Here is a 109,251-nt window from a genome sequence, read left to right on the forward strand (position 1 = left end):
TCACCCCCTCCGCTCACACAGAACAGGAAAAAAAGGAAGGTAGGAGAACATGACAAAAAGTCTCCCTAACATGGCAAACTTACTACAAAGCCTTTGTGTCGAGCACTACAAGTTTACTACAAGTTTATAGGAACAAATCAACTTGACTGGGTTCAATACAAATCACACTGAAAAAGTGAAACGGTCTTGATGGGAGGTGTTTTGGAAAACCTGAGAAAGTGGGAGGAATGAGGGGGTCATGGCTCACACTTAGATCACGAAAGTGCAGTGTGGGAAACGCACTGTGTTTACAGAGTGCCTGCAAGCCTCCCCATTCGTCTACTGCAGGGCTCCAGGATGTTGTAAGGGCCTTTTGTGTTTAAGTGTGTATCTGAGCCTTGGCCTATGTAACCCCTGCATGTTGTCAGTGCCCGTGGTCATCTGGTTTCCATCCCGCGTAAGTGTAATTGTGCTTATTTAGTGTGACACCCCTCCTTTCTCCTCCCTCCTCACCCATCACGCCAGCTGCCCGACTAACTGCATGCATGCTCGGCATTCCATGAATATGAGAGCGCCAAGCCTCCTAATGGACCCAAACGCACAATCTTCTTGACTCAAGTTTATTGAGAGTTTTGAAGACAGACATTTCCAAACAGACAAAGCCAATTTACTTTTGTCTGCAAATAACTGGTAAATATGAATATTTACTGCTATTTTACTTTTTTTACTTGCTATTGCTAGTTAGAGGAAGGTAGAAGGAGGAACGTTCTCATTCTAGAGAGCTTTTGATTGGACCAAAAAATTGGGTACACCCACAAGCGCAGGATGAGTCATCAATATTTTTGCTCCAATTTCCTGGAAGAGAAAGACTCATTTATAAATGCGTACATGTATCTTCATTTTAGACATGAACCAAAACCGTAGACTTTTAGCATGCAAAATTACTTTGGACATGATTGTGATATGATGTCATGCTCAATGGTTTACTGTAATGTTTCAAACCAGCACAGCAGCTTCATGTTTTACATTCTTTACACCGTGAGGTTTCATTCTTCTACGAATTCACAGGTCAAAGCGCACAAAACATGAACTTTGGAATGCAGTGAAATTTGCATGAGCGTGCGTTTCCGGTCTCCACCATTTGCATGTAATTTCTTTTCTTAAAGGTGCACCATGGAACTTTGGCCTCTCTATCGCCATCTGTGGTTGAAAAATAAAATGCAACCTGCAACATGCAAAATGCAAAATGCAACCTGCAGAGTTTTATTTTTAATAAATTTTTTTACATCAGTTGTGTTTCGGCACTGCTCATCTGCATGGATGAATCTGATTTGATTGTTTGTAATGGTTGACTGTGATCACCATCTGAGCTGATCTATTATTCTACACTGGCAGCAAGAAGAAAGCAAGAGATACATTCAAAATACATTTTGTTTGAGCAAGTAAGTCCTGTATCTGCCACCATAATATTCGGACCTTCTTTTCTCTGTTTACAGACATGACATAAACCCATAATTCTGGTCTCACTGGAAAACAGAACTATTTTATGAGGTGGCAATTACATATAAATTCGTAAAATGTTTGAATTATCAATCAATGAATTAAAAGTACAATTTAAGGAAAGTAAACATAAAGATCAATCATGAGATTGAAGAGAGAACACAAGAACAAAATTTGAAAGACTTTTTTGTGCCACATAGGCCTACATAAAATTCTGAAGTGTAGCTTGATTAAAATACTTTTGGTGCCACACCTATAAAATATGTTATAAAAATGTAAATAGCCAAATTTTTACAAAATATATTTTAATTTGTAAGAATAGCCATTATAGCCAACTTAAAGGGATACTCCACTTTTTTTGGAAATAGGCTCATTTTACAACTCCCCCAGAGTTAAACAGTTGAGTTTTACCGTTTTCGAATCCATTCAGCCGATCTCCGGGTCTGGCGGTACCACTTGTAGCATAGCTTAGCATAGATCATTGAATCAGACAAGACCATTAGCATCTCTCTCAAAAAAATGACCAAAGAGTTTTGATAGTTTTCCTATTTAAAACTTGACTCCTCTGTAGTTAGGCGTAATGATATGATGCAGCGCCTGAAAATAGTCCCCAGCTCTGTAACTTCCAACGTGACCGGGACTAAGTTTGTCTAACCTATTAGACCTATTTTCAGGCGCTGCGTCATATCATTACGCCTGCTGCACTCATGGTACGGCAGCAAAGTTTCTTGATTATTACGCAGGAATGAGAGTATAGTTCCTAGCCATATCAGCCTAGAAAATCGCAACTTTACATTTTCCGTCGGTCTTAGTACACAATGTAACTAGAGAAGAGTCAAGTTTTAAATAGGAAAAATATCGAAACTCTTTGGTCATTTTTTTGAGAGAGATGCTAATGGTCTTGTCCGATTCAATTATCTATGCTAAGCTATGCTAAAAGTGGTACCGCCAAACCCGGAGATCGGCTGAATGGATTCGAAAATGGTAAAACTCAACTTTAACTCTGGGGGAGTTGTAAAATGAGCCTATTTCCAAAAAAAGTTGAGTATCCCTTTAATAGATCTTTTTTAGCGCAATTTTCCACCGGACAAAATTGCGATTGTTAACTCATGATTTCTGTTCTGTCTGTGCGCACCAATCTTGCACTTCTATCTACTCCTCAACCAGACCACCTAGAGACTTCGGGTTTTCGGCATTATGTTAAGGAAGGTCTAATCTCGGGAACGCACAAAAAAAATCCAGGAAAAGATTTTGGATTTCCTGGAAATTCCAGAAAAAATTCCGTTTTTTGCAAATTTCTCGGCAACCATAATAGCTATCGAGTTGAAACAAATTGCAATCGATAGCTTCTAAAATTTACAATAATATTAGAAAAAAAGAATTGATCAAAAATCTTTCCTTTATGCTTCAAAAATTAATTAAATCTTTATATGAAGGGAAATAAGAAAAATATTGCCTTTTCACCTATAAAACTATTGTTCCACAGAAATACGTAAGGAAGGTATTCACAAGAGTCATGAGCACAATTAATTCCACTGAATTACGGCAAGAAATCAATGAAGGTATCGATCAAGATTTGGAGAAGGAGCAAGAATATATGAGAAAACGACAAGAGGTTGTTGCAAAATAAATGGAAGAACGTTCAGCAAAGCGACAAAAGATGGCGACATCCACACCAACGGCTTCCTCATCAGGCGTATCTGATTTCTACGATGACTCGTGGCTTTCAGAGGATGTTTTGGCAAATATCTGGAAAGCAGAAGAAGATTTTACAAAGTCACAAGCCAATAGTCAAGCAGAAAAGAAGGAAGAATCTGAAGTGGACAAAGCAGAAAAGGAAGCTGATACAGAGAAAATCGAGGATATTGAGTGAACACAAGATGTAAAAAATAATGAGCTAATAAAAAAAATGATATTCAACTAGTCAAGTGATTGTGCCTTTTTTATTATCCATTGCTGATTTATTTTCAGAAAGTTCATTTGAATTTCAAGAGAAAGTTATATTCTCGAGCAACTTATTTTCTCTTTCATTTACTATCTCTTAGTGTTGTGATCCCATGACGTGAGAAAATTGCGCTAAAACACTCACTGAGTTTTTATTACTTGTTTTAGTTGAGGTGTAAAAACGCTTTGTGGTTTTCTCACCTATGATGAGTTTGTTGCTTAGAGGTGTTGTTTAAATTGATAAAACTCACAAGCCCTTTCACCCCTGAATCAGTTCACCACTGCAGCCCTCTGCACCTCTCAGGCCTGTCACCACGTCTTTACTGCCTGACAACAGACTACAATGAAAAACAGCAGAAGATCAACACAAACCACATCTGACTGAAAACAGAGACGAGATAGAGAGAATGACACGAGAGAAAGAGAGTGAAAAGACACGTCACAATCTGGAAAGATTGGCTTATGATAAATGACATAGGAGAAGAAGAAAGAGTGCACTGGGGTGCGAGGCAGCCTTAGAGAAAGCCACTGGTGATGATGATGTCATGGCTTTGGCTCTCTAGAGCATGGAGAGGGCTGGGCCTGGGGGGGGGTGCAGGCCGTGGATTGGGTTTTGGCGGAAGGGGGGACTGTAATTTGAGTGACCCCCATCTTAAATTGAAAGCAGTTGTGAATTCTCTCGAGGGTAAAGTTTAGCAATCCAGACTCGGCTCACGGTTCCCACGACACAGTCCGACCTCCCTCCTCACTCTGTCCCGATGTCCATTCTTTCTCTCTTTCCTTCCTAAAATCACTAGTCTCCGTGCCTATAAATGGGAAGTCTGGTGGCAGTTTCGAGGAAAGGCCAGCACTGAAAAAGGCAATAAGGAGGACTCACAGCATCCATGATTATTAAAAGAAATCTGGAGATTATAAAATGCCTCTGAAATGGAAAATAGTTGAGGCAGATCATTTAGGAGATGGTCGGGTGGCTAGACCGCTCCTGCCTCGTTTTTCTCTCTACTTTCTCTATCATTTTATCGTCGTCTTTATCTTTCTTAGCAAGACAAACGCCTCATCTGCATCATCTGGGAAAATGACCAGTGTAACCAACATGCAGGAAAATATCTCTTAAAATCCCTTAAAATATTAGATCATTTGACCTTTTGTGACAAGCCAAGGTTTGTTCAGGATAGAAAACATGATGTAGTGTGACTCCTCAGAAACATATTGCTATTTATGTGTTAATAATTTGTGATATTTGTAAAACAAAACAAAAAACTAGGGCCGTGGAACAATAGCGATTAATCGCATCCAAAGTTTGTGTTTACATAATATATGAGTGTACTGTGTATAATTATTTTGTATATATATAAATACACACAAATATTTCTCAAATATATACATGCATGTGTGTGTATTAATATATACAAAATAATAATACACGGTACACACATTCACACTCACCTAAAGGATTATTAGGAACACCTGTTCAAATTCTCATTAATGCAATTATCTAATCAACCAATCACATGGCAGTTGCTTCAATGCATTTAGGGGTGTGGTCCTGGTCAAGACAATCTCCTGAACTCCAAACTGAATGTCAGAATGGGAAAGAAAGGTGATTTAAGCAATTTTGAGCGTGGCATGGTTGTTGGTGCCAGACGGGCCGGTCTGAGTATTTCACAATCTGCTCAGTTACTGGGATTTTCACACACAACCATTTCTAGGGTTTACAAAGAATGGTGTGAAAAGGGAAAAACATCCAGTATGCGGCAGTCCTGTGGGAGGAAAATGCCTTGTTGATGCTAGAGGTCAGAGGAGAATGGGCCGATTGATTCAAGCTGATAGAAGAGCAACTTTGACTGAAATAACCACTCGTTACAACCGAGGTATGCAGCAAAGCATTTGTGAAGCCACAACACGTACAACCTTGAGGCGGATGGGCTACAACAGCAGAAAACTCCACCGGGTACCACTCATCTCCACTACAAATAGGAAAAAGAGGCTACAATTTGCACGAGCTCACCAAAATTGGACTGTTGAAGACTGGAAAAATGTTGCCTGGTCTGATGAGTCTCGATTTCTGTTGAGACATTCAGATGGTAGAGTCAGAATTTGGCGTAAACAGAATGAGAACATGGATCCATCATCCATTGTTACCACTGTGCAGGCTGGTGGTGGTGGTGTAATGGTGTGGGGGAAGCCAATTGGGCATCGTTTAAATGCCACGGCCTACCTGAGCATTGTTTCTGACCATGTCCATCCCTTTATGACCACCATGTACCCATCCTCTGATGGCTACTTCCAGCAGGATAATGCACCATGTCACAAAGCTCGAATCATTTCAAATTGGTTTCTTGAACATGACAATGAGTTCACTGTACTAAAATGGCCCCCACAGTCACCAGATCTCAACCCAATAGAGCATCTTTGGGATGTGGTGGAACGGGAGCTTCGTGGCCTGGATGTGCATCCCACAAATCTCCATCAACTGCAAGATGCTATCCTATCAATATGGGCCAACATTTCTAAAGAATGCTTTCAGCACCTTGTTGAATCAATGCCACGTAGAATTAAGGCAGTTCTGAAGGCGAAAGGCCATACACAGTATTAGTATGGTGTTCCTAATAATCCTTTAGGTGAGTGTATATTATGTAAACACAAACTTTTATTTTGGATGCGATTAATCGTTGCACACACTTTTTAATTTTGAAAATATATTTTAAAAACAGTTTTGAAATGGTTTTGTTAGGTGTAAGCTAGATTAAAGATTTTTCCTTTGGTTTATTGCGGAATCTCTTGTAAGTCATTGACCCATCTGCGATCTGAAAGGGATGCAGATGCCCTGATATTTCAGTACTGAGGTTCATAGTTAGTAAGGTCTGTCTTAGAGAAAATAGAGCCAAGAGGTCTAAAGTCATTTGAGTTTCCTAATCCATCCACCCACTTGCAATGAATATTGTTGTTTCAGCAAAGTGCTGGCAAGCCCAAATCTTCCAATCAAATTATGTTTTTGATTAACATAGGCAGTCTGGTCTAAAACACACCTGACCCATGCAAAAGACGGGGATTTATTTGGAAAACACTGGCATATCATTTGATGCCTGAAGAGTCTCCTTTTGGAAAACGATGATGTTGTGGTATAGTTAAAAATGTGGCATTCAAAACGTAATTTCTGTAATCTTCTGGCAGTGCAGCTAATTGCTGAATGTATACGTTGCCCAAGTAAACACAACCGCACACAGAACTGATGGGAGCCTCTGCATTGTCTTGCATGACACTTTGCCAACATAACACTAACTGCTGGCTAAATGCTTCCAGACCGCAGCTGTAATGTTTTTCCTCAGTTGTATCTATTGTTACGATCTCAGTCCAGAATACCAGCTAAGTAAAATGTGTGTGGCAGTCTTTACAGCCAAGTATGTGTGTGGCAGGCTTTATAAGCAATGAATCGTATTTATGGTTCAATAAGAATTACAGGCTTGTGCCATACAAAAATGAGTGATCTTATGCAAAAGGGAGAGGCTTCGATTTGATGTCAGACATGAGGAAAGTTGTGTAAGGTCATCGGTTTGAGTCTGAAACCTCACTTTCTCTCCCTTTCCCTCTCTACATAAGCACCATTGTGTTTTCGCATGATAAAATCAAGAGGAAGGAATGTTTGGGGCTGATTCAAAAATGTAAATAGCATTTTAATTTACAAAGATGTGTTATATGTTGACTTAAACAGCGGAGACATGCTTTGTGTCTCTAGAACACTGATTTGTTGTGTAAGAATATGCTTTAGCCTGATAAGCTGTACAAACCTCTTTATGTGTGCAATATCTTGACAGCTTCACAGGGAGTGAATTAATACTTTGTTTTTTAACGGCACTAATTGCAAGTTGTGGTGCAATTTATTTTCCCGCAGTCCTGTGCGTGCTCACTTTTGTGTTGGCTGGGTTGTTCTGTTTTATTAGTCAGGCTGTGTCCACAGCTTTTTGGACTCAAGCCCTCGGAGACAATGTCTGGGTCTGTAACATCATAAAAGGAGCATGATGAAGTGCTTTGATGTGAATTTGTGATACGTGGAAGGTCAATGGCTCTTGAATGCATTTATCAACCTTTTCATTCTTTTGTTGAAGAAAGTACACAGCTGTTGATGAGCCTTACTTTGAATGTCTTCGGAATTAAATCCAATCAGCAATCATTCCCATGTTTGGTGACTAAGGCGATCGGCCCTCAATCAGTGTTCAGAACGTAAATATCCATTCACTTTAGGTCAGTGTTCGTGGCAGGGTCATCATATTATCATATTTAATGTTAAGATTTTAAAATAGATATATTTTTCTACTTTCAGTTTACACTTTAATTGTAGTTTATCTTATGCGCTTGTCATTTTTTTTAAAGTTTTTTAAAAATAAATATTTCTATTAAGCTTGAATTTATTCTTATTTCAGTTTTAGTTTTAGTAATTTTAGTAGGCTACTTCAACTTATTTATTTCATTCCCTTGCCAAGGCAACATTATTTATTTAGCATATAGGCTACATTAAAAAAAATAAAATAATGTTTTAATAGACTATATTTGATGTTATTGATGCTGCTCTGCTGCACTCTATTACACACAGAGGTGGGCAAAGTACACAACTTCCTTACTTGAGTGAAAGTACAGATACTGGTCAAATATTACTCCGTTACAAGTAAAAGTTGTTAAGACCAATTTTTACTTAAGTAAAAGCACAGAAGTACTCGTTTTTTAAAAGTACTCAAGTATCTAAAGTAAAAAGTAAATGTCAATGCATTGTTTTATTATTGTTGCATTGTATGTAATACTTACAGTACCTTATGCCTCTGAATCTATGCCTGCCTACCTACCCTCATATCAATATCAAATCGTTTTATTGTGGTTGAAAATGAAAATCGGGTTGACGTCAGAAACCAACATCAGTCGGGTTCTGACATCAACCTAGCCTAGAAATCTAGACGCACCCTAGCGGCAGCAAAATTATTTTGCAGCCAGGGTGGGTCTAGCAACTCTCAATAGACCTTTTTGCTGCAAAAACCTAAATTGGGTCAGGCCAATCACGTCGTGTAGGCTATAGAGTAGGCGGGGGCGGGCTTAACATATGACGACAGAGTTGCGACGGCTCCCTGCCACTTGAAAACAAAGAATGGCTGCTGCGATGGAGAACAACGGTCTTTCGAATCGGCTTTGGCCGCAACTCTGGAGGAGTTGGAGTTAAGTTTTTCTTTGAGAAAAGAACAAAGAACGGCACTTAAGTCATTCTTTAAAAAAGGAAGATGTGTTCGTAGTTTTGTCGGCCAGATTTAAAAGTTGAATCTATAAACTAAGCTCCGCTGTTGGGAAAACGCTCTGGTTGGTTGAAGCGCTGTCCTATTGTGTGCAGAGGGAATTTGAAAGACAGCCGTTTATCCCGCCCATCAGATTGACCGTGTCTATGGTGAGTTGCCAGACTAAACATCTTGATGTACATCTGGCTTGCCAGGCTAACATCAACCCGACTTTCATTTCCAACCAAAATCCAACGTCTGTCCGACGTTGCATGTTGACGTCGGGTTCTGACGTGAATCCGATGTCGGGTTCTGCATGACGTCAAACCACGGTCGGGTTCTGACATCAATCAGACGTCAGATTATGACGTCAAACCGACATCGAGTTCTGACTTTAATCTGACGTCGGGTTATGACGTCAACCCGACTTTCATTTCCAACCAAAATGCAACCCCTGCAACCAAATTCATCCCCTGACTGACGTTACTACTTTCTACTCAAGGACCTCGACAGAAATGTAGTGGAGTAAAAAGTATGATATTTGTCTTTCAGATGTAGTGAATTTAAAGTAAAAAGTTTCCAGACAAAATAATAGGCAACTCAAGTAAAGTAGGCCTACTGATACTCAAAAAGTGTAGCTTAAGTAAGTGAGTACTGACTCACGTAAATGTACTTTGTTACTGTCCACCTCTGATTACACACTTCTTTGCTTGTTGTTAGGATGACAACAAGTTTCAAAAAGTTTAGTTCTGCCTCAGCGGTCTAACAGCGCTCATCAATAGGCCTTCAATATAGTTCCCAATTACATGTTTCAAATTAATGATGTTTGTGTGTACTTAGTATGACAATTCATTTATTAAAATATTATAGTTAAAAATTTATTATTATTAATGATTAGTATATAAATAAATTATAGTATTATTAATATTTTTATAATAACAAAATATTATAGTATTATTATATAGTATACCACATTACAATTATTTTGTATAATATTAAATTACTTTTACAGAACATAGTATGTTGCAACAATCCTTATCCTTATAAAAACTACATTAGGCATGGTTGTATTTGTTTTATTATGCAATACATAGGCAGTCATTTTATATTCCAAGCATGTTGTTAGTGCACTTATTGTAATAAACATCATACAATAGTTAAATAGGTATTAATTGGTCAAGAAATAACCATAATTTTTGATCAGGCATTACTGCCTGGGTCCTAAAGGAGACCCAATTCCTGGGGGAGGACGGCCTTGCTTTACAATGCATCACATTATTTATTTTTTTATAATTGGGAAGATTTCAATGAAGAAGTGCCATTTGACGTTGTTTCCAAAATGGCGGTGGCTAACATGATCTGAAACTAATGTGAAAGAAACAAAATAAACTTTCACTTTCAACTGCTCATAGTGTGAGGTTGGGAGAGAGAAACTAAAGCGAGAATGAATTTATAATATGTGGCATCTGATTGTGTTTGAAGTGTTTGCATTCAAGATCTGGTGCCAAAAGAAGTCTAAAAAGATGATGTACTGGTAAGAAACTCTTTCTTTCACATTGCATTCCGGTATTATGGTGACCTCATAAACAAACTGTTTCCAGCCAAACAATCAAAACAGCCTGATATTCTCCCACAGAGTCTTCCTGTACTTGTGAAAGGATATGACATCATTCACTGAGAATTCAGTCTCTCAGAATATTTTGGATATAGAGTCACCTAATTTATGAAGGATCAGACTTTTTGGTGGGCAGCCTATCAGACAACAAAAATAGCTACTTGAGTCAAGTTTGGTAAGGAATGGGCTGAATAAATGTCTCATGGATGAACTGTATTGAACAGCACAGAAGATAATTGGCGCAGGTCTTGCGGATCTCTGGGTGGTCACTGACTGTTAGACTTCCCCACAGCTGCCTTTACAAAAGAGGGCTTTCGGGATTATGGGTGGACAAATAGGAGATGTGAAATATTAGAGCCCACCAAAGATGCCTGTTGTATCCTTTTGAAAATTGGACTACATTTTTAGTTTTTTTAAAGCAAACTTTCTGTAAAATGTTTAAATACTCAGTTTCAATATAGCCAAAAGAAGTTAAAGGTGCTCTAAGAGATGTTGGGTGACGTCACTTCTTGTTGACGTTCTAAGTATTGTCAAACAAAACAGAGGCTGGCTCCACCCTCCCCCTCCCTTCCGTGCTTCCTGAAACAGTCATGAACCATTTAGAAAAAACAAACTGGATTCACCCACCTGTCCAGCAAAAATAGAGCCACCTGAATGCCGGATTGGAAGTCCCTCTGCCGGCGGAGTTCTCGCCACCTTTTGAATGCTTTTCCGATGTAAATTCGGGACTTTGCGCGTTCCTTCTCCTTTTCCCTCTTCTTTGTTATTTGTTCATTGGAACGTCGTCTCTTTGGTCGTGTGTCGGCCATATAAAAATTCTCAAGAACATAACATTTTAACGTTAGTCGTTGTTAGGACATTTCTCCTCTAGCTAACTTCCCTCTTCATGCTTCTTTCTCCTCCACTCCCCGCACACCCCCCTTCATGTGCATGTGCACTAACCCCCCAACCCCCACCCCCAAATCATTCTTATCGGTTATTGGCTGGAACACTGTTTGTTATGTTTTGTGGTCCAGGCTGGGCCAGTTTGTTTTTCTTGCCTTTTATGGAGCCTGGGCTGTCTACAGAGACCGCGTTTTTTTACAGTGTGTTCAGGGGACAGGCAGTTAGCGGATAGTGAGGAGATGTTTGCTGGATGTGACAAAAAATGTTTTGGCCTAAAAACGCGTGACATCGCTTAGAGCACCTTTAACAATATGTGTTTGTTAACATGATTTTAGTGTGAAAACATAGATTACAACCTTTTTTTGTGTAAAATAATATCCACGTTTACAACTTTGTTGCCATGACTGCTTAAAACCCTAAAACGAGTGTAAAAAATAATAATGCAAGCTCAAATAATACATACATTTTGACAAAAGAATTAATGTACTTCTGTAAAAATTGTAAAATGTAAAAATGGCCTTTTCCCGGGAATTTGTTTTTGCAGGGTGTGGTGTCTGATGCACACTAGAAAGTTTTGTCCTTGTCCAGTGTCTGTGCTATTTCTCTCCAGAAGTTACAAGCGATAATATATATTGGTATTCCTTTAAACTAGAATTGTGTGTATCTCTTAAAGTCACCATGAAAAAATAAAATAAAATTGACAATCTGTCATGAGATCAGTTGGTAAGCTACCAATTGAGCTTGAAGGGAAAAATTCTGTCATCATTTACTCACCCTCAAGTTGTTCCAAACCTGTATGAATTTCGTTCTTCTGCTAAACACAAAAGAAAATATTTTGAAGAATATGGGTAACCAAACAGTTGATGAGCCCCATTGACTTCCATGGTATGGGGAAAAAATACTATGGAAATCAATGGGGCTCATCAACTCTTTGGCTATGCCATTCTTCAAAATATCTTCTTTTGTGTTGTAAATGTAATGATGTAAATGATGACAGAATTTTTATTTTTGGGTGAACTATCCCTTTACCTTGTACTGAACCCAGAATATTTCTACAGCGGAAATTGTTTTAATAACGTTCAGGGGTAGGAAGAATGATGTGTTTTGCCTTTAAATGTTGAAACATTTGAGGCATTTATTTACAAGGAAGGAAAATGAAGGGACTCAAACAATGTTACTGCCACCAGCTGCGGGAACAGATCGCAAGCCATGCAGCACCTCCCTGTTCCCATTTGCCTCAGTAACAGGTGTGAAGCCATCGCCTGCATTTCACAGAGACTTGTGGTATAGCGATCAAAACCGGAGCCACAGACAGTACATTACTCTCACGCTGAGCCGTCACGTCCAGTTTAGAGATGGACAGAGACAGGATGCAGGCCCTCTGTTTACTTTCACAAAAGGCTCCAGCCATTTCCTGTGGGTCATTTGGTGACTGAAAGCAATAGTCTTGGGTTCAATGGTTTGCAGTTCAGCTGACCGTCACGCTGTTTCTGTTGACCTGTCACCTCAGAAACAATAAAATGATGTGTCTTCTCTTGGCGGACACCACAAAGCAAATTATATCTTGTTTTGAAGGTGATAGTTATACAAGTGAAATAAATGAGGAGTGCTGTTTTATGCTTCAGATTGGCTTTCTTCTGGAGGTATATGGACAATCATACATGTACAAAAATAAGTCTTTGGTTTTTTATTTCCCTTCTGTCTCCGCCTAGACAATCAAATGACATAATCCTCAGTTTGCTCATGTACTTCATGAAAACAAAGTCATTTTTTAGCAGTCAAATGTATTTGAACTTGAACTTTCACATCTGATCACATTTGACAGTATAGTCTTCAAGTTATAATCCTAGATAAGACTGGTCTGCTTATCTTCAACTCAGATTCTAAGTTGATTTGTCTGTTGTGGAAACAATATGATGAGATTCAAGTTGATTTGAAATGTTTGAAAGTCGAGTCATCTCAGCATGCAAATATCAGAAAAAAAGGGATATTTAAGAAACTGAAATTAAATAAGAATTGACAGCAATGATCATATAGAAGCCCTATCTCTGAGAAACTTAATATGTCACAATTGTGAGTTTATATTTCATAATTCATAACTTTCAATCTTAAAATTGCAACTATTTCTCACTGTTGTGACGTTATATCTCACAATTTTAACTCTCACAGTTGTGAATATTTTTTTCAGTTGTGACTCTAAATTTCACAATTGCGACTTTATGTCTAATAATTATTACATTATTTCTCACAATTGTTACTTAATACACTCACCTAAAGGATTATTAGGAACACCTGTTCAATTTCTCATTAATGCAATTATCTAATCAACCAATCACATGGCAGTTGCTTCAATGCATTTAGGGGTGTGGTCCTGGTCAAGACAATCTCCTGAACTCCAAACTGAACGTCAGAATGGGAAAGAAAGGTGATTTAAGCAATTTTGAGCGTGGCATGGTTGTTGGTGCCAGACGGGCCGGTCTGAGTATTTCACAATCTGCTCAGTTACTGGGATTTTCACGCACAACCATTTCTAGGGTTTACAAAGAATGGTGTGAAAAGGGAAAAACATCCAGTATGCGGCAGTCCTGTGGGCGAAAATGCCTTGTTGATGCTAGAGGTCAGAGGAGAATGGGCCGACTGATTCAAGCTGATAGAAGAGCAACTTTGACTGAAATAACCACTCGTTACAACCGAGGTATGCAGCAAAGCATTTGTGAAGCCACAACACGCACAACCTTGAGGCGGATGGGCTACAACAGCAGAAGACCCCACCGGGTACCACTCATCTCCACTACAAATAGGAAAAAGAGGCTACAATTTGCACGAGCTCACCGAAATTGGACAGTTGAAGACTGGAAAAATGTTGCCTGGTCTGATGAGTCTCGATTTCTGTTGAGACATTCAGATAGAGTCAGAATTTGGCGTAAACAGAATGAGAACATGGATCCATCATGCCTTGTTACCACTGTGCAGGCTGGTGGTGGTGGTGTAATGGTGTGGGGAATGTTTTCTTGGCACACTTTAGGCCCCTTAGTGCCAATTGGGCATCGTTTAAATGCCACGGCCTACCTGAGCATTGTTTCTGACCATGTCCATCCCTTTATGACCACCATGTACCCATCCTCTGATGGCTACTTCCAGCAGGATAATGCACCATGTCACAAAGCTCGAATCATTTCAAATTGGTTTCTTGAACATGACAGTGAGTTCACTGTACTATAATGGCCCCCACAGTCACCAGATCTCAACCCAATAGAGCATCTTTGGGATGTGGTGGAACGGGAGCTTCGTGCCCTGGATGTGCATCCCACAAATCTCCATCAACTGGAAGATGCTATCCTATCAATATGGGCCAACATTTCTAAAGAATGCTTTCAGCACCTTGTTGAATCAATGCCACGTAGAATTAAGGCAGTTCTGAAGGCGAAAGGGGGTCAAACACAGTATTAGTATGGTGTTCCTAATAATCCTTTAGGTGAGTGTATTTCATAATTTGCAACTTTCTATCTCACAGTTATGAGTTTATTCCTTGAAACGATCTTTTTTTTTTTTCAGTTGCGACTTTTAACTGTATATTTTAACTGTAAAATTTCTCTTATTTTAAGCTTTTTTTTTTTTACTCTTAGGCAAATGACTTCCATATGATCAGAAAGCGATTCATGAAGATGTCTTCAGATCTGCACAACATACCTTCCATAATGCCCCTGATAAAAACATGTTCTGTTACAGCTGTGTTGTCGCTCCGCTGTTCTGCAAATGACAAACATGAGTGAAACAAATTACATACATTTTCTAATGCTTTAAACCTCCTGTTTCAACCTATAGAGGCCTGTAATTGGCCTTCACCGACAGGCCTCTCTGCAGCTCTGAAAGCACATGCACTCCCGTTCACCCTCCCACTGTGTATATTTGAATCATGGATCATTTGTGCAAGCCTGCGGCTTTCTTTGTGGCGACCCCACCGGTCTCCAATTGACTCATGCTTAAAGGTGACTGTGATCCCTGCCAACTTTGCCGTCATTGACAGCGTGGTGATTTTCTGTCTGTTTCCCATGAACACGTGCAAGACAGTGATTAGTCAACATTTGATCGTTAAATTCGCATGCTGAGGTGTGGTGTGGTGGTAACCTCCTGAAGGCGCTAACTGACTGTTGCCAGTCATTGTGGTTTAATGGCGTCTCAGGCTGATCAACAGCTCCAGGTCAGAGCCAGTGACCAGGCTCCTGAAATTAGAGAAACACGAGCCTGCGTTTTCTCCTCACACTCCCCCACTCCAGCTCCTCTCCATGCCAGTGGTACTGCGGGTAGAGGAACTAGGCCCAATATCTGTTTTTTATATCTAGGTCATTGGGATGTGTGTGGCTTTGGATGGGAGCGTAGCCCAATCTATGGGCTTTCTCTAGTAAAATGCTTTCAGCTGTGGTGAGCTTTTTCTCCCCTTTACGCCTGGATCTTGCACACTGACATGCTGGATCATTAGATAGCAACTCCCCGTGCTTTCATCATCCAACCTGTTTTTTTTACTGTTGATGGTGACTGTCTCTTGAATTTAAGTCTGTGTTTTTTCCATCCAAGAATGCAGAAGACACAGATGGGAACACCTTTGGAAAACTTCCTGGCATTTAATATCTCCATTGTTGGAGGCCTGTGAAATATATCTAACAACCCCAAGTAGAGCATCACTGTTTAGGCCATCTTCAGAGCGGGGTTTGGGGGGGGCTACATAATAAAACTACTGTTTGGCATTCAGCCACTGACTACTGCTGAAAGGCAGAATTCCTTTAGTATGTCTGCTGATTATTTGCCAACGGATTTTCATGTTTCTCTCAAAAACACCTTTGGTTTTCAGTTTCCTATTTTAGAATAGAGTTCCCTGATGGCCTGAGGCAACATTTGTCATTGGACCTTATTGGAACCACTAACCTTTAAGAAATAATGTAAAATATGGGAGACTAGAACAAATAGTTCACCCAAAAAAAATACATATTTTGTCATCATTTACCCTCCCTCATGTTGTTCTTATAACCTGCATGACTTTTTTTTTCTTCAGAAAGAAAAAAAGATATTCGGAGAAATGTCTCAATGTCACCAAAACTATTTGATTACAGACATTGTTAAAAAATATCTTCTTTGTGTTCCACAGAAGAAAGTCATACAGGTTTGAAACAACATGAGGGTGAGTAATGAAAAAATGGAGCAATGCCATAGAAGTTTAGGTTCCCCAAATAATTGTTCTTGGTGTGTGTGTATAACATCTTAATAATCTAAAGTACCTTTTCGACTGTAAAGAATCCATGGATGTTGAATAATTTAACATCCATGGAAATGGTCTGCATAGAACCATTCCATGGATGTTAAAAGTTACAATACAGAACCATAAGAGTTCATTATCATAAGAGATATTGAACATTTCCATGGAAATGAATAAGAACATTTCCATGGAAAAGAGAATTCATGGAAATGAATTCTCTTATGAATAATTAACTCTTATGGTTCTATTCTATAAAAAATACTGTAAAAAAATATTTTCATTATTTGTAATCACAACTTTTTATCTTTTGTCAAATCAACTTAGTTAATTAATGTGGTTCAGATAACATAATATTTTGAGTTTCTATTGATTAAACCAATCTCCTTCATTGCATTGACTCAATTGTTTAATTTCAATGAACTTAAATTTTTAAGGCAACCAGGTAACTTCCTTTATTTAAGTTAAACCAACTATAATTTTTTACAGTGCATAATTCTTTTCTAGGATAAGAAGATACAGTCATATTTCCCAACATATCTGTATCATAGCATATTTAATGGCCTTTCAGCTAAATGTAAACAATTATGACAAGTAAAACAGCAAAACTGGACATGGTGAATTACAAAAAAAAAAAAAGATTTAATGAAAAACAAGATTTTATGCAATTGAACTTTTGGATTCAAGAGCCCTTCTGAATGTAATACAGACCATGTATACTTTTTATTAAAATTAAGCAAAAATGTTAATTTATTCCATTCATATTTGCATATGAATGGAATACACAATGTCCTGTTTTGAGATGAAGTAGTGGACTGGATGGTTGGATGGAACAGTAATGGTGTCTCTGTCTGAACGACTGGCAGGGATTTCACTACATCTCAACAATGACATTCTTCTATTATTGCTCAGCCTGTTTACACGGAGACAATTAAACTATACAACTGAGGACCAGAATACCTAACATTTAGGCAAAAGCCTCATTGAAACCATGCATTTCTCCTTATCTGTGCAAAATAAACGAATTCCCCGTGTGGAAGGTCACTCACCTCGAAGCGCTTCAGATCCAACAGCCAGTTTGTTTGTCTAGAAGTAAAATGTGATCTTGGAATGTCTTGGATCTCCATCCACTCCTTTCAATCTTTACTCTCGTAAATAATGTGTGCAGTTTACGTCCCTTACGAATTCAATGAGTCAGTATGTGTCTTTGTGGTTATCTTATCAATTTAACTTCATGAAATTGAATTCTTAATGAGATGCATGGACTTTTTCATTGTCTAATCATTTGTTTTACAGCTGATAACATTGTAGAACATTAACTGAGCATTCCATCTAATGTTAGATTGGTTTAAAAGGGATTTCTTAAAAAATAACATGCTTTGGATATTTTGGATAAACAGGTTTAAACAGTCTTTAAGGCCAATTTTTTTTCTCAAACATTTTTTTATTCTCACTCTAGTTTCTTCCAAAACATTCGCTTGATTAAAGGGTGAGGTGATCTCAGAGGCGCATGACAAACCGTTATGATGATGATTTAAGACATTACTTGCGCTGACATGTCTGACTATTCCTCACGCTGTACTGTAAATGTAACATAGCCTATCTTTATTATTCAAGTGGAACGCATGACGTGATAGAGTCATTTCAGTTTGCTGGAAGTTAGTTTGGTGATATTTTGCTATAAAAGTCAGGTCAATCTTCATGCTTTATTTGGGGTCTGAGAGACCCCAAAAACATGTTTATAGTAGGCTACAAAATCATTTAACGTAAGTGTTAGGTTTATACTCTTCGTAATTTTATGAGAAACCACACTGACATACATTCAGACTGGGTCAACTAATCAAGGGCAAATTTTAACTGAAAGGTTGAACTGTTTTCAGATGAGTGACATTTTTACTGGGGCAAATTGTCACACACACACACACACACACACACACACACACACACAAATAAATATTGGAGTAAAAGGTGTACAACTAGCTCCAGTCTCTCAGTAGGCAAATTGAAGTTTATGAAAACGTAAACGTAACGTAAATTCAATCTTAATAGGTTATTTGACCTCAGGATGCTGGCACTGTGACTTAAAAACAGATCATTACCTCTCCGGCTAATTTAACGTGTTTTTAATAGCTCTACAAATTTGATAAACTGCTGCTGCTCACAGAGACGCCCTCGTAACATAACGGGGCTTTGTTGAACTCTGCACTCATCCGTCGTAATTGTACTCTTTTGGTGTGACTGATTATATTCCCTGAAGCAAAATGATGTATGAGGACAGCAGCAGTAAAGGAGTTAACGCTGACAGGAAGTTCAAGGAGTCCGTGTCCACACGGGGGGCACTTCTACTCACCGCTCACTTACTCTCAATGCACATGCAGCCTCCAGACTCTCTTCAGTCTTTCTCAGTTCTCCACAAACAATTTATGAGGATTTTTTTTTCGTAATTAATGCATTCTTTACGCAGTCCACATGTAGTGTGAGTGATCAACGAAGACAAAGAAACCAAAATGAAGATGTTCCATACTTAATTTTAAGTTTTGAACGGTAGCGTTTCTTTCAGCTTTCGCACGCGCGTAACGTCCAGTCGAGTGACGCGTGACTGTTACTCATATATGGGACTGTGTTCGCGCGAACAGTATCCAGTGAGGATGATGACAGCTCATACTCAGCGGAGAGACTCTCAAGAAAGTTGGAAACTGAACACTGGAGCATCCATCGTTGCTTAGGGCATTACACCACGGGAAGCCAAGCTTCGAGACGCATTGTTTAGTCAAAGCAAGCAGGAATACTCACTCATGCTCACGAGCTGGGAAAACTGTTGACTCTTTTCTTCAAAGTGGGATATTAGGATTGGAAACGGAGTACGTACATTGGCTGCGTTACTTTTGATGTCTCCGAACAGCACACCTGTAAAGGTATGTTACAGCTTGTCAACTGTTTAAGACTTGTCAATTTTCTCAGTCACGATCAAGTCATATCTACGTACCACGTAGAAAACCAGTACTGATAAGTTGCACAGCATTAAGACTTTACAGTAACCTATAGTGCTTAGTTTTTTTTTTAATTTTTTTTAAAGAACTTTTTTTTTTAGCGTCTAAGAACTGGCACATACAGTTTAATAAACAGAGATTAATAAATCACACAATATGAGTGCAAGTCAAGAAGTGTGTGGGGGTCTATCATCATCATCATCATCATCATCATCATCCTCATGTCTTGGACCTCTAAAACAGTACCTGTTAACATAAACATATGTATATTTTTTATAGTAGGCCTAATTAATATGTATAATTTGTATCTATATCTGTTTACTTGCTCCAGAGTAGTTTTTTACCATTCAGTTCCTTATTATGATTTCATCTCACTGCAGCCTGCATGGGGAAAAAAACTAAGCTGGTCTGCTGTCTGGTTTTTAGATGGATTGTATGAACTTTTAGCTGGTCAGGAGACCAGTGAAACCAAATTAAAACACCTTATTGTGAGACCAAGTCTGGACCAGTTTAAACCAGCATTAAGGTGTTTATTTTCAGCAGGGTTCTGTACACCTTGTTGCTGTTTTAAGCTGGTTTTCCAGCCTGGTGTGTTCACAAAACCTCTTTAAAACCATCACAACAGACCAGCTAACAACCTTAGGCTGCTTTAAGATGGGTTTTTTTCCCCAGCAGGGTATAGACTCATTCTGTACAACATGTGTATTACCTCAGCCTTAGCTCACAGGCAGCACTGGAAAACCCTTCAACATGGGATTGGTTTCAGCATCAGGTCTTTTGTAAGACATTTATAAAGTCCAAACTTTCTCAACCACTCTTACAGCCCCCCTCTCTTGCTCAACAAACACTATTTTCTTTAGCAGCTGGAATGCTGACTATTCGGGGTGGACAAATAAAACTTCCCAACGAATCCCGTCTGGTCTCAATTTACTCACTCGTTAGTTCAGCCGGGAATACAACTCATTGAAAAGATGTCAGTCTTTACAAGTGGGAATCTGTATGTGCAAATATTGCCTGAGCTAAGCCCCAAATATGTCATTTGCTATTAAAAAAGAAACTCAACTTCATATTGGATCAGTGAAATCATGTGATTGATGGGACAAAAACGTATTTAATGCATCCCAGCTATTCTGAATTACATTATATGCTGCTGTTTAGCAAGTTCATGCTGTTGTGCTTTATGATCTAAACACACACCACACAGTTTATGTGTCATTTCATCTTTCAGCACTGAAAAAAAATGATTTGTTGAATTTAATTAAAAAAAATTATGGTAAGTGGTTGCACACAATTGATTTTAGCTACATTTAAACAAATGCATTAAGTTGAACTAAAATTGATTAAGTTCAACTTAATGCATTTGTTTAAATGTAGCTAAAATCAATTGTGTGCAACCACTTGCCATACATTTTTTTTTATTAAATTCAACAAATTATTTTTTTCAGTGAGTAGAGCCGTGGGATCACGTTTATTTTCCTTTCAAACACGTAGGAGACGTGTAAACTTGGTAAAAACAGACCACTGATCGACCTTAAGGTCTAACTTTCTTGAAAATGTCAACACACATGGATTTGAGCTCTGAAAACTCTAACTCTCCGCAAATGACACTTCAGGGTTTTTCCAGCTTATTATGTTATTTTGAAAATTGCAGCACTTCTCAGGGCAAAAAAAAAAAAAACTTAAATATCGCCCATTTGGGTCTTTGGGGGGAAAGGGGTATTGTTTGGTCATTTTCATCATATCAAAGAGAAGAATAGGCTTTGGGATTGGTCATGGAATCTGACCTGAGTGACAGGAAGTCAGCCAAACCCTCCCTCTGGATGTTTGGACCTTTGAATGTGAAGGTTAACATGCAAAGCTCTGTTTGCTTTGAAAGCCAACATCCCCTTTTCACCATCCACTTATTCACTTGGAAAACTGTCCTTGCTAATGCCGGCCTGCTGCTTAGTTTACCATGAATTTAGGAGACAAACCCTCTCCTCCTAAGAGCTTGAAGGAAATACACCAAATCTCCATTTCCTCCCAGTGCACCCCAGCTACAAGAATTTGGGCTGATGAGCTTCCCAGCTTCATGCTCCATGTCCCACATGGAGTGATGCGGTACAATACGTGACTGAGGTGCAAAGCGCAGCTTTACACGAATTCTGTGCATCATCTTTCATAGAGTCAGAATTTTTGTTGCAATGGCTGAACTTTAACGCCCAAAGTGTATTTTGTCATCAGCATAGTATACACAGTGTACGTGCTCAGTCAGATTTTTTTTTTAACTGTACATACTTTTTACGCTCCGCATGCGCATGCACATGCACATTAAAAAATTGTGCACTTATTAGTGCAATTAAATACCTGCTCCATTGTTTCACAGTCGGAAAAGAAATGGAGGAATCGGAACAACGACAACAAACTACTCAAGACTACAACAACCATGGATGCTCACGTAAACAAGATAACGCAACAAAATTTAAATGAGTACAACTAAATTTTTATCGCTCATAAATTTAGGAGAGAAATAGTGCAGACAGTAGACAAAGATTAAGCTTTCTAGTGTGCATGTGATGATTGCTTATTGTGTTCTTGCATGCATCAAACAAAGCATACTTTAAAAAGCTATGTGTTCTGTTGTAAGTATACACAAACCCTGTGTAACATACAAAGTATACTTTGGACTTAAAGAGTTAGTTCACCAAAAATTAACATTCAGTCATCATTTACTTACCTCATGTCCAAACCCGTAAGACTTTATTTAATCTTAGGAGCACAAATGAAGATATTTTTGATGAAATCTGAGAGCTTTGTGTATTCTACATTGACAGCTATACTGTACTACAATTTTGATGCTTCAAAGTTCATAAAGAGATCTTAAAACTAATCCATATGAATTGAGTGGTTTAGACCAAATTTTCTGAAGATGAACGAAAGTCTTACAGGTTTGGAACGACATGAGGGTGAGTAAATAATGACAGAAATTTTTATTTTTGGGTGAACTGACCCTTTTAAGCGATGTAGATGTTCTATTAGAAAATGCATTTAATTTTGATGTTTCATTTTCATCTCAAATGCAAATGTTCTAAGATATTCCCAGATAAGAGCATCTGTCCAGCAGATGTCCATGTAGAGGTTCTAATGGAGGTAGTAGTGAAAACATGGCTGACTTAAACAGAGGCATTTCTGACACTGGTGGAGGAGAAAAGAGCTGGGTATGGGAGGGGACAAAGTTGTTGACGGTGGAGTTTTCTGACTCTGTTTCTCTCAAGGAGTCTTGTGTTTGCAGTGGTGATGGAACGGGTGTGTTTGTGAGGGTTTCAAAATGCAGGTGTGTAAAAACTCACAGCTGTGAATGCAGTCCTCTGTCTGGTGACTCAAATCCGCAGTGTCTCTCTGCCTGACTTGACAGCGTCTTCCATGAGTAATCCGTCCCACCCTCCTGTGCTTCTCTATGACTCTTGATCACCCCAGGTTTCTATCTGCACCGACTGTTCTTTCATCCAGAGCAAAGTTCTGCATCATACCTTCTGTCTACACTTAGCCTTGCCTGGATCATTTATCCAGTTGTCTTTTTTTATCTCTTATCTTTGATCACTAGAGACATTCCTGCTTGTAATATATAACTGTTTAACTTCCCAAGCTATGCATGACATACACTATGCATGACATAGCGTTTCCTTTTCCTGGCTACTAAAAGGTCCATTAGCCCCCCTTTTCCCATCGCTGATAAATTGATTAGGCTGCATGCTTTGTTACCTTGAGCTTTATGGGCAGACACTTATTATTTTATAGACACCATTTGTAGAGCAGCTTTCCTTCTATAATTAGTTGCATGTACTGAAACAAAGGGGATTTCCCTGGTGGAGCAGGCAAGAGCTCAAGGCTACAGGCCTTTTTTTTTATAGCCCCACTCTTCACTACACCCGATGACACTTTTATTGAGCCTCAGGAACTTGGATGTTTCAGCCCTCTCGGCCAAAACTCGTTCCCCACACTGTATTTTCTCTGGGGAATGATTGCCTTTCTGTGCAATCATGACACATTTCTGAAGAACCATGAAAATGGCTCTTTTGAACTATATAAACTGCTTTCTATTGGTCATTGTGAGGTCACTGGCCTTGTTTCATAGTGTGAATGTCAGGGAATGCTCTGGTCTTTCTGGCCAGTTGATAATGGCCAAATTTGGACGATCTCACATGGACTGCATTACTGGTGCACAGCTATTACACTCTGCACTGATGGGTCATTTCAAAATGTAGGCCAAATTCCCAAAACAACTAAATTTGGCCATGAAATGTGTTGAACATTAAAAAACTGAGGGGGACACATTATAAACCTGATCAGCATGGCTGGTGTATATTCATTATAACTCTTGAAATATGAAATTATTTTCCCAAAAAAATTGGGTGATTTTCTAAAAGCAGAAGTGACATGTCCATGTCTTCAGTTCTAATTGTTATTTCACCTTGAGCCAATTATTTGTTCTTAGAAACAGTTTTGTTATTACCATATTTTACAACCCCCACTTATTATTGTACAAGAAGGTACAACATTGAACAAAGACTTGAAACAAAAGGCTCCTCAAACTCCTCTCAACCTCACGTGATTGAGGACCACATACAGTTTGGCCTGCATTACTGTCCCTCCCTCCTCACTGCCACATTGCTTTCATGCCCACTGCATTTCCTCACCAGCATTTGTGTAAGTATGGGTCACTACCCCAACTGAGCATTATCCATTGTGTTTGGGAAGCCTTTGTTGTCTAACTGAACAAGGAAAAGACTAAAAAAATATGGTGATGGCGTTGGGCAGACATGTCGGAGGGGGAGTGGAGAAGTGGATGGCAGAGCTGTGGTCCGGCTCCACGGGGAAATGTGAAGGTCAGCTGGAAAACAAACAATAACCTTCAAAACTCTCAGTTTAAGACAATAGAGCTTCAGGGCCAGAACTGACCCCCCTCACATGGGCTACAATAGTCACGCTCCTGTTTATTTATGTGTTTGGGTGCATCAGCATTGACCTCCCTTTGTGAACAGATCAGCTGAACATCAAAACACATCTTCACCTCTCTCCACACCTCTTCTTGTGTGTCAGACAGTTTAAGATAGAAGGACGTTGCATTGGGTGTTAGTGTGTTTACAGTAGTGAGCTCTGTTAGCAATATGAATTCATCTGTTGATAATTCTTTACAGTTCAGTGTCAAAGCAATAGTTTTAAAACTTTTTTCATAGTTAAAACCAGAAGCTTTGCTTCTGCTTTTGTCTTTTTTGTTGCAAAATATCTATGAAGAAAATTAATAAGTTTGTGAGAGCTTTAAGAAAGACTAAATTCAATTTGTTCATCAAATAAAGCGATCGAGTCTCTTCAGAAAACTTTGGACTAAACCGCTCAAATCATATGGATTAGTTTTAAGATCTCTTTATGAACTTTTTGAAACGTCAAAGTTGTAGTTGCGTAGCTGTCAATCAATGGAGAATACAGAAACCTCTCAGATTTCATCAAAAATATCTTCATTTGTAGATAAACGAAAGTCTTACGGGTTTGGAACGACATGAGGGCGAGTAATTAATGACAGAATTTTCATTTTTGGGTGAACTGTCCCTTTAAGGGCTCTGCTGTGTGTCGGTGACTGACTATTTTATATTACAATACAAAAAACAGTGAACTCATTCCCACTAACATATAATTGTCATCCAGCTCTACTACCTTTTAGAGACGCAAAAGAAACTCCCCAAAACACTCACACACATGTGCAGGCAAGAACACGCACACAGCTGTCCAGTGTAATAGGACTCTGTCAGCGGGGTAGTTTTGTCTCTATGGTTGTCAAAGTGCAGAGCGTACGGATGCACCTGGAATGATGCCATGAGAGATGCAACTGTAATGAAAATTACAGGGTGGAAAAAAGCCTCCCGCTCAACATTTTTCAATATGACAAAGTTGCAATTTTGCATGAGGAGCACGTCAGGGTGTTTGGAAGACGTATGGAGACTGGCTGCTCTGCATTAGGGAGAGTGGAGTCTTGCTAACCTCATTCTAACCTCTGCGCTGGCTAACCAGATGTTGGCTCGCATCCACTCGGCCTCAAAAATACTTGTTGTCACCGCCGCCCACCTCCCCCCCGACGGTAACATTTATTCGCTATTAGAAACTGTTGTCGTGAAGCGAGTTCATTTTTACCACAATTCCATTTCTGGAATTTGGGAATTTCGCAGCAAACAAGCTCTGGAGCCAAAAAAATACATGGGGTTTTAACCGCAAATGCTTGTAGTGTTCTACAACCTTCATGCTCGCAGTTACAGGAAGTGAGATGCCTTTAATGAGGCAGAGCTGGAAATGGGCTCTAAAGGACCCGGGGGACTGCGGTGAGAAACACTCTGAAGGACAGTGCATGGAAAAGTGCCAGGGTAATTTTTAATTTGGTCTGGTTAGTAGACATCCAAAACAGATCATTACGCTTGGCTTTGAGTGTTTCAATGCAGCAGAAGTATGGAGACAAACAGAGCTGCCTAAATAACAGGAGCTAGTCTGTATCACGCCCAGACCGACTCTGTCCCTCTCGGGTATTTGATCCAAAACTTCAGATCAGGGTTTGTCAATTGTTGGATTGTGACCAAAAAACAGGTTGCATGTCTGTTCTGACAGAAGGGGGGGGGGAGGGGGGGATGCCGAATAGTGATGCACCAAAATTTCGGCGGCCCGAAAATGGTGTTTTCGGTTTTTGTTTTATATTCGTCATACAAAAAGGGAAACCGATGCTGCAGATACGCAAACCGTAAACAAAGCAGGGCGTGCTTAGCCTATACCGTTTTGAATATCAATCCTGATGATCACTTTCTTTATTCCACGCCGCTCGTGTTAATATTTAAGTACTCGCCAAGGAAGACTCAGGTAAGATGACGTAAAATTAGAACAGCCTTCTACCTGTACAGTTTTGACTTCTTGCTGCTGTGTTATGCTATTATTCTCATGCACTGACTCATTCACAAAGCTGAACAACCAATTAGAGTCCTCTCTCTCACCAACGGCCCGACACTGATTCTACATGCTGAATCGGCCCAAAAAAAAAACCCAGACGGCGTCCGACTAGAGCCAACGGTGCGGAACACACTGAAAAACGACTTCAGTCGACACTCAAAAACGGCCCGACGTTGCCTGACGGGTAGCCAAATTTTTTTATTTTAAAGATAAAATTGGGTGATATGCTTTTTTTTTTTTTTTTTTTAAATAATAGAAAACTCCTTATTGAAAATCATAAATCAAGTTGAAGGAAAAGACCTGTGTCAATTTTATTGCAAGACATCAGAGCAAATCGAGAAAGTAGAAATTCTACCCTATATGCTGTGAACTATTTCTGTCATTTTCTGAGTTATGAAGGGTGGCTGGATAGCTAAAAGCTTATCCCTCAGATGTCGAGCTCTCCCGCTTGTGTTGTCCTCTGAGTGACGGGCAGCAGGGAGCCTGTGGAGTGAAGGCCGGGGCAGGTGACGTGGGAGACGGCTTGTCGGGATATGATAAACATTAACACATCATAGAGGAGCCCTGTCTATCCCTATTGTTTCCTTTTCCTGAAGTTCCAGCACCAATTGCGCTGACAGGACACATGCTCAACATTTGGGAAAGAGAGATTTTTGTGTCTGTGCCAACCATTACATATGTTTAATTTTCTCTTCTTTTTTAAGAGAGAGAGAGAGAGAGAGACGGCTGCGAGCTACCCACCCCCCACCACCTACTCATAGCATCTATCGCGTTTCAGCTCTTTAATTGCTTTGGCTCAGACCTTTGGTATTTTTTTCCTCCATATTATTTTTTTCATTGTCTTCCTCTTCTCATGAAAGAAGCGGAAGGCACTTTAGAACTGATAAAGAGAGTCAGTTTGCAGTAGTTTTTCCTCAGTCTAAACTAATGGGAGTATACAGTACATTTGTTGGATGGTAATAATGTTCTGACTTATGTCGGAGCTGACTGTGTAGTTTGTAGTAGAGATTTTTATTTTATTTTATTTTATTTTATTTTATTTTATTTTATTTTATTTTATTTTATTTTATTTTATTTTATTTTATTTTATTTTATTTTATTTTATTTTATTTTATTTTATTTTATTTTCCAAACAAACCTTCTTACTGTGATGTGTTAGTGCTACCCACTGAGCTATTTTAATTTAATTTAATTAGTTGGGGTTAACATTTTATTTTATTTTATTTTATTTTATTTTATTTTATTTTATTTTATTTTATTTTATTTTATTTTATTTTATTTTATTTTATTTTATTTTATTTTATTTTATTTTATTTTGTGTTGTGTTGTGTTGTGTTGTGTTTTTGTTCTGTTCATGCTATAAATATGCTGATTCTGTTATTCCAGAAAAGAACATCTAACTACGGTAGATGAGAAATATATATATTTACTGTCATTATAATTTTTTTTATTGTTTTTCTGCCCATATTTTTCACTACATTTGTCACATAACATTGCTTATAGATCAACTGAAAGTGTTTTGTTTTTAACAGTTTGCATTTGTTTTGCAGGTTTCTACTTCCTGTGATAGAATCACACCATGCCTGAGGGGGCGGGCCGCGACAGCCAGAAAAAAAACTCCAACCAAGGTCAGATGTCAATCAAATAATATCAGTGTTTGAAAATCTGAACATGATTATGTAATATCCCAATCAAAAGCTACTGACAGGAACTGCTCATTCACGGTCTGAATTTGAAGTTGCTTTTGTTAACTTCTATGTTGTGGTTGAGTTCAAAACCACAAACGAGAGCCTGGGAAAATGACGAAAGATATATTTTCCGAGATATTGCACAATTTTCAATGGAGATAAGCCATCAAGCATGCCATAGATAAGAGTGTCTGTTAGGAATGAAATGCTAAGTTATCAGGTTCAGAATTGGACAGGGTGGTCTCCCTCTTGATATTTTTGGATCTCAGCCTCTCCTACTTCACAAAGAATGGTTGCTTACATTATCAATTCAAACAAACTGAACAAGTCGGTTGGAAATGTGCTGACAATCACAATTGTTTAGGGTTGGTCACCTCTCTTTGGATTGGGCTCTCTAAACAATTCGTGATTGAAATAATTCTGATCATGCAATAGAGACCAAGGGGCACATTTATGTTTGGAAAGAATCTTTTTGTGTCAGATAGAATCTGGAAGGAATATGTCAAGTTGCTGTCAATATACTATACATGACATCCCAAAAGAGCAATATATCACTGTTAATATACAGTCAAAAATATATGCATTTAAAATCACATGTAATCAACCTCAAAATAATAAAAAGATCATGAATACAAACATCTTTGACATTTGACCCAAATCATATCGTCGTGACTTCAGCTGGCATGTGATGAGGTGTTGTTGAGCTCTGAGCACCTTTGCAGGGAACTGCTTACATTTGGTTTCACCACTTCCTCTAATGGGGCCGAAAGGTGCAGACTGGCACGGCACACAGGAAGTATCTCAACAGACGAATGAGCACCTAGATACGTTGATACAGTAAACACTCACTGCTTGAGCTCAGCTCTATCTTGTATGTTTTTTTTGTTTTTTTTGAGACATTCTTTTAAATGTCTGTGTTGTAATTTAAGGATGTATTCCTATAAATAGGCATAGCGGACTTTCAGTAATATGCTGTGGTCAAGCTCAGGCAAGTTTTGATACTGTTTTCTGTTCTGTTTCCAGTAAAAATGATGTCATTATCCGGAGGAGGAGGATGTTATTAGAGAACTAACTTGTGCTAGTCAGGAATGGAAAGCATATATATACATATATATATATACGCACACACACACTAACATTCGATAGTTTGGCATGGCTGCATTTATTTGTTCAACAATACATTAAAAACAATCATATTTTGAAATATTATTAAAAGTTAAAATAACCATTTTCTAAAAATGTAATTTATTCCTGTGATGGTAAAGCTGGATTTTCAGCATCGTTACTCCAGTCTTCAGTCACGTGATCCTTCAGAAATCATTTTAATATGCTGATTTGCTGCTCAAGAAACATTTCTTATTATTATAATAAATTATTATAATTATAACAACGATTATTATTCTTATTATTATATATTGAAAACAGTTAATTTAACAGATACATTTTTAGTCAATAGAATTTCAAAAGAAAACAGAAATAGTTTGTAACATTATAAATGTTTTTAATGACTTTTAATGAGTGTTCATTTCTTTGATTTTTTTGTTTGTCGAAATTTATGTTTATACATCACAAGGGTCACTCCTGCTATATAAGGAGGGACCCTTGTGATGTAATCAATTGTGAGGTTTACTTTGGAAGAGAAGATAATATTTAGAAGTACTAAATAATAAATAAATAAATAAACAAACAAATAAATAGATAGATAAATAAAATAAAATAAAAATTATATGAAAAATGAAGCCTGTTTTATGACCTTCAAGATTTTTTTGCGTTGTGACAATGAATCACAATTATTATTATTTTATTTTATTTTATTTTTTTGTGCTTTATTTTGGGGTGAAATGTTACCTGGATATGTGAGATTCACCCAAATTCAAACCTAATTCAGAGGTTACTCATATGTTGTTGTCTTGTTTCTTTAACATATAAGTGCTCCTCAGTATTTTCCGGCAAGGACTGAAGAGTTTGACAACTCTCAAAATAACGTGGTTTTGCGGCCTGCACGCTAATACACACCTAGACAGGAAATCTCACTATGAGAGAGAAGTGTGCACTCAGATTTCATGCACGTTAGATATGGTGCATGGTTCCTGTCTGCGTTACGAATGGTGAGGTCCGTTTAGTCTCTGCTGGAATAAGATTCAGTTTCAGAAATCATTTGGATACCTGATGTCATTTGGAAGACAGTGCTAGCCAGTTGCTTTGAATTAGTTATGAGGACTAACTAAACTACAGTGAGAAGACATAATTCACAGCTAACCGCACTGGTGGTCATTCCAGCTGATGTTGCCGTGCCTTGCGGATCAGGTATGTGATTTCTTGCTCTTGGCTTTCACTCATTTGGCCAAATGATCTTCACAGACTTCCATGATCTACATAACAGGCCTGATTCTCTGATAGGAGTTAGATGAGCCTTGTTAGTCTCTTTATTGAACTTTGAGTGACAAAAAAAAAACAGTGCGCATGAAATTTCTGATGAAAATACCACAATTACTGGAACTCATAAGTACGTATCACTAACTAATAATTTAGCACAATTATGGACACAAAGACCAAATTAAGGTGTTTTTTACATTATTTCTAAGTAGATCTATGTCATTATGAAAATATTACGAGGAAATGAGCTCTAATGTATTATTTCAGATTTCCAAAACAGCTGCACAATTAATCGAGTCATTGCATTTTCCATTAGGAATCATATAATTATGAAGAACAGTATATGTGTGTTGGCTCACGCACATGTTCATCAATCTTATCTAGAGATGGTCAGGTTTTGTTGGAAATCCCAACCGATTTATCCACTCTTAATTCGTGCTGTGCGCTTAGAGGCTTTTTAAACTTAATGTTGGGGATTACAAAATCCATAGGGATCATGTTTAGGGTAAAACAGTCCCCTGCCTTTGGTTCTTCCATGCCACATGAAAGTTTCTGACTTCACGCCCAAGTAGTGATGGAGTACCCTGTCTGTTTGCTTTTGTTCCAGAGGATGCACTGGGTTTACGTTGTCACACTTCATGCATCTGTCTGGCTGAATTTATGCCGTGCTTTGAACGTTCTCCTGAATGCTTTTGTATCCAGTACAGCTGATCTTGAGATAGGCATCAAACGAAAGCAAAAGATGGCTGTAGCGGTGATGTATGTCTGGCTGTAGAGGATTTTACAATCCATCCCTCCACGTTTTTTCCTCATTTGCACATTTTTTCATGTGCGACTGCCGCCATAGTGGTGCTGATCTTGGATTGGGGCCAGCAAAAGATAAACACATGCCTTCATGTACTTTATGAGTGCGTTTAAATCAAATTCAGGCAATCAATATTACAGAAGTGCTTTCAAACCTTCTATGAACGCAGGGAACGGGAGAAAAGGCAGCAAGCAGTTCCAGCTAATGGTCAGATGGAATACTTGATGGATGATAGGCAGACTTGGCGAGGAAGGGAGTGCAGAGAGTAACAGTTGACTGCGTCGCCCTGCCTGCTAGGTCAGAGGAAATGGAGGATTGTTCGTCTCTGCCGGCTTGTGCTCTGTAACTGGGCCACCATTGTGATGAGCACAGCCCAGCATTCAGCCTTTAAACAATGCCAATCCTTACAGCGCTCTGTACCGGCCTGTGTTCTCCTGCCTTGACGACCAGACTGTTGTGTTCAGTTTTTGATACGGCTCTTCAGGCAGAACGTCACTGTTTTGATTTAGATGTTCTGGTCGTTTTAGGGCACGGCTGATTGAATGACTTCTGTGTTCGCAGGTTTAATCGTCCAGCAAATTGCAGTCAGGAAGTTGTGATTTTTGTTTCCTGTCTATACAGGGCGTGCATAGCACCATTAGATTGACAGCCTCTGCGGGTTTGCTGCAAACCATTGTGATGTAGTTTTGCACAGTCACACCTTTGAGGCAGGCAGGAAACACATTGTAAGCACTTATAGTTTGTCCTTGTACTTTACTCTTTAAAAATGCATATTGTTTATATGTTAAATGTAAATGTAAACTTATTTTGTGTTCATTCTGTTCATTTAAAGTAATTGGAATGGGAACTGGTTGATGAGAAATGATAATGAGTTTATATTAAAATATCTGATTCATGGACACAGACTTTGGTATCCTGGCAATTTTTAATAGAGTTTTGAGATCTCTTCTGAAACTCTAGAATAGACACATGTGAGTTTACTAGGGTCTTCAAGATGCAGGATATTTAAGCCAAAGTCTCCATTTGCTCTACATTGCTGTCTTGGCATGCTGTCTATTTTTTTTTACTTTTAATCACCAAAAATACTGTATTATGCAGTGATCACTAGAATTCTCACACCAACTTGTTTCTGTCTCTCTCTGCTGCAGCTGCCAAGCGCCCCTCCTCTGTGTCCTCGCTGAGTGGGATCGTGAGCCGCATGGCCTCCTCAGGCGGTGCGTCCCGTGGGAGCTGCACCTCTGTTAACACGGTGTGCTCCGACAGTGACCGCGGTGCCAGTCTCAGCTCCTCTGCCTCATCTGCCTCGCTGCAAGATGGACACTCGTCGTCTTCCTCCTCATCGCTCCCCTACGGAGCCATGCCGGTCTACCCTGGGCCACAACGAAACGGCTCAGACATCAGCCTGGACCTCACCCCTCTCTCCCTGCTGACGGGAGCCAGTCCCCTCCCCGCCTCCACAACACCACTGCACAAACTCACTCGCCTGGAGAGGGTGGCGCTGGAGATAGTGGAGACCGAGCAGGCCTACGTGAGGGACCTCAAGAGCATTGTGGAGGTAAGGATCAGACACTCCATTTACCATGTTTCATATCGTAAGAACATAAAATGGAATTTGCAAACAATATTGAAATAATGTTTCTTATAACCTTTTAAAAGGCTAGTATACCCCTAAATATTTGTCATTATTTACTCATCATCCTGTTCTAAACCTGTATGCATATGGAACACAAAAGAAGACACTCTTGAAAAAAAATGTGTCCATACAATGAAAGTCCAATGCTGTTTTCGACCCATTTACATTTTTCTAAATATCTTGAGGTGAGGTGTGCTCTTTTGACTTGGCCTGTTAAGTCACGACTGAGATAACTAGAAACTGCATAGCAACCCACTAATAACACTCAGTACACCTAGCAACAGCCTAGAAACCATCCAGAACAACCTAGCGAGGATCTAGCAACACCCTAGAAACCATCCAGAACAACCTAGTAAATATCTATCAAACGGTCTAGAAACCATCCAAAACAAACAGCAAACAGCTTGCAACGGCCTAGAAACCACCCCGGAGCAACCTAGTGAGCATCTAGCAACACCCTAGAAACCACACAGAACAACCTAGCGAGCATCTAGCAACACCCTAGAAACCATCCAGAACAACCTAGTAAATATCTATCAAACGGTCTAGAAACTATCCAAAACACCCCCTGCAAACAGCTTGCAACGGCCTAGAAACCACCCCGGACCAACCTAGTGAGCATCTAGCAACACCCTAGAAACCATCCAGAACAACCTAGTAAATATCTATCAAACGGTCTAGAAACCATCCAAAACACCCCCTGCAAACAGCTTGCAACGGCCTAGAAACCACCCCGGACCAACCTAGTGAGCGTCTAGCAACACCCTAGAAACCACACAGAACAACCTAGCGAGCATCTAGCAACACCCTAGAAACCACACAGAACAACCTAGTAAATATCAAGCAACACCCAAACCACCCCGGAACAACCTAGTGAGCATCTATCAACGGCCTAGAAACCACCCAACACCCTAGAGAGCATCTAGCAACACCCTAGAAACCATCCAGAACAACCTAGTAAATATCTATCAAACGGTCTAGAAACCATCCAAAACACTTCCTGCGAGCACCTAGCAATGGTCTAGAAACCACCCCGGACCAACCTAGTGAGCGTCTAGCAACACCCTAGAAACCACACAGAACAACCTAGCGAGCATCTAGCAACACCCTAGAAACCACACAGAACAACCTAGTAAATATCAAGCAACACCCAAACCACCCCGGAACAACCTAGTGAGCATCTATCAACGGCCTAGAAACCACCCAACACCCTAGAGAGCATCTAGCAACACCCTAGAAACCATCCAGAACAACCTAGTAAATATCTATCAAACGGTCTAGAAAATCATTCAAAACACCCCCTGCAAACAGCTTGCAACGGCCTAGAAACCACCCCGGACCAACCTAGTGAGCGTCTAGCAACACCCTAGAAACCACACAGAACAACCTAGCGAGCATCTAGCAACACCCTAGAAACCACACAGAACAACCTAGTAAATATCAAGCAACACCCAAACCACCCCGGAACAACCTAGTGAGCATCTATCAACGGCCTAGAAACCACCCAACACCCTAGAGAACATCTAGCAACACCCTAGAAAACATCCAGAACAACCTAGTAAATATCTATCAAACGGTCTAGAAACCATCCAAAACACTTCCTGCGAGCACCTAGCAATGGTCTAGAAACCACTCAGAACCACTCACGTTGCCCTAGCATGGTGATGGTTTACATGGGCAAGAACCCCTATTTTAAATGTCTAAATGTTATTATAAAATATAAATGTTAAACACATATAGGGTGACTTTGAAAAAGACCCACTGAATACTATAATTTTTGCTGGTCCGCACCCACCCAGGTGGTGGTACATTCTTTTGAGCTCTAGGATTGCTCAGTCATGGAAGCTCATCCAGATCAGCATTTCAACCGTCACATCTCTTCACCCGCCGCCCACCCTGTGTGTAATCCAGGACTCAAATAACAGACAGCAGAGAAAGCCGAGCCCTTTCCCTGTGCCAACGGCGATTTAAAATGTGATCATTGTGAGATTCTGTTGTGCCATTCATCACGCATTCAGGTGGAGCAAAGGAGGTCATGGCACTGGATGAAAGCAACAATAAATTCATACTGTCAGTTCAAACGCATCTCTGCGCTGCTTTCCGCATGCACAGCCCTGATCCGGGACAATAAGGAGGCTGTTGCTCAGCATTTCAAACGCATGCACGCACAAATCAGAGTGTGCTGTAAATATAAGAGACTCTTTGTGGGCGCTTCTCAACACATTCATCATATTTCCATGCACAGGTTGCTGGAAGAACAGGCCTCCACTGTGACCTTCAGCAGGGGTCATGGATAAGCACCAATATGTTATGCCCCGTTTACGCTGGCAGCGATTTGACATCTCCCATTGGTAGTCGTTGCACATTTGCATAAGCTTTCCTCACATTTATCACAGTTAAATTTATTGTAATACTTTTATTCAGCAAGGACATTCAATTTGATCAAAAATAACAAGACATTTTATAATGTTACAAAAGATTTCTATATAAAATAAATGCTGTTCTTTGCTGTTAAAAGTCCTGAAATCCTGGTTTCCACAAAAATGTTAAGCAGCACAACTGTTTGCAACATTGATAATAGTAAGAAATATTTCTTGAGCAGCAAATAAGCATTTTAGAATTATTTCTGACGGATCATGTGACTCTGAGATTGGGAGCATGAAGAATCATTCTTCAGGAGGGAGCATGAAGAATAATTTTCACACATGAATTGGCAACTCTGCGTATAGACCTTAAATTCTTTGAAAGTATTTGGAATGTGCTGGGGTCGACTTGACTCTTGCATTGTCAGTACAAGATCTTGATCATGATGATGAAATAATTATTCTTCATGCTTCCTCCCAACCATTCTTTCACAGCTTGAGCCTGATGAATCTTGGCTTTGTCATCCTGGAATATGGCCATGATGTGTCTTCCTACATGTTTGTTTAAGAAATTAAAAGATACACACTCCATCAATTAGAGTTAGAAGAATTGTTGCCAAACATATAACATGCTAGAAACATAATAATCACTGCAATAATGATCTAATTATAGTATTTGCCAATTTAAATCCAAACAGCAACTTTGGATAAAGTTAAAACAGCTCAAACAAGCATTTTAATCTGGCACTAGGCTTAAGCCTTGTTTGTAAAACTGGGGGTAAGTGAGTTTAGTTTAATTTGTGCAGATTTTTCTTTGAGCCTAGAGAGTGTTGAAATTGGTCTGTCATGAGTCACAGGTCATTCTGTTTGTGGTCTACTCGACACAGCCTTTGAACTCATGGAAATGTTTCCAGTGCCGGCCATCAACAGGTGTGCGGGTATATTCTGTATAGTATGTGTCTGTTATCCTTTGTATCTGTGACTGATTGATTGCAGAGGATCATGGGTACATAGGCTGGAGGTTGGGGAATGCCTGAAATGTATCTCCTTTTCCCTTTTGCTGATGGTTTATTTGAAGTCGAGCTTTTCATAAGCCAATAAAAAGAGAAGGCATGCAAGCTTATGCTGCTTTATGAAAAGATGCCTTCAGATCAAATAGCCAGAAATTGGTTGCTGAAAGACGCAGATCATGCCGAGGAATGCTGCTGTTTTATCAATCTGTGGTCTCAAAATGGAGGCTGAGTGGTGGATGGTTTTGGGGACATAGTGCTGACTCTGGGATATGCGTGTATGATGTCTGATTGGAGACATACTTAGCCAGGCTCTGCTTCTATTAGTAAGAGCCGTCTGGTTTTGATAGAAAGCGTAACAAAGAATGATGTCAAGCTAGCTGGAAACGAGCTCAGAGTGCATGGCTTTGCTGTGTCTTTGTGTTTTGCCTGTTGTTTGTGTGGGTTATATTATTAGTTTGTGAAGTGTCGTTTGGTGACATTCAGGTGCACTGGGTTCAGCTCCAGTGTGTGCTGATGTGGGGAGCGTTAAGGGGAGCAAGACTGAGAGATTCTCCCTTTTTGTTTTAGCTGAATTTCAGCCAAATAGGACAGGAAATTGGGGGACGAGGGGGGTTTGGCTGTAGCCCCCATTTTGGGGCACAAGCAGAGATGGAGAGGGGCTGCTCACGAGAGAGGGACCGACTCCTGTTCCAAACTCCAAACTGACCTAGTTTCTCAGACAAAGACTCTGAGAGTGTGTTTAACTTCTGTTACAATCTCTCTCTCTCTCTCTCTCTCTCTCTCTCTCTCTCTCTATTGTTTGCCACCTTTCCAAACTTCCTCTCAGAGATAACATCTTTCTTTCTTTCTTTCTTTCTTTCTTTCTTTCTTTCTTTCTTTCTTTCTTTCTTTCTTTCTTTCTTTCTTTCTTTCTTTCTTTCTTTCTTTCTTTCTCCCTCTTTGTCAGTTGTTCTATCTGTCTGTCTATACTGTGTCTGTCTATCCCTTCTTTTCTTTTCTTCTGTTTGTCTGTCTGTCTCTCCTTTTTCTTTTCTGTTCATTTATTTTCATCCATCTGTCCATTTCCCACCTATCTATCTATCTATCTATCTATCTATCTATCTATCTATCTATCTATCTATCTATCTATCTATCTATCTATCTATCTATCTATCTATCTATCTATCTGTCTGTCTGTCTGTCTGTCTGTCTGTCTGTCTGTCTGTCTGTACGTCTCTTCTCTTCTCTTCTCTTCTCTTCTCTTCTCTTCTCTTCTCTTCTCTTCTCTTCTCTTCTCTTCTCTTCTCTTCTCTTCTCTTCTCTTCTCTTCTCTTCTTCTGGTCCATATCTCTTATGTGAACATTATGTGAACATTTATGTTTTTCTTTTTGCTAGACTGGCTGTCATAACACACTTCACGTACGCTCTAGTAAGTCATTTCAGTAAGACGGCATCTGCCAAGAAAATGTGCACATAACTTATGGTCCCTTTGTCTGTGGCTGGTCCCGCTTGTCTCACACACTCTCCTTTCATAACTCACAATGTAATCCTCAGATTTCCCCTCACCTCCTGGATTTTCACTCTTCCCTGAGTAGCTGTGTCATCACTCATCTCTTCATCTAGCGCTCCAGTTCACGCTCATGAGCTCCATTCGTTCAGGGGAATTCACTCCAGCCTATTGCTGTGTGTAAATCAGGGTAATTACAGTGTCCATGTTCCCCCTGCCTTGTAAAGGTGCTGAATGCACCAGTCCCTTATTTTCTGGCTTATGTTGCCCCCACCTCAGTATGTTTGCTTTCCCAGACACCTTGTGGCTCTGGAAACAAACAGAAGAGGAAAAAAGACCCCATGTTTTACAGTCCAGGAATGCAGAGGCACAGGGAAAGCGAGAGGGTGACAAAGAGAGCCCCTTATAAAGTCAGTCTACTGTCTCACTATACTCAAAATGTATGTTTATTTGTAGCTATTTGCTGTAACTTTCAGTTAAAATCTTTTTTTAGTTTGTTTTGCCTGGTGGCCTTCTTTTCTTGGCTCCAGAGTCTGTAGTTTCTCTCGGGAGATTGTAGGGGCCATTCTTGGCACTTTCCCGCACTATAGTCCGTTGCAGTCTGGTGGAATTTGTTTGTCTATGATGGTTTGTTGGTTTTGGTCCCAAGGCTTGCTAATTAAGGGTTAATGAGGCCAAGCACTGATAAACTAACTGATACAATGTTGATAGATAGCGCTGTTTAACTCTGCCAGCTTAACAGCCAGGAACCACTCCTGAGACCATTTGGCATCAGATCTGTTTTGGTTTTTGGCCTGTGTTGGACACAGAAGAGGTTGTAAAATATGATTAACTTTCTAATTTAATACAAAATGCATTTTCCTCATTAAGGCAAGAATGTACTGTATCTTCATAACAGCCTCATTATGATGATTATAGTGCTGGAAAACCACTTCAAGCCAGAAACCTCACTACCACAAGGTTGTTGGTTTAGTGGAAATGATAGTTAATTATTAAGCTGTGCTGTAGATTTTTTAAAGAAACATTTTGGGTTATACAAATATAAATTTCTTTTTTTCTAATACAAAAAAGATGTTATGATGAGGCACTTTTTGGAGGATTTAAAAGCGGAAATACTAAAACATAATTTCGTAAAAGGACTTCGATTCATTCTAAAATGTTCATTATTTGAGCTGCGAGTTGTAAGTCTTTCACTGTGACTTCCTTAAACTTTAACCTAGTGAAACTGCTTGACTAAAGCAGTGTTAACCAACCACTCCAAACCAACGTTTGGTGACCCCATGCTTCTCTTTTCCTCAGCAGGCGGCCTAAACCAGCCAGTATTTTACGTGGCATGATGATGAGACAGTTTTCTCATGAGACTAGCTTATGACTTTCTTCAAGGTCAAAGTTGAAAGAGCAGAGAGAGAAAAGATAAATATTGTTAGAGGGGCTCCTTATAACCACTATATTAGTTGCATGCTTTGCTTTTCAGTACCGCTTTGTATGTTTACACTGAAGATCACTGAGGGGCTCAAGTGTGACGTCCACGGTAATTACGTTACAGCGATTTTTGGTGTCGAGAGATCATTCAGGGGTGAGAGTCATGTCCTGCTGCGAAGGACGCATTTATAGTATCTTTGTAGTCTATGAATTATGAATCATCTCAGTGTTTACAGTGGAAAAAGTGATTTGACTAATTTCACAGGTCTCACAGGAGTTTTGTGAATAAAAAAAAAAAAAAAAGCAAAGCAAATTAAAGTGTGAAAATGCCTCGTATGATTTCTATGAGGTCATCAAACTCAATCTTTCTTGGTTTCTCTCTCTCAGGACTATCTAGGCTGCATTATTGACTGTGGAGACTTGCCTCTCAAACCAGATGAGGTCAGCACCCTCTTCTGCAACATTGAGGACATCTATGAGTTTAACAGGTTGGTGTCTTCTTCCTTTTAAAGCTCTGGTGGTCAAGATGTCTGTCTGGGTGGTAGCGGTGTCTGCTGAATTTTTTTCCGACAAAATGACTGGCCTGTGTCCTGCTCTGTCCCACCGTGAGGGACAATGTGCAGATGTCTGCCAAGAGCAAGTGTTCGCCATTTCTGATACACTCCAGCAGACTGTCCCTTGACTGCTGAAGTCGATCTGGAATGCTCTTCATGAGACGTTTTCTCAGCCTTCATCATAACTTAAGCTCTTTTTAAAAGACGTGCAGCATATGGTTTATTACATTACGAGTTCATGCATGGTCCACCGATTTAGTCAGTCTTGTTATGTGTCTGCTTCACACTGTTTATTGCAAATGACACTCTGTGTTTATTTCAGACTCGTACGCATGGTTGAGCCCAGAGGTTTTTAATTGGTGGGTCGCTGCTACTTGCCACTCAAACACCGTTTTTACATAATTTTCTTACTTGGTCCACTCCACTCCACATCACCCCCTAATGACATTAGGCAGTGTTGAAATTGAACATGGCGCCCGCCGCCTTACTGCCAGTTGTTGTGGGAAATCAGCTTGGCTGTTGAAAACAGAAAATCTTAAAAACTCTTGGGTGTCCTCACAACCTCATTTAATAAAACTTCCTGTAATAAAATGGCAGAGCATTTGTTCCCATCACAGCTGCTTTTGGCCTCTGCTTGAGATTATATTGGCATGTAATGAGCAGAATGAGTTATTCGTTTTTTAAGAAAACCATTCTTAAGGGGAAAGTTTACCCATAAATAAAACTTGTGTCATATTTGGTCAGTAAGATTTTTAAAAAATATTTTTAAAGTCTTATGTTCACCAAGGCTGCATTTATTTGATCAAACATACTGTAGAAACAGTAATATTGTGAAATATTATTACAAATGTAAAAATGTAATGCAATTGTGTAACATGATCCATCAGAAATTAATGTAATATGCAGATTTGGATCTCAAGAATCATTTCTTATTATTACAATGTTGAAAACTGTTGTGGTGCTTAATATTTTTGTGGAAACAGTGATACTTAAATTTTTTTATCTTTGATAAGTAGAAAGTTCAAAAGAGCAGCATTTATTTGGAATATAAATCTTTTGTAACATTATAAATATATTTACTGTCATTTTTTATCAATTTAATGGATCCTTGCTGAATAAAAGTAGTTCACTTTAAAATGAAAATTAGCCCATGATTTACTCACCCTCAAGCCATCCTAGGTGTATCTGACATTCTTCTTTCAGACGAATACAATCAGAGTTATATTAATAAATGTCCTGGCTCTTCCAAGCTTTATAATCGCAGTGAATTGCAACCAACAAATTGAAGCTCAAAAAAGTGCATCCATCCATCATAAACAAACTCCAAACAGCTCCGGTGGGTTAATAAAGGCCTTCTGAAGCAAAGCGACAAGTTTGTGTAAGAAAAATATTCATATTTAACACATTACAAAGTAAAATTCTAGCTTCCGGCCAAACGACCATGCGCAGTCTACTTGCGTCTAAAGCGCAACTTATGGCGTCTGAAGTAGTGTAGCGTAAATATCAGCAGTACGTTGCATTGCTCGCATAAGTTGCGCTTTACACTTAAGTCAGATCCGTATGTTCGTTTGGCTGGAAGCTAGTTATTTTACTTTATAAAGTTTTAAATATGAATATCATATCATCTCACTTATCGGGCTTATGCTACTCTGAATAATGCCTGAACTTCGTATTTTTAGCACTTCTTGCACTGTTGTTGTTTTTGCCTCTTCATGATGACTCGCTTAATTTAGTCCTAATTTGTAAGTCGCTTTGGATAAAAGCTTCTGCTAAATGACTAAATGTAAATGTAAATGTAAATATTTTTCTTACACAAACTCATCGCTTTGCTTCAGAAGGATGCCATTTGGACATTTGGACATTTATTAACCCACCATTTGGACGTTCATTTATGATGGATGGATGCACTTTTTTGAGCTTCAATCTGTTGGTTGCAATTCACTGCCATTATAAATTATTGGAAGAGCCAGGACATGTATTAAAATTCCGAATGTATTCGTCTGAAAGAAGAAAGTCATATACACATTTAGGATGGCTTGAGGGTGAGTAAATCATGGGGTAATTATCATTTAAAAGTGAAGTACTCCTTTAATTTCTTTGTAAAAAAAAAAAAAAAATCATAATAATAGTCATACCAAACTTTGAGCAGTAGTGTATGGAGTATATTCCAATTAGGCTGAAACCATACGCTATAATTACATGATAATAGACTGAAATTTAGGTCACTCACAAATCAAAACATTAAACATTTTAATATGAGAGTGAATAATGACTGAAATTTGGTCTGTTCATCCCGTAAAGCTTTGTGTTTATGGAAAACAGGGAGTTGGAAATTATTCAATATTTCTCTGATTGTGTTCAGAGAAAGAATAACAGCATGCGGGCTTGGAACGACAACGACTGTGCGTAAATTACAGAATTTTCATTTTTTCAAGTGAACAGTCCTTTTAAATCAGCTCTCATGCGTAACTCTCTAGTTGTTAAGCCTAAATAAAATGACTGACTGATCTTGTTTTTCCCTCCTGTCTTAGTTTAAACACACAAAGGCTCTCTCTTTGCCTTTTCTTACTCTTAAAAGCCCTCTGCTCATCGCTGTGGAATGTAGCCCCTGTATTCAGACTTGATTCTGTTGAGTCTACTTTTTTGGCACTGGTCAGAACTTTAGGACACATACAGATGTCCTTTTCCTCTTAGCCAAAGCAGCCAGGCTCCGAGGTAGAGCTCCAGCCCCTGTGGTGAACGAGCCACACATGACCTGTCAGAAAGTGAGGGTGCAGCCAAGCGAGCAGTGCATCCTGGGACAGCAGACAGGACTTATTTTGTTCCCACAGACATCAGTCCAGTTATAGTGAAGCATTGTAAATTGTGCCTTTGCACTGGAATGCTGCATTTGTCTTGTGCAGCGACTGCAACAGAACAGGCTGTTTTTGCTGGCTTGGGAATCTCCTCTCTATTTTGCAGTGATGAAAACATTCCACTGCTGACTCATTCCCGTGTTTCTTTTAAAACTGTCTCATCAGTTCATATTGTTCTAGGGTTATTTTAGCACTTGTAATCACATCTTTCTAGGTCCTTCTATACTCATTCTGGTGCCCTTAAATGGGTGTAAAAAAACATCAGGGTCAAATATACTACCATTCGAACTTTTTCTGATACTTTTATTCAGCAAGGATGCCTTTATAATGTGACAAAAGATTTATATTTCAAATGAGTGCTGTTTTTAAACATTCTATTCATCAAAGATTCCTGAAAAAAGTGTCACAATTTACACAAAAATATTAAGCAGTAGCCTACAACAGTTTTTTAACATTAATAATAATAATAAATGTTTTTGAGCACCAAATCAGCATATTAGAATGGTGTCTGAGAGAGAAAGAACAGAAAACAATTATTTTACATTGTAATAAGTAAGGGTTAATGCCCGACGAGGTGTCCATTGTCAGGTATTAATGGACGACGGCAAGGCGTGAACCGTCCGACGCGGAGCGGAGCCGAAGTCCATTAATACCTGACAATGGACACCTCGAAGGGCATTAACCCGCTTATACCATGGTCACTTGCCAAATAACACATTTTTAAAACATTAGTTTATATTTTAATTCGTTTTACAATCGAAATCTAACGTTTTTACAAACAATAACTTGGTTTCCCTGGTTACGCCTGACGGTTTATTTAGCAACCGGAGATATTTATATTCCGCTCGATTTATAGTCCGTATAGATACTTTGACTGCCTGTTGCTATGGTTACTCACAGCTGATGTAGCCAGCGCATTTATTAATTTCGAACGGTAAACAGTCAGTTTCACCAGAACTCCTTTACTAAGTGTCCTCTATCACTTTTTAATGGACACCCTGCAGCCAATCAGGAATCGAGTATTCACCCAGACCATGGTATAATACTTTACAATGTTACTGGTTTATGGAATGTTTGATCAAATAAATGCAGTCTGTTTGAACATAAGACTTGATAAGACTTGACTTGACTTGACATAAGAGATTTCTTTCAGAAACATCAATAAAATCTCACTGACTCCAAAGTGTTTTTACACTTTTTGCATCAAGCTCTTCATGTTGTCTCCTTGGTAACAAGCACACCAACTTAAAGGTATAGCGGAGGATCTTTCCGAATTTTAGATAAGACCCGCCCTCTCCACTTTTTGAATAAGTTTGATTGATTCACCATAATGATTGACAATTAGGAGGACCAATAGTATAGGTGATCCACCCGGAAGTAAAAAATCCTCCGCTATACCTTTAAGGGAAAAATTACATCACAATTGTAGGACAGTCATAATTTTTGAAAAATTATACAAATAATGTTCATAATACTTGATTAAAATAAATTATATTTATAATGGATATATTCATAATTATTCTATGCGATCTTCATATAACGATCTTTTTTTTTTTCTTATACTTTTAATAAAACTACTGGGACTTGCTTATAAAAATGTACACATCAAGTATAATTTGGGACAGATCCATTGAGAGACACTTAACTGCCCAGACACATCCCTCCGTTAAGTAACATAGCAACCTTTGCCTACTGTGTGTGCTTGCATGAGGTCACGGTCTGCCACTGTACCATGCTTTGACTTCATTTTGGATTCAACCTTAACACTGAGAATTAGGAGTGTACTTTTCTTAATAAAGACAAATCTGGTTTTTCCCAAAGCATTCATTTCACTGCTCTCTTGTCTCCTCACTGTCTCACTGTCTGCTTTGATCACATTCGGGAGAAATAACGGGTGTAGATTTGTCCTGAGGATTTGTATAATGTATAAAAAAGAAGAATGACTGTGTGAATTTCCCCCTCCATAGGATGCTGCGTCTCCAGCAAAAATAAAGGCTTGACTGCTGTGGGAAATACGAGCTAGATAAAAGGAACTGTAATGCAGCGAACTTCTGTTTGAGTTATACACACCATGTTAATAGATGAATGGTGGGAGTAAGACAAAAGAAAGGGATAAGACTAGGAGGAGAGAATGAATCGAGAGAAGACAACAACTTATGGGTTGAGAAGAGATCATAAAAAAAGGGGAAGGGTGATGTGAAGACTGAATGGGACAAAGGGAATTACGTTAAAAAAAAAGAAAAGAAAAAAAGGCTTTCTTTCAGGTAACTCCCTGTCTCTGGTCATAACTCCTGAAAATTAATCTTTTATTTTTTTTGCTGCTCTTCATTGTAGTCTGTTGTATGATTTTGCTACATGGTTTGGTAGCCAATCCTGACACGTTCAAAGAAGTGTCATAATGTATTAAATTTCTCATTATACCTCAAATATGATGCTAAACACTCAAATATCTCTTTGTATGTACCGTATCTGGCAAAGAAGAACCTGGGAAAGTATTAAGTATGAATGTAACACACATATTTCAAGTCTCAAACCTTTGGTCCGCCAACACTTTCCTGGGATTTGAGTGAAAGGGCCAAAACCTCACAAGATTTGCCAAGATCTAATTGAATCCAACTTATCTACTACAGTTCAGACCAGAAAGCAGATACTTGTGGCTTTGAATCGACAGTAATATCTTTATTGCTTTACAATTACAAATTACAGAACTATGTGTTGTTATTATGACACACCTTTTCAAGACATTCAAGTCATAAGTCAAGAACATCCCATCCCTACAGGCACCTAGAACATCAAGCTCTTTGGACAATCTAAGAAATCATTAATAAACTCATTCAATTTCCTTTATAACCACAATGAAGTCCCCCCACCACAAAGGTCAGCCACTAAATGAGTTTCGTCTTCAGAGGGAAAGAGAGGATGATGAAGGCTGGAGTTCTGCGGTTTCCTTCCGAACTTTTCCCCTCAGCCACATGAAGGAAAGTCCATAGTGTTTAGAGAGCGCCACGTTGTTTTCTTTCACGACATGCAAGGAGGGATCCCTCGAGACTGACCGGCCTGGCGGTTTGGGGGCCTTGTGGGAATGAATATTGGAGTTTTGCTAATGGACTGAATGAAATACAGCGTGCGAGCCTTCACACAGCTTTCGTTTAACCCTTCAGAACATAGTCAGAGAATGTACAACCACTCATCCTCAGTCGAAAAAGTCCCACCGACCACAAGAGTTCATATCAACTCCATAACACTTGAGGGAAAATCCATTTGTTTCCTTTTAGTGTTTGAGTCACAATAGAGATGGTTTTACTAAACCAAGCTTCCTTTATTTACTTTACTTTATTTACTAAACCAAGCTTCCTTTCCAGACACTGTTACCAGCCTATATGATTTTTCATTGATTTACTTCCTAAAATTAGCTTTTCCCCACCAGCAGAATGTAGAAAATATGTGTACACTCTCAAAATAAAGGTTCTTTTTTGCCATCTATGGTTCCATGAAGAACCTTTAACATCCATGGAACCTTTCCATTGCACAAAAAGTTCTTTATAAAGAAAAAAAAGACTTATTCAGACTATTTAAATATTCTTTGCGCTAAGAAAAACATTATTTTAAGAACTTTTTACCGAAAGGTTCTCTGGGGAACCTGAAATGGCATTGCTGTGAAAAACCCCTATTGGAACCTTTATTCTTAATAGTGTAGAAAGGTTTTCAAGTTTGACTGTGGGGATATTGGAACACGTTTGGAGGAAATCGAGCCAAAATGAAAAGCTTCCCATCTGTGTGCATTTAGACAAGAGTTTACTAAATGATAAAAAAGAAATAAATGCTGTTTAGAAATGCAGGCCGGAGTTTGAGCCTGTTCCAGTCAAGAGTGTCCAGTACCAGATGTTTCCTCAGAAAAGGAATAGCAACATTTAAACATACAAATAGACTCATGTCAGAAAACCGGTTTTTATATGACACTCAATAGATCTTTCAGCTTGCAAATGCTTTTGTGAGAATATGTGAGCAGAAATACTTTTGTCATGCACGAAAAACTGAATTGAATCTTTTTTTCATAGTGAGCTTTTGGAAGATCTGGAACGAAGCCCCCATGCGGCAGCCATAGCAGAATGCTTTGTGGAGAGGGTAAGCACATGACAAATAAAAAATACATTTCTTCCTGTTTAACACCTTATTAGAAGGCATACAATACATATATCTCAAGACAAGGAGTTTGTGTTTTAATGCACGTCATTCTAGGACTGTTGTCTAAGGGAAATCCAGTTTTGTTAATGTGTTATGTTGGGGCCTTCAATTGGCAGTGTGGCAGAAGCACAAAGAAATGTTTGGGCCAGAAAAACAGATGGACTCTGTGAAACCTAAACACACCAGCAACTGTGTTGAACTTTTAACACATGCACACGTCAGCTAAGTGCATTTGCAGACAATTTTGGTGCTCTTGTCTCCACACCACAATGACACAACAATGAGCAGACCAGACTGGGATGGGAACCAGACAAGGACATCATTGTTTGGAGTGGTACAGGGGTTGAATGTGCTCATTCTTATTTCTGCAATGATTTGTTTCTTGGTTTAGAAAAGGAAATCGTTCTTTACCTTTCAGTTGCCAGAGGCAGTGTCTCAAGCACCAAGACCCAATGTTTACCTCCTGCTGAAGAGGCCACTGTTCGGATAAATTAGCACTGGCCTAGGAAGCACAGAGTACATTTGATTAAGCCATTACCGGTGGGTTATTTTGAGGTTTAGCTCAATTTAACCTTCTCTAATGCAGCAGAGGCTCAGAGTCAGGTTTTTCCCCCCATAGTCTCAGTAGCATCAAAAAAGCCAAAACTTCCAAATCCAAATCAAAGCAATGCCTCTAGTCTAGAGATCAGGCCCCAAATAGAGCAAATATTTGATGTGTTTACATGCTTGCAGTGACTGTAACTGAAGCTGAGCTGCCCATATCTGGTCAAATCTGGGTATAGTGGCCATTGCCAGATGACGGGGTTCACTTGATTGGGTTGTTCTGGTACTGCTTCTGTTTTTGGTACACAAACATTTAGTGGAAAAATCTCCCATACTGCCAAGTGAATGCCAGTCTAGATTGTGCCATTTTTTTTTTTCTTCTGTCTGTTATATTTTTGTCTGGTTTCATAACACCACACTCTGCATATTTTATACAGCAAGTGATGTCCAGAATTTGAAGTTGTTGGTAGAATAAAGATCAATCAGTCTTTGAAACCAATTAATTATTATTATTAATCTTTTTTTTTTTTAGAGTGAAGCTTTTGACATTTACACCATTTACTGCATGAATTACCCCAAGTAAGTGAAGAATATTTCTATTTCTCTGATATCATGTACACTACGGTGCCGTTCAAAAGTTTGGAGTCAACTTTATTCAACATTTTTAATAATATTAAATATTTTCCTGTGCAAAAATTATTTCTGAAGAATCGTGTGACACTGAGGACTGGAGTAATGATGCTGAAAAGTCAACTTTGCTATCATAGGAAAAAATTACATTTTATAAGATATTTGAAAAATATATATGAATATAGTCTTTCAACAACATTAAAAATCTCACCAACCCCAAACATTGTAATAATATGTGCAGATGATTGCACACTGCAAGTGAATTTAGTTGAAATTTACTTTAAATATATATTTATGTATATATGTATATTTAAATGTATGTTACTTATATATACATTTTAATTATATAGTATTTTAAATTGATTACATTTTTTAAAACCTTAATACGCTGAAAACTCATCAATGCTGTTGCATAATTATACAAGTATGTGACATTTTTGCAGTAAACGTAATTAGATTCATGTGATGTAGATGTCAACCACAATGATGTATAATCATGCAAGATATTTTTGATGAATGTCGTGTGGTTTTAATTAGTCAATGTTAACTATATGTCTAGTGGAAAAATTAGACATATTAGAGGCAGACATGCTTGGGTGATGACTACTTGGAAATACTTTGCAGCCCCTCTCTTAGTATTCCCATGGGCTTCTGGTACAACAGCAACAGATGTTCTGCTAGAGCTGATTCTGATCCACCTTTAGAGAATTAGTTGTTGCATATTAATAGACAGTAAGCACTGCAGCACTGATTCGTCTTAATACAGATTCTTGAGAGAATATTTATTAAAAATATTTGACAAATATTTGTACTCGTATGCATCTAATGATGTTGAAACAAAGTTATACTGAGAAAAAACACATTTTGTGTGAAAATGGAAAGAAGCAGGAGGTTTCAGCAAAACAAGTACTTCTGAGTTGAATTTAGCATTTAGAGACTGTATGCGAAGAGTCTGAGTGTTTTTGTAAGTACATTTGTAGGTTTACAGACCCATCAGCTGAATGCATTACTGCAGTCCTTATAAGATGAAGTGCTGTCAGGCAAAGCTGCCAAACTGATGAGTCTCCCAGTAGACCACCCTGCTTAAATATCTTCCTCCCTGTTTCTGTCCAGCTCAGTAACCGTCCTGCGGGACTGCATGAAGAATGAGAGCCTAGTGCGCTTCTTCCAGGAAAGGCAGGCCACCCTGTGCCACTCGTTGCCTCTGGAGACCTACCTGCTGAAACCGGTGCAAAGGATTCTTAAATACCACCTTCTACTGCAGGTCAGTGGAGAACAATGCAGTGAAGTAGTGCCGATTTTAGCTCTGATCCTGGCATCTACCAGCAGGGCAAATGGGGCCAACCAAACCCTGGCCCTTTAAAAAGAAATGTATGGCCGTTTCTCAATATGCATTCTTGTCTGTACTTGTGTTCTTGTGGACTTGTGAAACGTCATCAGTCGCTGCCCAAGTACTGTTCCAATTCAAAGTTCACATCTAGTCAAGTCCAGTTCAAATCCCCGGATGTGTTCTTGATCCGCCCCTTTTACCAAGGATGCATCGAGAGGTGACTTGTGCAGACTTGAGACAGCCAGGTATCCCAGAATGCATCTCACACCAACCAGCAAGCGTCAATAGCAGAGGAGAGAAACCGCGTAATTTAAAAACACTGCTGTTATTGTGTCACGAAATGTAGTTTTAAGAGTATTTCAGGCGAGAATGGTTTATTTATAAAGATAGCGCCTATTTGAACATTTGATCTGACGTTTTCGGAGTTGTGAGATCCAGGCAATCGGACGCTCGGCGCTCATGTACCCCGCCGAGAACAGCCTTTCCTCGGCTAGTGCTGCTGACGTTTGCCGCTGGCTCGGATGTTGCTAGTCTAGTGGTTTAACATGAGATATAAATCATCTTGTGTATATCTAACGGGCGATTTATTTCTTTATTTATTTTATTTGTCTTATTAATCTATAATTTGTTCCCTGGCAAAACGTTTTGGCTGAGGGCAAAGTGAAGTTTCAAAGCTTTTAACTTTAACGTTGTAGCCTAGAGAGCTGGCTTATGTTTGACTGAATCGTTTGCTAGCTTCTTATACCTTTTAGGCTACTTATACTTTTATAATGGCTATTATTGATCATTAAAACTGACATTTAACAAAAAAGGTTATGTCATTTTATTTTATATATTTAAAACATATAAAATATTTTATTATACATGTTGCCTACATTCTCTTCACTGTATGTACATTTATAATAAAATAAAATGACACAACCCTGTCTCTTTTTGCTAAATGTCAGTTTTAATGATCAATATTATAATGTTTTTTATGTATCATATTTTTAAATTGAAAACAAAAAGAGTCAGGGTTGTGTTTTATATTTTGTGTTGTTATAAATATATGCAGTGAAGATAATCAATTGCGTTGCCTGAACCACATTTGTGTGGCCGTTAATATGTTTAAGATTTTTTTAAATGAAAATGAAAAGAGGCAGAGTGGTGGTTTATAACATATTTTGTTTTATTATAGCCTAAATATACATGAAGAGATAACCGGAGTAGCCAGAGCGAGCTGAGTGACGCTATCAAGTATGCCACTGTAACATTTGTTTATTAACAACTTGTCAAGTCCGAACTGCCAAGGACTCAAGTCCGAAGTTTGCGTACTTGGTATTGAGAAACGGCCTAAAACTCCTGCCAGACTGTACAGCTGATATGTGTCACCCCCTTGTGGTAGGAACTATCCAAACACTTTGATAAAAGTGATCCAGGGTATGAGGTGGTAGAAGAAGCCATTATAACCATGACAGCAGTTGCCTGGTACATCAATGACATGAAGAGGAAACAGGAACATGCAGTCAGACTTCAGGTAATCCCAGACATCAAAAGGTCCCTATGACTTTTTACAATAAGTGTATTGTATCTGTAAGTGTGAGAGTTCAATGTATTTAATTCTATTGCAACTGCAAATGTAAAAATCAAAAAATAAAATCAATAATAATAATTATAGGAGATTGAGAGCCTCTTGCTGAACTGGACTGGTCCTGATCTCAGCGGTTTTGGGGAACTGGTTCTTGAAGGTTCCTTCCGGGTTCAGCGTGTGAAAAAGGAAAGAGCATTCTTTCTTTTTGACAAAATGCTTCTCATTGCCAAGAAGAGGCTGGATCATTTCATATACAGTACTCACATCTTTGTAAGTCATCATAATTTGTCATCAAATTTAAGTTTTCTTTCCAAATCTACCGTAAATCTACAGTAGGAATATAGTATTATATTTACAGGATTTGGGATATGCAGACCTAATGTTGTTCTATTTCTTCCTCTCATCTTTCAAGTGCTGTAATCTGCTCTTAGTGGAAAACATGAAGGATCCTCTCTGTTTTAAGGTGTCTGACCAAACAATCCCAAAACAGCAACACATTGTTCAGGTAAAGTATATAAAAATAAAAATACAAAAATATATATAAAAGGACACTTTTTATAATGTACATTGAGTCCCTTACCTTAAAAAAATCTTACTTTACCTGTAGGCTAAAAACCAGGAGGAGAAGCGGCTGTGGCTACATTACCTCAAGAGGATGATAGTGGAGAACCATCCTGCATCCTTGCCCCAAAAAGTAAGTAGTGTAGGAGTTGTTTATATGTCAAACTATCAATCACTATGTAAGGGATAATGTACAGTCAAAACTGACTGTTTCAGTTATACATATTTAACACTATAGTGTCCATTCTGTGAACTATCTTAATATGTTTTCCAGGCAAGACAGGTTCTTGGTGACAACTTCTGTCAGTGTAAGTGTTCACTGCATGTAAACTATTGCTTGCGGCACTGAGTATTTTACATGCTGTGGATTATTAATGTATTGTATTTTGTTTAGCCCCGCAGTTTGATCAGGAGCCAATAAGAAAGCCGATGCCTTCTCCACGACTGGATGATGTTCATAACTACCACAGAGGAAGAAGGCAATCAGGTCTGGCAGATAGAGTTTATTAGAATACCTTAAAATGCCAAACCGCACTGATTCATATACTCATAAAAATTACTTTCATAACTTCTGACAGAACCACCAGAGTTCATCTACACCCCTGAAAAAGCCAGGAAATGCCTTCCACTCCTTTTAGAGGGAAACCTGCCATACAAGCGTGGGAGGAGACAGTCTGGTGATTATAATCTAATCTCATATTCTGAATGAGGCCTAAAATGATTATGTTCTCAAAATAATTTTATTTATAAATACAGTTGCATAATAATATTTTTATTTTTTATTGTATTTTCGGCATGTTATATTGATACTGTCACCAATTCTTGATCTTTTGTACTTTGGCAAAAACTAAAGTTTAAAGTCTAAAAAATAATCTTTATTTGCATCAAGCCCCTGCCAAAGATATAGAAGCTGCATTCCAGCAAAGTGGTGAGTTTAAACTTAAGTTATTTCATTTTTGTTGTGTTATATTGTTTTTATTTGGTCAGTGATGATGAGTCTTTCAAAATTAATATGAAAAAGTTAACATAATTTGAAAGATTTTAAGAATGGAAATGTTTTGTTTTTTTTAAAGAAAGCAAAATCATTTTTTGTTTCTATTTTTCTTTTTCTGATCTGCCATGGCTTCACTGCTTATGGAATCCAGGTTCTTTAAAGGTGTGAATTTCATTTTCTTCCATTTAACATTATATATTGTATACAAAGCCTTAATTATATCAATTTTACGACAAAATGCAACCTTGTAGCAACAGGGTTTGTTTAAAATGTTTTATATCTAACAGCATATATATCTACGCTTTTGTCTATTAATGGGTTCCCAGACTGGCAGTGAAGGGGAGTTGTGCCCACAGGCTGATAGCATGGGCTCTTCAGGCAGTACCAGTACTCTGGCATCCTCTGTCATTGAAGTTGAATCTGGCCGTGATGATCTGGTTTTATGTCAAGATGAGGATGACATGACCCCACTTTCTCCACCACCAACACTGTCTATTACTGAGGAAATCATGCAGTTCATTAACCAGAGCCGTGCTCGACAAGGCATGACAGAGTTAACGTCTGAAGTGGTACATATTGCACAAAACATTTGGACACCTCAAACAATTTTCAGAGATAGTAATTGCTGTAGTAACTCAGCACAATGCTTCTCTACTACTGGTTTTCACATTGAAATCTCTGATTTTGTAGCAGTAATGCTGTTAATTTGTTAATGTAAGCTTCTAGTTATAGGAAAATGGCATTTTACTTACTTTTTTTTTGTGTACTTTCTTCCATAGTGCCAGTTGACTACAGAGTCCCTGGAAGTCGAGCCACTGGAGGCACAGCAGTCAGATGAATCCAAACCACTAATATCTGAGGTGGATGAAAATAAACATCAGACAAATAATACCAAAATATCAGAGGCAGACAATGAACTGGTGGATGGGTCAGAGAAAGATGAGAACAGTTATCCATCCTGTGAAGCAAATGTTGCTTCACCAGAGGAGCTTGAGAGAGCATCATCACCATTGCACACCCCCAAAGAAGTGAATCAATCAGAAGAGTTGACATTACCAGAGCCCAGTCATAGTGAATCATCCAAACCAGAGATGGAGAAGGCCTTAAGTGAAAAAGGGGAAAAATATACTGAGGACTCTGTTAGTAAAAGTGAAGAACCTCACCTATCTGATAATTTGGACAAAACTGATGACACGGCATGTGAGGCCAGTTCAGCTTGTGCTCACATTGCCACTACATTGAAAACAACTGACATCTCTCTTGTCCCCAAAGTAGAACCTGACCAAAAACTGACCAAAAGTGACAAGCAGATTATTGAGAAGATACGCAGCTATTATGAGGCAGCAGAGGCAGGTGTCGAGGAGGGTCAGATGGCACGAAGGAACAGCTTCTCTAATATTCCTGCAGGATTAGTGAAGGATTCTGTATCCCGATTCAATGTTCCTGTTCACCAAGACAGTCTAGTTGAGTCTGAGAGTGGCCACTCAGACTGTGTTGAAACAGACTCAGCATATTCATTACTTCCAATATCAGACCAGGCTGACCAGTGTGGTCAGACGAGTGAGTCTGACCAGACTTTCAAACATCAGGAATCTGCTCTCTCACATTCAGATGTTATCCAAGAACAAAAAGAAGAATTAGACAGCAAGACTGCAGAACAAAAGGAAAATTCTGTAGAGTTCAGTCCCTGTATGAAACTGTGGAAGGAGAAAGAAAGAATTGGCCAAGAGTCTCAAAACAATCTGAAAGTCCCTCTCTCAAGAGTGAACAGCTGTGTTGAACACACAGATGCTCCTCTGAAAAATGAGACCTCTATAAATTGCACAACACCCCTAGTACAGCATAAGCAATATGAATGTTCACAAAGCCATCCAGACACTTCAGACCCTTCTAATCTGCAGATAACAGAGACAGCGGATACATCTCTTCAATATGGAAGAAAAACCAGAGCTAGAATGTCTTCTAATGGAAGCCTGGATAGCCTTCCCAGTCAGATTAAAGTTGGCCGGTGGTCACGTCATGGCAAGGTGGTAACATGTAGTCATACCCTTTACGAAGGAATGGCAGAGGTACCAGATTTAGGTTTTTTTGAGGGTGGACCAGTCAACCAATGCTTGGTAGAGAACTCAGAAAAGATTCTTAATAAAGTGCAAATGCTTGCACGCATGTACACTGCCAAGGCAAGCAGCATGAAGGTACCACTACATCAGAAGAAAACACGAGTGAGTAGAGGAGCATGGTTAGTGGAAGGAAAAGGGAGCACTTCACCTAAGTCACAGCAAGTACAGCTGCATCGGGGGGATATGAGAATACTAAGTCAGCCCGCAGGTGAGCTCTTAATATAGTTTAATTATTATCTTGTGTGATTGAAAAACATGTTATTTTAAATATGTTTAATAAAATGTTGCCTACTGTTTTGTTGCAGAAGAATCTTCCGTATCCACATCTACTGAGCCTTTTGGTCACATAATTTTAAGAGAGAAGCTGTCTACAATGTATCACCAAGAAAATGATTGTAATCTCATTGGGCCTCCAGATGAGATCTCAACAATTGGACCTGATTCATTGTCTTTTTCTTCTGCTGAATCCTCTGCTACTTCAGTTGAAATATTAACAACTGTTATGGAATCACAGGTCTCGGTGATATCAGACCATAGAGAAAGCTCCTTAGAAAAATGTGAGTCTAAACAACATGAAGGAGCTCAATCTTTGTCACTTTCAACTTCTGGAACTCATGTCCAAGAAATTCCATCCAACCTCTCTGAATTTCCTTTAAATGAGCATGCTTACAACATATCACAGTCCATTCAGGAGAACTATTCAAATGTTGAGGACAAATTCATTGCAATAAATGGGACTGAAGAAGGTCAGATACTGCATGAGGAAAACCCTGCTTTTGTGAGCAATTCTGGTCCAAGTAGTCAACCTTTTATTGACCCAGTAGTCATTACAATTTTAGAAGAAGAGACTCACAGTGTGGATGAGAAAAGTGCCTCAATTGTACAGTATTGTGAAAGAATATTGACCATTGATGATCAACAAGATGAAATGCATACAGGACATTTGAAATCCAAGCAGGTCCAAGATGATACTGAAACCACTAGCTTGGAGAAAATAACACCTGTAGTGACCTCTGTTAACGAAGTAGGTGCATGTCCCCCATTAAAGCTAGCAGCCTCTTTGAAAAACTGTGTTTCAAACACTTTGATCATCTCCGAGGGGTCAGAGCAGTCAGACCCTTTGGCCCAGTTGCAGGAGGATACAACTATCCCTACACAACTGCCGCCTCTGCTTGGTACATGCAGCAAGTGTAGTCCTCTGGATGTTAAATCCAAAGAAGACCTGAGCAATAATTCAAAGTCTTTTAGCCCACCCTCTACACCCTCTTTAGCTGGACCTTCGTTTGATGAGCTTCCAAGGTTTACTAGCCAAAGACCTTCTAATCTACCCTCCACTGCTGGAAAGAGGAGTCCCTTTGCCAATTGGAATTCATCATCTTCAGTCGCTCAAAGGTAGTCTGCTGAGCATATCACAAACCAAGCTGTAGTTATAGGGTTTACCCAGTTGAAATTTAGGTTATGCTGTTGTAGTTTATATAACAGCACTAAAGTATTTGATTTAATTTTAATCTGTGTCTTATCTTGCTTTTCAGAGTGCCAAATACTTCATCGCGGACTGAGGAACAGATCCAGGATACTTCTGATTTTGGCCTTTCTCATAACAGACAATCTTTATTCCATACTGTTAATGATAAGCCATTAAACATTCCCTTTGGTGTTGGACGTCCATTAGATGCAAAACCACCCTCTGCCTTTAGCCCAAACTTGCGAATGCGATCACCCTCTCCAATTAGAGGTGCCCAGAACTCCAGACCGTCCTCAACGGCCTCAGCTCTTGCAAAGTCTCTTGCTGCCTCTTGTATCAGTCAGACGATTTCTCAAAACATGGCCAAGAGAGGTGTACATCTTCAGACTGCTTCCCCATCTGTAAGCTCCTCTCCTCTGCCCACATCTTCAGTTAGACTTAGGTCACCATCACCTAAATCCATCACCTTGGACTTAAGTTTGGAGTCAGGTTTTAGAAGTACATCCAGCACTGGGGTAGGAAATCCCCAAGGTCAACCCTCAAGCTCTTCTCCATCCCCATGTAGATCAAACAGTCTTCGATCTAGTCCAGCAACAGTTCAGACCCCTCCTCCTTTTCGTAGTCAGCGGTCAGTATCCCCTGCACCTCCAGTTAGCCTCCATTCAACGCCATCTGCTAACAGCCCAAGCTCTGCTGCTCTTGAACAGCCTCCTTACACCAGTTTAAATGGTAATAACAACAACAACAACAACAATAACAACAGTTTGAGTAATAATGGGTTGGCCACTAACCACAAAAAAGCACCATACTCAAATGTGGGTGGACTCCCTCATTTCCACGATCCTCAACGAACAACCTTGCACAATAGGGTGGCTCGGCCCTTCCCGTCCTCCGAGCCCAGCTCTCGTGTACAGTCCCCCTCTATTTGCCCTTCTCCAGTTACTCGAATCTGCTCGCCTCCACCTGCCCCGAACCATTCAAGTCATCTGGTAACAAAGCCACCGAATCCCAGAGCCCCCAGACAAGGTGGCTTTTTTACCCCTCTATCTTTGGACATCTCAAGATCAACGTCAGCTTGTTCACTATCTCCCTGTGAGAGTCCCAGAATCACCTCTCCTCCCCCTATTGGCATTCCTACAAGTGTATGGGGCTTTGCTAATCCACAGCCAAGGAATCCCTCATTAACAAATGCATGTTCTCCAACAAAAGCGGAAACAAACTCTACACCAAAAGGCACCAGAATAATCTCTCCTACCCCAATGGGGATGTCTCCATGTTCAGCAACCATCTCTCAGAGCCAGAGGAGGCTACGAGGAAACAGTTTGCCCTTTGTTGCTCTAGGGGATAGACCACCAAGTCCAAAAAGACAGGAACGCAGGTCTTGGGCAGAAAGTGGACGATGGTCAGTGGGTTCAGAATTGGGGTTAATAAGTCCTCGTGGGGGTTCATACAGTGGTAGCCCATCTTCCATCAGCCCTGGCCCTCTTTCACCTGTCAGACTAACAGCCGAAAGGAGCAGTCATAATGGAAAACATTTCACAAACATTGTCTGGCCGGATGTACATGATCTGTTGATTAAATACAATACAGAGCCCAATACTGAAACCGACGCTTTGACCTACACCGAGACAGAGCAAGATGACATAGAGGTTGCAGAATCTACATGTCGTAGCACCCTGATCTGTCCCTATGTCGCTCCAGTCAGCCCCAATGAGAGAGACACTCCCATTCATTGCCCAGATGAGGGCAAAACAGAAGATAGTGTTATTAATCAAGGGTCCAAAACAACATTAAAAACGAGTTATGCCACCACCGTCAACTTGCAGATTGCCGGAAGTGGGAGGATAGCATCCTTTAGCAATGCACAAGTCAGCCTGACTCAAACACTGTCCCCTGTAGCAGATAGCCAGAGCAGGAGAAGGGTCAGCATCAATAGCTGCAACCTCTCAATGCAGAACTGCAAAAGGCTTTGAGTGGTGTGTTCCTGAGGTCTGGTATGGTGCCTCATTCTTCAAAGACACTTTATCTGGCACTTTAGCATGTAGAAGAGGAGTCAGCTTAGAGATCCAAGTCCACTTCACTCAGAGGGAAAAAATTCATGGACAATAAAATACGGGTGGCAGCCAGTTGATGCTATGGTCAGTGATTTTATTTTATTTTTTAACCCTCAACCCTACTTCCTGGCCAAGATACCCGTAAATCATAGATAAAATTACTGTTTTGCTATTTTTGGCAGTGTTTATTTTATTGCTTTTAAGACTGTAATATGCAAATTCGTTATATGTAATTGACCTAAAGGCTTTGTCATTTAAGGCTTTTAGTTGGCTGTGATATATAAAGAACTTATTTATGAAATGGTTGTTTTCTGGCACTTAACTCTTGTTTCTTTGTTTTGCACATTTTTCTCGAATGTGGTCCAGACGTGTCTGGAAAATAGTGCATTTCAGACAAGCCTTTCTCATGTATGTTGTGTTCTATACAAATTTGCTTAAGACATTTTAAAACAAGGGAACATGAATAGCTGCTTTGATTGATGTTAATATGAACATCAAAACATCTGATCTGATATTTTGCATTGATGAAAATGTTTGCTATACAATTAAAAAAGCATTCCATCATGCTTAAGAACTGTACTCTGGTGTGGACAAAGACAAGGTAATGCTGATCAAGTGGACTCTTGGACATTCTGTTTTAAATTGTGTATTTTTAATGTAATACATTGTTGATTTCTAAATAAGATTGTCACAATCAATTAATGCTTAAGCCAATTAAACATATATCTCAGATTTGTTTACCTATGGCCTTTATGCTTCACATCATGTCTGCCAGCCGCATTATGTAAAGAAAACAAATGTTCCATCTGCTCTCTGTACTTAAAAAAAAAAAAAAACATGATTGCCACACTGTAATGTGCCCTCAGTTATTTGTACCTAAATAAAACCTGCATAGTGTATATGTGATTGTGCCATTGTGTTACCACAACTTTTAGTAAAAACAAATGGTATTTTGCTTAGAAACAGGTGATACAATGGTAGATTTTGTATGGGTGTGTCTGGGACCAGAGAAGGAAAAAAGCTTGACCTGAAGTGAAATTTTAGTAACTTGTCTTTAAAACTTCAAATTTCAGTGCAAGTTTAAGCAAGTGTGGGTTGGAGCAATGGGAGTGCCAAAAGGTGGGGGCGTGCCGAAAGGTACCCTGGCAGTAACTATGCGCATATGTTACATAATCTACATTATATTCAGGCAGACAGCTGCAGGTGTCACTACTGGATGTGCCACAACATAAAGAGACATTTCACTTTTAGTGACACAGGCCAACTGGCATGTGCCAGTGGAAATTGGTATGTGTCACTAAAACGTGTGATGTGCCAATGGATTGCGTCATGTGCCCCTTGCATAACAATTTGCTTTATGCTGTCAAACATATGATTTATTATATCGCTGAGTTAATGTGTACAACATTATTGTATAATTCGATAAAATATTTTTTGAAATATTAAAACCACAGATGAGAATACTGCGTTGGCCAGTGTTACACTCACTACTGACACCTACTGGCGTGTGTCCGTGCAGCATCATGCAAAAATAAAGGTTTACGGTAACGGACGTGACTGTTATACGTTATTCGTAGTGACCCAGGAGAGATTTATTTCGTGTCTTTCCTAGACTGGAGAGGCGGTATTAACATTAAGTGACATGACATCTGACGCACAGAAGCCAATGGCACATGTCACTATACCTATTGGCACATCCGGTCTTCATTGGCATGTGCCAGTGGATAGTGGCATGTGTCACTGACATTATTGGCATGTGACATCGCGACACACTGACATGACACCGAGTCGCGGAACATGTCACCGTGTTGCGACCACTGATCTATATAATGTCATTCTATATAAGTGGTTGCCACACCTCCAGTCGTGACTGACAGATTAATGGAACACCTATAGCCTACTGACATAATTGTGGCACAAAATCCTAAATAAATAGCCTAATTTTGTGATATTTAAAATATCAATTAAACGAATTAAAGTGCATTAATATTTTTTCAAACATGTGGTTTGTGTCACGTCTGTATTTGATTGGTATGTGCCACTGAATGTTTTGTAATACCAGTGCTACTTTATGTTGTTTATCTCGTAAAGTCACAAATTGCCCATTCTAGGAAAGACACGAAATAAATCTATCATTTGTCACTACGAATAACGTATTAACAGTCGCGTCCGTTACTGTAAACCTTTATTTTTGCGTGATGCTGCACAGACGCACATGTTCCGAGACTCGGTGTCAGTCAGGTGTATGTCAGTGTGTCGCGATGTCAGTGACACATGCCACTATCCACCACTGGCACATGCCAGTAATGTCAATGACACATGCCACTATCCACTGGCACATGCCAATGAAGACCGGATGTGCCAATACGCATAGTGACGTGCCATTGGCTTCTGTGCATCAGATGTCATGTCACTTAATGTTAAAACTGCTACTGGTAGAATGGGCAGTTTGTGACTTTGCGAGATAAACAACATAAAGTAGCACTGGTATTACAACATTCAGTGGCACATACAATCAAATACAGACGTGACACAAATTACACGTTTGAAAAAATATTACTGACTTTAATGCGTTTAATTGAAATTTGAAAAATATCACAAAATTAGGCTATTTATTTAGGATTTTGTGTCACAATTATGTCAGTATAGGTGCTCGATTAATCTGTCACTACTGGAGGTGTCACAACACACGGCGACATGTTCCGCGACGCGATAATGTCAGTGACACATGCCACTATCCACAGGCACATGCCAATAATGTCAGTGACACATGCCACTATCCACACAGGCACATGCCAAAAATGTCAGTGACACATGCCACTATCCACAGGCACATGCCAATAATGTCAGTGACACATGCCACTATCCACACAGGCACATGCCAATAATGTCAGTGACACATGCCACTAGCCACTATCCACACAGGCACATGCCAATAATGTCAGTGACACATGCCACTATCCACTGGCACATGCCAATAATGTCAGTGACACATGCCACTATCCACTATCCACACAGGCACATGCCAATAATGTCAGTGACACATGCCACTATCCACTGGCACATGCCAATAATGTCAGTGACACATGCCACTATCCACTGGCACATGCCAATGAAGACCGGATGTGCCACCAGATGTGCCAATACGCATAGTGACGTGCCATTGGCTTCTGTGCGTCAGATGCCATGTCACTTAATGTTAATACTGCTACTGGACTACAGAGGTGGTACCGGATATATCAATGGACAGAATCACTTGAGATCATGAGGTATAGGCCACTGGGCCTGTTGCGTTAAATACAGAAATGGTCTTCTGTCTGTTTTTTGTGGACAAAATCAGAACGGATGGTATAGTTATACAGTTAACCCTTGTGTGGTGTTCATATTTTTGTTATTCAGCCAGTGTTCGTGGGTCTGGTGGACCTGCTGCATGTTTGGGTTTTTAATTCAACACAATCAAAAATGTTATGTTAAAATACTCAACAGATGTTTACTTCATCCCAATTACAAGCAATATATATGCATATATGGTTAATATTTTCAATTTACCTTTGTTAGATCACATTTAAGAATTGCAACCCTGTGCGGGAATGGCAGGGGTAGAAACACAAAACTCACTCTTGCACTCACACTCTCACACTTACACACAATCTCTCTCTCTCACATGCACGCACGCATGCACACACATACACTTGGATATGTGGTTTACAGGGACTCTTGTAAAACTTTTGGCATTTTTTGAATTTCAAAAAACACCATTTAGTATGTTTTTTAAGCCGTTTGGTTTATGAGGACACAGATGTCCTCATAAACCATGTTTACGTTAGCCTGGAGATCCAGACCTAAATCTGAAAGATTAAAGGTGAACTAAGTTACTTTTTTACCTTAACTGAACAGCTTCGGAGTCATTGGAATGGTTATATTACTTATTTCGTGTTGAATGGTGGTCGAATGGCTCCCTCACGCTGTTCGAACCCGAATGAAGAACATGTTTTAAAGAATGTCCCATCTGCTTTGATGTCGTTGATCTGCTAGCCTCTGGTGTCTGAGAATCGCCAACGAGTTTTTACAACAGTGTTGTCAAATATCTATACCGAAGCTGCGGGGGGAGCTCTAGAGAGAAACCTGCGAGCAAAAAGCGAGAATACAGCGAAGAAATCCCGAAACTACTGAGCCCTGCTTTAATGGTCTGGCGTTGACTAATGAAAATCGGCCAGCTCGAGGGGCGGCACCAAGCGTGCATTTGAAAATCTCACTGCACGCAATTGGATAACACTACGACCAATCACAACAAGCCCCATATGCTTAGCTACCAGCAGAGCTAACTGGTAGATTAGACTCTTACCGTATCCGGTCGGCAAAACAGCAGAAACGTCCTTCTTGCAAAGGAACAATTCGAGCGCCGTCTTCTGTTCCTCTTTTAGATAAAAAGCCAAGTCTAACTCGTTCATTGTAGCGGCCAAAGCCGTTTCAAACAACTGGTATTCATTCATCCATAGCCATCTTGCAATGTTTACTAATGACTTCGACGTCACAGCGCTGTCGTCATCTCGTCTCTGGCCCGCCTATATCAGATAACCCGATGTGATTGGTGCAGCTCAGATCAGGGGCATATAGAGCATCACAGTCCCGCCCACAGCCGGTGCCGGAAGTAAGAATTCAATACAATTTCTCCATTGACAGTTGGGGTATAAGCCATAAAAACGTAACCATACATGGTAGACTTAAAACCAGCTACGGCTGTACTAAGCGATTGTATATGCTCATATAAACGCCAAAAGTTCATGGGGCACTAACCTTGTTTTGAGATAAATGCCTTTTATTCGCGATGTCTTGGATAAGTACTTCATTACCCACAATCCTGAACAATCCCACAATCCCACAGTGATGCATCTGATTGGTGGAACTCGTGTGTAACTGTCTGGTTAAACCCCGCGAAGGTCCGTGAAGACTGAAGATCATTAATAAAAAAATAAAAATAAAAAAAACCTGTGTTGCGTTTTTGCACGGTACACTTATCAGTGCAATCATGATCTCCTTGGCTGCCATGATGGCTTTTTTCAAGGAGGAAAACAAAAGTGTTCAAAAGGGTGAAAACCACTTCAAATCGGGTCATGTAGTTGAGTGTAGCGTGTCCGAGGGTCAGGTGTGGGTTTTGTAAGGGCCAGCATGAGGGACAAGACCTACAAAGTTGTGGTGAGTTTTGCAGGGAGTTAGTTAGCATTATCGTTCACTTTAGCTAGGCTACTGTAGCCTTCATATGGTATGAGTCATATCAAGCATTTTATGATGCCACTGTCAAAACAATATTTAGCCTAGGCATAGCTCTTCATGCATTTACTGAACATTTGTGTAATAATTCATGGCAAGTTAATAAACTGAATATGATGGTGGTCCAAGAGCAGACCATGCACCGGTCCAGGCATCAGACCGGTGGCGTGGTGCACTTTCTGGTTTGCTGACCATCTCTTTTTAATTTTCACTTTTTGTGGATATTAAGAAAATACATTAAATGTTATTAAAATTAAGGATGAACTATAACTTCATGAATAAAATGAGCATGGACCACAAGTGGGAAATTGTTGAGGCATTTGTCAGCAACCTGCCCGTGGGCCGCTGAAACTGATGAGCAGAACGCCGCGGACCGCCAGATCTACACCCGTGAGCCGTGGTCTACCAGCCTTGCTATCCGACTCCAAGCCAGTCTTTTAATTTTCCTCCCACCCTCGCAGGCGGTTGGTCTAAGTCGCTCAAAAGGCTCTTTCGCGGTTGTGGCTTCAGTCGACTTCAGTGAGGCGCGGTGGTTTATGGGATGAGTAGTTCCTTTGCTCGGAAATGAAAATATGTATGGTGGGACATGCACGTATGATTCAGCAGAGGAGGCGACGAAAGATATGGCTGACAGGGGATATCAAGTGAAGGTCGTGGAGCCCACGGAGGACGTGATGGAGAAGATAAAGTGCCTGACGTGGCGCCGTGACCGATCTGCGAACGATGGACGACAGGCGGATGCTAGACCCAATTAAAAGAAGTAAAATTCTAAGTAAAATGAAGAAAGATAGGGCGGGGAGAGGGGAGAGGGGTAGCGGTTTTAATATCGAATCAAATCCCATTTCAAAAACAGTCAGTGATAAGCGATAAAGAGGGAAGATATGTCTGGGTTAAAGGACGAGTAGAGGGAGTATTAATTAGTCTTCTGAATATATATGCACCCCCTGGCTCAGATTGGACTTTTTATAGACAATTGTTTGATTTGATGGCATCTGAGGGGGAGGGGGTGTTAATCGCAGGAGGGGATTTGAACCAAAGGCTGGACCCTCTATTAGATACCTCAGGGAGGGGAGTAAAAAAGAATGTGATTCCAAATCAAATTGGAGATATGATGGGGGAATTATATGGATGTATGGAGGGAATTGAATCCTACAACCAAGGACTACACTTTTTACTCATCTCCGCACAAAATATACTCAAGAATAGATTACATCCTAATGTACAATAAAGATAGACATATGGTGGGGAATTGTAATATAGGGGTGGCTGACTTATCTGATCATAGTCCGGTTTATGCAACTTTGGCAATGACATCTGAAAAAAGAACAACATTCTGGAGACTTAATGCCAGTATATTAAAGGGTAACATTAAGGAAGAATTAGAATCGGAAATTCAGAGATATTTGGAGGAGAACGATAATGGGGAAGTGTCCCCACAAGTACTATGGGACGCGTGTAAGGCGGTGTTAAGAGGGAAAATAATTGCCAAGTCTGCTTATTTTAAAAAAATTGAGGCAAAGGAAACTTGATGCATTACAGTTGGACCTACAGAAATTAGAACAGGGACATAAAGAAAGGCCGATTGATAGAACTTATCAAAGAAATTAGGAAGAAAAAAGCAGAAATAAATGATATTTATTCAGCAAATATACAAAAAACGTTACTGTTCACAAAACAACGGTATTATGAAACAGGTTGTAAATCATCAAAATTACTGGCATATAAATTAAGAAAGCAGCAGGCCAGAAGTAATATACAGTGCTATGCATAAGTTTAGACACCCATGCTAAAGTTGACTAAAAAGAGGAATAAAAATCATATTTTGGAAATTGACCTTAATGCCTTAATTAAAAAAATTAGGAAAAATCCAACCTTTAAGGACACCAATTTTCTTTGTGAATGAATAATGTATCGTAAATAAATAAATGTTCTTCCTTAAAATACATGGTGCATAAGTGAGTACACCCCTATGTTAAATTCCCATCCTGATAAAGTTCCCTTGGCCTTTGGAATTAAAATAGCCCCACATCATCACATAGCCTTCACCATACCTAGAGATTGGCATGGTTTTATTTCAGTTAGCCTAAAAGCTAGTTTGATTTGCATTGAGAGATGATTTTATGGAAAGTACCCCATGCCAATCTCTAGGTATGGTGAAGGCTATGTGATGATGTGGGGCTATTTTAATTCCAAAGGCCAAGGGAACTTTATCAGGATGCATAGTATCCTAAAAAATAAAAATAAAAAATACTTAAAAATAAAAATCTGCCTGCCTCTATGGGAATTTAACATAGGGGTGTACTCACTTACTCACGTACTGCACCATGTATTTTAAGGAAGAACATTTATTTATTTACGATACATTATTCATTCACAAAGAAAATTGGTGTCCTTAAAGGTTGGATTTTTCCTAATTTTTTAAATTAAGGCATTAAGTTCAATTTCCAAAATATGATTTTTTATTCCTCTTTTTAGTCAACTTTAGCATGGGTGTATTCACTTATGCATTGCACTGTATATAAGATAAGGGACTCTCACAATAAAATAAGGCATAAGACAGAGGACATACAAAAATGCTTTGAATTATATTATACACAACTTTACGACCAATCATTCATTGATAATAAAGCAGACATAGAAGCCTTATTAGATACACTTTCACTGCCTAAGGTAACAGATGAACAAAATTCATGCCTGACATCAGAGATTACAGCTCAGGAAATAAACTCTGCGATTTCTAAACTCAAAGTGAATAAGTCTCCGGGGACAGACTGATACTCCTCAGAATGGTACAAGTTGTTCAGGGAATCATTAATCCCAATGTTAGAAAAAACTTTTAACTGGGTGTTAAAGAAGGGGGAAATACCATACTCGTGGCGGGAAGCCATAATTTCTGTAATCCCGATAGAAGGTAAGGACGAATTGGACTGTTCCAGCTATAGACCTATTAGTGTCCTGAATCAGGACTATAGACTTTTCACTGCAATATTGGCTAGACGTATTGAAAAAATCTTACCGGGTATTATTCAGTTAGACCAGACGGGATTTATTAAAGAAAGACAAACGCAAGATAACATAAGAAGGGCTTTACATGTGATGCAGCATATTAAAGAAAACCATACTGAAGCAGTGGTTATGGGAATGGACACGGAGAAAGCGTTTGATTCTGTCAGATGGGATTTCCTTTATAGTGTGTTAAAAAAAATTTACTTCCATGATATAATAATTAGGACAATACAAGCCTTGTATTCATTCGGTTCACGTGACGTCACTGTAGCTTTGCGCCGCCATCTTTGCGACCGATCTCAGTAATGCCTGCAAATGTTGTGCAGTTGGCTGCAACAACAGCCGAAAGAGGAACCCTGAACTGGTATTTTATTCTATACCAAAATAATAATTTATTTAAAAGACTTGAAGTCTCATGTTGGTTTGTGGTTAATTATATTTCCATTATACTCTCAGTGGCCAACATTATACAGACAGATATCGACAGATAATGTTTTATCTTCATTTTATTGTTGGATCTGTTTAAATGCATTTTATCATGGTAAGTTAGTAAGATTTGGGGTTGTTTTGAATATTGTCTGTCTGTCTGTCTGTTAGTTAATACCTACCTAAATCTAATAAATATTTTTATGAAGTTCATAAATTGTCTTCGTCACATGCGCTTTAGATGTTATTTTGTGTAAGTAACGTTAACGTTAGCTCTGCAGACGATGCATAATCTCAGCCTTGAAATGCATATTAAAGGACTAGGTTAGTTCTTCCAAAAATGATAATTCTGCCGTCATTTACTCGCCTTCATGCGCAAATCCTTGTTTACTTTCCGTGGAAGACAAAGGGGCATTTTTTAATATGTAGCCTAATGGAGACTCTTCTTGTCGATGTAATGAAAGTGAATGAGTAACATTAGCCTACTGGGGGCTGTCACGCAAAAAATTATAATAATAAAAGTAAAAGACAAAAAAACATCACTAAAGTATCATAAAAGTGATCTAATACGACTCGTCCGTTATATTAATAGCGTTATTTATTCATATGATAGCTTTATGTGACGAACAAACTGCAATTTAAGTCGTTATATTATAATCACTGGTGAGCTTACCTCTTGATAGCTTTTAATCGCAGCCGAATCATTCAAAAAGATTCGACTCAAAAGATTCTTTCGATATTTGTGTGTATTAAACCTTCTCTCTGTAATTGAACATCTGTTCTTTCGGACAGATATGGCAGTCTTTTATGATATTCGGCTGATGTCTCTGGCTGTGCTGATGGACGGATTAGATAGATTCATTCATGCCAGCCGAACAGCTGCAGATTCATAGATTCATTCATGACATCGCCTCGACTCTCATGAACGCGCGCCATGAAGCTCTATGACTTTAAGTATTTCTATATCATGAAAGGCCAATTGGGGCAAGCCTGGGGCAGATAATAATGGACTAAAGAAAACTGGCGGTAACAAATAAGGATCGGAGGAGCCTAAATAGAAATTTTCTCCAGGTATCTCTGTCTCTCTCTCTCATTCAAATGGGCAATTTGGGCGGCCATACCGGGCGAGTCGGTCGCAAATATGGCGGCGTTCTATTTGTAGTGACGTAGGTGGCATCTATGAATACTGACCCAACGGCTAGGATTAAGATTAATGGGAGTTTATCCAATTTTATTTCATTAAGGCGCGGATGTAGGCAGGGTTGTTCGGCTAGCCCCCTTCTCTTCGCAATTTTTTTGGAACCACTTAGCCAATCCATAAAACAAAAAGCACAAATACAAGGCATAGAGATAAAGGGGACATGTCAGAAGCTTGCACTTTTCGCAGATGATGTTTTAATATTTTTGTCTAGTCCTGATACATCCTTGCCAGCGCTTATGTCAGAATTTGCAAAGTTTGGACAAATGTCCGGCTACAAAATAAATGTACAGAAAACACAAGTCCTCACTTTCAATTATAGCCCCTCTGAAGCTGTTAAAGAAAATTATGAAATTAAGTGGAATTTAAATTCAATGAAATACCTTGGAGTTAATTTAACAAAAGATATTAGCCAATTGAAATCAGCAAACTATGACCCATTAATATCCAAAATAAAAGAAGACATTGCAAGGTGGAATTTAATCCCCTTTATGACTCTTACATCTAGAGTTGAGGTGGTCAAAATCAATGTTCTCCCTAGGGTGTTATACCTTTTTCAGAATCTTCCAGTGGAGGTACTGGACAAGGAAGTTATAGAATGGGACAAAATTATCTCAAGATATATCTGGCAAGGAAAACAACCTAGAATAAGATATAAAACACTACAACTGTCAAAGGCGAAGGGGGGGCTAGCTCTCCCGTGTTTAAAAAGTTATTATCAAGCAGCGCAAATAAAGCCTTTGCTGAACTTATGTAATCCCTCCTACTCTGCTAGGTGGAAAGAAATTGAAATGAAAATGACAACGGAAGTTCCAATACAGGCATTTATCGGGGATAACAAACTCAGGCACCAATCGAAAAATGTACCTAATCCATGGCTTGACAATTCACTTAAAGTATGGTTTGAAATTGTTACAAAAAATAACTTGACACACAGCAATAAGCTGCTAAGGTGGATAGGATATGATACAGAATTTTCCCCTAATATAAGAGATAATAGATTTAAAAATTGGGAACAAGGCCCACATATGTTTTGGGAACTATTAGAAGATAAGAAGTGTAAAAGTTTTGAAGAAATCAAAGAACAGTTTAGTCTGGCAAATCAAGATTTCTATAGATTTTTGCAAGTGAGGCATTATTTAGAGCATGATATAAAAAAGGAAAATTTTGACGTTGAGTTAAACATTATAAAACTCTTTATTTCAGCATACCAATCTAAACTAAACAGGAAATTAATTTCAAAGATATATTCAGGGATAGAAATTTTAAAAGGAGACAATACACACTACATAAAACAAAAATGGGAAATTGAAGCAAACATAAAATTGACGGATGAAGAATGGGAAGATCTCACTCAACAAATATGGAGAGTGACATCATCCTTAACTTGGAGGGAGCATGGATGGAAAAACTTAGTGAGATATTTTAGAACTCCAGCACAGACCAAATATCGGGATACGAGCTGTTGGCGGTCAAATCTAGTCAAATCTAGTTGTACAGTCAATCGCAAAGCGATATCAAGCCATATTTACCCAAAGGTATAGGCCTTTATAGCATCACAATAGAACGCCGGAAGTAGCCGCGAAAAATTGCTGAAGCAGTGTACTGCGTCTTCCGGTTATTGCGTTCACCATGGCTGCCTGTTAATTATCACTGGACTACTTCTCGCATCTCCCAAAAGTTTCTTTTGTTGTTTTTGTTTTCTTGATTCCGTTTTTAAATGGTTATAACCAATTATTTAAAATGTAATGATTTAAGCAAACCGTTATTCAAAGGTTAAACCAAACTTTTATTTTGACGGGTTGCGTAACGTTAGACCTTTGAGTCTCTCTGTGTTTTATGATATGACGATAGTTTTTCTCAAATGAAGCTAAAATGCTGCTGAAGTGACTCTCTGTGATACACTGCAGGTCTTGATGCCCAATTCTGATTTGTTCCCTATATCCGATTTTTTTTTTTTACCGTCCGTTTACACGTTCTTTCAATTGTGACGCATATCCTATTCATGTTTTTACACTTGCCATACTATCTGAAACATCACGCATGTTTAAAGGGTTAAATTATCTTGCACAAATGGACAAATGCAAAATATGATTGATGCTATCTCTGCAATATATGCGAAGTTCACCAAACATCACCATGATTATGAGGCGGAGGACGAAAAGTGCTTTCTTTAAATGCAAATGTTTTTTGAGTATTTCATTTGTGAAGGTAAAGCATATAGTTCACTATACTCCTAATTACAACAAGAAGAAAAAACTGCTCTTAAACTGGGTGTGTGACAGGCTGGAATGGGGTTTGGTCAAGGAACATTTTTCAGTCAAAAATCGGCTGATAACGATAAGTGCCAGATCAATCGCACCCTTAGGCCCCGTTTACACGATGGGAAAACACAGATATTTCCCTGCGTTTTGGCCTGTCATTTACACGAAAACGCAGTTTTTATCCAAGAAAACGATTATTTCTAAAAACTCCGGCCAAAGTGGAGATTTCTGAAAACGCCGGTTATGTGTTGCCGTGTCAACTGGGAGAAACCAGAGCCCGTCTACGGAGAGCCTTGGCACTTCCTATTAGCCCCATTGTATCGATCTTGGTTGCAGTTCCATTAGAATTCCACTGGAGGTGATCGCGGGCGAGTGCAGACTGAATGGGAGTCTATGGGGCTAGACGGCTAAATGTGTCTCTTTCACCCGATTGCCGTTAAGAAATCTCAGATTTTATTGTAGGTTTTGCAAGTTCAACATGGGTTATAGGTCGAAAGTTGAATGAACGAGTACTTATTTCTTTTCGATTTCTTACAGGTTGAGTTGTTGCCATTTATAACACGCTAGCATTCTGACGTCATTGACATTTTAAAATACTTTTTAAACCAAATAAGTGGCTCTAAAAAATCTAACACCCAGCAATGTGTAATTTCTTTGCATCTCCTTTCGAATACAACATTCAAATTACTAGACAAAAAAGTTATATCCTGAGAAAAGTGGATTTTGAGGGTTTTTCGCCATAGACCTCCATTCATTCTGCACTCGCCTGCGAGCGCCCCCGCATGGACAGAGACATGTTACTGCAGCCAGTCCAGAAACCGGAAGTAAGCAGAGAGTGCCAATTCTCTTCCTATTAGACATTAGGCTTGTTTGAGATGCGCCTTGCCTCGCCTGAAATGTAGTCGAGAGTAGGCGGCTGCAGTGAGAGGAGGAGTGAAAAAAGAGCAGGCAAGCCGGACAGTTCTCTCTTCACGCAGTTGATCTGACACCTGTGAGATCAAAGATGGATATCACGGGATTCACGCTCGTGTTGCCAATAAACTGGATGGAATTTAAGTTCTGTTGCTTCTATATGAAAATAAATAAAATGAACAAGACACCCAAAGTACTTGTTATTTAATTCCATTCCAAATACATGTTTATCAATATTTTTTTCTTTAATACAGACATATGTGTTTTTATTTTTTTTATAAAAAATTAAATTGCATAACCCAAAGAGATCGCACTGTCAGATAGTTTGGGAATATTCACACATAACATAGGCTATACACATAAAACATGATATTAGAGTTTTAAAATCAAACATTTTAAAAGACAACAATACATCACAGTTGTTTAAACCAATGAGCATTAAGCTGTGTTGTCAGCAAGTCGTTTCCCATCATGCTCTTGATCAGCGCAGTCGGTGGAGAGCAACTGCGCTCGACTGCAGAATCCGACACGTGCGCCTTGCGCTCGCGAGAGATTTTTGACATACGTCAGCATGACATCAGACTCAGAGCAAGGCGGACCGCACTCGGACACATTTCTAACCGGCATGCATCTCGCGCTGATCACCGGTGATCGATTCTGCGCAGATTTTGCTCATCTCAAACAAGCCTATTCTCTGGAGAAACGGGGTTTTAGGTTCTCAAACGTCACATTATGCGCCAGAAAATGCTTACGTCATGTGAGCGCCCTATGTTTAGAGTTTGTTTGGCTACTAGCCTATTTGATCATGGATGCTGTTAAGGTGGTAGGCCTACTCATTTTTACTTTTGTGCAAACGTTTTTGGCCTGTTTGCATTTGCTTCGCTGTCGGTCCACACAAACGAATCTCGCGCCATGTCTGTTGTTTTGAAAGGAACTGTAGAAGTCGCTCGATCGTGCTATTCGTTGTTGTCGATTTTGAGGATTCTGATTGGCTTGCATGGCTTTATCCTTCTCCCTACACTGCCGCCCATAGGTTTGGCATAATTATTATGTTGCTCGACGGCGTATTTATGCGGGTTGATGTAAACGACAACTTTTTTGAAAACGATGTTGTGTGCACGATGTTATTTTTGAAAACGGAGGGGGAGAAATATTCGTTTCTCTAAATACCCGGCTATGTGTAAATGTGGCCTTATAGGCCTACTTTCAGCATTCTTGCCTTTTTGGCCTGCCTTTCTTTTTCAGCTGTCATGAGCAGCTGAAATGAATGTCTTATGATTGTGTTGCTGTGCTATTCTAAACAATTTGCTCAATTATGACCTCCTTTGTTTGGATATAATAATAGATTCTTTGCACACACAATCTTAGGCATAAAAGATGATCTATTTTTATTTATTTATGTATGATGTTATAGTGCTATTCAAATGTAATTTAGTTCAACTATTCAGCTTAACAGGGTCAGGCTATGTGTAACCCTAATCAAAATAATGAAATACCAATTTAAAAAATAAAATGTTTTATTTATTTATTATTATTATTTTGCATTAAAGACTAAATCGAGTCTATCAAATAAAAATGAAATAAAATAAGGTTAGGTGACGTGTCCTGTTAATTTAATCAGCAGTAATTATTGCAGCCTGTGCATACCTCAGGACTGGTTGGAGCGTATTGTGGCGGGCTTTATCGAGAAGCAGTGGGTCCGAAATTTTAGGATGAGCAAGCCAACCTTTGATATGTTGTGTCAACGTTTGTCCACATTCCTCTCCTACGACGACACGAAGTTTCGTCGGGCCATCCGTCCCTTTGCAGAAGCGCGTCGGGGTTTCTCTCGTAATTAAACTGCGAAGACGTTGTCTATTGCCTCAGAAAATCCGATCTGCCTGTTTACATTACAGTCGCATTGGCACATATCCGATTTATATCTGATTTATTTCCACATATGAATGAGGCCTGAAACCGATTTCGAAATATCCGAATGCATGCGTTTTTTCCCTTTTACACTGTCATAGAACACATCCGATCTATCACACATGAGCAAAAAATCGGAATTGGCGGACCGCACTAGGACACATTTCTAACCGGCATGCATCTCGAGCTGATCACCGGTGATCGGTTCTGCGCAGATTTTGCTCATCTCAAACAAGCCTAATGTATCCTTTGCGGAAGAGTTTTATCGACTAAACGTGACGCACGTAATAATTCTCCTCCCCCTTCACATCGGTCACAATAATTGTATTTTAATTTAATTTAAAATTAATTTAATTATAATTTAACAACAGGGTATTTTGCTTCATTATTGTTTATTATGAATTTCTTAAATAACCAAACTTCAACAACATAAGGGCAGATCCTTTGAGCGCTGCTGATGACGCGTTGAAGTGACGCTCGAAGTATTCCAATGTATAAAAAAAGCTTTCATTCGATTCCATCCGTCCTCATTTTCTTTCCTTGCAGCCTTCCCTTGTATCCTACAGGGGGTGGAGCTGAGACGCAAGGAGGGGAACTGAAACGAGGATGCACAAATAAGAAATGCACCCCAGGTCTGCAGCCTCCCCATACGTGACCCTGGATCTCAAAACCAGTCACAAGTCGCACGGGTATATTTGTGGCAATAGCCAACAATACATTGTATTGTATTTGTAGCCTATCTTTTATGCCAAAATCCAATGCCAATCATTAGGATATTAAGTAGGCTAAAGATCATGTTCCACGAAGATATTTAGTAAATTTCTAACTGTAAATATGTAAAACATTTATTTTAGTGAGTGAATGCTGTACAATCGCGAACATAAATGTAGTACTTTAAAGGCGATTTTCTCAATGTTTAGATTTTTTTTAGCACCCTCAGATTCCAGATTTTCAAATAGTTGAATCTCTGCCAAATATATTCCTATCCTAACAAACCATACATCAATGGAAAGTTTATTTATTCAGCTTTCAGATGATGTATAAATCTCATTTTAACAAAAATTGAACCATGTGACTGGTTAATTTGTTGTCCAGGGTCACATATGAAAGTGTAGCGGACTGAAAAAAAAAAAAAAAAAAAAAAAATACCGCCTGTCGGAGAATCCGCTCGTCAAACAACCAAGAGACAGAGTCAGACACAGGGCCGTGCAGAGACCTCTGGAGGGGCAGGTGCTCAAAGTATAAAAGGGGGGCACATGGAACAAGGCTTTAAATGGGGCTGTGTTTTTCCTGGCTTAAAATGAGGCGGAGGTGGTAAAATCCTAATAATGTATTTTAATAATAAGATAATAAAATGTGTATTTCTTTGTAGATCATCATATAGCCTAATGTGTTTCCCACATCATTTTTGTGGGTGGAGCTTGGTACCTCTAGGGGGGTCCGGGGGCATGTCCCCCCGTAAGAAAATTTTGTATATTTTAAAGATAAATTCATTAATCTGGTGCACTTTGAGTCACCCGAATCTGCCCGAATCCACTGTTAAAAATAAATAATCCACCCGCAAACCGCCCATATTCTTTGATTTAGATATCTGCATCTGATCATCACATTACAATTATTCAAATTCTTAGTGTTAAGCATGATAGTATGGTAACATATCACACTGAAGTAGGCTGATTTAAAATTAACATTTATATAAAATAAAAGTTCTTCTTTTGGCAAAATTACATTTCCTTAATAGCCTAAACAGAGGCTTTTCTCCCTTCAAACTTAAATTGTCAATGTTTCATTACATCACTGTTTGAAATCTCTAATTTTTTGTATCTTTTATAAAGGGCATCTTTCCCCTAATTTTATTAAATGTATGCTCCAACTTTCATTTCAAATTCTTAAATTTGATCAATATATTATAGTTATTATATTATAGTTACCAATCACATTAAATAATTTACATTGAAAAATTATAACTGTATTAAATTAGATTATTTTAAATATTTTTGAATATACAAAAATAAGGAATGTTGAAAAGATGATACTTTATGAAACTAAACCACCAGTAGGAGGCGGCAGGCGACCGTTTTAATGAGCGAGTCATTGAGTCATTCATTCAAACGATTCGTTCAATCGGCTGATTTATTCAGAATGAGGCAGTTTGTGAATGGGTAATTGAATCTTTGACTCAACCGATTCGTTCAAAATGCTGAATCATTCAGTAATGCAACAAGTGTTGCTGTGAGATGCGCGATGGTTGTGCGGTGATATTTGTTTGGAACTATTTTCGCTGCTGAAACAGAACAAAAACAGTCATTGCGTCTAAAATGTAAGTGACTTAATTTTAACTATTTGTTTATTGACCTGTTATGAAATCAGTCTCAGTTTTAATCTTGATGGCATTCAGGAAAACAGTTACTTCTACCTCCTACACACTGCAATATAAACAACATCTCTGCATGCTCTCTTCACGTCCTCCTTGTAAAATAATAATAATAAGTAAACAAACATCAAAATCACTTCGCTGAAAATGAAACGCCACTTACCAGCAGCCGCAGATTTTAAGATATCTTCTGGTACTGCGCGTAGCCGCGCGAAATTAAAGAATGTGCGTGCAGCGTGAGGAATCGTTCTGGATGAGTTCGTCAGGTGAAAGGTCATCATGTGGATCATTTCATTTACGGCTAAATTATTATTTATTAATTTTACTAATAGTTAGGTTGGGCAGGCATCCACAAAAGGGCCTTTAATTACAAAAAAAGGAGAGGAAATTTTGCCTTGACAAAAGGGCACTTTGGGCACCAAGGGGCAAAGGGGCAGGTGCTCGAGCACCCAACGCCCCCCCCCCCCCCCTCTGCACGTGCCTGGTCAGACATATCATATCGGGGATTAGATTTTCCAGAGACACTAACGCGTGAATTGGGTTAGGTTGCGCTGTATAGCCTGCTATCTGGAAAACAGTTTTGCTGTGCACTTCTCTTGCCAAACTGTAAACGGTTATTGCTGCACTAAAACATTATCGCTTCGCCTTGGCTAGCATAGTGCATGCACTACATCTTTACATCTACATGTTTATTTTATTTGTTCGTCTGTAAATGCAGCTGGGTTCCCGGATTTTTGTTGTTGTTGTTGTTGTTGTTGTTGTTGTTGTAATTACGAGTTATTTTACGGATTTAACGGGGTTGCAACTGTAGTATGAAATAAATATAACAGTGTTTCCTGTAGGCTACCGCTTTTCTGCAGCGGGGCTTAATTCAATGCGATGACATAAAAGAGAATGTAGGTCGATCTATACCGAAAAGATAACGACAAGAACACTTCATGTTTACTCCTGTTTAGCATGACCCACGAATGCCAAATATATATATCACGTGATTACTTAGTTCAGTTTAAACTTAAGTTTAACATAACGTCCTTTTAGTTTCGTATGCTCCATGTGTTGTGTGACGGCATCACAGTTCAGCCCAATCACGAGGCGCTATATAAACATACTCCACTGCACTCACTCACTACACTTCAGTCGAGATTATACTACGCCGTGGTAGTCATGAAGATTGATACAGTTATGCTACGTCATATCTGCAGAAAGTAGCCGGAGACACGGATCTTGATATTTTACTAATGTTTCGCTTTTCTTGGAGTTGTGGCAGATGAAAAACACGCCTATTCTACATGATGATTACGCGTGATTCTGCAATTCTGTCTATGGTCGTGTTAATCTTTTCCTTCAATGAATGTTGAGGTAGGTCGGTGGTACAGGTTGTCTAATTCCAATAAGTTCGACAAAAATGAACTATGGTTTTATTATAGTGAAGTAGGCTACTATTACTAGTGTAGTAACCATGTGGTGTTTTTTTTGTGTGTGTGTTTTTTTTGGCAGATTGATTACCATTTGTATAACCACAGTTTTCGTAAGGGCTGCTGACAAACTGTAGTTTAAAAAATTTAAATCTGTAAAAAAATGATCTCTGTATTAAGCCATGTTTTATTTGTTAAATGCAGTTTGTTTAAATGAAATAGGCATATATATTATATAAAATAATAAATAGGAGAAAAGAATGAATAAGTGATAATTACATTTGCATCTTTTTAAGAAATAATCCTGTTAATTCTATTAATCTGTATTTGTTTTTCCCTCTATTGTTTCTTTAGATTAGAGGCAGCATGTGTCTTCAGCCATGTGCTTCATTGTGTACCTAATAAGCCAAACCCCAGGGAGGTTGAAATGTAGGAAGCCACTCAAAGTGCCCCATCTCTTTCTAGGTCTGATGACAAATCCGATGCTAAGGGGGAGCTGGATATTTGATATGAGGACAGATTTACTCCACTATTCCATGTGTTTCACATCATTATTTCTGTATCTGCTGATCATATTGACAAGACAGATCAAGTGTGTATCAATATGCAGCATAGAGAGTGTGGAGATGGTGGAAAAGATTGCAGTGGAGCTGAGCAAAGTGGTACATTAGCTAATTATTATTTTATTTTAAGGAATTATTGATAGAAATTCCTGTCTTGTCTGTTCTTCCTCTGCGTCTGTTAAAGGTGTGGTTTCTCTTATGACAGGAAAATGATTGCATGCTGACGCTGTACACACCAACCCTAGCTGTAGCAGATTATGAGGTATGTAGATTTTACACACTATCATTATTTGTCAGTATACTATTTGAATATGCTGTGTTCTAGGTCTGACGTTGTTGTGCAGTTGCCTGAAGGGACATTTGAATCTTTGTCCTGTTATGTAATTACTCATAAGATAACTGATAATTTACTTTAATTGCTTTGGAATTGGAGTCAAGATATAGTGTTTTTGATATATATATATTTTTAAATGCATAGGCTAATATTGCATACTGATGCAAGCAACAATGTTGAATTTCATAGATTTTTGTGAAGAACAGCTGGGACATTTTCGTCCTTTGTTTATTCTTTTGTTGACCTTTAGTTTACTCAAGATTTGCAGTCTTGTAATCATTCGCTGATATATTTCAGAAAACGTTTTGAAGAGGTTGTGTAATTTTTGTAATAAATACATACAGGTCAGTGCATTTCACAGTAAGGAAGCACAGATGTCACTCTTATCACTGATAAGAGTTATGGCAAATTGGTTCTGTTAATTCATGTTATCTTTGTGTGTCTGCAATGCCTTAAATGCCTTATAAACCACAACGGATTAACTAAGTGCTGTTGAAGTGCTGTCAATGATGCATCTCATTTGTTTCAAATATTGGCCATTAATTGCAAAGCCCCCGTCCATTTGAGAGCTCATCCAATCAATAGCAAAGCCGGTTTTTAGGCAGCCACAGATACAGTAACTTAAATCCTGGCATCTATCTAATAAATATTCTGATGCTTTTTCTAAACTAAATTATGCTCATGCTGCTCTCCTAGACCTTGCAAAAAACTTTTTTTGCCCATTCAAATCTGTTTCGTTTTTGTAATCTGAACATGCAGTCTTTAAGCATCACCGCTGCTACAGGGTATTAATTGTTGTGTCATCTCCTTTAGCAGAACTGCTCCAGGTCCACGCTTATGTGTTTTGCGCTGGAACTGAATGTTTTGTTTGTTGAAATCCAGACTGTGGCTAAGTTGAACTGGCCTCAGAAACTACTAAGGCTTCTCAATAATCTAAAATATAAGGTGAGTTCAAAATCTGCAAGTCATTTAGGATAATCCAATAATCTGATCCTCTAATATTAGAGAAGTGGCTGTGTGGCTCATGTAATTGTTGGTGGCTTTGTAATCAATACATTAGTTCATTAAAGATAACCTTTAACATAAAAGATGGTATGGTATTTACAGTAATACTTCTAATTACCATATACATGCTGTATACAGCCAGTTACTGCATACATATAGCAGCAATTAGTGAGAGGGCTAAATTTCCCCACATATGCAAATACTCTGTAATGCTGCGTTCACCGCGAACGCGAATTGAGCGTCTGAAGCTAGTGATTTCCATGTTAACGGTGCGTGTCCACTGGCACGGTGCGAGCGGAGCGGACCGAGCGTTTTCAACGCATTCCTATGGAAGTCGAGCTTCACGCTCGCGCAATGCATTTTGGGATTGACAGTGGACCGGAGAAAGCGTTGAGAGCGACCGAGAGCGTCAAAAGGTTGGCCAGTTCTCGACTTTATGCAAATATCAAGCGAAAAACGCGGTCGGCAGCCAATTGCTGTGAGGTTCGGGATGTGACGTCTGTTTTTAGAGTTTAAAAATATGCAAATTGTGCCGGAGTTTATGCTGGATTTAGTGCGTAAATCATTTTTGTTAACAATTTAGACGCTTTGCAGTTATATATGTTAAAGATTTTATTTTGGATGTGTTCATTGTGATTATATTGGCTGAATGGGTTTATAAAAGTTTATAAAATTGAAAGGATCTTTGCTTGGTGCATTTGGAAACAAAGCTTGTCTATTTCTAAATGTAATCGCGTGCATCGCTGATGATTATACTGTCCGTGTGTTGAAAAAAACTTAGATCAAACACACTCGCAACAGACCCCAAAGCGGAGACGTTACAGCGTTGCCAGCGGCACTGAGCGGACTTTTGCCGCTGTAGAGACGCGTTGACGCGCGCCTGGAGGTCCTGCGGCGCGATAGACGCGTTTAGCGCGGCGCTATGGACGCAATTTCGCCTCATCGAAAGAGGCGAATTGAGCGTCTGCCGCGATACGCGCGAGTGATTTTATTTGGTGCTTTTTGTGCATTCACGCGTTTGAAGCGAATTCGCATCTGACGCCCGAGTTGAAAAATCTGAACTTTGGCCTTTGTTCGCGCCGTGTTAACCAATCAGGAGCCTGCTAGCTGCTGTCACGTGGTGAAGTGACGTGATAAACGGGGACATCCTCGAGGGGATCCTCGCTCCCATGCAGGACAACAGGTCATTAAACGTCGCGGGACAGGCGGAAGTACCGCTGAAAGCGGCCGTTATCCAGGCGCAGCTCCTGGAGCAAGTGGTGAAACTCCCCACGCCTCCGGAGGGTCTGGTGGACCCAAGTACGGCGACGATGACCCCTACGCCGTTGTTCTGCTCTCCAGAGCAAATACAGAGGGTGACTCTATCGATGAATGCTCGATCAACATCAGCCATCTTGCAAACAGAAAACCGCCTAGCACTTGCCCCTCCCACAAGAAGCGAATTTCGCCTCGATCGTGCGTTTATTTTGCTTCAAACGCTCGCCTTATACCTTCATTCCTCAACAATTTTCAGCATCCCTCATGATGTCTTCGCTTATTCCTACCACAGCCAGGAATACGGGGGAGCTCTCTGGGTTTGGGCCAAATGCAGAGGTCAGAGCTCTCTCCTCGGACAGCACGCCAAATATGCATAACATTCGTTCTATCTGGCTTATCTGTAAGTGTGAACTCGTGAAAAATAAAATAAAATGGATACCAATAAATATCAAGTAAAACTCTCCGTTCTACTATTCATACTGGCCTGCACCCAGACATAATAATGTGTTTCGCATTACACACAATAGTTCATGTGAGTTCGTACATTCTAGCCTGCTTGCACAGACACAGGTGTTTGTCATTATGCGCTTGAACTACTTCCCTTCGTCTCTCAACTCTCTTAGTGCAGACCACACACACACACACCCCACAAACCATGGACACACATAGGAGCAGTGGGCAGCCGTTTTTGATGAGGCACCCGGGGAGCGATTGGGGGTTAGATGTCTTGCTCAAGTTAGGTGCCCTCAGTCATTTACTGCCGATATTGAGAATTGAACCCGCAACCTTTGCGTTCCCCGACCAAAATGAAGTATGCTTCAAGTTAATTTTATTAAGTATACTTAAGTAAAGTTCAAGTATATTTTTAACTATACTTTATATAGTAAATATACTAATATAACTGTACTAGAAGTATACTTGTAAGAGAACTGTTTCTGCAGCATTGGGACTAAATTTTCGTATAAAAGTAGTACTGATACATTTGTAACAGTAGTAAACTTTGAGTACATAACTAGTTTACAACTAAGTTTTTCTATTGTTGAAATTATAGGTATAATGATAATTTACAAGTCAAATACTTGTAGCACATTTTTTTAGGTTATGAAATTACACTCTGAAGTATACTCTAAGTAAACTACTAGTTTAGTAGTTTTATATTGCAAGTATACTTGCAAGGTTTCTTTAAGTGGACATAACATCATACATATAGTTTACTATTTATATATTATTTTTGCACTTTAAGTATAGCCATTTTTGCACTTTAAGTATAGCCTATTTCAGTGCTGATCTGAATTATTTGCCCCCTTGGTAAATATGATCAAAGATGGCTGTAAAAAATAAATCTGCATTGTTAATCCTTTTGATATTTTATTAAAAGAATACAATATACTTAATTATACTTTTAAGTATATCTTGATCAAAAGATTGAGTATAGGCACTTAAGTGCAATTTTAAAAAAGTAAATAAAGTATATTTCTGAGAAGAACATTAAAAGTAGACTGAAAGTATACTTTCTTATTTTGAAGTTTTTTAGGCCATGCAGTTTTTTAGACAGATAGACTGCTATGTGGTTGTTTGCTAGGGTATTTTGGGTGTTTGCTATAAAAGGTGTTCTGGATGGTTGCCAGGGTGTTCCTATGCAGATGTTCTGGGTGGTTGCTTAATTGTAATTAAAAATTGTGTAAAACAATCTGGAAATGTTTTCATGTGATTCACACAAATTAATTTATGATTTTGTGAATTAGAATTACATTGTCTCTGGAAATGTTAAGTTATCTGCAAGTTAAGTTATCTTCCTCTGCTGTTCCCTAACCTCATTACATAATACCTATTTAACCCTATTAAGTTACAGGACAAGATGAAGTCATGCCCAGACTGTGAGCTCTACCAAGAACAAAGAGCAGAGACTTTTTTGGAAGAATTACAAAACTTTTTACAAATGATGAATGCTGAAAAACGTTGCGCTCCGAGGAAGGTTAAGAGACATTTAGAGAACTTGATGGAAAAAAACATGAAGAACATGATCTGAAGGAGCAGCTGTGTGTGTATCCCTGAAGCGGTTCTGGATAAGTTTCAAGAGAGGCGAAACAGACACCATATACTAAGCTACAAACCTACAGTACATACCCATCTGTATCTGAAGCATGCAAAGATATATTTTCTTAAATAAATGACTTTTATGGAATATTTGCTACAGTGTCTGCTTTGACAACAAACTACCTCTAAATCCATGACAGCTTTTTTGTTATTTATTTACTCGACTATAAATGATTGCTGAGTAGCTAATTATGCAATTGGTTGGTTTGAGAATTACAGTAGTATTCTTCTGACCAAAATAATGACTATCTTAACTATAATAAGTTTAATGCATCTTAATAGAAGATTTAATTGGGAAAATCATGAGTATGGGCCATAAAATGTGATAAGATGAGTTCATTGAACAAATGTTGACGTTTTGTTACATGCAATGTTGTCAATAAATAGCCAGTAATACATTGTTACACGTTATTGGCTAATGGCTTTGCATTATTGGCAAAAAAAAGTTATTGGGGCGGTTTCCCAGACAGAGATTAAGCCTAGTAAAATGGCCTTTTAAACCAGATTAACAGAAATTGCTTTCTCTGTCATGGTTTTAAATAGTCCAAGACTTGGTCTAGTCCAGAGTTTAATAAACTGATTTACTGGAAGACGACTAGAGCTACTCCAGGACTAAATTGAGGCTTAAATTAAACCTACCAGGAGGTAGGTTTAACTTCAGATTAACGTTGTGTACTTGGACTATGTCAGTGAAGATCATTATATACACACACATGTACACACACACACACACACACATATATTTATAAACATATTATATACAGTGAGGAAAATAAGTATTTGAACACCCTGCTACTTTGCAAGTTCTCCCACTTAGAAATCATGGAGGGGTCTGAAATTGTCATCGTAGGTGCATGTCCACTGTGAGAGACATAATCTAAAAAAACAAAAAACAGAAATCACAATGTATGATTTTTTAACTATTTATTTGTATGATACAGCTGCAAATAAGTATTTGAACACCTGAGAAAATCAATGTTAATATTTGGTACAGTATCCTTTGTTTGCAATTACAGAGGTCAAACGTTTCTTTGTAGTTTTTCACCAGGTTTGCACACACTGCAGGAGGGATTTTGGCCCACTCCTCCACACAGATCTTCTCTAGATCAGTCAGGTTTCTGGGCTGTTGCTGAGAAACACGGAGTTTGAGCTCCCTCCAAAGATTCTCTATTGGGTTTAGGTCTGGAGACTGGCTAGGCCACGCCAGAACCTTGATATGCTTCTCACAGAGCCACTCCTTGGTTATCCTGGCTGTGTGCTTCGGGTCATTGTCATGTTGGAAGACCCAGCCTCGACCCATCTTCAATGCTCTAACTGAGGGAAGGAGGTTGTTCCCCAAAATCTTGCAATACATGGCCCCGGTCATCCTCTCCTTAATACAGTGCAGTCGCCCTGTCCCATGTGCAGAAAAACACCCCCAAAGCATGATGCTACCACCCCCATGCTTCACAGTAGGGATGGTGCTTAAGAATGATGGTACTCATCATTCTTCTTCCTCCAAACACGTTTAGTGGAATTATGACCAAAAAGTTCTATTTTGGTCTCATCTGACCACATGACTTTCTCCCATGACTCCTCTGGATCATCCAAATGGTCATTGGCAAACTTAAGACGGGCCTTGACATGTGCTGGTTTAAGCAGGGGAACCTTCCGTGCCATGCATGATTTCAAACCATGACGTCTTAGTGTATTACCAACAGTAACCTTGGAAACGGTGGTCCCAGCTCTTTTCAGGTCATTGACCAGCTCCTCCCGTGTAGTTCTGGGCTGATTTCCCATATGGAAAAGGTTTGCTAAAAACTCCTGTGATTCTTATATGTTCCAACAGAATATTGTAAGGGACATATATGCTGCAAAAACCACATATATAAATTGTATAATATTAGTGTATTTTTAATCATATTATGTCATATATGTCCTACATACAACTGAAGCCATATAGATTTTCATGATGTAAAACATAGGAAAATAATGCTAATTTAATATGAATGTCCAACATGGATGTGTATAAAACAGTGCAGTTTACCAATCAGTATAAGGCTGTACTTCACTCATGCTTGTTCTTATCTTGTCCTAAGTCCAGCCCTATGCCTGTAGTCAATCATGGTTACTGTATATACTGTATAATCAGCCTTAGATGAAACACAACATTTAAACTACGCACACAAGCACACATTTATTAGAGTGTGTTCTACAAGATACAGTTGCATATTTCACATATAAATAGTTTTCATTTTAAATCCTGCATCACCTGTTTTCATTTTCATTTGTGAAAATTTCTCTAAACATTATCACAGTACTATGGTATAACATGCAGTTCTATTCTTAACATATAACTTTCCTAAATGTCGAAGTGATTCTTATGGGTAAAATAAAAAATAAATTAAAAAAAAAATAATTCAGTGGCTTAGTAAATATCACAGCAATAATTAACTTTATTCACTTAATAAAATCTCTGAATATCATTTACTTGATAGTTTGAGTTGAACATACCGAAATAGGCTAATTGACTAAAACTCCAACAATTAATTTTGTCTGAAATTTACAGTTATATTTAAGTTTGAAGTTTTTCACTAAAATAATTTAGTATTTGACTAACCAATTATTTATTTAAAATACACTGAGCTAATATATTTGTGAAATTTCCATCACCATATTTGAGAATGGATAATTAAAATGATCTGTTTCAAGAACCACAAATATTACTTAAATAAAATCAATATTATTAATATTTAACACGCATAAGAAATTAAGTTTACTCAATAGGCCTATTAAAACAATGCGCGCACCTCCCCCCTCCCCCCTCCATCCTCCACTCTGACGTGACGAGACGACAGCTCAGCGGTTGAGTGAGCGCGCGCTGTTTGAATTCTCTTCAGTCTTCAGAGAGTTCTCCTCTCCTCTTCTCAGCGGCGCAGAATTGGTGCATTTCCTCTGTGAAATTCAGGTGTGTGCATGTTTTATTTGATCTGTATAATCATTAATGTGCTTTAAATCATTTTATTTAATGCGAAAGAACATACAGAGATGCAGGGACGTGCACAGGGGGGTTGCTCAGGTTGCCCGGGCAACTGCCCATATGCCCTTCTCGACTCACTTTGCCCTTCCGAGGGGGAAAAAATAAATAAATAAAAAGTACAATGGAGGCAGAATTTCACGTAGGCCTAGATAAATTTTTTTTTTTTTTTTTTAAAAACCGCAAAGCCTCATTCACTTCCATTCGGGCACCGAAAGTGAAAGTCAGTAGGGGAAGGGCAAACTCTGTTTACGTGGCTGCAGCGCTGCACGCGACCGGCACATGAGCTGAGCCTGCATGAGCGGACCTAGAAGGAGATTGTCGCGGTTGTCAGACGACTCAACGTTGTCGGAAAAGGTGAGTTTGTGATGTTAAAATTTGATGTGGTCGCATTTGTGCAAGTGCATGGTCATGCATGTAGGCTACTACTCAGTTAAATTCACGCATGAATTTTCCTGCATTGAACTTGTTTTAGCGCCCGCCAAATTGATTTTTTGTCCCGCCAAAGTCTTATTTGATCGGTGAGTAATGTAGATGAACTGCTGCGCTTGTGACAGGAACAAGCAGAGAGAGAGAGAGAAAGAGAGAGAGAGAGAGACACCCGGTCGCGCGCGCGCACTCTCTCTCTTCGGAGACAGGCGAAAGTGTAAACAAGACACCGTCTCCAAACTAAGCGCTGTCTTGCTCTCTCTCCCTCGCACATATTAATCAAAATAAATCGACACGGTGGTAAAAGGTCGGAAGACCAAAAGTTTCATGTGGGGCATTTTTTTCCTGAAATACCGCTGGGTGTGAATTGTGCTAAATAAGTTGCCTTATCTTCTCTGAAAAGCGTTCCGGACATTCAGCTGGCATAAAACAACACTTTAATAAAACGAAAAGGAAAAAAAAAAAAACTATCCAGTGATGAAATGTTTTCTGTGTTGACAGAAATCTTGGATGTCCATGTCCTAACTGCTGGGATAATCACACGACGCGCATGACACGTCCAATACGCGAACTAATGACTCCATTGAACCGATTTATTTTAATGAATAGTTAAAACAACTGATCTTTCCAACAGTGAACTCAGTAGACGTCTGAATCGGTGTATAACTAATCAGTAACACTTTACAATAAGGTTCTATTTATTACATAAATAACATAAAAAGTACAGTTTGCTTACTCAAGCTTAAGCTTTAAAATAAATAAAACCATTTGTTTTTTAAAAAGCGTATTACTACATTTTTCCACACAGTGCTATCAAGAAGAATCGTTAAAGAATCGGATCAATAATCAGAATCGTTAGTGGCATTATATTGATAAAATCTGTGTTATTATTAGTAGTAGGCTAGTTAAGGTGATTGCGTGCTGTATTTCAGTGTTTTACTTCTTTGTGTATATATATTGTAATAAAGACCCTGTTATTCTCAGTCCTTCATATAGCCTGTGAGTTTTTTCAGGGGTGCCCTTTTTTCAGGTCAGAGCAACTGCCCCTCAAAATTCCTGTGCACGTCCCTGCAGAGATGCAATGTTACTCACCGAGTGTCGGCTCGCGTCTGCCTTTTTCGCATGCTTGTAACTCCTTGCATAAACACACGACTATATTCCTAAAGATAATGAATATAACTAATTTGGATGATAAAATGTCCTCAGAACTGTGAAAATGTTTCTTACATGAGTTTAAATATTGTATACGTGTTCAAAAGATTATAAAATATGCTGTATTGCTGTAGGCTACTCATCGACAATAAAGGCCAATGTCATGTAGTTATACCGGTGGTTGTATGGAATATTTTTTACAGAGGTTTAACGTTAGAGGAAATAAAAAAGTTAATATTACTGGCATATAAACACAGTTAATATTACTCATAAATATTTGTTTTTAAATGTTCTCCCCAAATTATTTCTACTCAATTTTATTTGTTAATGTACCAAATGCAGTTACTCCGATCTATTTAATTAGTTTTACTTACATTTACTCAGTTAATATAGTGTATGTAATTTATTTCACTGCTTAAAAATCTAATCAATATTCTAAGTGTAAAAATGTTTCACCAAAAAAAATTGAGTAAAAGTTTTTTGAGTGAATCGCCACCAGAGTTCATATACAAAAGCATATTCCTGCCAATTTTCAACATTTTAATCACTGTTCTAGAAACATATTTGACTCAACTTTGTTCATTTGCAATAATATGTTATGATTTGTTCACAAACAACAGGCCCAGACAGTTCACAATTAATGCACGGTCTTACAATGTCATTGCTTTATAACTGCTCTTTCAAATCCTGTAGGAAAATTAACAGTCTTCATAAAGGTCAGTGATATTCTGACAGCTAGTAATCCTTGAACCGGCTTCTGCACTGTGTACAATTTAAAGGGATACTCCACTTTAAAATGAAAATTCTGTCATCATATACTCACCCTCATGTTGTTTCAATCCTGTATGAATTTCTTCTGCTGAACAGAAAGGAAGATATTTAGAAGAATATCAGTAACCAGACAGTTTCTGGTCTCATTGACTTCCATAGTAGGAAAAAAAGTCAATGAGACCAGAAACTGTCTGGTTACTGATTTTCTTCTTAATATCTTCCTTTCTGTTCAGCAGAAGAAAGAAATTCATAAAGGATTGAAACAACATGAGGGTAAATATATATGATGACAGAATTTTCATTTTAAAGTGGAGTATCCCTTTAAAAATTTGCCAACTGCATATAAGTGAATCAGATGTTGGTCATCAAAACATGAAATCTGTATGAAACACATAAACAAATTACACAAAATGTGTATAAATTCTATATGACTTTAATTTGACTAGCATATGATTCAATATAAGAATTTTAAATGATTTATATATGAATTTTATATGAGTTTTATATATTTCTACTAATACCGTACACATTTACATACTTTTGTCATGTAAAACTCATATAAGTCTTTTAACAGTATTCATATATAACGCAAAAATCCCCTACAAGTTGTATGTGTGCTATTTAGTATGAAAGTGGCCATAATCGGTCTGATTTTGTAAAGGACATATATTGGCCTTATATGAAACACAGAAGGTAATTCTGGCCGATTTAAGTAAGGAAGATATATGGTTGCTGTATATGAACCATGCAGGTTTTTTTCATATGGGTTCTCACCTTTCTTAGGATCATTGAGACCCCACGAGGTGAGATCTTGCATGGAGCCCCAGTCCGAGGGAGACTGACAGTCATGTTTAGCTTCTTCCATTTTCGAATGATTGCTCCAACAGTGGACCTTTTTTCACCAAGCTGCTTGGCAATTTCCCCGTAGCCCTTTCCAGCCTTGTGGAGGTGTACAATTTTGTCTCTAGTGTCTTTGGACAGCTCTTTGGTCTTGGCCATGTTAGTAGTTGGATTCTTACTGATTGTATGGGGTGGACAGGTGTCTTTATGCAGCTAACGACCTCAAACAGGTACATCTAATTTAGGATAATAAATGGAGTGGAGGTGGACATTTTAAAGGCAGACTAACAGGTCTTTGAGGGTCAGAATTCTAGCTGATAGACAAGTGTTCAAATACTTATTTGCAGCTGTATCATACAAATAAATAGTTTAAAAATCATATATTGTGATTTCTGGATTTTTTTTTTAGATTATGTCTCTCACAGTAGACATGCACCTACGATGACAATTTCAGACCCCTCCATGATTTCCAAGTGGGAGAACTTGCAAAATAGCAGGGTGTTCAAATACTTATTTTCCTTACTGTATATTATACGTGTGTTTGTGTGTATCAGAGGCAAGCTAGTAAGAGCTGTGCGTGTAAACTTCACTGCCTCAAGAGGTGCAATAGTGACTGACACTAGAGACTGGCGTCCAATTGTTAACACATTTACCTTCCATGCTGGAGTCCCTGGTTCGAATCCTGCTCGGAGTGGGTAGAGTAGGAATTTAGGAAACTGCGTTTACTCACAATATTTTTGTAAACACACAAAAAAAGGGAACGCAAAAGCATTGATTAATTATTTTTCCTTCACCATGTCCCTGTGGGGTTTCGTAGATTCTACATCTGATGTGAGCAGTTTTTATTTGCTATTTGCTTTAAAAGAGTTTGATCTTCAGTAATTTTTTTTTATTTTTTACTGCAGTCTTTTTCTGCTGTCATTGTTTTCTTTGGATTTGCTTCTCAGTTCCATGCCATTTAAAACAAATGTCTAGCCCATTCCAGGTTTTATAGGCAACCTCTGTCATTCTAATTAAGATTAGAGTTGGTTTTAAATTAATCTGGTTTATTTTAGTTCAGGACTCCATAGTCCTGAGGGTTGTTCCATAAAACAAGATTAGAATACAAGCCAGGCTTATTTTGGTTATGCTGGGTACACACCAAAAGATAATTGGGCTGATTTTGGGCCGATTTCCCCTCTTCCGACAATCCTAGCTATGTCCCGATTATCTTGATGGTTCAACAGATTATTTTATCAGATTTTCCCTTGGTGTGAGGTGTGTTAAGAGTGTCTGAACCTGCTCGGAAGAACGTCGGAGCCGTCCCGATCGCGAATTGTAAATATTTCAACATGTTTAATATTTACGATCAGAAATCCTGATGTGTGGGGGGAACTCTGAGGACAAACGCGCGCACGCTCTGGAGATTATCACGTGAAACAAAACAATATCCAATCAGAAAGCGAGATGATGGAGTCATTCTCACACACACACACACACACTTGCAGGAAGCTGAGTGTTAAGGGTTCAGTGAGGTTTTATAGAGGGATTAAATAACTTTTTCTAAAGAGACAATAAATCCAATAAAGAATAAATAAAGACAATAAAGAATGAATATATATCGGTATATTCATAATTAAGGTTATAATGGTGGTTAGCCTACTAGTGTTGCTTTCCTCAACGAATATTATGACTAAATAAAGAGTTGTGGTTACATTTAAGATTTGTCGGCTTTGAATTCTGGTTTGCGATTTGGTCACCCGATTATCAGCGAATTTAACAATATTCCATTAGTTATTCCATATAGAAAGCTTGAATTGTCTACTTTAATTGTAAATTGAATTGAATTGTAAACAAAACAATTCAAAACGAAAAGAAACCGACTATAACGGGAGGATAACACTGACTGTCTGATAACTTGTGAGGGTGGGTTAAAGGGATAGTTCACTTTGAAAATAAATTTTGGTATGTTTTAGCTTACCTCAAGGGCATCCAAGATGTAGGTGTCTTTTTTTCCGCAGTAGTTTCAATTTGGATATTTTTAGGTCAAACCGTTCTTGTCTGTCAGTCATATAATGCAGGTCGATGGTCACTGTCTCAAAACACAAGCACAGAGTCCGAATTAAAACAACCAACCCCAGTTGGTTGAAGTTGATGTTATGCACGTAGAACAGACGCAGACTGAAGATCACCCAGCCCTTGCGTTGTGCGGTGAGGACCTGACTAGGGGCCAGCAAGCCCAACTGGCAGCTCTCCTGCGGAAGTGGTCTCACATGTTTGCGGCCCATGAAGACGACTTTGGGAAGACTGCGGTTGTCACACACCAGATCCCCACAGGCACAGCTCCACCGATTCGAGAAAGGTACCGACCGGTTCCTCCTAATCTTTACCCCGACTTGAGGGCACTACTACAAGGTATGTTAGAGAATGGCGTTGTAAAAGAGTTCAAGTCCATGGGCTGCCCCGGTTGTTCTGGCAAGGAAAAAGGATGGGTCATGGAGGTTCTGCGTAGATTATCGGAGGCTTAACGCAGTGACTCACAAAGACTCTTTCCCATTGCCACGTATAGAAGAATCTCTTACGAGCCTTACCAGGGCCCAGTGGTATTCAACTCTGGATCTGGCAAGCGGGTACTGGCAGGTGGAAGTGTCACCTGCAGACCAAGAAAAGACTGCCTTTACCACTCCCTTTGGTCTATACCAGTTTGAACGCATGCCTTTTGGCCTCTGTAATGCTCCAGCCACGTTTCAGAGGCTAATGCAACGCTGCCTGGGTGCTCAGGTTTACGATTCTCTTCTCATTTACCTTGATGACGTCATTGTGTACTCGCCCAACTTCAACACCCACTTACAGCATCTTGAGCAGGTTTTTCGTTGTCTCCAGGAGCATGGCCTAAAGCTACAACCTCGTAAATGCCATCTGTTCCAGAAGAAGGTGACCTATCTGGGACATGTAGTCAGCGGCCAGAAGGTAGCAACAGACCCAGAGAAAACTGCAGTCGTCCGCGACTGGGCTACACCAGCAACAGTGAAACAGGTGCGTTCATTCTTGGGGTTCGCAGGATATTACCGGAGATTTATCCCTGCTTTCTCAAAGGTAGCTGCCCCCCTCAACCAGCTCCTGCAGGGAAATGCCCATCGCCCCTCTTCAACCATCCAATGGACCCCCGAGTGCCAGGTCGCTTTTGAGTCACTTAAACAGGCCCTCCTCAGTGCCCCGATACTGGCCTATGCTGATTTTCAACTTCCATTTAGACTATACACGGACGCAAGTCTGAATGGCCTTGGAGCTGTCCTTGCCCAAGTCCAAGAGGGCAGGGAGAGGGTTATAGCCTATGCCAGCCGTAGCCTCCATCCCCTAGAGCGCAGTGACCAAAACTATAGCTCCTTCAAGTTAGAGCTGCTGGCCTTGAAGTGGGCCATCACTGAGAAATTTAAGGACTATTTGTGGGGAGCTCAGGTTATGGTATACACTGACAACAACCCTTTAGTCCATCTGGAGACCACAAAACTGGGGGCGACGGAGCAGAGATGGGTGGCCCAGCTAGCCAATTACTCCTACGAAATCCGCTATCGACCAGGGACGGCTAATAGGAATGCAGATGTGCTTTCTCGAATACCAGGAGAGCCAGCAGACATTGTGGTACATGCAGCACGGAGCACCACATCCCCGCAGTCACCCGAGAGGGCAGGACGATGGGAGCGCCAGCAGAAGATGGACCCTGACCTGCAGCAGCTGCATATCTGGAAAACACAAGGTGAGCCCCCAATAATAAATTACCTTTCTGCTTTGTCTCTACAGCTCCGTTGCTTGCTGAGGGAGTGGGACCGGCTGGAATTCCATAATGGGGCTCTTGTTAGACTTGTCACTGAGCCAGACACTGGAGCTCCAGTGCGACAAATCATTGTGCCAGTAGCTCAAGCCCGACAAGTGTGGGAAGAATATCACAAAGCTGCAGGTCATGCAGGTGGCGACAAAATGGTCTCGCTACTGCGGAGGAGATTCTACTGGGTGGGGATGAGCATAAAATGCTAGAACGTGGGCGGCCGAATGTCTTAATTGTGTGGTAGGCAAACGGGGAGGATCGCAAAAAGCACCCTTGTGCCCCATTTCTGCCAGTTACCCCTTTGAAATTGTGGCAATAGACTATCTGTCCCTTGGGAGGCCTTCTGACACTTTTCAATATATCCTGGTGATTACAGATTTGTTCTCCCGCTACGCATTGGCAGTGCCCACCAGAGATCAATCTGCTCCCACTACTGCCAAGGCTTTATGGACGGCACTCATTCTCCCATTTGGCTGCCCAGAGCGTATTCTTAGCGACCAAGGGGGAGCTTTTGAGTCAGACCTGATGTATCAGTTTTGTGCAGGTTGTAAGAAAAGTCGCACTATGCCATACCATCCACAGGGAAATGGAGTTTGTGAACGGTTCAACCGTACCCTCCTTTCCTTCCTGAGCACCATGGATGCAGACTCGCACGCTAAATGGCCCAGCCAGTTGCCGGCTCTTTTGCAAGCCTATAACAACACTACTCACTAGGGCTGGGCGATATGGCCAAAGTTTCATATCCCGATATAGGCCATTTGATATCCCGATAACGATATACATAACGATATAGCAATTTTTCTGTTAATTCAGTTCATGAATAGTCTACCGTAAATCCTCTAATATTGGCCTGTATTCCATTACCGGCCGGGTCTCTAACATTGGCCGGTCTCGCTGTTGGCAGAGGTAAATAATTATTAGAACCAACGTTTTTCTGGGCAGGCCACAACATTATGCTTGTGATAGTAACATGCAAATACCACAGGGGGGCAATGTTTGCTAACGAATCCAAGCCATAGCTACGGTAGCCTGGTCATGTCAATCACTTCGCTCTTGACTCGCACGTGACGTGAGACTTCAGTCACCGGTAGGCTAACGTTGTTTACCATGGCAGCCGCGGAGCCAAAGAGGATTTTTGGCGAAAATCTATTTTTTAACCCCCTGGGTTTGACAATCGCGCCGGCGCGATAGGTTTTTTTTCTTATAAGTGCAAAAGAGATTCAAAATATTCTGTTGACTTTGATCTTAATTACGGAGAGCGCGCGCTATTCAAACGCAAATAATCTGAGGCGATCCACGCAAACCTGTGAACACCCACAATCAGTTGGATATGTTCACTTTCAGGTTCACCTCGTTTTCATTTCGAGGAGCAACGGATCCGGTTGAGGAATAGGTCAGTTCTATATTTGCTTTGTTCTAATCGCAATAGTGTCTGTACACGCAAAAAGACTGTTTAAATATGAATCGCGTTTCTCTCTCTGTGTATGTGTGTGTGTGTGTGTGTGTGTGTGTGAATGAATGAATGCACAGATGCGCGCTGTTGTGGAGCTACTAACGGGTTGGGTTGGCTGGTCATCTAGTTGAGAATTAACTTACCCTGGTCTGAACCGCGTCTACTACCGTCTTCCTCCATGTTTGTTTATGTATTGCAGCGTGCATGGGCATGCCGTGAGGTTAATTCTGCCGTAAAACGCCTTATCGTGGCGTAAACTATAGAGCCTTATATAAAACGATAGACATTTTCTATCGTCCAGACGATATATTTCGTCATATCGCCCAGCCCTACTACTCACTCAAGCACTGGGATGACTCCTCATTATGTGCTTTTTGGCCGCCATGCCAGATTGCCAGTGGATGTGCTCCATGAAGTCGCACCGCCACAGTACCGGGATGATGTGGAAGGTTGGGTTAGGAACCACCGTCGAACTCTCCTTCAAGCTTATGCCACTGTACGCAACAGTGTTGAACGTCGTCAGCAGTGGAACCAAACTAGCTACGACAGGCATGCTAGAACCTTGCCACTTTTACCGGGGGAAAGGGTACTGTTAAGGAACTTCCGCCGTAGAGCCAAAGGAAAACTAGCTCCACAATGGCTCCCTACACCCTTTGTAGTGGTGGCCCAGCCACGCAAAGATCAACCGGTCTTTAGCATTCGGCCCGAGACGAAAGAGGGTCCCATTCGAACAATTCACCGCAATAATTTGCGGCCTTGCCCTGGGGACCAACAAATGACCAGCCGCAATGAAGAGGGTTGTTCTAGTGAAAGTCAGTGCCCCAACCAACGCAGCCTCGGACAATACCACTGGCCCTTTACTCCTCTAGCTCCACTCCCTCTTGCCCCCCAACACCAAACTGACCCTCCAGGACAACACCCCTGGCCCTTCACTCCTCTAGCTTCACTCCCTCTTGCCCCCCAACACCAGACTGACCCTCCAAGTCCTTGCTGTGAGCCAGTGGACTTGGCCACTAGTACTTCCCTTCCTTATGCACCAGCCACACAAGCTCATGAAGCCCCTGGGCTTGACCCAGAAATGTTGCCTCTTGCTGAGCTTGACCCTGTAATATTACCTCCTGTAGTTATGAGTCACGACCCAGCCCTAGAGCTTGGTGCAGTCATCGACAATCAGGACTCTCGTCGATATCCCCTGCGTGCTACCCGTGGTAAAACACCTGCGCGCTACATACTCTAACTGTCTGGACACTCTATGGCATTGGCCGCTTGACTCTTATGGACTATGTTCGGGGCGACCATTATTAAAGGCTGGGGAAAAATGTAACGGGAGGATAACACTGACTGTCTGATAACTTGTGAGGGTGGGTTAATGTCTACCAGGTGTACATGTGTATTTGCAAGTCTTTGGTTGCAGGTGTGTTCAATGTTACTGATGAGCCAGTGGTACAACGCGATTGGTAGATCCACTGAATATAAGAACCAGCATGCAGTCCTTTGGGTGCGTTCCTTGACCGAGAGAGAGACCGTAACGAGACAAGCTCGACCGCCTTTGTTCCGATTTGTTGGATATTCGACTCCACGCAGTGACTACGATCGCGATTGACTCCTGGCAGCGAGAGGTCCACGAGAAATAATCAACGCGCGCTATTCATTCATATTGAGGGAAGTGGGAATTCTTATCGTTTACGAAAGAGTGGGCATTGACGTGTATTTATTTGGGACTGATTGCCCTTCCATTGTCTCACAGCTCGGCTCTACAGTTCCGGTTTCCCCCGCTGGCCACCGTGTCCTGGAAATCGTCGGAGCTGGGATTTGTGTTTGTGTGTCGCTGTCATCACCTCACCTTTAGGGGGAAGACCCTCCATCACTCCTCCTGCCCTCGTTGCCTCATGTGGGCCGGATGTTGCTGTGGCCTCTTCATCCTCACTGAGGCCAGAGCCAGCAACAACAACAAATGGTGGCCTAAGACTTTTGTACAATACTATGTATATAAAACAAACTATTTCTAGGCATTCACAGTAGCCTACATTATAGACTTCTAGAAATTTAGTGATACTTTAAGATTGTGATAAAATTCATAAATTAAATATTTATGAAGTGATGAATAATTAGTGAATGTGTGGTGTAATGTAAAAAAAAAAAAAACTTTAAAACAACAGTTTTATTGGAGTGTATTATATGACTTCTAAATGCACACAGAGCTCATGCAGGGATTTTCAAGTAGTCAGTTATTAATTGGTTTAAATTGATTCAGGTGTGTATAATTAGGGTTGGACAATAGCCCTCCATGACCTAAGCTGAACTTGAGACTGTTTACACAAACTACCTTAAGTTTTGCATTAACTAGGGTTAGTGAACCCAAGCAAAAAAAGGGTTATTGAACCCAGGCAAATAATCCAGTCATTATTTACTCCCCTTCATGTTGTTTGATCCCTCTGTTTTTTTGTGTGTTTTTTTGAACACAAAAGGTGATTTTGGTCAGGTTTGTACTGTTGGTTTAACACAATACCACTCAATAGACTTTCAGAAGCTTCAAAAGCATCGTCAAAATGCCAGGAAGCTTCTGAAAGTTGGGCTCCATTGACTGATATTGTATGAAACCAGCAGAACAAACTTGACAAAAATCCCCTTTTGTATTTAAACAATAAAAAACAGAGGGATCTAACAGCATGAAAACACATTAATAATGGCTGTATATATGTTGAGGTGAATTTAAAGGAGAACTTGGTAACTTTTTTAACTTAATAAAACTGTCTAGAAATCATTTGGATGGTTAAACAACCTGTTCTGGTGATATTGGTGACTTTCCCCGCTCCCCCCAGCGTTCCCAGGCGGAAAACCAACCTTGCAACTTGGGGACTACCGTCCCGGCAAGATAGAAATGGGAAGTCTCGTGAGAAGCGAGAACTAGAACGAGAACGAGCGCGAAACACAAATTGCTTTACGGCAATTCGACATAAACACACACGCATGTATGATGTATTACCAGATTACCCACCTCGGTAGACATAGCTCCACCAAAGAGTATAGAAGCCCAAGAGGCGAAACTCTGTTGTGTTATGGGTAACAGTCTGTAGATGGCGCTGCGGAGGCGCGTCCGCCATTATGGACTGAAAGCTGCTGAAATCGTTAGCGCCAGTCAATGGCAAAATCCATTTTAGTAGGTGTTTATAGTTCATGTGTGCACTTGCTAGATTGCACATCTTTTTTGTACCTTTCCGCCTGTAATAGGACATTCATAGATTGTTTTTTTCTTGCCATTGAAACGTTCACTGTGTGCACTTTCACTGAAGATGTTGAAAAAACAAGTTGTTCATATTTTTGTGATATTCTATGTAAAATATTAACTGTCTTTAGAAATGTTCATTTGTAATTTATAATTTTTTCAAATCATATATGGTGATGTTCACTAATTTCAAAATCAACATTGAATACATATCTTACTTATATCTAATTACTGTGTGTCTGCCTATAGCCAAGTCTATATTATTTCATGAATTTCTGTTAGTCATATAACAAGGAAAATGCATAATAGAACATAAATATTGATAGATTCAAGTTTTGCAGTAATTTTATAATTGTATCTTTGCAAACCGTATAGGCTAATGAAGCCGAATCAGTGGGGGACATACCCTTACTAAAAAGTACTATAGGAATATTATAGTATTTTGGGACAAATTATTATAGTAATCTTATAGGAATACTATAGTAATTTGGGACATACTACAGAAGTACAATAAGACTACTATATAAATACTATAGCAGCTTAAAAATATTATAGAGGTATTACAGAACATCACAGAAGTATGTTATGTTCTGTAATACCTCTATAATATCCTAGAGCCGCTATAGTATTTCTATAGTAGTCTTATAGTACTTCTATAGTAATATTTTGTCCCAAAATACTATTTTGTACTATTTTAACATAACATAAGTTATGTTAAGTTTTTGTTATGTCAAGTTTTTCAGTGACTCCCATTATTTTTCGGCGTTTTCCTTCAGTTTTCAGTCCATAATGGCCGCCGCGCCGTCACGTCATGGGGGCAACTGTTGCTATGGAGCGTTCTATTGAGTTTCGCCTCTTGGGCTTCTATACTCTTTGGCTCCACACAATACAGTTGGCTTGCTCCGATCATAACAAACGTACATGAGCAGCGGTAGAGAGGGGGAGGAGGCCGCCGCAAGTGAGTTTTTTTACGACTGTGTTGTGAAATATACGCCCCCCCACAGCTGTAGGGGGAGCTCGTGGGGAAAACATGCGACAACAATAGGGAAAATCAGCGAAGAAGTGACTAGAGTTCGCTAGAGTTACCCAGGGGGGAAGGAAGTCGACCGGAAGTTGAAGTCGGCCGCGTGCCGCCATCTTGTAGCAGAACTTCACCTGCAGTTAGCATCCCATTGACTCCCATTCATTTTGGCGTCACTTTGACAGCGAATAACTTTACATCTGAGGCGTTTAAAGACTCCATTTGTCCATTATTTATTTCTAAAGAAACACGACAATGTATAAAATGCTCCATTACCTTGTAGCTTACGTTATGGCCCCGTAGAAGCAGTTTTTGTAAAAGTAGGCTAACGATTGCGTCATAACCACGTGACTCTCTGTCGCACAGTAGAGAGATTACCGTATGGACGGGAGGAGAAGCTCGCGGGCAATCGGGGGGACGTGGAGGCAAAATGACAATATAATTAATCAGAATACCTAGCAAAAGTTGCTCCTGCTCCAAGCTTATGGACAGCTCCTACTCACACTCTCCGTCTCTGCAAGATTCGGAAGGGAATGATTCAGATTTCTCTTGGCACAGCTACTAGAAGACAGACGGGTTGCTCACGTGGTCCGTGTAACGCTTTGCTCGGTTTGAGTCTGCGCGTCAGGAAAGGAAGTGCTAAGAAATCGCTAAAAATGGGCTTCACTTGTCTCAATTGAGTTCCAATGGGGTCGCTGTGTCCATTTCTTTTACTGTCTATGGAGTTACCGAGTTCTCCTTTAAATTTTCACCAAATAGAAATAGTAAATGTATGTATGCATTTTGTATTATAGTAATACCTTGACGAAATAAGCAGCTTTGAGCGTTTATGCCTGAGACCGTTTAAAAAAAAAGCTTTACAAAAATCAATCACATTTATGCATTTGCCAGATGTTTTTATCCAAAGTGACTAAATGCATTTATTACAGGGACAATGACCCTGGGCCAGCCTGGAGTAAAGAGCCTTGCTGATCGACCAGCAATCGTCTGCTAACCAGTTCAGTGGTTTAGCCCACTACACCACAAAGGTAGTAAAGCTCTAACAAATATTTGCATGTAATTGTAAACCTATAAAATTACATTTGGCAAGAAACGGAATGCTGACAACATGAATTGTAAAACATTTTAATCTTATTAAATGTTTTAAAGGTAGTCGTGCTCATGGAGAGCAGGCACAGGGATGTTTGGAGCAGACACCGCAGCAGCCAGATTGTCCCGCACATGTTCTCCCACTCTTGCTTCAAGGTTGTGGGGATCAGGGAGGCCGTCATCAAGGTCTTCCTCATCCTTTGGCTCAAAGATGTCCCCATTGACTAGAGCGAGATTGTGAAGCACAGCGCAGCACGCAACAACCTCAGGCACGAAGGCAGGGCTCACCTCCAAGGCCTTGAAGAAAATGCAGCGCCAGCGTGTCTTCAGCATCCCAAAAGCTCTCTCCACGATGTTGCGGGCACGGGAGTGCTTGCTGTTGAAACGAGCCTGCACAGGGTTCTGTACTGGCTCTCTGTACGGGGTGATGAGGCAGATGGGGGCACTCAGGCAAGGATAGCCTCCATCCCCGAGGATGCACTTGCCTGCAGGTGGATAAAGGCTGCCAGCATACACCAGCCTGCCAGTGCAGGAACACAAGGACCTCAATCTCCCGTTCCCATCCATGGTCCGATTCCAGTCTGACTGCAGCAATCAGGGACATGATGGATGGCAGAGACAGGCGAAGGTGGGCACGGTGGTCAGCTGCTTCATCAAAATAGAGCCGCAGAATGGGAACAGCTCTGTTGAGATGGCAGTATGATGTGGGGTTCACCGCCTGTAAATACATGATAGTTTGTTAGAACAAAAAGCTTGAATAAAGCAATGTTTCATATGGTATTGACTTCTATATGTATTTATTTATTGTGATGATATGATATCTTTTATTCATTCATTTACTTATTTTTATTCATGTTTCATATTAAATATTTATTCATGTTTCAATAAAATATTCATTTCATGAATTCTTGCATTAATCATTGCTTGAATGAAATTGTATGTATTCACATCAGCTGCATTTGTCTAGTGTGTATTCATACATCTATGTCATATGACAATACAACAGTTTGCTTGTTTTACCAAAATATATAATTTTAATTAAGAAAATGTTATATAATTAAGTGCTGGTCAGCATTTGTCATTATTATTGTGCATAAGTGTTGGGGTGGGCTAGTAATGCAATTCATTCTGGGGTAATCTTATTTTTTTTAAGTAGTAATACTTGCTTTGTTTGAGTATGAAATCATATGTCTTCTCCAAAGGCGAGATCTCCGAGCAGCTGCCCGACGTCTCCTTTGTGCACACATTCGTAACTACCGTTCTAGTTAGGTTGTAGCCTACTGATGCAGTGAGATGTCGGTGCACCTGTTGCTCATAACTTTTAAATTGTTGCGCTTGTGATAACGTTATAGCTCACATGATAACGTCAACATGGCGGATGATGTCCGGATCGCATTCATACTCAACGAGATCTGGCTATAAAGTAGGCTACCTACTCTTTTAGCGCTCGTTAAGTAGGCTAAGTACTTATTGAAATTAAGTACCTACTCATTCAGTATGCGGTTTGGAACGCAGCACGAGACTCTGGTTGAAAATCTGTTCGTGTGTGGTGTGCTGTCTTTGTCACATCATGGCACACCACACACTATAGGAGCAAAACGCTTATATCTAGGATTTTTTGTCCTCATGTTTGTGGTCTATCACATTTTTAAAATCTTTTAAGATGTAAAAAATCTTTTGGTGTGTACCCAGCAGTCAGACTTATTGTCGGTGGATTCCGTTTCATAAAGCAAAAGGCAAAATAGTTCAAACTCAATTACTCTGGCAACTTATGCTGGGAAACTAATCTGGTCCGGGGCAGGCTAGGCGTTGATTCCCAGAATACCGTTAACACTGACGCGCTTGGAATGTGAATGTGATGATATTACATCGGACTCTCTGGCATGCTGCCATCTATCAGTCCAAAAATGAAAGCAAATGCACTTTAATAATACATTTAATAAATTTGAACATACAAAAAGTGTAACAAAAGAAGTAAAGTTACATTTGTTTAGTTGGTGGGATTTTTGTAATGAATCAATTAAATGTATAAATTGGGAGCTCAACCCATATGTGTTGGACCAGAGGTGGACAGTAACAAAGTACGTTTACTTGAGTACTGTACTTAAGTACACTTTTTGAGTATCTGTACTTTACTTGAATATAATTTTTTTCTGGAAACTTTTTACTTTAACTTCACTACATTTGAAAGACAAATATCATACTTTTTACTCCACTACATTTCTGTCAAGGTCCTTGAATAGAAAGTAGTAACGTCAGTCAGGGGATGATTTTGGTTGCAGGGGTTGCATTTTGGTTGGAAAATAAAGTCAGGTTTGAACCCGTAAGATTAACGTCAGAACCCAACGTTGGTTTGACATTAAACAGAGGTTGGATTTTAGTTGGAAATGAACGTCGGGTTGACGTCAGAACCCGACTGATGTTGGTTTCTGACGTCAACCCCATTTTCATTTTCAACCACAATACGTCTGTCCAACGTTGGAGATTAACGTCAATCTGACGTTGGATTCTGACATCAACCTGATTTTCATTTTCAACGTTGGGTTTGGTCTTCTAAATGCGAATTTGATCATTGTTCACACTAGCTTATAGATAACAGTAAGGCTAACATATTCATACTAAAAGCCAACCAACTTTAAATAGGGCACTATTTGAGGGAACAGCCATTTGGGTGTCCGAAACCATTGTGGACGTTATTGAGTGCACTTATTCAATCTCACATTCAATCCCACTTCTGGAACTGTGTTCTAGAAATACATGTGATATTGATATGAGGGTAGGTAGGCAGGCATAGATTCAGAGGTACTGTAAGTATTACATATGTGGCGATAAAAGGAGGGTTTAAAGGTGGTCAGCTAGCGACTACGCCACCCTGGAATCTTGCCAGGGACAATAAAATGGAATTTTTATTATTAAAGCAACACAGGTTCGTTCACAGTAAATTGGCAGGAGACGTGAATACAAAAAAAATATATAAATTTAATTAAAGATAGAAAGAGACTTTATAAAAGCACAGAACCACCATCAATAACACTTAATATAGACCACAACAATTACACCATTTAACAAGACACACACAGAGTAGTCAGCGGCATGCATCTGAATTCAAGAGAAAGGAGCCGAGGCGTGTCAGCAGGGGATAAAGGGCAGATAAGGCCTCCACGGCAAGTCACCTTTTCTGTACACCTGTGCATCAACACTCACACACGTACACACACGGCACTCATGACACAGCACTCGTGAGGAAGACCACCACCAGCAATCCACCCCTGCTTTAAGCACTCAGCTCCTGTAACAACAGAATTAAGTTACACAACTCAGAATTGTCACAGTTGAAACAGTCACTTCACAAAAGACAAAATTTGGAATTAAGATCTTCACTCTTCCAAGTTAAACATATTACAAATTCTAATCACAATACCAAAATGACTAAGACAAAAGAAAAGGAAAATAATCCAACAAGACACAGAAACAACCAAGAAATAAAGAATTCACATTTACTTGGTTGATCAGAAATAAACTCTAATTCCCTTAAACCATAAACTAAACAAAAAGTAAATGTACTACAATAACAATCAAACAGAAACTCACATTAACAATCTTTACAACCACACTACCGATACTGAAAAAAAAGAAGGTATAAACCAAAACACACACACACACACTACTTCAATAACGAACACAAAAGAAAAGCAATTTTAATCCAAATGGCAACAGCAAAGCAACATCGCCTCCAGACGGTAGTCCCACGCAGCCCAACCGCACGGCAACTAATCGCCCATGCAGACGCGACCAATCTGTACTTAATGCATCTATAAAATTACAAATTAACAATCAGAAGAACTCTCCATAATTTAACTACTAACAACTATTCATAAAAATCAGTTTCGCTCTACAGAAGATCACCACTCAACCAGAAGTTAAAACCACATACCTTATGGGTGCGATCTCCGGGAACCGAACCAGTCAGGCAGACAAACACATGCATGGAAGCTGAGGGCTCGTCCAGTCTATTGGGAGGACAATGTGCGCGCCGGCGGTAAAAGCGCTTCCGTATTGAAATGTAAACACCTGTACTGGCCGTGCTTAAATCAGCCTCACCCAAACCTTTGACTGTACACAAACAAGGATGCCGCTACAATATGAGTGGATACTTAAGTAAAACACAATCTTGACTTTCACTTACCAGAAGAGGGACAACCTCAACCCAATGCTAGCCGCAGGAATTCGCACACCGCCCTGAAAATAGGCTAACGTTAGCTACAGTATGCCATAGGTTATACAGTATGCCACATAGGTTACTGTCGTAACCCAGGTTCTCTCAAACATAGAGTGGAGAGATCCACCTATGGGAAGGGCATCCGTACCTGACCTCTGCAGAAGCATCCAATTGCACCAAGTCTGGCTAGACAGACAGAAGCACACAGCCAATTCCAGGTAAGGCCCTGTCCCCTTACCTAGGGGCATATAACGCCTGCAAGCGCTGCTATTCTCCAGTAAGTATATTCGCTTCTCGTGCGGCAAACGGGGCAAAGCTGGTGGATCTCTCCACTCAATGTTTCAGAAAACCGGGGTTACGACAGTAACCTATTGTTCTCTTTCATCATCTCGTGTTCGAGATCCACCTATGGGAGAGACATGGACAGCTCCCCGATTGCCCAATACACTCACAGTGAGGTTCTGAAAGCCAGAGAAGGACGGTCGCCCCAGGGAGGCGGTGCCTGACACGTCCCGTAATCATGAACCTGCAATCCTGATGCACACACATGACTGCTGTGCACATGCAGGACATGAAACATGTATGCGGCACACACACGATAATAACCCCAGCAACACCAATGTGCATATATACACCCAGAAAAGGAATGGAAATGCATGCTTGGTGACAGGAATGTGCATGGCCTGCCGGCCTATTCACTCCTTATTTGTTACTTCCAACCGGGTTGCAGGGAAGGGCTAAGAAGACCCCACCCCTAAAACCGAATGTGCTACCGAGATTCTGGTGACATCCAGTCGGTAGTAACGCACAAAGGTATGAGGAGAAGCCCAACTGGCAGCGGAGCAGATGTCCTGCAGTGACAATCCCCTAAGCAAAGCCCAAGAGGCAGCTAAGCCCCTCGTGGAATGAGCTCTGATGTCCCCTGGGGGCTGCACTCCCTTTGATTCATAAGCCAAAGCTATAGCATTCACAAGCCAATGTGAGAGGTGTTGCTTAGATATGGGATTCCCTCTATGAGGGGGCGCCCATGAAATAAAGAGCTGGTCGCTCTTCTGGAAAGCACTGGTCCTGGTCATATATGTCTGTAAAGCATGGACGGGACACAGCACATTTAGCCACTCATCCTCCGGGGAGGAAAAAGGTGGAGGGTGAAAAGCGGACAGCTCCAACACCTCCGAAGTGAACGCAGGGAAGCACTTCGGAATGAAGGCCGGATTAGGCTTAAGGGAAACCTTATCTCCACTAAGAGAATTTAGTGCATGAGGGACGAACCGAGAGTGCATGTAGCTCACTGACGTTTAGCTGATGCCAAGAGCAAAGCTGTCTTGAAGGACAGCATCTTTAGGGAAATACTTCCCAGAAGGAAGCTCAGGAGCATTGAGGAATGCTCAAAAGGATATTGAGACAGAGCCTCCAGCACCATGGAGAGGTCCCACTCAGGAACAGTTCTCCTGACGACTGGCAAAGAGCGACGGGCACCCTTCATAAATCTGTGGATTAGAGGATGCTGCCGACTGTTGAGCCCTCAAAACCCGCATGACAGGCCGAAATCGCAGCCAGGTAGACCTTAATTGTGGAAAAAGACCTCCCTTTTTCCATGAGGTCTTGAAGGAAACACAAAATATCAGGAACTGAGCACTGATAAGATGTGAGACCACGCCCATCGCACCACCCTTCGAACACTTGCCACTTACAGCCATATAAGGACCGCGCAGCAACGGCCCTGGCATTCTGTATAGTAGTAATCACACGCGGCGAAAGCCCCAGTGCGCTTAGGTTCGTCCTCTCACGGGCCAGGCCCAGAGAGCCACCCTGTCCGGGTGTGGGTGATAAATCTCCCCGTTCGCTTGGGACAATAGGTCCGTGCGGGGGGGGGGAGGCGCCACGGCTCGGCATATAACAGAGGGATTATCTCCGCCAGCCATGGTGCTTTGGGCCACCTGGGTGCTATCAGAATGAGAGACAGGCCCTGCTCTCTCACCCTGGCCAGTGTGGGAATTATCAGGCGCAGGGGAGGAAAAGCATACAGCAGCACTCTGGGCCACTGGTGGGCCAGTGCATCTACCCCGAGGGGCGTGTCCACGTCCTTTAGCAAGAAGAACATAGGACAATGGTAGTTTTCGCGCGAGGCGAATAGATCTACGGTTGCCTGTCTGAATCTCATCCATAACATATCCACTATCTGCGGGTGAAGGCGACAATCTCCATAGATTGGGTTTCCCCTCGATAGAAGATCCGCGCCTCTGTGTAGAATGCCCGGAACATGAGTCGCGCGTAACGACAGGAAAACCCGTCTGCTCCACACCAAAGGCTTGTAAGCTAGAGCGTGAAGTTTCGACGAGCGCACGCCGCCCTGGCGGTTGATATAAGCCACTACCGTGGTATTGTCGCAGCGTACGAGCACATGATGTCTCTGCAGGCGAGGCAGAAAATGATTCAGAGCTTTCCATATGGTCATAAGCTCTAAATAATTGATGTGCGCTGAACGTAGTCTGCTCGGCCACAGACCATTCACCATTCTGCCCTCCTGGGTGGCACCCCAGCCTGTTAAGGACGCATCTATCGTCACAACTTTCCGCATCATAACCGTCCCCAGAGGGGTTCCCTGTGCGTAAAAGTCTGCGCTCTTCCAGTGGCACAAGGCTGCCGAGCAGGCGCGCGTCATTATTGCCGAGCGGTAAAGGGGTGAAATGTAGTGACAAAACCCATTTCATGAACGCTCTCATTCTCAGGAGTCCCAGCGGCACAACCTGTATGGATGAAGCCATAAGACCCTGCAGCCATGTGCAAATTTGTACTTTCGCCCCCTCTTTGAACTGCGACAGACAGTTCATTAAAGAGAGAGAATGCGCTCTTGAGAGAGATGCGCTCGCATGGAGACTAAGTTCAACTCCAAGTCCAGGAAAATGACATTCTGACTGGGTGTAAAATTGCTCTTGCTCACATTCACTCTGAACCCGAGAGATGTGATGTGCGTGAGCACACGGCAGGTGTCCTGCAACACTTCTCCTTCGATTCGGCTATAATGAGCCAATCGTCTATGTATGTCAGAATCCTCAGACCTGACATTCTCATGGGTGCTAAACCTGCCTCCGCACACAGACAAAAACACTGAGGACTCAGGGCAAGCCCAAACGGCAGAACTGTGAATTCGTAACGTGCCCTGGTAGGCGAAACGAAGAAACTTCCTGTGTGGCGGATAAATGCTTATATGGAAGAAAGCATCTTTCAGGTCGACTGATGTGAACCAGTCGCTGTTTTATGGCGTGGTCGAGCGAGCCATGAGTTAGCATTCTGAAATTGTATTTCCTCAAATGTTTGTTCAACACACGGAGGTCCAAGATAGGGCGGAGAGAGCCGTCCTTCTTGGGGACCAGGAAATAACGAGAATAAAATCCCTGATTCATCAGTTTGGGGGGCACCACCTGAATCGCTACCTTGTTTAGGAGGGAGGATATTTCCTCTTTCAGAATGTGTGAGGCGTTCTCTTCCATGTGTGAAGAGAGAACGCCGTTGAAATGCGGGGGTTTCATTGCAAACTGCAGTCTGTAACCCTGTATTATTGTACGCATCACCCACTCGGGAGCCGAAACAGTTTGCCAAGCCCATTCGTGACTCGCAAGTGTTCCCGCCCGAGCCGCAGCGGAGCTGTGTAAGCCCAGCTGATTCATTTGTGATGCAATGGCGCCCTCTAGTGGACGGACTAGGGGTGACATGCAAGGGTTCCGAGAGATTTTCATTTTTGTTGCAGGGCCTTTCCTTGTCCTGATGGAAATTTCGTCCCATGGCAGGTGGGTTAGGCAAACGCGCAGGGGGTGCCTGCCGTGGGGCCGCCTTCCTAGGAAGGCATAACTTGAAAGCCTCATTCTCCTTCTTTTTGTCGTCACACCGTTGTTGCATCAATGCGACGACGGGGCCAAAGCCGCGATGCGCCTCTTCTCGCTGTCAGAAAGGCCCGACAGGTTAAGCCAGAGCGCGCGCTCTCCCACCACAGAAAGCGCCATAGAGCGCCCGCAGGCTTGGACGACCTGTCGAGCGTTACGGAGGATGAGGTCGTTCACCGTGAGGATCTCCTTCCACAAGGGTAGAGAAGGAGTTCCCTTTTCCAGCTGTTGCCCTAATTCGTCCAAAATCTCCGCCTGGTAAGCGGAGAGGAGTGAAGAGACGTTCAGGGCCCTGACAGCCAAGGCAGAGGACTTGTATGCGTGAACATGAGGGTTTGTGAACTGAGGCAGAAAAACGGTCCATCTTGTTGGGCAAGTCTGGCTTAGGGGGAGCGAGCAGCCCGCCCTGAGCGGGGTTAAAGCAGAACTCGGCAACTCTAGCGAACTCTAGTCACTTCTTCGCTGATTTTCCCTTTTGTTGTCGCATGTTTTCCCCACGAGCCATGGGGGGGTCACCCATGCCATGAGCTGCCATATCCTTCACCTCAAGGCCCGTGAGACCGCGTCGAGCGGGTCGCTCCAATTGTGCCTCATGTGCTTCGCGCACGCTGGAAGGATGGGGAAGAGTTGTTTCCTCGGACCGGGAGGGGGTCCCTGCACTTTCCTGTCGTAAATATCCCACTCCTGGTCGGTGGCGCTCTGTGGAGCCGGCCACTCAATGTTGAGGAGAGCGGCCGTTCGCTCACAAACTTCCAGGAGGATGGACTGAGGCAAGGCCGCATGGGCACTAGCCTGTGGAACGCCAGAGGGCAGGATGGCCTCCTCGTTCTCTGAGACCCCAAGAAGGGCCGCGTCATCCTCATCGCCGGGACCGGCCGGTTCATCGACGAGCGTGAGGTTGCCTGCGAAGATGTCCTCTTCGGGAATGCGGGATTGGGCTGGTCAGCCCAGATAAGTGAGGTGGCGCTCCGGGAGTCCCCCGGTAGTACGTCGTCGTCACTGTGTCCCCCATCCGAGTCAGAAAGGCAGAGCGCGGCGCACTGGGTCGCTGCAACTTTAAGACAGCGTTGTAAAAGCTTCTTGGGCAGCATAAGGCAATGACTGCTTTTCTCCGGGTTCTCCAAGGCTTCAAGGCTCCGGGTTTGAGGCCCAAGCAGACACGAGTGAAGGTCCTTAGCGGCGATGAGCGTACCACACGCGGCCGGGCAGGCCCGTGATAGGCTGTTATCCGGAGAAGCGGCAGATTTAGACAGCGACACACTGGTGAAGAACTCAGAAAAATCCGTGGCGGGCAGCCGTGGAAGGAGGAGCAGGTGAGAAACGGCGAGAGCGCGGGCGGCTCCGGATGCAGAACACAGCTGATAGGTTGAAAAGACAACTGTCACGTCTGGCAGAGGCTGATCAGGCGATATGTCCTCCTGAAGACACGCAAGTGAGCAGCGTAATCCAACCGAACTGTGTCAGTGCAGAGATCGCGAAAAGCGAATGTCAACTGGAGAATAGCAGCACTTGCAGGCGTTATATGCCCCTAGGTAAGGGGGCGGGGCCTGCATGACTACATGGTTGCAAAACAATTTATAATGGTGATATTAGGTGACATGTATTTGGGTATCTGTGTACAGGTAGCAGGAGTTTAGATTAGATTAGATTTACATTAGTTTAAACTTTGTTGTCATTGTGAAGATTACAATTATAGAGACAATGAAAGGCAGTTAGCATCTAACCAGAAGTGCAAAAATGCAGAAAAGTGCAATGTGAACAGTATAGACAAGCAGTGCAGTATAAACAGTATATGACACATAGTGCAGTGTAGACAGTAGTATACAGTTAATGAAGTGGTATGGTGTATTATTTGAACCTGGTTTAAATGATTAAGATCACATGATCTTCATCTTACCGTTATGGAACCAATTTAAGCGCAGCCGATTAGTTCGGTTCATTCAAGTCTTGGACTTTAATCTCCGCTTTTCTAAGCGGCCTTTATGGAACAACACTCAGGTGTTAATAAGCTTAATTTAAACCCTGTCTGGGAAACCGCCCCCTATACTTTCTCCCTTCTCTGTAATTTTGGTCAAGAAAGAGTATGCTAAAAAGATTAATTTGATGAACTTTAATGAAAGATCACCCAAAACCAGGTGCTAAAGCAGTGCTCCGTTGGTTTCAATAGACTGCTTTTGATTTTGGTATGCAGTCTTTTCCCTTACATTTTTTTCTGTTTGCCTTGATGATTATCAGGGTTAGTTACCCGCATTTCCAAAAACTGAGGTATGTTTCACAATACCTTAATGCA

General features: G+C 40.2%; 1 protein-coding gene across 3 annotated transcripts; it reads left to right on the plus strand.

Moving 5' to 3' along the window:
- Nucleotides 1–18,696: 18,696 nt before the first annotated feature.
- On the plus strand, nucleotides 18,697–58,925 carry LOC311296468 (pleckstrin homology domain-containing family G member 2-like). Of its 3 annotated transcripts, XM_084418278.1 has the most exons (17): nucleotides 18,697–19,341; nucleotides 27,930–28,007; nucleotides 32,397–32,803; nucleotides 39,553–39,653; nucleotides 46,633–46,699; nucleotides 47,835–47,881; nucleotides 49,046–49,196; nucleotides 50,647–50,778; nucleotides 50,920–51,102; nucleotides 51,245–51,337; nucleotides 51,440–51,526; nucleotides 51,668–51,701; nucleotides 51,788–51,880; nucleotides 51,972–52,070; nucleotides 52,283–52,337; nucleotides 52,714–52,956; nucleotides 53,167–54,043. In XM_084418278.1, exons 2-16 carry the CDS (start codon nucleotides 27,959–27,961, stop codon nucleotides 52,850–52,852), a joined length of 1,737 nt encoding a protein of 578 aa, XP_084274404.1. In that variant the 5' UTR covers nucleotides 18,697–19,341; nucleotides 27,930–27,958; the 3' UTR covers nucleotides 52,853–52,956; nucleotides 53,167–54,043. The 3 variants fall into 3 exon arrangements, with proteins under 3 accessions (XP_084274404.1, XP_084274405.1, XP_084274403.1); XM_084418279.1 differs by lacking the exons at nucleotides 18,697–19,341; nucleotides 27,930–28,007 and adding an exon at nucleotides 30,103–30,374; XM_084418277.1 differs by lacking the exons at nucleotides 18,697–19,341; nucleotides 27,930–28,007; nucleotides 32,397–32,803; ... (10 more) ...; nucleotides 51,972–52,070; nucleotides 52,283–52,337 and adding exons at nucleotides 52,375–52,549; nucleotides 54,813–55,899; nucleotides 56,040–58,925 and having other exon boundaries at nucleotides 53,167–54,715.
- The last annotated feature ends 50,326 nt before the right edge of the window (nucleotides 58,926–109,251 follow it).

Source organism: Rutilus rutilus (assembly GCF_951802725.1).
Source record: "Rutilus rutilus genome assembly, chromosome: 9".
Taxonomy (NCBI): Eukaryota; Metazoa; Chordata; class Actinopteri; order Cypriniformes; family Leuciscidae; genus Rutilus; species Rutilus rutilus.

Coding starts and splice junctions, on each gene's coding strand:
- LOC311296468 (XM_084418277.1), top strand. CDS start 52,753: ATGGGCTCTTCAGGCAGTACCAGTACTCTGGCATCCTCTGTCATTGAA. Junction 52,957..53,166: donor CAGAGTTAACGTCTGAAGTG/GTACATATTGCA, acceptor TTTCTTCCATAG/TGCCAGTTGACTACAGAGTC. Junction 55,900..56,039: donor TCATCTTCAGTCGCTCAAAG/GTAGTCTGCTGA, acceptor CTTGCTTTTCAG/AGTGCCAAATACTTCATCGC.